A 131,910-nucleotide genomic window follows, 5' to 3' on the forward strand; every position below is an offset into this window, starting at 1 on the left:
GGCTGAGGGGCAAGGCCAATGACAGGAGTGGGGCAAGGAGAGTGCTCTTCAAAGAACCTTCCAGAAGACTAAATGAAAGTGGGTGGAGCCTGCAACCAAAAAAGCATAAATGGGAAACAGCAAGGAAAATTACCTTTTTCTTAAAGGAGTGAAAGGATCAGGGAATACAAAACTGCTGCTGTTAGAATTTGTTATTTCAACAGGTATTTTCTATGGCCTAAACAATACATGGCTGCAGCATTGCCGATTGGAAATAAGTGGTATGAGGCTGAAATATATTTGACATTTGTGTGGGTCACGTCTGCCATCCTGGTGGTCGTAAGGAGCACCGAGTGATTTATATAACACATGCTATTAAAGACAATTTACAGTGACCAGCTTAATTTTACTTTTTGGTGTTCAAATGCTTAATTTGATGGTCCTGGTCTATAGCTGTGAGACATCAGTAGTAACCACTGTGCCACCCTGGTACTCCATGGGAGCCCAATTTCTTTTCATAAAGCTTAAGCATCCTTAGCAACTCCTCCTTGTTTTAGTTTTTGCAGGTTTATTTCAAAAGACCAGTTTTGTTTGCCACATCAGGAATCCGAGTTCAGTCTTTCATCCTCCCGTTTTAGATTCGGTCATCCTACAGCATTACTTCCCAGCATCCTGTAGCATGAACTGCATACGATGACCTGTAAATCAATCCGTGTCTTGAAATGGACACAACATGCTTCCATTAAGCTGTGCTGCTCACTAGGACTCCTCAATGATCTAGAGGACTTTGGATCAAACATATTTAATACCACCACTGAAACTAAAGACACTTAACACACTTTGAACAAGACATTTTAACTTTATTAGGTTTAGTAGAGGCCAAACAGAGGACCTGGCCATCTCAACCATTTAAGAGGACCACAGAGCAATCAGAACAGAGAAGAGAGAGGTTTTCAGGAAGGTAGCACTTTGAAGGCGAAACCCCAAGCTGTAGGCAACAGTTGTACGTTTGATCGCAGTGGTAGGCACTTTAGGAATCTGGCCACAGCGGGAACTATAGGGGCCTATGCAAGCAGCATAAGCCATGGCATGGGCAATGAAGACATCTTCGTTGGTACCCTTAAAAAGATGTGACCAAGGCCCTTGAGCATATACGGGGACATCCTCGCCCGCATGTGTTTCCTCAACAAGGGGCACCGCTGCCTGCTGAGTGTAGTCCTTATGACCTGTCAAGACAGAGTAAAAATATGGAGGCACAGCTCCAGTGGCATGCCAACATGGCACAAAGACTGTACTCACTGATGCTATGGTTCTGTGGGTTTGAGCGTTGACCATTGACCACACGAAACCCGGGTCCGTTGGCATAAAGGAGGGACGTGTAGGGCATGCCATCCACATCGCTCACCTGGGGGGCAAAGCCTGTAGGATAAAGAAATCTGAAGTTGCTGAGACAACCCTGGACCTCCACATCAAACAGAAAAGAAAGATGTTGTTCTTTGGCCTCTGCCATATATGCTTAAAACAGGAGAAGGGGCAGGAGTGCCCACCTTAGCCATTATGTCCATCCTCATACAGTGCTTCTTTATATCAGTAGAGTGAGATTCCCACATCTGTAGCCCTAGAAACTAACTTCACCAACTGCCTAAGCTGTCCATGGACTAACATAACTCCTTCAAGTGTCATCAAGCACTTTACCAAATATTGGGTTGCCTCTGTCAGTGTAGCCCCCGAGACTCAAAGTGTGAGAGTGGTCAGAAGAAACAACAGTGAGCGTCTCTGAGGCATCGGTCAACTCAAGAGCCCTCTCAATAGCATTATCGAGCAGCATGGCCTCATAGAGTGCAAATTTGGCTCTCCCCGAGTGATGACCCTGGTCAATCTTTCCACCTGCAACATTAAGACAAGGAAGCTTGAATGAAGAGATTGTTCCATTTGAGGTTAGACCAAAATGGAGCCTACTAAAAACTTACCCTCCACAAAAAGGAAAAAGCCCCGAGTGTTCTTTCTGAGGATGCGCACTGCCTTGTCCACCATCTCTACAATTGAGGGGTCAGTACTGCTATTCCGTTCCAACTCATAGGCCAGATCACCTGGCTCAAAGAGACCTGAGACCAACATACATCTGGTCGGTTAGCATATATTTCCACACATTAGAATACTATTACCCATCACGTGTACAGTATGCCAACATATAGCCCCAAAAGTTGACAGCATGACCCACAGACTATCAACTGGCACCATTAACCAGTAGTCGAGAGCAGGGTCTATATGAGGAACTGCTGACATAATGCCATTAGGAAACACTCAAGCTCTGTAGATTTGGCCCCTGTCCACACTACTACATTTTTTTGTTGAAAAACCAGACATTTGTCTCCACTTTCACCCACACTTCACCAGCATTTTTAATCCATGAAAACCTGCTACTTCTGAAAATGCTTTCCAGAGCCATACACTTTAAAAACACCAATGTGGCATCTGTGTGGACAGAAGAGAAAAAGTACAATTTTAAAAATTAAGAACTCCCATCGCTTGCAGATTTGTTCATTCGTATTAGTTGGCTCTTCCGATTGGACCCTGCTCATTCCTTGAATGGTTACCCTTTGTGGAGGAAAAACTTATTGCAACATACAGTAGCAGGAAAAGGAGTTTCTTTTCCTCTCGCTTGTTGTGTGTTGCTTACTCGTACGAGTCTTGTGGTCAAATAGCTACTCGCACCACATAACAGCAGCCCGTGCTACTGTAGGAAAATCAAGTATGTGGCACAAGAAAATTACATCTGCATCAGCAATAAACTGCTGTTGACCTACAGGAAAGAACAGTTTTTTTTATCTCATGACAAATGCTTTACTTCAGGATAAGTTGGACCATCTCCCAAGATCAAAGCAACTGAAAAGACTTATTACTGCAACAACAGGACAATCGACCATTTTTACATCTTCTTAGATCATTTGAATCGATTTAAATATTTAAGGCATGTGTAACATCATCGGAGGGACTTTTGATCTTAATGTTATGAAAATCTGTTTAGGCTATGACGAGAAAGATGTGTTATATCTCCAAGAAATATTTCTATAATTACATTATGAATAAAGCCAGCGCCAGGGGTTATTTCCCATGGTAAAACAGGGTTTTATGAGGTCAGAAGAGACAGCCTCTTCTTCCCTTTGTATTGCTTCACAGCAAACAGAACAGATCTTTGGGCAGGTACTGTCCCAGTGGTTGAGCTAGAACTTCAGACTAATTTTAGGTTTTTGAGGTATAAAAGGGTAAGTTTTTAAAATGCCAAAGGCAAGAGTGGTAATCTCTATCTTCTGAAATGTGCATTTCTAGTATTCCTTATTTTGATATTTTTATAAAATGTACTCAGTTTCTACTGCTATATATAGTTGAGTCTGCTATTAAGTTGTCTATTTTTCTGCTAGTATCACTGTAATTTTAATACTATAAAGGTATAGCCCCTTTTACTGTGGGCACATGCTGGAACTCAGCCTAAAGAGATTCACAATCTAAATATTCCAATTTGGCTAGTATTCTTTAGTAGATAGGCTTTGAATTAAATATAATAGATGTTACATTAAGCTGCCTAACCTCTGGTGTTTTATTATGAAATACATTTATGCAATTCATGTTAAAACAGCTACTTGTCCCTGAGGTTCTCATAGAGCATACACTATTAAACAGCCTTAACCTATGAGGTTACAGACTGTTAGACATAGGTGTATTGCTTTCTAGGGGTATATAAACTACAGCTATGCAAACCATAGTTAATTCAAGCGAACTATTACTTGTATTTTTACAGATAAAACTGATCTTTATGAACAAAAGCAATGCATTGGAGTAAGATTTAGGGTCCATGGTCCTATTCCATTGTTGGTTAGGAGACATGAGGCTTAACATTTTTCCAAACTTACAACCAGGTAAAAATAAACCTACAGTGCAAGGGCTCAAACTAAACAAGCATGTTTGGTCCGACTGAGAGGCCAGATCTCTTCCTCTCAAAGTTTCTTCCTAGTTTTCAATTGCCTTTAGATTATGTACACCACCATACTCAATCACACCAATTTTTTTTTTTCCTCCAAATGAAAGGCCTACACAGTAATAGTGGTCCGTCTCCTTTCATTTGTTAATTGCGGTTTTCTTGCCATCATCACTGGAATTCACAACTTTAATGGGTGTAGATAGATGATGTAGTAACAGTTGCTCCAACTCTGCTTTAAGACTGACAGAGGTGAAGCAATCAAGGGAAGTTGGGACATCAATACAAATTTTTGTTTGGTTCAACTTGCAAGGCTTAATTTATTTTTTGCACTAATAGGTTACAACCTGCAGAAGGGCCATTTGAAATATTGTGAGATTTCCTTTTTATAGTTTTTGCTAACCTAAAATGTAAATTTCAACTTCTGGCAGTTTACTGCTCATTTTTTCACTATGTAGGTCATTCATTGCAATTCAACTGACAAAATCTGAAGAAAAACTGTAAAAACTGAGGCAAAAAAAAAAAAAAAAAAAAAACTGCTCACCACTATAAGACTTAAATTGTGACAATCATGTGACAGTCCAATCATAATATGTAATCAGGCATGGAAGCCCCTTCATACTGAATGTTAAAGACAATGCAGCTTAAATCATGTCAAAAATTGCACAATGCATGCCCAATTAAAGATATCCATGTTGTGTGAGAATGCTTGTTTGGACGTAGCCTTATATACATGTGGTCACACACCATCAGCTCATTCGGGTTTGCAGAGCCACAAAACATTTGGTTTAACACATACATAGCTAATAATTTACTGCATTTGCCAAAATGCATACACAGCCCTCTGAAATCACCATTCAATATTTGCTTTTCTATTCACATGTACAGTACAAGAGTTTCATATCTGCACAAGCTTCCACCCTAAAAGTGCCCTGACATTAAGGTAGGCTTTAAGATACTTCCAGAAATGAGCCAACTCCTTACATATGACTGACTGAAAAGGTGAATGTAAGAACTTGTCGCCAGAGAAATTTCAACATGGGACGACTTCCATTCGAAATCATGTCTCAACTAGCACATGCTTTAGTCAGACTATGCACATTATCCTACCAAGCAACGCACTGACTAGGTGGTACCTTTGCTAGATACTTTACCCATCAAGTAGTCTGTTCTCTCTGGATCCACTTTGTCCAGCTGATCTCGATGCCACACATAGGTTGCATTCTTTAAGTTAAAAATAAATAAATTAGTTTGGAACACACTAGTACAATGCCAAACACAAGGAGGGAGTTTTGCAAACCTTGGTCCCTTTCATTTCTCTCCATTTGTCAATTAAGTTGAGCCCATCAAGGCGCTGGCCCTGGTACCGATTCTCATTGGGATACTCTATGTCCGGTGTCCCTTGAGGACTCATGTGCTGACGACCTCCTCCCATAATAACCTGAAGAGCACAGTAGATCTATCAAATGCTAATTTGTGCAAAACCTGAGGCAATGAATAATGTATTTAACAACATCTCAAACACCTCAATATCTCTAATGTTATGAACCAACTGATAGGCAATGTCCAGACATCCAGGTTTCCTTTGGTCAGCTGGGATACTGGCATCTGAATACCAGTAGCGGTTGGGACAGTGTGCATAAAGAGGGGCAGGTGTAGCATGCTGTACACGAGTGGTTGTCACAAAGCCCACAGATTTACCTGTTGATACAGAGGAAGAACCTTCAGAGTTACGAAGTGAAGAAAACCAACAAAGGTGAGAAACCCTCCACCCCACTAACCTGCATCTTTAGCCCAAGACAAAAGACTTTGCACTTCATTACCAACCGTGCTGTTACACAGGTTGTATGTGGCGTTGGCACTCAGTCCCACAGTAAACTTGTTACTCTTCACACCACACAAGAAGGCTGTGGCAGCACAGGAACTATCTGCAACCTGAGAGTCTGTGCAGTATGTCTGAGGGTCACAGAGAGCCTAAGCAATGAGTGTCTGGGGCAACAGACGAGCCATCTTAAAGGCATAATTGGACATCTTACCTTAGAGAGAGAGGTGTGTTGGAAGCTGTCCATTGCCAGGCTGTACTCTTCGCCAGACTGACCTTGTAGCTGACCCTTCAAAATGCGCGTTGACAAAATGGTGCTCAGTCCCATACCTGGAAAGAGCAAAACAGATGGAGGTGGTGGTGGTAGCTCCCACAAAGTAATATGCACCGGCCAGATCACTTACCATCACCTATGAGCAGGATGATATTCCGTGCCGTATTCACAGAGTTTTCATAGCGAAGGCTTCTCTGAATGCGGGAACTTGCTGCGTCATACCAGAACTTGGGCAGACGTTCACTATCTGAAGAGCATACATTTAATGAAGAGAGATCCCACATGGCTGATCACCCCAAAAAATGACCGTTCAACTTTCAAGTTTCAGTTTAGCAAAAGATACAATTTTTTTTTGAATCGGCAATGGTTTAACACGCAAAATTCTAATTTAATACTGCAAAGTCCACTGTCAACACACATGTGCACTAAATACCATTAAATGAGTCTGACAATGAGACTACCTGTCTAGCAATCCTTGCCAGCTATACCCACTATGGGAGTTCTTCTTAGACAGGATTCATGGCAGTTATCCATTATCCTTAATACTGCTTCTTCCCAAACAATGAAGGTGATTGTTTAGCTTCCTTTTCAGCCTTGCCTATGTTATTACCTGGAAAGGAGACTGATCCGATGAAGCCAATAAGACAGCTGGTGATAAACACCACATGAGCTAGTAGTGGCAGCATAGTAATGCAATTTACTCCACACAGAGTTACACTACATTTTATACATCTGGAGTGTGAGAGTCCAGGCATCACCTGAGAAAGTCCACACCCAGCCCACCTTGCCAAACAAAGCCCAAATGATATGTAAATTATGCTGGCTGAGCTATCGTATAGCGTGACCAAATCGGTAAACAGATTAAGGCCGACAAAGAGCAAGATGAGGTGAAGTGCACACTAAACATGGGCACTAATACTGAAGACTGGAACCACCCATTTAAAAATCCGACAAGAGGGACGTTTACTGATCCAAGCTATATGCCACCAAGTTTACCAATTAGTCCGTGTAAGAAAGAGCTACCAGCAGCTATTTCTCTAAACTTTGGACATCAAGCAAAGCACTCATTTAGCAGCAGGGCCAGAGAAAAAGTTAACACCATGTCAAGGCATTAGTTAGATGATTTTTCAAGAACTGTGTGGACAAGAACATTCTGCAGACAACTAGGACATACACGAGCATCAGATAGGAAGACACAAGCACTCATGTTCCACTTCAAGGCACAAAAAGTGGCAAAGAACAAGAAAATTTGCAGCAAGCTGACAGCCTTTATTTGCAATTCATCTTTATTCTGTTCTTTCCAGTTGCGAATGTGAAAAGAGGCATTAATCTTTTAATTAAATACTTAAAGCAAAAAAGTATTTACAAATTTCATTTAAATTGTAATCAGAGTTCATGTGGATAATTACAAGCACCTCATGGTAACTCAGGAGAGAAAACTATAAATACAGAAGTGTCCGCCGATGCCGGGAAATCAAAGTCCAAAGGCGGCAAAAGTTACATGGCATTACATTAGCGGTTTTCAGAGGAGGAGGAGAAAAAAAAAAAAAAAATTCTATTTACAGGACTGTCCTAAAATCTTTTTTCTAGCTGAAAGGATTCTAGGAGCTGTACTGTTTCTCATTTAAAGTGTGATCTCTTTCTCTTTTCAAGTTTTTAATGATTATTTATATTTATTTATATATATATTTTATATATATTTTTCCGCTACAGACGGGGGCTTCCCCCCCTTATAGTGTAGGAATTCAATGAGCAGGAATCGAGTGAAAATGAACTCAAGTTCATCCGGCCCCAGTCGTCCAAACCTGGGAACAGCCTGGCACATCATTCCACTTCTGCAAAGTCCGATTGCCATGTCGAGCTGTCCCCAAATTGCATTTTGCTTCTTGTACATAAAAAAAAAACACCCTCTCAGAGTGCCACTTAATTGTACATTTGTAAAGAGCAGCCTTTAGTTTATTTAATTAACAAGACATGAACTATAGAGATTTAAAACTAAAAGATAAAAAACTGAACACTTGAGGAATTGCACTCTCTCTCTTTCCAAGTCCTTTTCTTTTTCTTTTTTCTTTTTAATTTTGTTAGACATTCTTCAAAGGGGTAAGAAAGGGGGAAAATGGCTTGTTGCATTGCCAAGCTGCTGCAGTGTCAAGCAGCTCACTCCTTAATCCTAATGCAAGCCATGTATCAAACCAAGTCTCCACAGGTGCACATGCGGTTAGTTGTTGTCCGACTCGTCTTCTGCTTCCCGCAGCCAGGTGAAGAAGGCAGTGACAGATTTTAGTGCAACTCCTTTGCCTTGCAGCTCTGCTGGGTCTTTGCTAGACTCCCACTTGTAAAAGGCCTCTTCTTTGATTACATCCTCATCATAGAGAGCATCAAAAAACATGCGCAACAAGTCTACAAAGAAAAACAAAGCCATTAGCTTAAACCATATGGGCCTGCTACACCTCACACCAGAAAGCACCATGACTTACTGGGTGGTTGTTCCAGTTTGACCATCAGGGCTTGTAGAGCATAGAGTGCTTGCAGTTCCTTCTGCTCATCTGTCAAGTACTTCTGGAGAACCTTGGCTCTCTGAACAATCTGTTTGCTGTCTACACGGTAAGGATTTTCAACTGAAAGACAGACATTCAGGTTTTAGTCATGGACGCAGTTACCTTCCACCACCAGGACCCTGTGGCTGTAAAGTTTCATGCCTCACACAGAAGTACTTACAAATGATTGCTGACTGACAGACTGATGTCATCACTGCCCGGACAAACGTATTTGAAACAATTTGTTGCTCATCTAGGTTAGCCTGGAAAGAAGAATCGCCATTTAAAATCAGTGGATGGTTTCCTGAACATCACTTTGGCAAGAATTTCTAGGACAGCTCCTTACCTCAACCCAGTCATATATTCTTTGGTTGTCCGCTTTCTCCTGTAGCAGTTTGTCCAAAAGTCGACACAGCTCCTCAGAGGACAACTCTTTTTTGCTGGGTTTTTCACTATCATCACCCAAGGTGAACTCTACTTTCTATTGAAAAACCAAGACACAACACAATGTTGCAGTTGCAATTAAGACCCTGACACTCTTAAGACACTCAATCATTTGTGATCAGTTATTTGTCTTTTGACAAAGTATGGTGACTACTTCCTCACCTTCTCAGTGACAAACTTATTTACATCCACATCCTCTGGTAGAAAGTTCTTCCAGCTGAGTCCCTCTTCTCGCCACAAGGCTCCTGCCTTTTTATGACTCTGGTAGCAAAAAATACTCAATTAGAAGACATTACTAACTACCTTAAAACTTTCCCTTGATAAACACATGGTAAAAGAACCTACCATCTCTTTGCAGAGAAGCAGTAAGATTTCAACAAGCAAGTGGCCAGCCTTGCCCAGTGGCACAAGCGGTTTGGTCACCTCCCTACAAACAAAATGATTACAGTGTAACACACTGACAGTGTACACAAGCACCATGTATTCGATTATTAAAATCATTTAAGGGTGCACACTTCTGAGAAGTAGTGACTGGACAATAAAGCCCAGTGGAGAGAAATAGTACCTGAAAAGTTCTCCCATGTGAATTCCCCCTTCATGAAGAATTGGCGTAATTATTTCTGCCAGGTATAACCAAATGTGTGGAATATCAATCTCCATATCCTCTGCAACGGCTAGTATTTCCTGCAGACTGTTAAAGGAATAAGACATTAAATACAGCAGAAACCTTGACGACTAAATAAAAGCCTGAGATACAGGACTCGGTTCACAAACTTTACAACAAAAAACTTCCCAATCAATCAACCAGTGGTCAACAGTAAGAAATGTAGGCAACCTTCAAACCCTTCACCGTATGTTTCATACAAATGTTAAAGGGCATACCCTTTATAATACTGCTCCTTTGTCAATGTTCCCGCTTTGACCAGCTGGTACAGCAGTAGGCCCATATGCTCCCTGGCTATTGTACTCCTCTCCAATGTTGACTCAATGCCATGCCGTACAAAGATGAAGAGTAGCGAGGTAGAGTTCATCTCCAGGACACAAAGCATAGCTTCCTACAAATAGGAAAACAAGAATGCCTGAAACTGTACCTAAACAGCCACATGACTGGGCCCCAATCTAATTACCTAATATTTTTGAAGTACAGACCTTAAAGTTAGGAAGAATTCTAACCTTGTTTAATATCCCTGGATTGGGGGTGCACACTGCTTAGAATCACCCCATTATCAAAGGTGGACAAATAGTACAGGAAGAGAACTCACTTTCATATCATTGATATGCAGAAATTCCTCAATGATGGATTTTGATTTTTTCTCCATGTCATCCTCACTCAAAGCTGGTTTTGATGGAACAGGTGTTGCAACAGACTCTCTCTTAGCTGTAAAGACAAGGTCCAAATCAGACTTAATCAAATGTAATTGTTTGTTTAATACATTGGAAGAATAGTAACAAAGAGTCACCTAGAAATGACTCATTACCAGAAAATTTTATACCAACCTGACTCTTTACTCCTGTCTCGCTCCCGGCTGCTGCGGTCTCTCTCTTCAGTCATACTTGCTACCCTGCGCAAGGGGTCTTGGGAACCACGGTGTTCTCTCTCCCGGCTTCGATCATCAGTTTCTTTGCTATAGCTTCTTTTAGTGATTGGCGGTCTATTTCTGTCTGCTTGCCTCTCCCCACCTTCTCTTCTCTCAAAGCGATCAGTCCTATCTGAACGGTCAAAGCGCTCTCCTCGATCATACCTGTCACTGCGCTCTCCCCTGTCATACCGATCACTGCGTTCTCTGCTTGAGCTGCTCCTAAAATTTATAACATACAACAGGTAAGAAAACTAGGTTTGCCCTGTGCAGATAAATGCAATTTTCCAATGCACTGACACACTGTCCCAAAATGTTTTAGGGAAAAAGTTTCAGCACTGTCAATGATTTGTGTGCTTCTGAACCAATTTGCCAATGGAATGCACCATGACAATTTTAAGTAAAGGATGTCAATGACATTCCAAGTTTTAAAAGGAAAACAAGATCTCTCATTCTTTTTGTCTCAAGGTAATTAATTGCTCAGTAAATATTAATTCTCAGGCTGACAGTCTCTTAAGAACAATTCCAAGCTTTTTAAATTTCTACTCACCTCTGCACAACTCTGCGCGAGTCACTTTCTGCTGAGGAAGATGACTGCTGCAGGGCAGAAAACCTATTCAACGTACTTGTTGCTGGCCTCCCTGGCTCTGGGGCTGATAGAGTAAAAAAGACAGATGACTGTTAAGTTGCAGTTCTATAAGACAAGGAACAAAAAAAAAAAAAAACCAACAACAAGCTTTGAGACCATAACTAATTTTTCACAATAACACCAACCCTGTTCATTGGGCTTAGCTCCCGAGCCTCCACTGCTGCCTTTTCCCCAACTCAGTCTACCTCCAGGTGCCAGCAGCTGATTATTAAAATCCAATGCACCAGGCTGTAATATACAAAGAAAGAAGTAAAAAATCAATATGGAAGCATTCTTCAATCTTAACTACTGTTTATTTCTAATTATACTCATACTGTGTGAACAAGTCAAAACACACTTTAGAGTATGAAGTGATTTCAATTCTTTCCTGCTCTTACAGTAATCTCTACACTTACCTTAGTAATTTTGCTGAGGCGGCTGGTATCAATTGGACGGTTCTTGGTGCTGATAGGTACCGTGTTCCAGCCCTCATCTTGTGGCTGACTGATTCTGCCCACTAAGGGGGAAGCAAATGAATTATAAAATTGCCCACAACCACATAAAGCAGTAGAACTGAATTAAAACAAAACTGGAGAATTTAAAAGCCCTCTGCAACACCAATTATCCTGTTAAGCAAATTCATCATGTTTGCAAAAATCCTTCTTTCCAAGGCTGCATTGAGTTCTCTTTTGGATTATCCTGTTATATACTTAAACTTGTAGAAATGTGTTCCAGGCACCAAAAACATGGTATTGTAATAATCAGGTTATAAAAATGAACAAAACATTCACAGTAAAACCATATACCAGCTTTAAGCTTAAAAACACTAGTTTGCATTTATTAGTAACTTACTCATTAACTTGTAGAAAATGATCATTTTAAGGGATTTTAAGAGTTTCACAGAACAATGTTCAAGGTTTTTTTTGTTTTTTTTTTTTTAAACTGAGCAGCAAACTATGGGATAGATTAGATTAATAAAATGCTTATTACCATTGAGCATAGAAATGTAAAACTATCACAATCACAAAAAAGCATGTCCCACTACCCCAAAGGTATCAAGTAAATAATGAACAGTCATGTCAGTGGGTTTTCAAAGCTTTTGAGAACATTAAGTGGAAGTGGTATAGTGTTTAAAGATGTATATTATACATATAGCCTGCAATTACACTCCTGCAGGAAGGCACCAGACACAATAAATGTTTTATTTGTTAGAAGACAGACAAATAACACAAAGATTACAAAATGCTTCAAAAATAGCTTAATTTTCCAAAAGCTTTCATATTTAGGAATGGAGAATCTGCAAAAATATCTTAAAGTATGTAGCTGCTTTCTTTAATTTAAGCACACACAAATGGGTGTCAGCTTTAAAAGCCAAAAACTATTCTAATATTTACTGAAACTTTTCTTGGCTTACTGTTTTCAATTTCTTAATGGGTTAATAACAAAATTTCAAGTACAAGGCTGAAGTTTAAATATTGTGATTATACATTTCAGTTTTAAATGACACTTCAGAACAGGTCAATCATGCTGGTCAGTTTTGTTCATATCATGGATCCTTCTTTGAAAACTTGAACTTTCCAATATAGTTTTCTTCAACAATGCCATTCTAAAGCTGTCTTCTACAGAGCTTTTCATATGGTTTTGTTAAAAGAAATAATAACCTTGCCACACCAGGAGGCATGCCGATAACTGCTTCATGCATTTCAATTTAATATGTCAATATACCTTATTCTACAATGAAAGGTTATTTAATGCTAGCTTCATCTAAACAATCATGCATCAGCAACACAGTATATGGCAGTACAAAGCAGGTTTTTTTTTTTGGCACAGCAACACAAAAAAATTAGTAAATAACTATATAAATTTAAAAATGCAGATAGACGGAATAGGGAAGGGTGGGCCGGGGACAACACAAATTGAAAGAACACTGTATGAGTCTACACAAGAGTCTTGGTCACAGAAAAAGCAGACAAGGGTGCAGGAGTTGAGTGTTCAATTGCCCAGACATAAAACTACTCGGTGGTTTCAAATAAACAGTTTGTTGCCATAGAACGTAGAGACAGAACTGTTGCAACAAGTGCTTTTTAATTAAGGCATCTTGTTATAATGTCCCTCATGAAATCATCATACATTTAGCCAGACTGGCATCCTTTACGCTTCACAAAAGGTAAATGCCTCAACTGACCCTTTAAAACAAGGTGGGGATGTACTGGAAAAAGATAATGAGTCGCAGTGATGTGAGCAATGACAAAACATGTAATACACAGAGCCTAGACTTCATTCACAGCCTTGCATGTTTCAACAGTGTACATACTATAGTTATTAAAAAAAAACTAAATAAATAAAAATACAAAAAAATTCAGTACTTAGGTGTCAGGATGCTCATGCATGGAGAATTTTACCTTTGGAAAAATTACCAAAAAAGGGTACTGCTGCCATGAAACAAACTGATGCAATCGCAACCATGTGTAACCACATCAAGCAGGCAGTACAGTTTAAAAATAAACCTTCTCAAAAATGGTTTAAGATAACACATTGACAATCTCTTCCAACCCAGAAGCCTGGAAAAGGTAGACTTTGTAACCTGTTCAATGAGTATTGCAACATATACTAAGCAACTCTTTTGCAGCAATATATTGACCAAAATTCTCACCTGAAGAATGTGTTCCCCCAGATCCTCCCCTTCGGGTGTCCTTTTTAGAAAGCAGTTGCTGCTGCACCTTGATCTGTTCTCTGTGCTCCTCCATTTCTGCTTCTTTATGGATCTGGTCAATTGTTTTAGGGCCCTGATCTCCCCTTCTAGGAATCCAGTTGTTCTGTCAAATTGAAGGAGGATTCAGACTTAAAAACTTTTCAATTTTGTCCTGCTACCTTTATGATAATTCAGTAAATGTCAGGGGAGTAATATTTGCTTCTCACTCTATAAATACTGTTTCAGCTTCTGCTAATGTGCCAGAACTACTCCATATGTACTTTTTGTTTCATGTATTACCTGCATAAATTGAAATAATTCTCCATTAACTAGCAAATGAGTCAAAGTGTATTAATATTAACTCTGCAATATATCTCATCAGTAATCCACTCCTAAACCACACTTCTCATTACGGTACACAGAAAGGCCCTGCAAAGAAGAAATTTCCCCTTCATTATGAATCTGTACAATTACATTAACACACACGTAAGGCCACACAAGTCAAGATTATGACAATTGTCACTTTGTTTATAAAAACGGCACCTCACTTAACCCGTTCCCTTAAAGGCATTAAAAAAATAAAAAATAAATAAATAAAAAAGGCCTACCCTTCTCAGATCCAGCACATCTTGAAGCATGAAACGGATACGAGAAGAAGTCTTCTTTTCCTTGATTATTTTCTCCATCTGATTAAAATACTGATCCATGCGAGGCTGTAAAATAAAAGTTTAGAATGAAACTTCAATTTGGGAAAACGGCTTCTGCTTGTGGGGGGTGTCATTTTATCCAATCCAAATGTCAGATTATATCATCTCCGTTCCTCATAAAAATATAAATGTTTTCTCAGATCAACATAAATCAAGTGGAGCAAGAACATAACATTTTTAATTGGGAGTATTACTACTTCCAGACATTTTATGAGCTTCATACATGCATCTAAAGTATGTGTGCACCTCTCTAACTTATATACATCTACATAAAGTAAAATGCTGCTTTCCCATATGTATCCAATTAAAATGAATAAATGAACTTTTGCAAGTTTAAATGCACTTGTCCATCAGATTGATAGTCTCTTGGCAGTTGCATAAATAGCAATTCGAAGACAAACGCTTTAAGACTGGAACTGAATAGTTCAACAAGTGCGTTTTTCATGTTGAATAGCTAAAAAAAAAAATTCAGTCAAAGCCTTGGCTAGGATTATGATTACATTAAGCTGTTACTGCAACTAACTACATCTTAATGAATGAGAATATCATCGAAAAGTTAATTTCAGTAATTAAATTCAAAAAATGAAACTCATGTTATATAGATTCATTACACAGAGTGATATATTTCAAGCATTTATTCTTTTCATTTTGCTGATAATGGCTTATAGGAGGGGTTGACGGCACATGTCGACAAAAGTCGACATCCGGGGTAGAGGGTGACAATCAGCTGTTAATGGCGACAAAACTCAGTTACGTCACAGGCATTCCCTGCTTGGAGGAATGTTAGACTCACTGACTCGGCATCTAATCCTTGCCTTTGTTCGCAATTCTTAACTCACACACACGAATGATGGCAGACATCACACGAGGGAGCAAAGTGAGTGCAGAAAAGAAAATACTCAGCAGACGATGTTTTAAGCATTATCACAGATTCGGACTCTGATTTTTCAGAATCTGATTTTGTTGACAGTGATCAGGGGCCTCATGTAGAAACTGTGCGTACGCACAGAAATGTTGCGTAAGAATGTTTCCAAGTTAAAATCACTATGTATAAAACCTAAACTTGCCGTAAAGCCACGCATATTTCCACGGTACCTCATACCCTGCCGTACGCAAGTTCTCAGCTTGGTTTTGCAGACTGGTGGCACCCAGCGTCAAAGCTGTGCTACTGTTCCTGTGTGGTTATCCTTTCTTTTCCAGATGTGGCTTTATAAATACACTGAAATTAACCACATATTGTTTATTAGTTTAATACATCCGATTGTAATTAACCAGTAACAATATAATGGTCCACGGAATGGTCAAACTATTCTAAATACCATAGCTGCTTTGGCATTGTTACTCTCACTGCACTTTTTCTTTTAGCTGCTCCCGTTAGGGGTTGCCACAGCGGATCATCTTTTTCCATATTACTCTCACTGCACCACTCGGTGAAGGTGATCGGAAAGAAAATTAACGGTATATAGCATCAAGCACACGCCGCCTCAGCCATGCTTCCTATTTGAGTTGCTTCTCATATGAAACGCTTCAAACCTTTCCTGTACGGACCTCACAGTTCAGAAATAGTTTCATCCCAAGAACTCTAAACGCAGTCAATCAGTCCATCAACTGCTCCTTGTAGAACTGTTAGTACTTATTAGCACAGTTACCTCACTGTAAACTTGCAGTACAGTTATATTGCACAACCTGAGCAACTTTATAAAGAGTGTATTAACATATGAGAACGATATTTTTAAGATGAAATGCAGCAAAATATGTTTATTTAAATGAAGTTAGTTTTATCTGTATAATAATCTATATTGTTAATTAAACGACACGGTATTGCTATGCTAGCAAGGATCTGGCGCTCCACTCACGATTGCTCCTGCCTGGCACTGTATGCTTCACTGGGACTGGCGAGGAGGATAGAATAATTAAACATGTACTATGAAGATATTTCAATGTTTCTTAAAAGTTCTGAATAATCTGCGCTCAGAGCTTACAGATGGCTTAACGTCCATTACAGAGCTGATTGTGTGGTGATTGGTTACTTGGAGAAAGAAAATGAAGGACAAGAATTGGAGATTAGTACATTTGAAAGAGACAATACTGCAGGGGCAGCCTTAGGCATGTGCAAACTGTGCACCTGCACAGGGCCGCCAAGCCAATATACATTGAATATAAAACAGAGAAAATAACGAAACGGCTAAAAACACTGCAGCAAATTTCGGCAAAAGTTAAATGCTTGTGTCACGAGCACGAGGCGGTTATGCAGTGTCCGCAATGGACGTGGCCATCCGCTGTGCACAAGATAACATATGGACATTGGCGGGCAAAGGGGCCACTGATTCTTTCTCTGCCCAGGGCTGCCACGAGCATAGAGCTTTCTAGGGGTCGATAGTTTCAATAAAAAAATGTGGGGGATGACGACAGCAAAAATAGATCCCTCTTACTACTGCTATTTGTTTACTGCTTCAAAATATCTGATTCCAACAGGTACCTAATTAAGAAGTAAAATAATTCAAACAAGCACTTTTTTGATAAAAACACATTACATACCAAACTTGCAAAACTAAAATGTAAAATGTGTCATTAAAAGAGTCACACGTAAGAATGCATGAAAATACATTTAGCACAAACATGTCTGTGCATTGTCGTATCAAAGCAAGTGCAGACATGAAAAACCATGGCATGTCCGCACTTTCTTGCGGTGGGACGAGATGACGGATATTCGATATTAGCAGAATCTCAGTCTTATATGGTCATGCTTTCATAAAACACTATAAATTGGTTTGTTTGATGTGACATGTACTTATTTGTGATTTGAACTTTGAATATAATTTATTGAGGAGCAGTACTAAGAAAAAGAAAATCAAAAGGACACAGTTTATGCAATTGACTTTGAAAAAAAAAAAAAAAAAATCTTCCATTTCAAGTACATACATTTTTTTAATCACAGGGGCTGTCGAAATTGTTCATAAAAGTTTTCATTTCTTCAGATATGACTGAACCAAAAAAGAAATGCAGACAGTACAGCTTGGACTATTTGAACTTATTTTGAATTTGCATATTTTATAAATTACAAAAATGTAAAAAAAAAAAAAAAACTGCTCGTATTTTTTGCTTTAATTTTCGTTAGTGCAGGTTTCGATATTAAATGTTGCACAAGATAATGCCATATTCGATAGTCCTTTTATCTATTTCAGTCATTAATTCAAAGTGATTAAAATGAAAAGTTTTATATCTAGTGAAATATCTAATATCAAGTACTGTACAAATTCATTAATTTGAGTAAAGTAAATGACTAGGGGGTCTTAAACTGTTTTAAGTTTTTGGTAAAGGGGTCTGTGCAGGGCTGTGGAGTCGGAGTCGGGGTCGAGGAATCAGAGACAATTTTGGGTACCTGGAGTCGGAAAAAAGTTAACCGGCTCCGACTCCTACTAAATTTAAATGGGAATTAAAAAAGTAAGTTGAAATGTCCCAATTCACAAACAGTCATAATGAACTACTTCTCTGCTGTAAGAATAAAGCCCAATGCATGCAGTGCATAATGTTACCACAAAAAGAACATGTCAAGTAACTATGAAGCATGCTTTTCATTGACTGTATGCGTCACTATATGGGACGTAATGCACAGGTAAGGTGCGGCACCGCTTTCCATTGTGTCGTGTTCCACTGTTACAGGGAACTGTGAACCTAGCCTAAAGCCCCCCATACATTTACAGATGCACTGCCGATTTTTCGGCCGTTCAACGAGTCATCACGCTTCAAACGCCTGAAAAAATCATCTGGTGTGTTCTCAGCTCCGTCGGCTCCCCTTCGCTGTGCGCTAGTGAAGGGGGCCGATGGAGCCGAGAACACAGATCTCCCTACCTGTCTCCAGCAGAGGCTCGTTCTGCTGATCAGCTGGCCGGTGAGTGACACAATGCACTAAACTTCCGGCTGGCTGACAGAGGAGACAGCCACTGCAGCAGACAGAGGCATCACATTACTTTGGATGGGGGCGGTGGTCGAGATTTTCAGCAAGCTGGATCTGCCTGTCCATGTGGACACCCGCAATCTGCGGCCGCCAATCAATTGCCGCTATTGTACACGCACATCGGTCGGTGGCAAAATCGGCCACGGATCGCTGCGTATTTGGGGGCCTGAACTCACGCTGATAATTAGGTAAAATGTTTTTTGCAGGACTAGAGACACTTGTATAAGTGAAAGGAATAAACTTAAACTTTAAACCTGACTATGGGATTCAAACATGATTCATGATTTCCTTTAACTATAACTGTATTCCAAGTTTAATATAGGTTTTCCAGATATTGTTTTTAGTTCATATAGTTAAGCTTTTTTTGTTTTAAAAGTTAAAAACTACCAAAGAATGTGGTTTGTATTTTTGATCCAATACATTTCCTGTTCCTGATTTTTATGCCTGCTATTACTATCCAGACACTTGTTTAAAAAACAAACAAAACCTTGTTTTCATTGTTTGTCTTTAATCTGGCATTATAGTAGAGTGTTGGCTTCCTAGCCAGTAGTTCTGTGGTGAAATGACATGTATGTTGCCTTCCTTTCCTTCAATGGATGTAGAAAATACATTAGCATAGTATATACATACAGAGGAGTCGGAAGATTTAGACACTGAGGAGTTGGAGCATTTATCTACCGACTCCACAGCCCTGTGTCTGTGGCCAAAAAAAGTTTAGGAACTCTTGGTTTAAACCAACAAATAGTACGTTTTTCCTTGCCTCCATTTGGCATTCGCTGAAATTCTTCCATTTTCCCTCTTGCTTTTCCCATTGTCTTTTCACAGAACACTGAGCTTAAGGGCTATTTGTATTGATTTGCATATTCAAAGAGGCATAATTCTGGGAGGAGTTGGGGCGGGACAGCAGGCGCATGCATGAGCATTACTTTTCACACTGAGCGGGATTTATGTAGTGGAAGAAAGCGGAAGTTGGCGAACACAGATTTTATGCATCTGGATTTTTCTATGCGTTAAGCACATTTCGGCTTTTGTGCTTATGTCATGTTATAGTGCGAGTTCTACGCACAGCATTATGCATGAGGCCCCAGGATTTCACGCAAGAGAGAGGAACTGGCATCCGCTGAACGGACACCAGACGATCAGCTGCCAGCTGAGTGCATTCGTGCAGCCGATGCACCTACGGGCAAGGATCGTGTGGGAGGAATACCCAGACATTGATCCGTGGGAGCCAAACTGGCTACCGGACTTCACAAGACGGCATGGCTTGCTGTTGGACACGACAGATTACCAGCCGCTGGATGACTTCAGGCATTTATACTTCTAAATAAACCTTTCCCTTTAATTGGCCTGCACTGAATATGCTAACCAGCTGGCATGTGGTCCATGTAAAACCCACAATATACCCTTACAGTAGTTGACTTGGCACAATCCCCAGCCCTACCTTGGCCTTTTCAAAGTCCAGGTCCTTGCCAATAGTGGACAGCAGTCGACACAAGCACTCCAGAGATTCCTCATCATGATTCTTGAGCAGTTTGACAATGCAATCATGCATAATGGGTTCTGTGAGCATCTTCAGCTTGAAAAGTTCACCAATAAACTTAATGTTACCCAGTGAACGTCGACGGGCCTTATCCTTTGCCTCTTCTAGTTCTTCCTTGAGTCGCTGTTTCTCATCATCCTAGAGGAAATTAAAAAAAAAATATATATTTTTTTTTTCCTACTCGGTAGATATTTACCAAGTGATCCCTCTCAAAGGAAGCCATAATACAACTGTAGAATTAAATGAACCAAGATTAGACACCAAGCCTGCGGTTTAAAAGTGACAGCTGTTGCTATCAAGTGTGTATACAGAACTCTTAATTTTATGGGAATTTTTTAAAAGGTTGAAACATTTAGTGACAAAAGAATGTTCTCACTTCCTTGCCTCCTTGACACAGAAGACAGGGCTAAGGCACTACATAAAGAGGAGCAGTGATTAGCTCAAAAGTAGTACCCAGAGTCAAATACAATAACCAGGGTGTATCTGATTAGCTATTTCCTTCTAATCCTTTTTATAGACCATTATGGGAGCAGTGCACAAAAACTTCATAAGCCCATGGCACATGTTGTGGTGGTTGTTCCACCTTATGTTTTCCATACTGCATAAAAACACTGCAGAGACACATACAAGCAAGCAACATTCAAAAGGATATACAGTGGCAGGCAAAAGTTTGGACACCCTTGCTAAAATTTCAGTTACTGTGAATAGTTAAGCGAGCAGATGAACCAAAAGGCATAAAGTTAATTATACATTTCATTAATATTTTAAGTAAGATTACACTTACTTCCAACATTCACAGGTACAAAATACCAAAAAAAATTTAAAAGGGCCCGAAGCAAAATTTTTGGTACCTGACATGATCAATACTTAGTAACACGCCCCTTTAGCAAGTATCATCACTAGTAAACATTTTTTGTAGCCAGTTAAATCTTTCAGTTCTTACTTGAATATTTTCACCTATTCACTCTTGCAAAAGGCTTCAAAATCTGGAAGATTCTTGGGCCGTCTTGCATGCACTGCTCTTCTGAGATTTATCCAGATTTTCAATAATGTTCAGGTCAGGGACTGTGAGGGCCACGGCAAAACCTCTTGAGGTACTCCATTGGAGATTTTGAGGTTTGTTTCAGATTATTATATTGTTGTAGGACCCATTCTCTTTTTCACTTAGTTTTTTACAGATGGTGTGATGTTTCCTTCCAGAATTTTCTGGTATTTTGTTTAATCCATTCTTCCCACTACCAATGACATGTTCCCTGTGCCACTGGCTGCAAAGAATACCAATTTTGCAAGGCCTAAATTGCTTGCCAAAGGAGCAAAAGATTTTTAAGAACAGCAACCTGCAGGAACAGTGGGCTTGACTTCAGGCATATTAAATTTGTTCCTTAAGTAGATAGAGGGGATTGGTGAGGTTTTGGTCTGCTGGGGAGGGTCATTGATGGGGACAAAATTAAGGTGAAATCATTTACCCCAGAGGCTGCATCAAGCTCTTGCTGCTTCTTTTCAAAGACCTCATCATCATCCTTGTCCTTTTCAAACTCTTTCTGGCAGCGGTTCAAAAGGAGCTTACGGAAATTCACAGTCACTCCAGGCTTATCCGTTGTGGGCACTTTCAGCTGCAGGGGGAAAATAAGCACTTAAATATAATCTGAGCTCATTAGATACCTGCTAGTCGCAGACAGCAAATGAAGCTGCAAAGAAGTCTAGATATCAAATACGCATACTGTTATAAGGCAGCGGCACATATTGGCGTAGGCAACTGAGAAGTTTGGCTCTGAGATGGCCTTTTCAAAAATGAGGTCAATGACTCCTTTAAGCCTCTCTTCTGTGTCAATGGTTAGCTCTGTAACTTGCTTCATGAGCTGTTGAAACATCTGGGGGGTCAGCTTGTTCAGAATACTACGCACACGTCGGAAGAGTTCCTAAACACAATGGGGGAAAAAGGAGAAAATATATAAAAATCACTAAAACACAGACTAACAAAGGCATAAGCCAAGTTGGACAACACAAACTCCAAATCATCTTTCACAAGACTCATGAGATTTCTGTCAAATAGATGCTTCTCAGATCCTCAGATCCATCACTAGTTATCAGTGGCCCAGACACAATGGCACTAAAGTGAGATCATCACTGAAGCATTGCAAATATTAAACAGATATTCTTCCTGGTCATCCTCTTACCTGTGTTTTCACCGAGTCTGGCTCTTCATCTTTACTTGACCTTTTATTTCCTGGTTTCCAAGCTTTCTCAGCTTTGTTGAGTTGCACGTCATCATTGAGAGATACATTAGGGATGATCTTTCGGGGCTCCTTTCTCTGACCTTGTTGGGATCTTCTTGGCCCAATGCCAGAGGGCTAAATAAGGCAAGTGATTCAAAGAAAGAACCTTCAGAGTAACTCTAGACATTTTAAACTAATCAGAGCTTCAGTCCCTCTCAATGTCTGTCCAATAACCAAGTTGGACCAAAAAAGCGCATTTTTTCATGTTTTTAATGCCGTGATATTGTTTATATTAAAGCTACATAAAAAAATAAGACAAACACAAATGCAAACAAGAGATGACATAACCATAATGCAGGTCAAGCCAATCATTGTCAGCAAACTGGTACAAAAATAAGAGCTTACCAGTCCTCTACCTCCAGTGGGTTGTCTTCCCAGATTGGCAAAGGAGGGTGTAAAATCAGGGCCACAGTTCATGCCGGTTATACGACTGGGGTCTAGAGGCCGCAGTGGGGTCTTGTTTGCCTAAAAGTCGAAACAACGCTTTATTTCCCCCCCCACTTTAACAAATCACAGTAGCTTAAATTGCTTCAGATAAGTAATTATTTATTTGGCAGTTATGCTGCTCATCACTGCACTGAAACTGGGAAAAAAGTCACAAAATACAAATGGACATCTTGCTGGCAACAAAATATATTCACCTTATCAAGCACAACATCACTGATGTGTGGCAAACCCTCAGGTTTCTGCATGCTGGCACAGATGAACTGGAAACGCAAGAGAAACTCCCGATCATACTGCTTCTTTTCTTCAGGATTGATGGGTTTCCATTGTTCTGATGACAGCAAACAACAATTTAGAATTACTGATCATACAGTTAACAAATCCTTTTGCAGCATTAACTTGAATCATTGACACACCTTCTTTGTACTGATATTTCTGGTCTCCAGACTTGGGTGGCTCTGGCTCAACATTTTCTGAATCTAGCTTGTCTTCCTTCTCCTCCCATGTCTCATCAGTTTCCTCGGGTGGGGAGACCCGCACTGGATCAGTGTCTAGTGTGGGAGCCACAGGCTGCGGTGTAGTTTCTGGCTCAGCTGGTGGCTCAGCTTTCTGTGACTGACAACATTAAGGAGACATCAACAATAATGAATCTTAATTCCCTAGTTCCCTCAGATAGTGTTATATTTGATTATGCAATGCTCTCCAGATAATTTAACCACCTTCATCCAGGTTGATTTGCATTTGTTTAGTATTACTGGGTAGAAGTTCAGTACGAAAAAAAATTGTCAAATTTCATTTAAAAAAAAGAATTTCCTTGATTAATAAATGTCACAGCAGATGTATGAACTAAACCGTCTACAACCAAAATTTGCACATTCTGTACTGTAAGAGTCTTTGATGTTAGAAATCATTCTCCAACTTGATAGTTTAAATTATTTCATTTTAATGCCATGCTCTCATTTTTAACTCATTCAAATGTGTGACAAGCTAAAACTATTACAACTATAGTTAACTAGTAACAAACTGAAAGCATTTCTTTAATGGAATAAATGCGGTAATAATGAAAAAAGTGGTTATAATGCAAGACTTCGTTTGCCTTGATAAAGTTTAAATTGCATTACTCCAAATTAAACCATGCAAGATTTTTAAATTGTTGAAAATACCTGCAATTCAACGCTGAAATTCAAGTGCTATAATCAAAGACTTGAAAATCTGATTTCAGCAAGTGTGTTGAACTCCTTTACATTATAATTATACAATTCTGATATTTATACATTTTTATTTTAGAAGAAAATGGAACACATTACACAAACTTATATTTTCTGTATCTATATACAGTAAACCCACGTTTATCGCAGTTAATCCGTTCCAGACTCTACCGCGATAAATGAATTTTCCATATTCTCAAGGCCAGTGTGCGAACAGTCCTTCTGCTCACACCACACCCACCCCCATCATGAGCAGAGTATGTCAAAGAGTGTGAGAGAGACAGAGAAAAGCAAACAATCAAAAATCAATACATGCTGTTCGGGCTTTCAAGTATGCGAAGCACCACGCAGAACGCATATCATTGAGGAGTTACCATGAAAAGGCGATCTGCAGTCGATCGTCAGTGTCAAATGGAAGCGTATTAGGGGATCACAGTGTTTTTAGGTTAAAATTTCCTCTTTAATGAAGTAGTTTGTCATTAAAGTAGAACGTCAAACTTCATATTAAAATTGTTTACTAGTTTCTTAAATCCCAACATAACTAAAGTAGCATGTTAAATACTTCCTATTATGTGTTCCACTCTGTACCCTGTGTGAATCACTACGTGCTTCTTAAATGGCCTCTCTCTTATAACAATTTAAATACCAAGATGTATACTTGATATTTTCATGATAAAATAACTTAATGCAGCGGTACTGTCTTTCAACCATACTAATCCCCAATTCTTGTCATTCCTTTTCTTTCTCCAAGTAATCAATCACCACATAATCAGCTCTTTAATAAATGTCAAGACACTTATAAGCTTAGAACGCAGATTCTTCAAAACATTCAAGGAACATTGAATATCTGCATAGTACACGTTTAATTATTCCATCCAACCATCCAGGGTCACGCCAGTCCCAGTAAGCATGCGGCACGAGGCAGGAACAATCCCTTAAACAGGGCGCCAGTTCATGGCTACCGCTGTCCATGTCCATGTTTAATTAATAACAGTATACATTATTTAAATGAAGTTAATTTCTGTATAAAGTAATAAACATACTTTATTTCACCTTTTACTTCAAGAAGATAGCGCTTGGAAATCTAAATCGACTTAGAAGCTAGCCAGTCGTCATCATCTGTAAATACGGGCTCTCTTCTACTAAACTAAATTGAACCTCTTTATTGTTATTGTATGGTACAAGTAGATTCAGTAAGCAAATCCTCCATAAACTTATTTTCCTATAAAACTGTAAAATAACCCTCACCACCAACAATGCAATAAAAAATGAAAAATATACAATGAAACTATAAGTGGTTCAGGTTGTGCAATATTACAAGTGTAATGCAAATTTAAAGTGAGGTAATTGTACTTAAGTACAAACCGTTCTACCGGGAGCACTTGGACAGGAGTGTGTTTATAGCTCTTGGGATGAAACTTTCTCAACCACGAGGTCCCTACAGGAAAAGCACTGAAGTATTTGCTGAATGTGAGAAGTTCAAATAGAATGTGCATATGGCTGAGACAGGAGGTGCTAGAAGCTGTATCCTGATAATTCTCTCCGCTCTTGACACAATCTGTTAGAGCTTTCCAATCAGCTGCTGTACAGCTGTGACTCCATACTCATAAGTGGTTTAAAATACTCCAAGTGGTACACTGTGAGTAACAACACTAAAGCAGCTGTGGTATTTGGAATAATTTGGCCATTCTGTGCACCATTATATGGTTACAGGTTGATTACAATCAGATGCCTTAAACTAAAAAACAATATGCAGTTAATTTCAGTGTATTTGATAAAGCCATGTCAAGGATGTGAATCTAAAAAATAAAGGGAAACCACACAGGAACAGTAGCACCACTTCGATGCTGGGTGCCGCAGGTTTGCTAAATAGAGCCAAAAACTTGTGTACGCAATGGTTTGAGTGCCTGGAACACCTCCAGGAGGCATCCTGATCAGATGCCCAAGCCACCTCATCTGACTTCTCTCGATGCGGAGGAGCAGTAAATAGAGCCACAAACTTGTGTACGCAATGGTTTGAGCTGGCATGAGAAAGCATGTAAGCATGGAAATGGGCGTACAGCACTGTTCATACAAGAGGACCCTGGCGAGTAAATTTTTTGATCTAGGAAGTGGCAGCTCTAACTTTTAGCCACATTACTTCCAACATTTAAGGCTTATACCAGAGACTTTGAACTTTTGGTTGATACATGGAAAATCTGAACACACAAAAAAGTGAATACAGTGTTCCCTCGCTATATCACGCTTCGACTTTCATGGCTTCACACAATTTTTTTCTCATACACACTTACGTCACTACGCATTCGCTTTCTGAGAACTTTTATCTAAGCCCTACGATGGCTCCTAAACGTGCTGCTTTTTCTAAGCCTTCTGACAATAAAACTAAGCGCCAGAGGAAGATGCTTACTATCCAGGAGAAGGTGAAACTCTTGGATATGATTAAAGATGGCAATACCCTACAAAAGCCTTTTCATGCATATGAAGAGACAGCGCCATCAACTGCCTATCAAGATGTTCTTCAGCTGCGCACCCAGACACCCACTGCCTACTCCTAGTCCTTCACTGAAGACAACAACGCACCTGCTGAAGATACTGTACCACCTCTGAAGACATTCCTACAGAGGTCGTGCCTTCATAGGTTAATGGTTGTGTGCAATTAAATGTACAGTTCAATCTACTAGATAAAAGCATTCGGGATTGTCCTTCCATCCCGTGAGTGCAAAGCATAGCGGTATTCCGCTTATTACAGACTTACTACTTGCGGCTTGAGGTTCAAGATGACGCGATGTGAGCAGAGTTCTGGTGCTGTCACCGTTCCCTTGCTTTTGTGCGCGATGCGCTGGAAAAATACACAAAATGATGTCTCTGGAAATAATGTTGATGGAGTACAAATGCCTCACCGCATAGTAAATATCAGGGGAGATGGTGCTTGCTTATTCTTATCTATAGCTTATTTAGTGCATGAAACTCCGTCTTTAGCGGTACAGATTCGGGCTGACATTGTACGACTTTGGACAGGCACTTGAGGGGATAAAAAAAAACCAAAGGTTTTCGGGAGATGTTATGAATGGGGACTTTAAGATGTTCTCATTCCCTACATTTACATGCCTGATGTACACATTAAGCGCACAAAAATTTAGGATAAAAGTCGGTTGCCTTAAAAGACGAGTGCGCCTAGGAATATGATATTTGTAACGTCTAATGTGTCTTATTTTCTGTAATATATTGGGTAATACAAGTGTAATGGTGACTAAAGGGTATTATTTCATGTCTAGAGGGCTCTAATAATGTTAAAAAAACGTATTTAGAAGGTCGTAAACAGGTTTTCTATACTCTAACCGCGAAAATATTCGATTTATAAATAAAGAATCCTACTTCGCGAAAATTCATTTATCACGGTAGAGTCTGGATTAACCGTGATAAACAAGGGTTCACTGTATATTTATTGGCAAAAGTGAATTCCTGTTTAATTGTACAAAACCCACTTCAGATTTTTTTTTTTTTAATTTCCATGTAAACTGGAATTTCAATTCACTTTTGACTTCAAGTTCAAATTCTGATTCTAAAAGTGTGTCTGTGGGAAAATCCAAAATGATTTTCTCATCTTATTACAATTTTAACCAGAAAATTATGCATTGTGTGGAGCTCCTGAACGACTACATTTCAGCAAAGGCAGAAAAGAATTAGTTTCCGAGATATCTGCCTTGAATGTCCAGACCCATTCATAACTTCTGAAAAGATTAACCTCTCTTCTACAAACTAGTTGCAACACTTGCCTTTTTACAGGTTTACGGTCCAATAATTACCTTGCCCCATTATCCTTCAAAAACCTTTCTCTAACAGTAAGTGGCCACAGAAATAGATTTTTGCAGTCTGTTCCATTAAGTCATGGAATCATGTGCATGCATCCATCCTCTTCCGCTCATCCGAGGTCGGGTCGCGGGGGCAGCAGCTTGAGCAGAGAGGCACAGACTTCCCTCTCCCCGGCTACTACTTCTAGCTCTTCCGGGAGAATCCCAAGGCATTCCCAGGCCAGCCAGGAGGCATAGTCCCTCCAGCGTGTCCTGGGTCTTCCCCGGGGCCTCCTCCCAGTTGGATGTGCCCGGAACACCTCCCAGAGGCATCCTGATCAGATGCCCAAGCCACCTCATCTGACTTCTCTCGATGCGGAGGAGCAGCGGCTCTACTCTGAGCCCCTCACCATATCTTTAAGGGAAAGCCCAGAAACCCTGCGGAGGAAACTCATTTCAGTGGCATGTATTCGTGATCTCGTTCTTTCGATCACTACCCATAGCTCATGACCATGGGTGAGGGTAGGAACGTAGATCGACTGGTAAATTGAGAGTTTTGCCTTATGGCTCAGTTCCTTTTTCACCACGACAGACCGATGCAGAGCCCGCATCACTGCGGATGCCGCACCGATCCGTCTTGTCGATTTCGCGCTCCATTTTTCCCTCACTCATGAACAAGACCCCGAGATATTTGAACTAATCCACTTGGGACAGGATCTCTCCCCCAACCCTGAGAGGGCACTCCACCCTCTTCCAGCTGAGGACCATGGTCTCGGATTTGGAGGTGCTGATTAACATTATTGATATAAAGCCGGTCACTGATATCGGTCTATCAGACCATTTCCTTCTACTATTTAATATAGAAATAAAGATAGAAAACGCTCATGAGAAGCATTTTGTTAAAAAACGCTTCTTTGACTCAGCAGCAGCTTTAAAGCTTACAACTATTCTAAGCAATCAGTCCGTTTATAATGCCAGCTATAATAGCGAGGATAAATGTAAATAGTAAAGTGGAAAACTTTAATTCTAAAGTAAGAACTGCTGTTGACATAGTTGCACCTGAAAAGACAGTTAAAAAATCCTCTAGTACTGTTATTCCATGGAAGACCCAAAGAGTGTCTGATTTAAAAAGAACATGTTGTAGAGCTGAGCGTAAATGGAGGAAAACTAAACTAACTATCCATTATGAGATATTGAAGTTAAAATAACAGAATACAATAACACAGTCCGTCTTGAGAGGCGCTGCTATTTCTCTAATATTATAAATAACAATGCTAGTAATCCCAGAGTCTTATTTTCAACAATTGATCGTCTGTTAAACCCAGGTAACACAAAGGAATGCCCCCAGAATACTTCCAGTGAAACCTGTGAGAACATTGCTGTATTTTTCACTCAAAAATTAATGATATTAGAGATAACATAGTATATCTCCCCAACACTGCAGAACCTCCAAAGCCCCGGTACTCCGTTATAAACAAATTAAATGCTTTCACCAGAATAGATTTACCTGAATTACATAGTATAATCTCTCAACTGAAACCCTCCACCTGGTCCTTGATCCAATACCAACCAGGTTTTTCAAAGAAATATCAGGCGTGCTAATTGACAATATTCTGGACATAGTTAATTCGTCATTAGATACGGGGGTCTTTCCAGACTGTCTTAAGACTGCTGTAGTTAAACCCCTGCTCAAGAAAATAATCTTGACCCTCTGCCTTTGAAAATTTTAGACCCATTTCTAACCTGCCCTTCTTAAGTAAAATTCTAGAGAAGGCAGTCATTATGCAGTTAAATGACCACCTAAATAAACATGCTATTCTTGATACTTTTCAGTCAGGCTTCAGAACAAATCACAGTACAGAAACTGCACTTGTTAAAGTAGTAAATGACTTATGGTAAATGCAGACAGAGGCCATTTATCTGTTCTCATCCTCTTAGATCTGAGTGCTGCATTTGACACCATTGATCATAATATTCTTAGAAATCGCCTTAGTCAATGGGTGGGCCTCTCTGGCAGTGTCTTAAATTGGTTTGAATCCTACCTGGCAGGGAGAAAATTCTTTGTGAGTTGTGGTAATCAAATCTCAAAGACACATGATATCCGATATGGTGTTCCACAAGGCTCTATCCTGGGTCCGCTGTTATTCTCAATCTACATGCTTCCGTTAGGTCAGATTATCTCAGGTTACAACGTGAGCTACCACAGCTATGCTGATGACACACAGCTGTACTTATCAATAGCACCTGATGACTCCGACTCTTTCGATACACTAACACAATGTCTTACTGGTATTTCTGAATGGATGAATAGTAATTTTCTCAAACTAAATAAAGAGAAAACTGAAATTTTAGTAATTGGCAATAATGGATTCAGCGAGGTTATCAGAAATAAACTTGATGCACTAGGATTAAAAGTTAAGACGGAAGTAAAAAATTTAGGGGTAACCGTTGACTGTAATCTGAATTTTAAATCGCATATTCATCAGACCACTAGGACAGCATTTTTTCACTTAAGAAACATAGCTAAAGTTAGACCTCTTATATCATTGAAAGATGCTGAGAAATTAATTCACGCTTTTGTTTTCAGTAGACTAGATTACTGTAACGCACTCCTCTCAGGACTACCCAAAAAAGACATAAATCATTTGCAACGAGTGCAGAATGCAGCTGCTAGAATCCTAACTGGGAAAAGAAAATCCGAACACATTTCTCCAGTTTTGATGTCACTACACTGGTTGCCTGTGTCATTCAGGATTGACTTTAAAATACTGCTTATGGTTTATAAAGCCTTAAATAATCTCGCTCCATCTTATATATCGGAATGCCTGACGCGTTATATTCCAAATCGTAACCTTAGATCTTCAAATGAGTGTCTCCTTATTCCAAAAGCTAAACTTAAAAGAAGTGGTGAGGCGGCCTTCTGCTGTTATGCACCCAAAATCTGGAATAGCCTGCCAATAGGAATTCGCCAGGCAAATACAGTAGAGCACTTTAGAACACTGCTGAAAACACATTACTTTAACATGGCCTTTCTATAACTTCACTTTAATACTGATACTGTGTATGTTCAATTCTTCATAACTATTCACAGTGGCTCCAAAATCCATACTGACCCCTACTCTCTCTTCTGTTTTTTGTGGTGGCGGCCTGCGCCACCACCACCTACTCAAAGCATCATGATGCACCAACATTGATGGACTGAAAGCCAGAAGTCTACGTGACCATCATCATCAGGTCCTTCCATGAAAACCATAAATACAAAGAGGACTGTTTGACTTATGTTAGGTAGATTGCCCAGAGGGGACTGGGCGGTCTCTTGGTCTGGAACCCCTACAGATTTTATTTTTTCTCCAGCCTTTGGAGTTTTTTGTTTTTCTGTCCACCCTGGCCATCGGACCTTACTCTTATTCTATGTTAATTAATGTTGACTTATGTTTATCTTTTATTGTGTCTTCTATTTCTCTATTCATTTTGTAAAGCACTTTGAGCTACATTTTTTTGTATGAATATGTGCTATATAAATAAATGATTGATTGATTGATTAACATATGTTAATCATGCAAGATGTTAATCATGTCTCTTGATTTACAAAATGTTTCCTTAACTAGTTTTTGAGATAACAGAATTAATATAAATGTATGTACATACACACACTGAGACACATGCAAGTAAACAATTTTTTTTTTTTATTTTTTTTTTTACTGCGGACAGCTGACGGCTTGATTGCCCTACCAGAACATCTGCTTGATGATGGGAGGGAAAAAAAAAAAAAAAACCAACAACATGCAAAGGCACCAGCTTTGTGGGTGATCTGGAGGACCCTTTAAAAGTAAAAGCCACACACAGCCTAAATATACTCATGTTCTCTCGTTAAAAAGCAATGTTGCTTTCCAGTTGAAGTCTAACTCAACTCACAGAAAGAATATCTTTTGCTAGTATTATACATCACTAACCCATCTATTTAGTCTTCTGTACTAGGGGTGGGGAAACACCAATTTAATTAGCGTTATGGAAGAAAAAACAAACGGACAAAGGCCAAGGCTCAAAAGACGAGGACATTGCTCAAAAGGGTCAGAGGAAAGAAGTTTGTACAGGAGAACACAAAGTAAATTAATTCTAAAAATTTTAAATCTGACACTAAGATTTTATTTGGAGCGGATCAACAAATTCAGTGTGTTCTCTAGAAAACCTGAAAGCTTCTGACTGGTTAGAATTGAGACTTCTGTTGTACCTATTTTATTTATTTGGAATTGGCAAAAGAACTTAGCTGTGTATTTAGTTTGTGTTCTCCTGTAATACTTAAAGATTTTGACTTGTCAGAATCAAGATTTTAGTTTATTATATACAGTAATCCCTCAATCGCGGGGGTTGCGTTCCAGAACCCCCCGCGATAGATGAAAATCCGCGAAGTAGAAACCATATGTTTGTATGGTTATTTTTATATATTTTAAGCTCTTATAAACTCTCCCACACTGTTAACATTAGAGCCCTCTAGACATGAAACACCCTTTAGTCAAAAGTTTAAAACTGTGCTCCATGACAAGACAGAGATGACAGTTCTTTCTCACAATTAAAATGATGAAAATATATCTTCTCTTCAAAAGGAGTGCGAGTGTCAGGAGCAGAGAATTTCAGAGAGAGAGAGCGCGAGAGCTAAGTAAAGCAATCAAAAAAATCAATACGTGCTTTTAAATATGCAGAAGCACCGCAATAAAGCGGCATTTTTTTTTAGAGGAGCGTCCGTATCCTCTAGGCAAACGGCCTCTGTGCAAACAGCCCCACTGCTCACACCCCCTCTGTCAGGCAGAGAGAGTGAGAGACACATAGAAAAGCAAACAATCAAGCACCGCGCAGGAAGCATATCGTATATCATTGAGGAGTTTTAGTTAATACTAATACATGCTCCGATTGGGTAGCTTCTAAGCCATCCGCCAATAGCGTCCCTTGTATGAAATCAACTGGGCAACCAAACTGAGGAAGCATGTACCATAAATTAAAAGACCCATTGTCCACAGAAATCCACGAACCAGAGAAAAATCCATGATATATATTTAGATATGCTTACATTTAAAATCCGCGATGGAGTGAAGCCGTGAAAGTTGAAGCGCGATATAGAGAGGGATCACTGTACTAGCAAAATACCCGTGCTTCGCAGCGAAGTAGTAGTGTGTTAAAGTAGTTATGAAAAAGGAAACATTTTAAAAACAACAACCTGATTGTCAATGTAATTGTTTTGTCACTGTTGAGTGTTGCGTTCATCAAGGATTTGATTATCATTATTTGTTTCAATCAGGTTCGTATTTGGAGGACGTGTTGTTTTGAAGTTACATTCCGTGTTTGTCAACAGTTGTAAAGATAAAGTGTTCACTTCGCAAATTGCTACTCGCGAATGTAAAATGTTCAACAGGCATTCCCGGTATTAACTTGTGCTAAACGTACCATGGTGTGACACAAGGAGAGCTGACAGTAAAAAGGCAAGGAGGCGTGTATTTTGAACGAAAAGGGAGAAGACAGCGAAGAAGCGGAAAACTGAGAAGGAAAATTGTTTAAATAAAGAGCTAGGAAGGTGAATGGAAAGAAGCAGCCATCAGTAAAGCAAGGATCGGTGCACGTAGGTGGTGTAAAAATAAGATTAAGCCTTATGATAATGTTCCCACACAGAGGATTTAGAGAGACGCACTGGGAGAAGTATAATCTGAAGCTCTCTACAGTTTTGTTTATTTTCGGATTGTAATGTTCATCAAATTTACGTATCATCTGGTCCAGTGGTGGACCGTGCATCTCACACCTAGGCCTTCAGTAGTGCTCCATCTAATTCAACTTGCCCCTCAAAAACTAAATTTATGGTTCTAAAAACCATCTTAAATATGCAGAAATACAGTATAAAGAGCCACTGCATCGCAGATAAATAACTCCTGTAGATAAATAGATAGGTAAATGCCTTTATTGAATAGACAAACCAGGGGTCAACAAGTTCCTTTCTACTGCAGCTACAGCCGCGAAACACATAAAAAAAATCAATAATAAAATCAAACTTGCAATATTATTTAGGAAAATCGCAACATTTTACTCGCCAAAAATTTGGATTATTTGTAAACAAAATCCATCCTCCTCTTTCCTCAAAAACAGTTCAATTACTCTGTCGTACGGATTATCCGTGTGCTTCAGTTCCATCAAAAAGTCCCTTTCTATCGCCATCTAAGCTAATGCTGAAAGTTGAACCTGCCCTGTCGTATTTCTGGCACAAGTTTTAATCCACTTTAGGGCAGAAAATGTCCGCTCGACAGAAGCAGTGTACACGGGAATGGTCACCGCCAAATATACCAATGTGAACAGCTGCCCCATGCTCTCATTCAGATTTTTTTGATGAAGGAAGTCAAGGAGATCAGTGGGAGATTTTCCTGCAAAATCATCCATGGAATACATTACAGTCAGTTCTGTTTTTAGCCGAGACAGATCAAACACCGCACCATGGTTCTTATGTTAAACTGGAGAAGGCTGCATGCAGGAAATTTTTCTTGTATTCCCAAAACTTCTGGGGGTCGAGGAGCGTGACAAAAATCAGGTTTTCTTGGTTTTGAAATCTGGTCTGTGTCTGGCAAATATTGTCCAGAATCCTGCCATGGAGTTGGCCGTAGTGCGTGCGAGGATCTTGCGCTCAGAGCAACTGCAGTGCGTTCAGTGGCCTAGTAGAGTTCCTCATATCGGCTTCTATCCAATCAATGGGTCTGAATACGGTGACGTTGCCGTACGCCTGCTAGAGGGCCCTACTGACACCAACTCAAAATCTGATTGGTTGAAGCAACAGGTTAATCGACATTTATTCTGGTGTTCAAGTGCTTGCACAACGGATTGTGAAGGCCTCTCTGCCTGGCAACAAATGATGGCTGAAATGTGATTGGTTAAATGCTTTAATACGAAAATACATGTCTGGAAGCAGCACAACCATCAGAAAAGCTATGAAAGGAAGGGGACAGACTATTTGGAATTATTTAATAAGTATTCACGGACAAAATATAATTAACATTAGTTTGTGATTCAGATATTTTTAGGCCGGCAGAGAAGGCATGACTTTGCCAGGTCTTTAGCATCGAGGCTTTATACTCTGCGTCTTCTCACTAAACTTGTATCTCGCTAATATCTTGTGCAATCTTTCGTTGTCCACGGCTTGATTTAATTTTAGCTCAGACCCTTCACTTAAGTTTCACTCGCACTTTCACTGAGGGATTGTTTCCACAGTAGCTGCACTTGAATATGCTACGCACAGTCCTTCAACCGCGAATATTTACCATATATGGGCAGGCACTCAATTACGTGGGAGGCGCGATGATGCGAGATGAAACTCCGCCTCACACAGCGACTGAGCTGCAGGCTATTACAGTATATGGACGAAAGAAGGTTCCAGTTATGACCGTTACGCGTAGAATTTCGAAATGAAACCTGCCCAACTTTTGTAAGTAAGCTGTAAGGAAAGAGCCTGCCAAATTTCAGCCTTCTACCTACACGGGAAGTTGGTGCGTGCGTCAGGGCTTTGCCTTTTATTAGTATAGATACCTATTTTATTTATTTGAAATACAAGAAATAGTGTTTGATTTATATCATGATATACACCAATATTAACTTAAGAGAAAAAAATTATCACAATTTTTTTTTTTTTTTTAATATATCATTCAGTGATAGATCCTACTCGAGGATAATTTTAATAAGTAGATACAATTATTCCAACAAATGCACATGTGGATACAATGCAGATTAAAAAAAAAAAGTAAACATTTGAAAATCAGGTTCTAATTTGCACCCATTTTACAGCACCCTTTTTCGGATTAACCATTTCTGCCCAAGTGTTAAAAATCTAAATATAGTGAAGTGAAATGCTAGAGAGAGAGAGAGAGAGATAGTGTGCACCCCCAAAGTGAAGCGGGAGGAGATCCCACACCAGACGGGCAGAGATAGGTGGGTCAAGGTCACAAGGTGTAAGGTAAAGGGTGCACACTGTTCAGGGGCATCAACTGCAAAAATAGAAGCTTTAAACAGTTTTCAGTTGTCATTGCCCATGTTACAACAAATGACATAAGGGTAGTCTGTCAGTTCTGCAATGCAAATTGAAAGAGTTAGGTGCAAGGCTGAGGAACACAACTGACAAGTTAGAGTAGTCTTCTTTAAATCTGTCTGTGCTACACGCCAGTCTGGGTAAGATAGAGGAGAAAGCTTAACATGTGGCTCAAATCAGTGTTAATTTTAATAATACATTTTGATTTAGTTTTAGTCTTCTGACTAAATTGCATTGTAGTTACATTTTAGTAATTATTGTTAGTTTTAGTTGACAAAAATAAATTTTAGTCGAGAAAAATATTTTAGTTGACCAATTAGTCAAAAAGTCAAAACCAGGTGGCACTCTTATTTAAAATATGAACATGTACAGAATATACTGTACCTCTAAACTATGTAGCAGTGCTACCATTAGTTAGAACTGCATCTCCCAGCAGTCCTTGCAGGGGCTGTTGGGGTCAAAGGTGGCCAGTGGGATTTAAAAGGAGGGCAGGGGTCGAAGAGAAATAAAGGTTTGTTTTGGTTGTTTTGTGCTGGTATTTAACTGTTGAACTGCCTGTCGTTGTCTGCCATATATCATCGTGTCCTGGATTGTATTGTTTGTTGGGGTCTGGATATCATTTGTCTACCTGTTTACTGTTACTGAGGACGTGGTCTGGATTCATTGGCTTTCACGGAAGAAGGAGCGCTCCTGAACCATTCATCTGTCAACCTACTTCAGCAACTACCGGTAAGACTGTGTTTTTCCATTTCCCTCGCTTCATACAAATCACTGGACATAACTTCACCGCTGATCATTTCATACATGGACTTTACTGCGTGTTTGTCGTGTTTATTTGTTAAATGTAATATCGCCGAAGGGATCAGGGGTGGTATTGTTGTTTCAATTAGTTAATTTAATTTCATTATACTTTATCGTTTAAGTTCTCAGCGTGTTTTCTTTGTTGTCTCTGTAGTGTGTGTGTCGTGCCAAGGCTAGCTAGCTATTATATATATACACACACACACACACACACACACACACACATACATATACATATACATACATATACATACATACAGTGGTGTGAAAAACTATTTGCCCCCTTCCTGATTTCTTATTCTTTTGCATGTTTGTCACACAAAATGTTTCTGATCATCAAACACATTTAACCATTAGTCAAATATAACACAAGTAAACACAAAATGCAGTTTTTACAATGATGGTTTTTATTATTTAGGGAGAAAAAAAAATCCAAACCTACATGGCCCTGTGTGAAAAAGTAATTGCCCCCTGAACCTAATAACTGGTTGGGCCACCCTTAGCAGCAATAACTGCAATCAAGCGCTTGCGATAACTTGCAATGAGTCTTTTACAGCTCTCGGGAGGAATTTTGGCCCACTCATCTTTGTAGAATTGTTGTAATTCAGCTTTATTTGAGGGTTTTCTAGCATGAACTGCCTTTTTAAGGTCATGCCATAGCATCTCAATTGGATTCAGGTCAGGACTTTGACTAGGCCACTCCAAAGTCTTCATTTTGTTTTTCTTCAGGTGGATTTGCTGGTGTGTTTTGGGTCATTGTCCTGTTGCAGCACCCAAGATCGCTTCAGCTTGAGTTGACGAACAAATGGCCAGACATTCTCCTTCAGGACTTTTTGGTAGACAGTAGAATTCATGGTTCCATCTATCACAGCAAGCCTTCCAGGAGCTGAAGCAGCAAAACAACCCCAGACCATCACACTACCACCACCATATTTTACTGTTGGTATGATGTTCTTTTTCTGAAATGCTGTGTTCCTTTTACGCCAGATGTAAAGGGACATTTGCCTTCCAAAAAGTTCAACTTTTGTCTCATCACTCCACAAGGTATTTTCCCAAAAGTCTTGGCAATCATTGAGATGTTTCTTAGCAAAATTGAGACGAGCCCTAATGTTCTTTTTGCTTAACAGTGGTTTGCGTCTTGGAAATCTGCCATGCAGGCCGTTTTTGCCCAGTCTCTTTCTTATGGTGGAGTCGTGAACACTGACCTTAATTGAGGCAAGTGAGGCCTGCAGTTCTTTAGACGTTGTCCTGGGGTCTTAGTGAACCTCTCGGATGAGTCGTTTCTGCGCTCTTGGGGTAATTTTGGTCGGACGGCCACTCCTGGGAAGGTTCACCACTGTTCCATGTTTTTGCCATTTGTGGATAATGGCTCTCACTGTGGTTCGCTGGAGTCCCAAAGCTTTAGAAATGGCTTTATAACCTTTACCAGACTGATAGATCTCAATGACTTCTGTTCTCATTTGTTCCTGAATTTCTTTGGATCTTGGCATGATGTCTAGCTTTTGAGGTGCTTTTAGTCTAATTCTCTGTGTCAGGCAGCTCCTATTGAAGTGATTTCTTGATTGAAACAGGTGTGGCAGTAATCAGGCCTGGGGTGGCTACGAAATTGAACTCAGGTGTGATACACCACAGTTAGGTTATTTTTAACAAGGGGCAATTACTTTTCACACAGGGCCATGTAGGTTTGGATTTTTTCTTCCTAAATAATAAAAACCATCATTTAAAAACTGCATTTTGTGTTTACTTGTGTTATATTTGACTAATGGTTAAATGTGTCTGATGATCAGAAACATTTTGTGTGACAAACATGCAAAAGAATAAGAAATCAGGAAGGGGGCAAATAGTTTTTCACACCACTGTATATATACATATATATACATATATATACATATACACATACATACATACATACATACACATACATACATACATACACATACATACATACACATACATACATATACATACATATATATACATATACATATATATACATATACATATATATACATATATATACATATACATATATATACATATACATATATATACATATACATACATACATATACATACATATACATATATATATATATATACACACACACATATATACATATATAAATATATAAACTGCTCAAAAAAATTAAAGGAACACTTTGAAAACACATCAGATCTCAATGGGAAAAAGAAATCCTCCTGGATATCTATACTGATATAGACTGGGTAATGGAACGAAAGGATGCCACATCATTTGATGGAAATGAAAATGATCAACCTACAGAGCCCTGAATTCAAAGACGCCCCAAAAATCAGAGTGAAAAATTATATGGCAGGCTAGTCCATTTTGCCAAAATTTAATTGCAGCAACTCAAAATTGTACGCAGCACTTTGTATGGCCCCTGTGTTCTTGTATACATGCCTGACAACATCGGTGCATGCTTCTAATGAGATGACAGATGGTGTTTTGGGGCTCTCCTCCCAGATCTGGACCAGGGCATCACTGAGCTCCTGGACAGTCTGAGGTGCAACCTGGTGGCATTGGATGGACCAAAACATAAATGTCCCAGAGGTGTTCTATTGGATTTAGGTCAGGAAAGTGTGGTGGCCAGTCAATGGTATCAATTCCTTCATCCTCAAGGAACTGCCTGCATACTCTCACCACATGAGGCCAGGAATTGTCGTGCACCAGGAGCCACTGTACCAGTATAGGGTCTGACAATGGGTCCAAGGATTTAATCCTGATACCTAATGGCAGCCAAGGTGCCTTTGTCAAGCCTGTAGCGGTCTGTGTGACCCTCCATGGATATGCCACCCCAGACAATCATTAATCCACCACCAAACTGTTCATGCTGAATGATGTTACAGGCAGCATAATGTTCTCCATGGCTTCTCCAGACCCTTTCACTTGTCACGTGCTCAGGGTGAACCTGCTCTCATCTGTAAAAAGCACAGGGCACCAGTGGTGCATCTGCCAATTCTGGTATTCTATGGCGAATGCCAATCGAGCTGCATGCTGCTGGGCAGTGAGCTCAGGGCCCATTAGAGGACATGGGGCCCTTGGGTCACCCTCATGAAGTCTTTCTGGTTGCTTGGTCAGAGACATTCACACCACTGGCCTGCTGGAGGTCATTTTGTAGGGCTCTGGCAGTGCTCATCCTGTTCCTCCTTGCCCAAAGGAGCAGATACTGGTCCTGCTGATGGGTTATGGACCTTCTATGGCCCTCTCCAGCTCTCCTAGAGTAACTGCTTTTCTCCTAGAATCTCCTCCATGCCCTTGAGACCATGCAGGGAGACACAGCAAACCTTCTGGCAATGACACGTATTGATGTGCCATCCTGGAGAAGTTGGACTACCTGTGCAACCTCTGTAGGGTCCAGGTATCACCTCATGCTACCAGTAGTGACACTGACTGTAGCCAAATGCAAAACTAGTAAAGAAACAGTCAGAAAAGATGAGGAGGGAAAATTGTCAGTGGTCTCCAACTATTAAATCATTCCTGTTTTGGGGGTCATCTCATTGTTGCCCCTCTAGTGCATCTGTTGTTAATTTCATTAACACCACAGCAGCTGAAACTGATTAACAACCCCCTCTGCTACTTAACTGACCAGATAAATATCCCATAAATTTCATTGACTTTATGCTATACTCTGATTAAAGTGTTCCTTTTGAGCAGTATATATATATACATATATATATATATATATATATATACACACACATATACATACATACATACACACACACACATATACATACACACACACATTGGTGTGAAAAACTATTTGCCCCTTCATGATTTCTTATTCTTTTGCATGTTTGTCACACAAAATGTTTCTGATCATCAAATACATTTAACCATTAGTCAAATATAACACAAGTAAACACAAAATGCAGTTTTTAAATGATGGTTTTTATTATTTAGGGAGAAAATAAATCCAAACCAACATGGCCCTGTGTGAAAAAGTAATTGCCCCCTGAACCTAATAACTGGTTGGGCCACCCTTAGCAGCAATAACTGCAATCAAGCTGCTGATAACTCGCAATGAGTCTTTTACAGCGCTCTGGAGGAATTTTGGCCCACTCATCTTTGCAGAATTGTTGTAATTCAGCTTTATTTGAGGGTTATCTAGCATGAACCGCCTTTTTAAGGTCATGCCATAGCATCTCAATTGGATTCAGGTCAGGACTTTGACTAGGCCACTCCAAAGTCTTCATTTTGTTTTTCTTCAGCCATTCAGTGGTGGATTTGCTGGTGTGTTTTGGGTCATTGTCCTGTTGCAGCACCCAAGATCGCTTCAGCTTGAGTTGACGAACAGATGGCCGGACATTGTCCTTCAGGATTTTTTAGTAGACAATAGAATTCATGGTTCCATCTATCAAAGCAAGCCTTCCAGGTCCTGAAGCAGCAAAACAACCCCAAGACCATCACACTACCACCACCATATTTTACTGTTGGTATGATGTTCTTTTTCTGAAATGCTGTGTTCCTTTTATGCCAGATGTAACGGGACATCTGCCTTCCAAAAGTTCAACTTTTGTCTCATCAGTCCACAAGGTATTTTCCCAAAAGTCTTGGCAATCATTGAGATGTTTCTTAGCAAAATTGAGACAAGCCCTAATGTTCTTTTTGCTTAACAGTGGTTTGCGTCTTGGAAATCTGCCATGCAGGCCGTTTTTGCCCAGTCTCTTTCTTATGGTGGAGTCGTGAACACTGACCTTAATTGAGGCAAGTGAGGCCTGCAGTTCTTTAGATGTTGTCCTGGGGTCTTTTGTGATCTCTCGGATGAGTCGTCTCTGCGCTCTTGAGGTAATTTTGGTCGGCCGGCCACTCCTCGGAAGGTTCACCACTGTTCCATGTTTTTGCCATTTGTGGATAATGGCTCTCCCTGTGGTTCGCTGGAGTCCCAAAGCTTTAGAAATGGCTTTATAACCTTTACCAGACTGATAGATCAATTACTTCTGTTCTCATTTGTTCCTGAATTTCTTTGGATCTTGGCATGATGTCTAGCTCTTGAGGTGCTTTTGGTCTCCTTCTCTGTGTCAGGCAGCTCCTATTTAAGTGATTTCTTGATTGAAACAGGTGTGGCAGTAATCAGGCCAGGGGGTGGCTACGGAAATTGAACTCAGGTGTGATACACTACAGTTAGGTTATTTTTTAACAAGGGGCAATTACTTTTTCACACAGGGCCATGTAGGTTTGGATTTTTTCTCCTAAATAATAAAAACCATCATTTACAAACTGCATTTTGTGTTTACTTGTGTTATATTTGACTAATGGTTAAATGTGTTTGATGATCAGAAACATTGTGTGACAAACATGCAAAAGAAATCAGGAAGGGGGCAAATAGTTTTTCACACCACTATACACATATATATATATATATACACATATATATATATACACATATATATATATATACACATATATATATATACACATATATATATACACATATATATATATACACATATATATACATACATATACATACATATATATACACATATACATATATATATATATATATACACACACACACACATACATACATATACACACACACACACACACACACACATATATGACTTCATTAACAACACAGGGCACAGTTGGAATAAGCTACAAAGCAGTGTGATAGACAGTACAACTTTAGGGACTTTCAAAACTAGATTTCTTTTTTTAAAGAAGAATTACAGTATATACAGGTACCCTTGGATAAGTTCTCCCCCAGGTAAGTCGGGACTTTATTTTATCATATAATTTCTGGTATTTTATAATGTCGGTCGTATAAGTTGAATGTGGAAAACTAACGCTATTGGGTCCATTAGATTATGATATGCTAACACCCACCTGAGAGAGTAACCACAGAGCACACTGCCTTTTTTCTATGTAGGTGTGGCAATGCACTGTATCAGCAATTGCTCCTAACCACTCTTTCTATTGTGCCTACGTGACCACACGTTAATACCCGAATTATTCCGAAGCAACATTTGCACTTACTTGTGTTTTTTGTATTTCACACCCTCATACACCTTTACTGTAAGAGCATCCCTTATCTATGATGGAGTGTTCAATCAGAAGAAAATATGAAGCTGGTTTTAAATTAAACATTGTTGAAGTAGTGAAAGATATTGGTAAATGCGTTGCTGCAACAAAACCGATGCGAGATTGGAGCAGGCAACAAAATGTGTAAAAAAAAAAAAATTAAACAAAAAGTCACATTGTCGTATATATACGGTTAAGTGAATCGGACTGGCAAGCTTTGTTGGGCTGAATGGCCTGTTCTTGTCTAGATTGTGCTAATGTATGCTTCCATGTCAGTTAAACAAGTCAAAAGCAAACAAATAACTACTCTCACTAGCATGTTTAAACTAACTTACCTCTTTAAAAGCATCCAGCAAGTCTCCCACAGCCTCCTTCTTATTAAGATCCTTCATCTTCCTTTTCTTTTTTGGCACTGAGACAGGAGGCACTTAAAAGGAGAAAACAATTTAATGAGTTACAGTGGATATGGGTGGTTTGTTAATTGGTGGCCTATTACACACTAAAGTGACAAAAGAACTTTGCTAGTAGTGGGAAAACAAAAAATGTGAGGCTAACAGGAAGATGTTTCCCCTACTAGCTGTATGCAAGTCATGAGAAGTTTCTGAATTATTCAGAATAGATCTAGTGGGGAAAATGGCAGTCATTTGGGAATCAAATCTTGCCTTGACAGGTGCAAAAAAGCACTAGGTGCCAAGATTTGTGTTTCTCAAACAAGCAACTATACCTAGCACGATGGAAATTTCTGGTTATCATACAGAACCACTGGGGTTTCATGTTGACCTTTTATAACTGTTACTTTTGCTAATTTTGTCAGTATATTTTTTTCAGTAAGTAAAATGTAAAGAGATTCTCAGCTTGCACTCCAGAGAAAAAAACATGCCCACTTCTGCACTCAAGAATGTTTGTGATCTTCTATATTGAATGGCTATAAAAATCAGTGTACTTTAAAATGCAAACAATAGCAAAATGTTTTCCCTCAGTAGGTAATCTTTCTTACATTTTTAGACAACTATACATGTTATTTTTACAGAATACCACTGGGGTTTAAGGTTGCCCTTTTATAACTTTTTGCTAATTTTGTCAGTGTATTTTTTTTTAGTATGTAAAATTTAAAGAGATTCTCAGCTTGCACCCCACAGAAAAAACATACTCACTTCTGCACTCAGCAATGTTTGTCATCTTCTATATTGAATGGCTATAAAATCAGTGTACGTTAAAATGTTAACAATTGCAAAAATGGTTCCCTCAGTAGGTAATCTTTCGTACATTTTTAGACAGCTATACATGATATTTTTCTGTTACTTTGTGCATGATGCCATCTACTCAGCTTAAGAGGAAAAACAAATATTGTTATAGTCCTGGCTGAAACAGATAGTGGGGAAAAATAGGAAATACTGAAATCAAACTTCAACCTATTTTTGCTTACCGTTTTCAGATGGTTTGAAAACAAATTGATGGTGTAGTGTTTATCTCCACTTTCCAGCAGATGATGCTAACAGGAACTACAATAATGGCCGAAATTATCAGTACCCCTGGAATTTTCCCAGAAAATGCACCATTTCTCCCAGATAATTGTTGCAATTACAAATGTTTTGGTATACACACGTTTATTTCTTTTATGTGCATTTGAACACAAAAAAAAAAAAAAAAAACAGAAATTGGCCAAATCTGACATGTCACACAGAACTCCAAAAATGGGCCTGACAAAATTATCGGCACCTTTTCAAAATTGTGGGTAAATTGTTTTATTTCAAGCATATGATGCTCGTTTGAACTCACCTGTGGCAAGAAACAGGTGCTGGCAATATAGCAATCACACCTGAAGCCAGTTAAAATGGAGAAAACTTGACTCAACCTTTCTGTTGTGAGTCTGAGTGTGCCACACTAAGCATGGAGAACAGAAAGAAAAGCAGAACACTGTTTGAGGACTCAAGAACAAAAATTGTGGCAACATATCAACAAACTTAAGGCTACTAGTCCATCTCCAGAGATCTTCACGTTCCTCTGTCCACAACATAATCGTGACCACAACACATGGCACTGTAGTTAATCTCCCTGGATGTGAACGGAAGAGAAAAATTGACAAAAGACTAAACGAAGGATAGTCCAAATTGTGGATAAACAGCCCCAATCAACTTCAAAACATATTCAAGCTGTTCTGCAGACTCGGGGTGCGGCAGTGTCAGCTCGAACTATCCGTCGACATCTGAACGAAATGAAACGCTATGGCAGGAGAGCCAGGACCACCCCACTGCTGACACAAACATAAAAAAGCCAGACTGGATTTTGCCAAAATCCTTCTGGGCAAACATCTTGTGGACAGATGAGACCAAGGTAGAGCTTTTTGGTAAAGCTCATCATTCTACTGTTTATAGAAAATGGAATGAGGCCTACGAAGAAATGGTGGAGGTTCCAAGATGTTTTTGGGATGTTTTGCTGCCTCTGGCACTGGATGCCTTGACAGTGTGCAAGACATCATGAAATCTGAAGACTACCAAAAGATACTGGGGCGCAATGTGGAGCCCAGTGTCAGAAAGCTGGGTCTGCGTCAGAGGTCATGGGTGTTCCAGCAGGACAATGACGCCAAACATACCTCTAAAAGCAACCAGAAATGGTTGAAGACAAAGCTCTGGAGAGTTCTGAGGTGGCCAGCAATGAGTCCAGATCTAAATCCGATTGAACTTATGGAAAGATCTCAAAATTGCTGTTGGGAGAAGGCACCCTTTCAAATGTGAGAGACCTTGAGCATTTTGCAAAAGAAGAGTGGTCAGAAATTCCAGTTGAGAGGTGCAACAAGCTTGTTGATGGTTATAGGAAGCGCTTGATTTCAGTTATTTCTTCCAAAGGGCATGCAACCAAATATTAAGTTGAGGGTGCCAATAATTTTGTCCAGCCCGGTTTTTGAGTTGTGTGAGAAATGTCAGATTTGGCTTTTTTTTCTGTTTTTTTGTGTTGTTCCAATGAACATAAAGGAAATAAACATGTGTATAGCAAAACATTTGTAACTGCAACCATTTTCTGGGAGAAATGGTGCATTTTCTGGGAAAATTCCAGCCATGACTATATTGAAAGTTCAGATAACAATAACTAAATTACTCAAATATGAACGGAAACCAGCTGAGTCGAAGCAGTGTTTGATGATAAATAAAGCCCTTTACCTTGTGTGTTGCTCTCCACACTCTGGCTGCTCAATACCGGCTGGGCAGCATTCTGCAAGAGACTTTCTTCCTTCTCCTGATCATCTGCAACAGGGATGGAGGGAGCCTGTTCCTCCTCTTTTGCAGGAACCACTTCTGGCTCTGCAATAGGACTGATATCAGACTCTGGTTGCTCCTCAGATGGCTCAAGGTCCTGAATTCCAGGCACTGCTAGTCCATTGGTCAACTTCAGCTCCTCTGGTTGGGCAATAGGAGACTCTACTGGGAGTTCGCATTGAACTTGTGGAGTTTCTGGCTCCTGGCTAGGCTCTGGGTCAGGGTCTACTGTCACACCATTGCTTTCAGGTGGATTTTCTTCAGCAGATACAAAATCATCTGACTGCAAACTACAGGCTGCCACAGGCGGTTGTTCCTCAATGGTGGTCTCCACTTCTTCTACCTCAAGCTGTTGCTCAGTTTCTTCCACTTGCTCCTCCTCCATCGGCATTTCCACTGCTGGCTGCTCAACCAGCATGGAAACAGGTGCAAGGACAATGTCAATCTCCTCTTTCACCTCCTCAGATGTAAAATTGTTTATTAGTGGTGGAGTAGAATCTGTACATGAATCAGAGCTGGCAACAACTGCTGAAGAACTATCCATAGTGTTGGCAGGGATCACTTCCTGAAACTCCACATCCTTTTCCAGTGGTGGCATCTTAGTGTCTATTTCAGACATATGCATTTGCAGCTCTATTGGGGTAAGGCCAATCTCCATCTTACCAGGTTCCAGGCCAGTCTTTGTTAAGACTACTGGCACTTTTTGATTATCATCTAAAAAAATAAAGAGTGAAAAATTTATGTTGCACTGCACTCTGGAACATTAGCATATTGGTATACTAAAAACTAACCTGGCCTTATGACTACTGGATGGCTGCTCTCTCCATTTGGTTGCGTGGTACACAGATTTTCCAAACCCGAACTGCCAGTCTGAAATATAACAGATACATCACGTTTACTGCCATTTTCATGCCAGACTAACCCAGGTGTTTCCATTTTCTCCATTTACCTGTGAAGGAGTGGGTGTGGAGGTTGTCCTACCTCCAGACATAATCTCTTCTGTAATGTCTCTGCCACCCTGGTTTGGATCTCGTATTCTAATCTAATTTGAAAAGCAACACAAGTTTTCATTCTCCATGATCTCTGCTTCACATTTATATGTAGGTATAATGAATGACAAATCTCTTAAGAAAATCACTTTGGCAGCCTCACGCAGATTAAACAACTGCATTGGGAGTATACTTTAATTATCCAACAAGAGCCAAAATAACACATCAAGAAATTCTTAAGGCATCTTTATCTTCATCTAAAACCCAAGCATTTACTGAAAACCAGTTATAATAAATCTCCTCTGGGCACACATTAAGTAGAACCATTAGCTTACAGCTAGCAAGACACTAATACAAGAGAGATCTACTTTCACTGTTTAATTCTGGATACCAGGCAACTGTTTCTCTGTCTGACAGGTTTTAAAAAGTGAAAATTTTTTTTAAAATAATTTATATAAAAGCTTAAGAAGTTAAAATAGCAGCTTACCAATGAGCTGCACTGGCAAAGACACCAAGCAGGCCTTAAACATATGTTGTAGCCATTTTACATACATACACAAACAAATTACACTGCTAGCCTCTTTTACAACAATGTTAGTAAAGCTTTCCTTTCCAAGGCAGGCGAGTTAGTATAAAATACATAAGAAACACTGTAGGCAGACCTTTGCTGGCAGTACCTGCTTGCGCTCTCGCTTCGGTGGGATTTGCTGGGCAGGATTCATCATGACTTGAGCAGCTGGAACTGCAGGAGGGTACTGCTGTACACCTTGAGTGGGGTAGTAGGCTCCAGCTGAAGATATAAAAAGCAAAAAAGCATTATCAGGCAGAGAAAACAGTCAAGTACCCCTATCTATTTTAAAATTTTAGGGCAAGTGTGAAGAAAAACCTCTTACTGATCACTGTGAAATAACCTGTGTGTAGAAAATGTTCATACATACCTAACATGCAAGCCTGGGCAACTACAGCTAAACACTTTTGAAAATACATTACTCAATTACTAAGCATCAAATGAGCTTGTAATATGCACCAGCTTCATTTTTTGAATAATGGCACTTGATAAAAAAAAAACAAACTTGGGTGCCAGCAAAACTTAAGAAAAAACAGACATCCTTTGCTTAGGCTACATATTCATATGACAATTTCCAAATTACAAATTTTTGAAAGTGTTAATTTTCTCTGTACCCCGCTGCATTTATTGATGCTTTGCTACTGGGCAGTTACTTACGCCACATCCAAGAACAGTTAAGTATGAAAAATGAAAGTCGTCAGTATGTTAAACGTTGAAAACCGTGAAAAGTATACATTCATAGGTTTAATGCGACTCTTTCCAATATTTAGAGCCTATGTGCAAAGCATGTTAAGCAGCGAGCAAATATTCCTTTCCGCACAGGATTGTTACCACAATCTTTTAAAGAGAAAAAATATATTATACACACACACACACACTATCCTACCCTAATTGTGTTAAAAAAAGGAAAAATATTTTCAACTCAAATAACCAGGAAATTTTTTACTCCTTTTTACCAGTGGAGAGGACTATACTTCTTTGCATATCAAGCATGTGTAATTTTCCAAGAATACTCATCTTAAAGAGTTTAGAGGTGCGGTCGATTTTCATTAACATATAACCTGTTATACAGAAGTAGAATAACTGCCAACTTTGCTGTGAACGCGGTTTTATATTTAAATATAATAAGAATACACAACTGTCTTATATTAGGCATTGGTACTCATTTTTAATCATGAATATTTGCAAATCCACTTTTGGTCTCCACTCAGCAGGTTGCAGCTCAGGTGCAGTTTAACAGATGTGGCCACAGGTCAGACACTTTTGTTAAAAGAACTGGACGCTGCTGGTCCATGAATGATCTGGCTGTCGAAGTGCATCATCTTGCTAGTACTTCGCATAGGAACCTTAAGCTTACGAGTACTGTACCAGTACAAATTGGTGTGTGCACACACACACAGACACCTTTGACTCAAAGCTGTAATACAGCTTAGAAAAATATTTTCTAAGCTGCAATTCACAAAACCTGTACCATTCTTTTTTCCAATGCAAGTTTCAAAATGTCAAACCAGTCTTATGATTTTCTAGTCTCCTCATCAACTACTAAATTCAAGTTCAAATGTCTGGACACAGTGGCAACATACTATTCCGAGTATAGCTCCAGTCAAACATGTTCAAAGGAAAGAAAAAAAAAATTCTGTTTTAACACAAAGATGCTGTGATTAGACAAATTAGTAACAGGCTACTGTAAATGAAATGAAGCAAGCACCCAAATTGGGCAAGATGCATACATGATTTTCACTACACAAGTATCAAATTGAACTGTGAGATCAGTTTCTGGAAGCTACATAAACTAATACCAAAGGAGTTAGACGACAAAGGTGTGAAAGTTAGGATGGCATAATGAAGGATTTACACAGTATAGCAGTGATAATGAATGAGACAACCTAATCAACAGTATATACGTATCACACAAGTGGGGGACTATATCATTGAATGATGCAAGGCTATGGAATATTTGGGAAGCTTCAAATCAAGAGAAAGCTTAAAATATATTGTCCACTTTCTAAAGGCAAGAAGTGTAAATGAAGAAATAAGCACAAGCTAATTGTCTTAGCAAAGAAGTTAAAGCATTGAACCTAAATTTCAGATTTAAAAAAGCACAAACCACCACAGGAAAAAAAAATACTGTACCAGTTTATTTTTAGACTTAAACATCTCACTATTGACAATTTCAAGGAGAGCTCAAACCAAACTTGAAAACCAACACTGTTTTGCTTAAAAAACCCACAACAACATTTCAACACTGAAATTATCAGGACAGTAACAAATGCAGGACAAGAGGAAAACCTCAAGATGCAAGAGAGTCTGACTGCTCTGCCTAAAAATTCATGAACCTCAACGCCTTTGTATCTCTTACCTCAGCAGCAGGGCATGTCTTGTTTGCTACACATTCACCATTTTCATTTAGTGTCTTTCCTGAGCAATGGCTGCTGAGAACAGCATTCTAACTGACTTACATTGCATAGTCTGCATTGTTGACATCCAAGGACACATACTAAATATAGACTTCACCCCACGTCACTGGAGTGGAGATGAGGTGGTGCAGAAAGAAAAAAAAAAACCCTCTTCAGAGAACTAAGTATGCCATTACAATTCCAAAACCCCACTTTAAGCAATGTACAACTTAAACCATTTCTAACAGCAGCTAGAGGAAAAAAAAAAAATCTTCATATACCAAAAGGACTTTCAACAAGTTTGCTTGTTTCAAGTTCCATAAACATGCTCAACCAATTTCTAGGTTACCCACTATCTTGAAAGTGTATTCTGGACAAAAACATCTTTACTGCCTTGTGATCAGCATCTGTCTTCATCTACTTCTCTCTTAATACTGGGATGCAAATGTCTACAATTTGGACTAAAGTGAAGAATCTTAAAGTGACATGAATTTAAGGTTTCTCCCTGCTTCAATTGAGAATAAAGTTTAAGTCCCATTCTCAGCACTTAAAACTACCCCATATTCTGCAGTATTCAATTGGCTCCTGTAGTAACCCCTCAAAATAAGGGGCTCTACTAATACTAAAGTCAATACTACTTATGTACAGCATGACATTTACAAAAGTTTGTTACATAGTCAAAAATATGATAAAAATCAATTTATATACTTTTTGGAGGCTGAAATTATGTTACGAATCTGCTATTATTAGACTGTCATTTGGCCTTGGTGCACAAATGGTATATTATAATTAATTGAGTATAGCAAGTCAAGGAAGTTAAAAACAAATCTATTAAAGCAAGTCCACTGTGCTATGTGCACTTTAGTGTGTTAAACTGTTGCACTATCCGATTACTTGTAGAACTAAACAGGAAGGGAAATGAGATGCACTTTATCATTGGGTGGTACTGTGAATTCCAAAGAGCAATACACTTAAGCCATTTAAAACAGTTATCCTTATCCATATCTCTTAAATTATACAAACACCATCATCTGCTATCTATTTACAATATTTATTAACCCCAACTTCAAATAGTACTATCCACGATACCCTTTATTAGAAGAAAAGGAACTCAAGACCTACTACACAAATCTGTATTCTCCAATTATGAAAAATTCTACTTTAAAACCTGCATGCTCATTTCTGCTAATGTTCTATACATTTTACTGACCATAACATTTACCAAATTTCACATAATACATGTGGTTCCCACATATGTATACCCTTTGAGATCTGATTTATTTCAGTACTTCATTCAAAAAGTGAAACTTGTATATTAGATTCATTCATTACACACAGAGATGTATTTCACATGTTTTATTTCTTTTAATTTTGGATATTATAACTGACAACTAATGAAAGTCCCAAATTCAGTATCTCGAAAATTAGAATATCAATTAAGACCAATGCAAAAAAAGGATTTTTAGAAATTTTGGCCAACTTAGTATGAACATGAAAAGTATGATCATGTACAGCACTCAATATTTACTTGGGGCTCCTTTGGCCTGGATTGCTGCAGCAATGTGGCGTGGCATGGAGTCGATCAGTCTGTGGCACTGCTCAGGTGTTATGAGAGCCCATGTTGCTCTGATAGTGGCCTTCAGCTCTTCTGAATTGTTGGGTCTGGTGTATTGCATCTACCTCTTCACAATACCCCATAGATTTTCTATGGGGTTAAGGTCAGGCGAGTTTGCTGGCCAATCAAGAACAGGGATACCATGGTCCTTAAACCAGGTACTGGTAGTTTTGGCACTGGGTGCAGGTGCCAGGTCCTGTTGGAAAATTAAATCTGCATCTCCATAAAGTTTGTCAACAGCAGGAAGCATGAAGTGCTCTAAAACTTTCTGGTAGATGGCTGCGTTGACCTTGGACCTCAGAAAACACAATGGACCAACAACAGCACGACATGGCACCCCAAACCATCAGACTATGGAAACGTTACCCTGGACCTCAAGCAACGTGGGTTCTGTGCCTCTCCTCTCTTCCTCCAGACTCTGGGGCCTTGATTTCCAAAGGAAATGCAAAATTTACTTTCATCAGAGAACATAACTTTGGACCACTCAGCAGCAGTTTTGTCTTTAGCCCAGGCGAGACGCTTCTGACGCTGTCTCGTGTTCAAGAGTGGCTTGACACAAGGAATGCGACAGCTGAAACCCATGTCTTGCATATGTCTGTGCGTGGTGGTTCTTGAAGCACTAACTCCAGCTGCAGTCCACTCTTTGTGAATCTCTCCCACAGTTTTGAATGGGTTTTGTTTCACAATCCTCTCCAGGGTGTGGTTATCTCTATTGCTTGCACACTTTTTTCTACAACATCTTGTCCTTACTTCACCTCTCTATTAATGTGCTTGGACGCAGAGCTCTGTGAACAGTCAGCCTCTTTAGCAATGACCTTGTGTCTTGCCCTCCTTGGGCAAGGTGTCAATGGTCGTCTTTTGGACAACTGTCAAGTCAGCAGTCTTCCCCATGATTGTGTAGCCTACAGAACAAGACTGAGAGACCATTTAAAGGCTTTCGCAGGTGTTTTGAGTTAATTGGCTGATTAGAGTGTGGCACCAGGTGTCTTCAATATTGAACCTTTTCATAATATTCTAATTTTCCAAGATACTGAATTTGGGACTTTCATTAGTTGTCAGTTATAATCATCAAAATTAAAAGAAATAAACATTTGAAATACATCAGTCTGTGTGTAATGAATGAGTCTAATATAAAAGTTTCACTTTCTGAATGTAATTACTGAAATAAATCAACTTTGTCATGATATTCTAATTTTACGCCTGTATAAACATTTAAATATTATTCAAAATGGTTTTTAGCATGTTAATAGGGGTGGAATAAGCTTTCAATTGTTGCATAGAATATGTTGACAGTAACCACGAAAACCAGTCAAAATCTGCTAATACATTTGAATACTCTGAAGTAGAAAAACAAAAATCACTTTGTTTTTACTTTTTCCTCTAACTAGGCTAAAGAGCATCAACACATTGTGTAAATTTTTAGCAATGTTACTATAATCACATTGTGCACATAACTTACAACATAAGAGCAAAAGATTAAAAAAAGATTGTAAAACTAACCAACCATTAGGATTTGTAATATTACTTTGTAAGAGTATAATGTTAGGAATAATAGAAATTATGGCTGCAAGTAAATTGATCAATGGACAAAGTTTCCATCAAATTTTGTTACCAATTACTTTTTACTTAACTCTCTTACAAATTATGTATGTCACTTCACGGACCAAAGGTAATATTAATCATATTTTGAGATATGGTGGAAACAGAACCTTCAAATACAGTGGAGGAAATTTCACACCAGGGTAAGAAATCGGTCTTGCAAGAAGAGTTTTTCTTGTTAAAAAAAAAAAAATGTACACAAACTAGTGACAAAATATCTATATCTCTATAATGTGCAAGCAATCGTGTGTAGTTACTGGAATATTCAATAAAACTTCGCAAATGTAATCCTAGCTTAGACAAGAAAATGATTCATGCATGTGTGCAAGTAACCCTTGCTGCAGCTACCAAAACAGTGTTTACCTAAACTTCACCTGTGTACACGTGAAACACCATTTGATTTTACACTGAGCCCTATGCATCAACACGTCTCAAAAGGCATCAGATGTCCGATCTTCTGCGGCACCACCTTCTGGAAAAAATGCATAATTTGCTTAACGTTTAAATTCAATAATCACCTGCTGCTTGGGAAGAATATATTCACAATGAACTGCCCAGATTAAACAACTATACATTTATCAAAAGACACACCACCATAAGTTGAGGTTGGGCAGCATTGCTTTTAATTTACTCCATTACTTGCACTCAAGTTTTAGGGGAAAATTGTACTTTCATAGTGGGTTTTGTATTTTACAATGTACTTAATATTTTCTTTTACTTGGGTTTTTAAACCTAAAAATACATAATTTGACTCTGCTACATTTGAAATAATACATATATGTGAAAGACTCATTTATAAGCTTCCAAGTCTTTCATGTAGGAAGTACAACCATCATTACACAGTGATGTTTTCTTTAGTATAAATTTCAGCAAGCATCTATGAATTTTATCCCTAATTTATGAAAATGTAGCTGTAAAGAAGGAAAAATTAAGATTCACATTGGCCCCAGAGTGCTGAAACTCAAATATGCCCTCCCCCAACGAGGTACACACTTATACTCTGACATTATGAACATCACGTGTCAATAAGCCAGGTACAGTCACTGAAGTAGTGGGCAACTTGTTTTGTTATTAAAGGTTCAACGCCGGTCAAGTTTTAGCATAGGATTTTCACAGGGGCAGATGAGCCAATGAGTCATAGAACAAATAAAGTGCAAGGTATTTCTGATTTGAAGCAAATATACCTAAGAGTGCATAAACAAACGAAAAACAGAAGCTCATCATACAGAATGCAGTGCTGCAGGTTAACATGTTGATAAACCTAAGGCAGGTTGTATCGCTGTAGCACTGGTACACATACGGAAAACCAGAACACAGCACTAATTGTGTTTTAAGAAAAAAATATTTTAGCCTCCAAATACATGATGCAATAACAATTTGTGAATCCATCAACACCTTAATAGTGACTAAATCAACACACTTCACCTCAGATAAAAAAACTGCAGTAAGTTTGATGCATAACACTGCTTAGTGTAAGGACAGTTGTTAAAACACTAAACTCTCCATTTGAAGACATGAACTTGACAAGTTTGTCAACTTCAGCTGGTTTTCTCCTCAAAAATCACTGTGCATAGAGTGTATGAAACGGACACACTTAATGTTTAAATATCAATTGTAAAGGTATCCACCCGGTCATTGTATATTGCTCATGATTCAAGTGGTAAAACCACTGTTCATGAACAAGACAATTTAAAAAATAAAACAGAAAAAAAAACCTTGCTCAAACAGAGAGAAAATAAAACACAAAGTGGAACTTACAGTAATCCCTCCTCGATCGCAGGGGTTGCATTCCAGAACCCCCCGCAATAAACGAAAATCCGCAGTTATTTCTATATATTTTAAGCCCTTATAAACTCTCCCACACTGTTAACCTTATTAGAGCCCTCTAGACATGAAATAATACCCTATAGTCAAAGGTTCAAACTGTGCTCCATGACAAGACAGATGACAGTTCTTTCTCACAATTAAAAGAATGCAATCTCTTCAAAGGAATGTGTGTCAGGAGCAGAGAGAGAGAGAGAGAGAGAAGCAAACAATCAAAAAACCAATACGTGCTTGTGGGCTTTCAAGTATGCCGAAGCACCTCGATGTACATCCGTATCCTCTAAGCAAACAGCCCCTCTGCTCACACCCCCTCCATCAGGCACAGAGAATGTCAGAGAGAGAGGGAGAGAAAAGCAAACAATCAAGCACCACGCGGGAAGCATATTGTATATCATTGAGGAGTTTTAGTTAATACGTAATACATGCTCTGATTGGGCAGCTTCTAAGCCATCCGCCAATAGCGTCCCTTGTATGAAATCAACTGGGCAAATAAACTGAGGAAGCATGTAACAAATTAAAAGACCCATTGTCCGCAGAAATCCGCAAACCAGCGAAAAATCCGTGATATATAATTAGATATGCTTACATTTAAAATCCTTGGAGTGTAGCCGCGAAAGTGTAAGCGCGATATAGCGAAGGATCACTGTATATAGTGCTAAATTATGTTAAATGCTTTTCATAAAAAAAAAGTAACAAAATGCAAACTGCAGCAGGTGGCAAACAAGGTTGATACATCTCAATTTGGACGCAGCAGACATATTTACAAGACTTCAAACAAGTAATGTTTTAAATCGTGTTTTAATATCTTCTAAACTCCTAAATTCCCCCCCCCACATCAACATTCTAGATGAAGCAAACCACAAGCTGTACCACTGGGAAAACAGCTTTGCAGGTATTTTAAATTGCGAATAACCAATGGTAAAGGATACCCTTTGTATCATTCAAAATACTTATTTATTCAGTGTTTATTCATCAGCTGTGATGATTCTGGTACACAAACACCACAGGTAAATCTCTTGTAATCACCTTCAGGGATATAGTACTTTTACACTAAGCACAGAACATATTTGAATACATCCGTTACCAAAGTCTGCAAGCAACAAACTCCTGTCCTATACTGTGCAGTGCCACCAGACAACACAATGAAAGGCATGTCTTAGGGACTGGTTTCCCTCACTCATTACAAATGGCAAAACTTTATCATTGCTGTCTCTGGACAACAGCAATGGCCAGGATTTGTTATATGAACAGCTGATTTAGAGCTTTTTCCGACCATTCACTTTCTGCACTTATCCATTTAAAATTAAATCTATACTAATAAAGGGCAAAGCCCTCACTGAATGACTGACTGACTCATCATTAATTCTCCAACTTCCCATGTAGGTAGAAGGCTGAAATTTGGCAGGCTCATTCCTTACAGCTTACTTACAAAAGTTAAACAGGTTTCATTTCTAAATTCTACACGCAACGGTCATAACAGTCGACAACGTCCGCCATGTTGAACTTTCTTATTAATGGCCACAGCTTCACGAAATTTGGTACGCAGCTTCCCTGCGATAATCGAAACCGATGTACTTATTTCGATGGTATGACGCCACTGTCGGCCGCCATATTGAACTTTCCAACATCACCAATTTTCCAACTTCCCATGTAGGTAGAAGGCTGACCCCATCTTCACGAAATTTGGTAGGTGGCTTCCCTGAGCTAACCGAAACCAACGTACGTACTTATTTCGGTGGTATGACGCCACTGTCAGCCGCCATATTGAACTTTTCAACAGTCTTTGTTACTTATGGGGCCATCTTCAAGGAAATTGGTACACGGGTTCCCAATGCCAACTGAATCCTACTTACGTACATATATACGTCCATAGCCTGCAGCTCGGCCACCGTGTGGCTGGCTGGCTGGCTGCCTGCCTATATAAGACCGTCCATCGCTCCGGTCTCAACTTCTCTTCCTTGCTTCGCCACGGGATTCACGTCTCCCTACTGATAACTACAGCATTTTTGTTTAATCCACGGTTTCTCCGCGGTTTTATTGTTTGTTAATTACGTTAGTAGTTATTGTGTAGGTATTTTAGATTTACTTTACATTGTTCAGGTACCCATTTCCTTTATCATTCCAATCCCCATTACCATTTCTATCGAGGTGATCACTATCGATCAAAAGAACTGTCACTTACCAAGTGGTTTCCATGCCCGGATATGGCACCTACCTTTTCCATTCTCTTTGTTACATATTGCACGGCCATATCAGGCTTACTCTTGATATCCGGAGGAACATTGTGTCTTATGTATTGAATGACTGGAACAGGTTCAAGGTGTGGACTGATGACGGTACAGGAGATGATTATACTACACATGAGCACTAGAAGAGTGAAATGCTTAAGCTCTTCACCTATGGTTCTGCATGTGAGTTGATGGCTGCCGCTGAATTGTTCGGTTGTCACTTTCAAGTGTACCGAAATGGCCAAATATTTTACACCTTTCGACAACCGCCAATGCCTCTTAAACATCTTAGATTGACAGGTGACGATTTCAGTAGTGGACACTTTGATGTTTATGAATGTTTAAACTCTCAAAAGCTGGATGTGATTTTATCGATGAAACCGGTTGTGTGCTTACGACGCTTGACAGATGCCCAATGTCACTTCAACACAACAAATCCTGCAAATACTGTTGTAATTGAAACAAACCATGAAACTGAAACCGATTAAAGAGTAAGTTCAGCGCACAGCTTGGTCATGTTACAACCGGAGGGCCGAACTGACAACATGGTATACAAAGAGATCCTTAAATAATTATTGGCATATTTTCCCTTAGTTTAAAAAGTTTAATTTTCTTCTTATTAAAATTTTAATGCAGTACTTTGCCACTGCGAAGCGCGGATATTTTGCTAGTATACCATATTTGCCATTTCGGCACATCTACACTTAACTCTTTTAAGGCAGATGTCGACTTTTGTTGACAGGAGGGGTTGAGGGCGAAGGTTGACAAGTCAACACCCTGGGATAGAGGGCGACAATCAGCTGTTAATGGCAACAAACCTCACTGTCACATCACAGGCATTCCTCTCTGTGCTTGGAGGAATGTTAAGACTCATTGACTCGGCAACTAATCCTTGCGTGTGCATGAGTTGCGAAATGTAAACAAAGGCAAGATGGCATCGCACAAGGGAGCGAAGCAAGTGCAGAAAAGAAAACACTCGGCAAGTGTTTTGCTTATTATCGCTGAGTCGGACTCTGACTTTTCAGAATCAGATTTTATTGACAGCGATCAGGAGATCGAGCAAGACAGTGAGAAGCCAGCATCAGCCGATGCCGCCCCCCAGTTGAGCGCTTTCGCGCAGCCGATGCACCTACGGCAAGGTTTGCGCAGGAAAAATACCCAGACATTGATCCGTGGGAGCCGAACTAGCTACTGGACTTCACAAGACGGCATAGCTTGCGGTTGGACACTGGATTACTTCAGGCTGCTCTCTCCTGATGCTGCTTTTCAGCTACTGTCAAACGAGACGAACAGGTATGCAGAGCAATTTTTTTGAATTGCGGGCTGCATTTGCATCGCATTCTCGTTTTTCAAAGTGGAAATCCATAACAAAAGATGAGATGAAGGGCATTGTGGCGGCATTACAAATAGATATGGGACTAGACTGGTGAGAACTTCAGGGAGCATTGGTCCAAATGTGCTTTGTCCCCTGGTGGCTTTGGACAGGTTATGCCGCATGAAAGGTACGTGATGCTGCAAAGTTTTATTCACTTCTGTGATAAACAGAAGCAAATCCTAAGGGGTGAGCCAGGCTGTACCCCCATGCATAAAGTTCAGCCCCTGCTTGACATTGTGGAACCAACATATAATCAACTTTATCAGCCTGGCCTTGATTTGTCTGTGCATGAATCTATGATAAAATACAAGGGATGCTTTATTCCTGCCAATATATGCCAGACAAGCTCACAAAGTATGGCATAAAGGATTTTGTTCTGGCAGAAGCAAACATTGGCTTCTGCCTGAAAGTAATTACATATACAGGAAAGTATTTCTTTCAAAGAGAGAACTGTCCCTTGACAAGTCAGGTTATCCTGGAGCTGCTTCAGGGCTATGAACATTTGGGTCATGTTGTGTACATGGACAACTTTTATACATGCCCAGAATTGTTCATGGAGCTACAGAGCAGTGGAATCTTGTGGCACAGTGAGGGTGTACATGAGACACATGGCTTCAGAGTTGAAGCCAGACAGGCTGAAGATGAAAAGAGATGACAATATGGTTTTCATACGAGCAGAAAACTTGGTGGCAGTGGCACGATGTCACAAACGGGTCACTTGTCTCTCTACAGTACACACTAACAATATATGTGAGAAAGTGCAGCAACACAATTGAAAAGGAGGCACCAAAGCAACACATATTGTAAGCAGTGCATGCAATTGGCTGCTTTGAGCGATATCATACTTTACAGGACTTTACTATGTAACATGTATGTGAAATCATAGTATACAACATGCTAGACAGTAAAATTTGCCAAAAGTAAATTTTTGTTGATTTAATATGTTAAACAATTGCTTTGTGTTCTTTGAAAAATGTTAAGTTTTTGGAAAAATATTCAGCCCTGGAACAAAAAAAAATTAGCCCTAAGAGAGTTAATCAATAATGACAAACGTTTTTAGAAAGGTCGTCAAATTCATATAAAATTACGGATTTGGTTTTTGACTTTTAATAGATATTCAGACCCTTAACTGTTGCACTCCAAATAGTGGTCAGGTGTATCCTGCATGCTTTACCCTAGAGATGCGTACAGAACTTGGAGTCAACCTGTAGCAAACTGAATTGACTGGACATTCAGAAAGGCACAGAGGTGTATATATCAAGTTCCACAATTCACACAGCATAGCATGTCAGGACAATAAATGTCTAAGGAATTTTGTTGAGCGCCATGTTCAAATTGTGGCGAGACATAAATCAGGACAAGTGTGTAAAACCATTTATAAAGGCTTCCAGGGGGACAGTGGTCTCAATAGTTTGTGAAATAGAAATTTGGAACAACAAGAACTTTTCCTAGAGTTTGAATTAACAGGCAAGAAAGGCCTTGATCAGGGAGGTGGCAAAGAACTTGATGACCACTCAGAGTTTCATAAGCCCTTTTTCCCTTGGCAAACTACTAGAAAGGACAACCATCTCTGCAGCCCTCCATCTGCCATGCATTTATGTTAGAGATGGAGATGGAAGCTACTCTACAGTAACAAGCATTTGATAGCCTGATAGGAGCTGGGCAAACGTCTGATGGACAAAAACTGAACTCTTTTGGCAGAACTCCATGAACTACATCTGGTGAAGACCAAGCACTGATACACCATTCCTACAGTTAACACTAGAATTACCAGAGCCTACGAAAAAAACTCGTAGATCCGGCCCACCTTAAATCCCATCACACCTCTCTGCCAGCGTCCTTTGTCATCTAAATGTGCTGATAAAGACAAGCTACAAGCAGCCGGCTATTCCATCCTCCCCACCAACTTGGAACATGCACAAACTTCTCCCAGCTCATGTCTTGATTATCTGGGAGTGAAGTGAAGTGGAGTTTTAGAGTAGAAATAATAGATCGTTATTTGGAACACACGCATTTCATGTGTGATCCGTTTCTACAGTAATCTGTAAAACTGTTAAAGTTTTTCATATTTTAGTAATGTTACAAAATGTAGGCATAAACTATAGAATGCGCGAAGCATGAACTTCAAAACATCAAATAAACATTCACAAAAGGTTCAAGAACGATACAACAGCTTCCGAGGCTTAGCAGTAAGATTTGCTGTCAGAGGGCAGCAGCTGTTGCCATGCCTTAAAGACCAGAGTTCGATTCCCCGTTTTGGGAGAAAGTGTATTTTTTTTTTCTTTTTTACCTCAAACGGACATAAAATTTATACATTGGTATGCACTGTCAGTTAATGAGATAGTTCTATTTTCATGTGGGATGTTCCTTTTAAAATATTTAACAATTGAGACTGCAATTAACATGAAAGTGTCCTTATAACTTATTTTTAAGATCCATAACACAGACTGAGCACTGTGTAACAGAGAAACAGACATGCAGAGAAGTCACTAGAAATATAAACAGGCACATGTACTGAAAGAAAAAAAAAAAAAAAAAGTGTGTTTATCCTGCTGCACAACGCACATGCACCCCCAACCCTGACTCTAAGTAACAGCGCAAGTACAGACGCAAACCAACTGTATGCGTGTACTGTACAATATTAACAAAAAGGGCAGCATACTACTGAAAACGGCAAATATAGGAGTGGGGATCGAACCAGGGACTGTTGATTACACTTGGTTTGTGTCTATACTTGCTGTTACTTAGAGTCACATTGGGGGTTGGGGGGTCCGGGGGTCTTAGATCAACATTTGTGCTGATCCTGCTGCATTGAATAAGCTCACGGGCTCTTTTTTATCCTTTCAGTACTAGTGAAAGGTAAACTTCGACAGAAGCCACTCAGTCAATCGGGCTTGTGAGGTTTGTCCAAAAATGCGTCCATACAAAGAGAATAAATATAGTGCTCAAAATGCAGGGCACATAAATCATTTTGAATGAATTAACTGAACAGTGGGTGTTTTTCTTTTTATATTTTTCTGAAGATGTTTAACTTAGTTCATTACATTGTACTAGGAACTCATTGAGTTTACTAAAAATGTGCCCGACTCGTTTCAATCAATATCAATATAATCTGACTTTAAATTTATATATCCAGGAATGAGGTTATATATTCCGACGCTGACTTTATATATTCCGACGCTGACTTTATATATTCCGACGCTGACTTTATATATTCCGACGCTGACTTTATTCAGGGATTACTTTATATATTCCGAAAATCATTGTAATTGCCTGTTTGGCACCCCATAGACACTGCATAATAGATCTATAAAAAAAAACAGCTAAGGGGATAGATATATAGATAGGAAGGAAAAGCACTATATGAAAGGCAGACAGGGAAGCTGCTATATAATAATAATTACTGTTATTACTATATAGACAGACGGAGTTCAGGCAGGCAGAGTGGCGAAGGTTAAAAAGAAAAAACACTTTCTCCTCATAGGGGAACCAAACTCGGGTCTCTGAGGCACGGCAAGACCTGCCGCGCTTCGAGTCAGCAAATATTACGGGTACGCCACGGAAGCTGTTCTATCATTCTTGAACCTTTTGTGAAAGTGTTTATTTGATGCTTCGACTTCAGGCTTCACACATTTTATAGTTTATGCCTTTTGTAACATTTATTACTAAAATATGAAAAGTTTGTTTTAACAATGTATTTACACAGATTACTGTAGAAACGGAACACACATGAAATGCGTGCATTCCAAATAAGGATCTATTTCCACTCTAAAACTCGACTTCAGTCCCAGATAATCAATCAAGACATGAGCTGGGAGAAGTTTGTGCACGTTCTAAGTCGGTGGGGGGATGGAATAGCCGGCTGCTTGCAGCTTGTCTTTATCAGCACATTTAGATGACAGAAGACGCTGGCGGAGAGTTGTGAACAGATTTAAGATGGGACAGATCTACGAGTTTTTTCGTAGGCTCTGGTAATTCTTGTATTAAACAAGGTGCTGGAATCTTCATTTTAAATGGGTGCTTTCAGCATTAAAGGAAGACAGAGTGGTCACAATTGAGGGACAGATGAATACAGACTGGGGCCATGCTCCACCTTTCTTCATGACCAAGACCATAAGCAGATACAGTGGGTACGGAAAGTATTCAGAGTCCCTTCAATTTTTCACTGTTATATTGCAGCCATTTGCTAAAATCATTTAAATTAACTTTTTCCTAATTACTGGACACAGAGCACCCCATATTGACAGACAAAAAAAAAAAATTTTGAAATTGTTGCAGATTTATTAAAAAACAAAAACTGAAATATCACATGGTCCTAAGTATTCAGACCCTTTGCTGTGACACTCATATTTAACTCAGGTGCTTTCCATTTCTTCAGATCATCCTTGAGATCACCTTCATTTGAGTCCAGCTGTTTTTGATTATACTGATTGGACTTGATTAGGAAAGCCACACACCTGTCTATATAAGACCTTACAGCTCACAATGCATGTCAGAGCAAATGAGAATCATGAGGTCAAAGGAACTGCATTAAGAGCTCAGAGACAGAATTGTGGCAAGGCACAGATCTGGCCAAGGTTACAAAACAATTTCTGCTGCACTTAAGGTTGCCAAGAGCACAGTGGCCTCCATAATCCTTAAATGGAAGACGTTTGGGACGACCATTTGACCTTTTCTGATCATTACGATACAAAAAACGGTATACAAAATATTTTTATTCCACTGCGTTTTAAAAATGTGTTCAAAGTGGTGGCCATCATTAGCGATACACTTTGTCTGAACGCTCGCATGACTCATTCGACCATTTCAAGTGGAATAGTGGCAATTTCATGGCGAACAGTGTCTTTGAGGACTTCAAGATTTGGAGGTCACTGTGTGAATCTGCGACTTGAGATAACCCCATTAGAAGAAAATCACACAAGAGATCAGGGGAACATGAAGGCCCCTCAACATCCATACGCAGGGAGATCAGCTTCCTCTGAAACATCTCCCATAGAATTTGCATGTCCGCGCTGTATGAGCTGTTGCTTCATCCCGTTGAAACCAGGCATCCACCACATCTATTTCTTCCAGTTGGTGTCACAAAAAGTCCTCTAGCATTTCAATGTGACATTCTCAAGTGACGGTGACCGTTGCCTAGAGCTGCAACGATTAGTCGGCATAATCGACAATGTCGAGTACAAAAAAATCGTCGACGCAGATTTTTTTTTTATTGTCGACACATCATAAACAGAACCTTCAATAGAGGCTCCAGTCACATTGGTTTTTGTAACTGCAATGCACTACATGAACATCTGGGGGCAGTATAGTTAGTTTGTCAAGACTGCACACAGTCCTACCAACGAAGAACAACGTCTGAGGAGAGGAAGAATGTGGAGGGAAATAAACATGGTTGCAATGGTGAGTCAGATAGAGTAGGGGGAAGGAGATGGAAAAAAAATTGAGACAAACTTTCAGAAAAAAAAGTTGAATGCAAATTATGTAAAGCAGAGCTTTCTTTTCACGCCAGCACCATCACGATGCACGAGCATCTGAAACAAAAGCATCCTGGAGATGTGATGCTGCGGTCCCTTGAGAATGTATGCTGATGCTGTTAGTTGGGTCAGATCAGGAGGTGAGGGAGCGTGAACGAGACTGAGAAAATAAAAGTAAAAAAAGCTAACTTTTACAAGTAACATATTTATACCCAATCTGTTCATTTTCAAATATTGTATTAGTGCAATGTTTTCTGATTGGTACTATTCAGGTCATACAATGATTTCTTCAAATTTTCACATATTTGTCTTTCTTTTTTATTCCCCTAGTGCTGTGCGTGGACACCAGAAGGCGTGAACTTATTCAGTGCTAGCAACAGCACGCAGGTGGCCGGTTGCTTGTGCTATAACAAGCTTGACCTGGTGGGCGATCAAAGCCCATGTACTGTTCATGGCTCACCCTGCACAGGAACATTCTTTCCTCTGCATGTCCTGGAGTCCTTTGCAGACAGGGCAAGATCGGGGGGGTGGGCCCAGGGGGGCTGGGGGATAACGCGGTCATTGATTACATACCTCAAGAAGGTACGCAAATGAATATGAATAATGTTGCACCCGTGCCACAATGTTTTCCAAAATGTACTACAAAGGTCATAAAATGAATAATTCCATATATACACACACACATATATATATATATATATATATATATATATATATATATATATCTATATATATACACACACACATGTGTCTTGTTTTTTTGTAAGTGTGGCTTAGCAGAGGGGGTAGTATGTATCGTGATCGAGAGAATAAAAGTGAAAAAAAAAGGTAACTTTTACAAGTACTATACATTTAATACAGTGGCTTTTACAGACACAAATCAAATGTATGTGTTTATTGTATATTAACAATAAGAGCAACTCCCTACTCAAAACGGTAAATATACAAGGCAGTCAGGATTGAACCGGGGGACTCTTGATTATAAGTTAGCAATTCCTAACGCTGCACCACAGAAGCTATTGTATCATACTTGAACCTTTTGTGAAAGTGTTTATTTGATCTTTGCGCATAGTTTATGTCTACATTTCGACATTACTAAAAATACGAAAAACATTTCAGTTTTAACGATGTATTTTTTGGTTAAGTTAAATGCACTTTTTTGTTTAAAGACTACATGCACTTTAGTTTGTATATTTAACGTATTTCTTTTTAATTGTGACTGTCACACTAATATAAAACCATCCGATTTTCAAATTCATATGTTTCACTGGTTATTTTGATTATTATTAATTTCAATCGTGCTAATGCAGAGACATCAGGGTGACATTCACAGGTTGACAGACGTGAGCAGATAAGGTAAGACATGCACTGGAGCCCAGAACAGGATGTGCAACCACAGGTCGCAGGCATTAAAAATGTCAGGCATGAAATAACCTTGACTAATCGAAAAAGTGTAACTGATAAGAAATTAATCCAAATTCCTGTCTGAAAGGCAAAAACCCTCACCACAACACTACAACCAGCTCTGTTCCAGTTAAAAGAACATACTACTGACAACTACCACTCACTCCAACTACAAAAAGGGGGAAAAAAAACTTTATATATGCTGGTGTTGTCACGCTCATCTTTTTCAGGTTAAGAAAGCTATTTGTGAAACTTTTTTTTTTATTTTATTTTATTACAATCCATACATAGCAATCAAGTTTTTACAAAAAAAAGAATTATGTTAAGAACAGATCGATCCCCACCCCTGAGAGAGAGAGCAAGCCAAACGGTGTAAAATTTAAGGCTTGTAAACATACCTAAATTAATAAATTCTCTGTGCTTTATAAACTTATTTTAAAATATTACTGATTAGATCCTGCCATGTTTTGAAAAAAACTCTGTATGGATCCTCTGAGTATTTGATTTTTTCCAATTTCAAATAGTATAACACATCAGTTTCCCACTGACTTAAGAGGAGAGTTTGGGTTCTTCCAGTTTATCAGAATAAGTCTGCGTGCCAACAGTGTAGTGAATGCAATCACAATTTGTTTGCCCTTCTCCACTTTAAGCCCCTCTGGAAGAACCCCAAACACAGCTGTTAATGGGTTAGGAGGGATTGTGAGTCCAAGGCTGTCTGAGAGGTAATTAAAAATTTTTGTCCAGAATAATGTTAATTTGGTGCAGGCCCAGAACATGTGACCCAGTGAGGCTGGGGCTTGGTTGCAACGTTCGCAGGTTGGATCATGCCCTGGAAACATTTTGGAGAATTTTAGTCGAGACAGATGTGCTCGATATATAAATTTTGAGTTGTATAATTGTATGCTTTGTGCAAATGGAGCTCGAGTGAATTCTCTGCATTGCTACTTTCCACTCCTTTTCCGATATATTAATTGAGAGTAGGGCTGTGCGATATGACCAAAATCTTATATCCCGATATTTCATTTCATATCCCGATATCACGATATAGTACATTTTCTTTGTATTCAGTGAATAGTTTATATAATCACCACTCCTTTTTTTCATTTAAATTAAAAAAATCAAGAGTACTCAACTTGTAATTATTTCTGTTCTTTTATTTAGAACATTTGAGCAAATGTTTGACTTAGAATGTAAACATAAAATGTTAATGTATCAAATATAAAACACTTTTCAAAAACAAATTACTAAAGGCCCAATATAAAATACTGCTATATAAAATGCCTGACAAACAAAATGTGAACTGTAGCAGCAATAACTCTCACAACATATATTAAATATAAAAGGATCAAAGCACTAACAACTAAACTATATAAGGCCAATAAACCCTTTAAACAAAATAAATACAAGTCTAACATTAACTGTCAAAACCAAATGTAAACATTGTACTTCAAACTGTAGCAGCAATAAGGCTTACGACAAAAATATTTTAAATATATAATATTTTTTAGGCTACATTCTAGTAAAATGTTAATTTGCACATCGTAGTGTGGTAAATCTCCGTTAATGAGTTACAGCTGATCACCCCGTGCGTGGGACTGGACGGCGCTAACGTGTTGATGCCGCCCAGCCCCAAGCACGGGGCGATCCGCAGTAACTCGTTAACGGAGATTTGCCGTGGTAATGCAGTTGTGGCGTGAACGTAATTTTAACAAGATTAACGCTGACAGCAAATGCTGCAGGGAAAATTATGCCTTAAGCAAATTGTTTTGGTAGCAATTAATCTTCCAAGCTTTTAACATGCTCGTTTAAATAGTACCTTTACAACTGTAATATCCTACGTGGCCTGCCTCTCAGTTGTAAACTCTCTGCATGCTCGCTCACGTGCTTTTTGCGGAGGTGGTAGAAGAGGTTTGTCGTGTTGGAGTCTGTGGTAGCGATCGGTTTGCAGCATAATTTGCACAGTACCGTTTTTTGGAACGTGTCAGACTCTTCAAATCCAAACCATCTCCATACTACAGAGGTAGCCCCTCGTTTAGGAACAAGGTCCTTCTGTGTGGAGCTACCTGGTGTTGCCTCGTCTTCATCAGCCATGCTAGTGTGTCTGCATCCACGTGGTGGCCATCAAAACAATGAAAAAAATATTGCCGTAAACAGTTTATTTTGCGACACCACGAAACAAACGATAGCGTAATGTGCAGCGATAGACGTTTTCATATTGTCATCCGATATATATCGTTATATCGAACTGCCCTAATTGAGAGGTCTTTTTCCCCAGTGTCCTCTTGGATCTTTGAAAGGAAGGGATTGTAAAATGATTTTATATATTGTAGAGACAGAGTCTAATTCCTTAAAATTGAGCAATATTTTTTTCCAGCGTGGATGAGGGTGCAAGATGAGGAAAATCTGGAAGGTTCTGTTTAACAAAGTTCCTGATTTGAAGATAGTGAAAGAAATGTGTAGCTGGAATGTTAAATTTGGAATGTAATTGTTCATAGGATGCAAAGACGTTGTCTATATAAAGATCTCTAAGCAAGTTAATTCCTAATTTTTCCAGATATTAAAACTGCATATGTTTGTGAAGGTTGAAAGAGGTGGTTCTCTTGCAGGGGTGCCACAGATAGAACCTTCTCCGTCTTAAAATGCTTTCTACATTGGTTCCAGATTCTAAGTGAGTGGAGCACAATTGGGTTATTAGTGTATTGCCGATAACGTGTGTTTATTGGAGCACAGAGCAAGGAATACAAAGAAGTACTGCAGGATTTTACTTCTATTGCGGTCCATGCCTGTGTATGTTCTTCTATTTGTGTCCAGGTTCTTATCGCCTGTATATTTGCCCCAGTAATAAAACTGGAAGTTAGGTAGAGCCATGCCGCCTTCTGCCTTTTGTCTTTGTAGGGTCGCTCTTTTGATGCGTGGATGTTTTGAATTCCAAATAAATGAGGTTATTGTTGAATCTAATTGCTTAAAGAATGATTTATTAATGTATATTGGGATGTTTTGAAATAAAAAGGAGCTTAGGAAGAATATTCATCTTAACAGTGTTAATTCTTCCAGCTAGTGTGAGATGAAGGGTTGACCATCTATGCAAGTCTTGTTTAATTTTTTCCATGCAGACGAAAATTTTGTTGATAAAGAGCTTTATGTTTACTTGTGATGTTTACCCTAGGTATTTAAACTGTTCTGCAATGATAAAAGGTAGGGTGTCTAATCTAATATTATATGCTTGAGAATTCACTGGAAAGAGTACACTTTTATTCAGATTAATTCTGAGACCAGAGAGCTTTTGAAATTCTGTGAGTGCTGCTAAGACTGCAGGCACAGAATTTTCTGGGTCCGAATATACAGTACCATATCATCTGCATATAATGAGATTTTCTGTTCCAGTCCTTCTCTGCTAATCCCCTTTATCTGATCAGTATTTCGACAATGTATTGCCAGTGGTTCAATGGCAATTGCAAACAGCAGCGGTGACAAAGGGCATCCTTGTCTTGTGCCACCTTCTAGTTTAAAGTAGTCTGAGCAAATGTTATTGATGCAAACTGAAGCTTCTGGGTTAGTATACAGTAATTTAATCCATGCACAAATGTTCGGGCCAAACCCAAACTTCTCAATATAGTAAAAGGTATTTCCATTCAATCATGTCGAATGCTTTTTCTGCATCCAATGATAATAATATTTCTGGGGTGTTTGATTTAGTTGGTGAGTATATTACATTAAACAGGCGTCGAAGATTTGAAGATAAGTGTCGGCCCCTAATAAATCCAGTTTGGTCTTGTGATATTACGAGGGAGCACTTTCTCCATCCTTCTAGCTATGATTTTAGAGAGTATTTTAACGTCGTTATTCAGAAGTGAAATTGGTCTGTATGATGCACATTGTAATAAGTCCTTATTTTGTTTTGGAAAGACAGTGATTAGTGCTTGGCGAAAGGTTTGTGGAAGAATTGGTTATCTCTGGCTTCTGTAAATGTTGCTAATAGGAGGGAGCTAGCTGAGGGAGAATTTCTTGTAAAACTCTGCAGGGTAGCCATCAGGGCCTGCTGCTTTTCCACCTTGGAGTGACTTTATAGCATCTAGTAATTCTGATAATGCCAGAGGTTTATCAAGTTCCTCCACACTAAAAGCGTCAATTTGTGGTATCTGTAATGTATCCAGAAATGCATTAGATTGTATATTGTCTTCTTTAAACTCAGTAGTATATAGGGATTTATAGTAGTCTCTGAAAGTGTACATTATATTTTTGTGTTCGATGATTTTATCTCCGTTGTGTTAGTGATTACGAGATTGCGTTGCATATCTTGCTTGTGAATTTGTTGCTAAATGCTTATTAGCTTTCTCTCCATGTTCATAATAATGATGTCTGGATTTGTAAATTAGTTGTTCAGTTTCTTTAGTTGTCAAGAGGTTTAATTCTGAATGTAGAGCCTGCCTCCTCTTATGTAGAGTCTCGCTTGGTAGTCTGGCATGTTCTTCATCTATTTTAGTAATTTCTACTTTTATTTAGATTTAAAGATATGAGATAATCTGTCCTCTTAAGAAGGCCTTAAGAGTTTCCCAGAGTATTCCTGCAGAGATCTCAGGGGATGTATTTGTCTCTAGAAAGAATTTGATTTGTTTGGATATAAATTCATACAATTCTCGTCAGCTAATAGAAGCGGGTTGAGGCGCCATCTGCAGGGTGAGTGTATGGGGCTTAGTAATTTCAGCTCCAAGATCATAGGAGCATGGTCAGAAATAACAATAGCATCGTATTTATAAGATTTAATCTTAGGCAAGAAGTTATCTATAAAGAAGTAATCAATCCTTGAGTAGCAATGATGTACTGGTGAGTAGAAAGAATATGTTCTTGAATTTGGGTTTAAAAACCTCCAGGGATCTGATAAGTTGTGATCAGTTATAAACTTTGTAATTATCTTTGCGGTGTTAGTTGCCGTTCCCCCTGTGGAGGAAGTCTTATCTAAAAGTGGATTTAAACCACAATTAAAGTCCCCAGCCATTATAACTTTATGAGTGTTCAGATTGGGAATGGATGCAAATAAATTTTGTATAAATTCCTTATCATCAACATTAGGTGCATAAACATTTATCAAAATCATTTTACAGTTAGATAAGTCTCCCATGACCATTACATATCTCCCTTCAGGATCCAATACTACATCTGATGCTACAAATGGTACTGTTCTATGTATGAGAATTCCCACCCCTCTAGTTTTCTTTGTAAAACTAGAATGGAACATTTGGCCAGTCCAGTCTTTTGCAGCCGGAACTGATCCTTGCTTAGTAAGTGGGTTTCCTGTAAAAATACTATTTTAGCATTTAGACCTGTTAGGTGAGAAAGTACTTTCTTTCTTTTAATTCGTGATTCAGGCCTTTAACATTCCAGCTTACGAAGTTAACTGTCCCATCATGGAGACACTGATTCTGAGTTTTTGATGTCATTTTATAGTCTTAACTGGAAGTGAAATAGTTTAGGTCTTAATTTCCTATTTCCCCAAGAGTTGTTGCCATGCAGCTTATTATTACGTTGATAGTTATAATTATAAAGATTGAGATGATAGATTAGGTATAGATCAAGCCTGCTCTCTTTCTCTTCCCCCCTTAACCCCCCACCCTCCCTTTTGCCTCCCCAAGTGAGGCTAAAACCCACTTCACGCAGTCCCAGTCCTCTGACATACCCAGAGACAGAGCACGTCCAAAGCACAACAAGCCCCCATGCAGTGGCGCTTTAGGGTTAAAAGATAGAGATATCTGTTACCAATATAGTCTTTAAAAGAGGAAAAAAAAATTTTGCACTTTATATATATATAATCTTCAGCAATTTTAGTGCATTAAGATGATACCCCCAGATAATAAACCCAGGTGATGGTGTTAAAGATGTGTCCAAAATAAGCATAACAAGTCTTAATGCAGTAATAGCAATAACAGTAAACCAAGGGTATGATATTGAACAGTCTCATTTAGGGTACACATGAAATAATTAGAAAAGAAAAAAAAAAAAAAAGGAAAAGTAATTAAGCACAATAAAACATAAACATATAGCGCCCTAGTAATACTAAGTAATAATAAGAATATATGAGAATATATGCTGATAAAAACCCGTATTTTAAAACAATAGATCAGACAGTAGATTATTAATCCTAGCATTATCATTTACCGCCATGACTCACTATTATGTATCAGAATAGTCCCGGGATCAGCTTTCTTAATTCATTTTCTGCTTCTTCCTTGCTAGCGAAGACATAGAAATGACCTTGCCATTCCACTTTCAGTTTTGCCGGATACAGGAGGCTGTATTTGACACTGGCTTGCCGTAGCCGCTGTTTAATATTATAGAAGGCTGCGTTTAATAGCTGTTGCTGGAGAGAAGTCAGGGAAGATACGAATGTGGTTATTTTCATATATAATATCTTCCTTGTTTCTGAGGAGTGCCATCACCTCTAGCTTAAATGATAATCGTTCAAAACGAACTATAAAAGATCTTGGTCGGGTCTGACGGTGTTTGATCGCGTCGCGTAAGCCGCTGCTATCTCAGATTCTGCTTTAAAGTCGCCCCCGATTATTTTAGAAAAAGTTCAGCTGCGAATTTCACAGGGTTTGAACTTTCTCGATTCTCCGGCAGACCTTCAATTCTGACATTATACCTTCTACTCCCATCTTCTAAAGCAGCCAGTCTGTCTCCAAGTTTTTCTCCGAGTTTTTTACATTCGGAACTGACATTTACTGCTCTTTCCTCGGCACTGGCAGCTAAATGTTCGACCATTTCGATCCGATTCGTGAATGTCTCCTTAAGATGCTCCAATTGATCAGCAAGCGTGCTCAGTTTAACCGAGTTTTTATGAATGCGCTCTTCAATTTTACCCAGCACCTGTCGAAGCTCGAGTTGTACCTCTTGACGCAGCCTTTCATTTGCCTGTTTCATCTCCTGTTTCAATTCCTGTTTCAGTCTCTCAAGTGCCTTTGCCGTTGCTTTCTCATTAGCCTTCTCGCTTTTCTTTATATCTTGCGTGAGCTCAGCGAGCAACACTTTCAGTTCAGATAGCTCAATTGTGCCTTCTTGTACCGTAGATGAAGCAGCAGACTTTGCTGAAGCTGGTGTCCCCGCTGCTCCAGGCTCGCGTAATTGCGTAACTGAAGCTGCGGACTTCCCGGCCCTTTCCAGTTTCAGGTAATCTTCTCCAATCGGCGAGCTATCCACATCTGCACTCACGATCGCACCTTCGCTCCCCTTTTCGCTCTCACCTGGCGACGATGTAGCGGACCGTGGTCCCGAGGAGTCTGTGCTTTCGCCCATCTGATCCAGGTCTGTCTCTGATAGGCCGTATCTTGAACTGGTGCTTGCTGATCGCAGCTTGGATGTAGCTTTAGTTTTCAATTCTTTCGAACCCCCTTCTTGCTGGCCATGTTTATATGTGCTTACATATACTGTAGCAGTCCCTCTCGGGTTGAATAAATACAGGATATCTCAGAATAATAAGCAAATAATATGAAAAATAGCACCACTGCTAGCGGAGCTCCACTTCAGACGTCCATCTCTCGCATCGGACGAGACCAACTAGCTATTGTGAAACATTTAAAGTACATAAAAATGTCTCGGAATTGACTTTTCCCCCCTGACAAAACAAATGACATATAGTGTACACCAATCAGGAAAAATGCAACCAATTTCTTAGAAACAAGCTACCTACCATAAGTACCATATTCTGCAGGACTGGAGCTAGGGTAAAAGCTGGGTGTCCCTGTCGGCACAGGATACTGCTGTGTTGGTGCAACGTAAGTGGAGCGGTACTAAAAGGAAAGTAAAATGCATAACCAAGAGTCAATAAAACACTTAACATGTTTAAGATTTAGATGGACTAAAAACCCATAATGATGATTTGAAAACACCCTGTTCAAAGTGAAAAATATCAGTGTGCTCCTATTTCATCATTAACTGAAGTTTTTAATATTGGATAAAGATAGGCTTATCTTCTGTTCCAAGAAGTCAGAAGGAAACAATACACATACAACTTCTTCCTTGAAGTATAAAATAAAGGTATATTTATATTCTCTTAAACTACAATCATTAAACAATCACTTAAGTTAACAATTCTGGACAGCTAGGCTTCCTATATTTTAGCCAATAAACAAGTGCTACAGTGGTAGATATTTAGATAGTTTTGGAGTAAAGATTGCTTTAACTAAAGGAAATTTAGTTTTTGTTTTTAATTTAAATTTTTAGTTATTTTGTAAGCAAAACATTATATCCTGAGCTACAAGATACACATTACATCTTCACCGTGCACAAGTTTTTTCTTTAAATGACCTACACAACTACAGAATTTTAAAAAAAGAATAATCACTAATTCCTGCACACTAATGTACACAAGTACAAACATCTCACCTGTCCTCCCTGAATATAATATGCTGAACCTTGTGAAGCAGGAAAAGGAAGAGGCTGTGGAATCATCATCATCTGGGAACCAGTCTGATATACATGTGTGGGAGTCACTGCCCGGGGTGCCGTACTTGCAGGCACTCTGGAAGCACTGCTTGGTGGTGGTTGACGGTTGGCATAGTACTGCTGTAAGACAGACACAGATGAACAAATTTAGTCATACAGAAAATTGTCAGCCGAGTATGAGGCTTCTCAAAGTTACATTTTAGCAAGGGCTGACAGAGGTATTTAGCTCTATTTTGAGCTAAGAAGCTTTTCAATTCTACTAATGTCTTGTTTTATTTAGTACACAATCACTTTCCAGAGTCTAAAGTTGTAACAACCGTGATGTACATGCATTAATCACTACTGCTTATTTGTTCCATCAATAAAAATCAGTGACAACAATCTTGAAATGCAATTTTATATTAAGTCTTCAAATATTACATATTCTGAATCGATCCTGTTGTAAGTATTATCTGTAGTTTCACTACTGACATAAAATTAAATTGAGGCAATAGCATTTGCCAAACAGCTTTTTAAATCCAAAGACACATTTTGCAAACATTTTCCACTGTGACTGAGAATATTCTAACCAAAAATATTCATATTCACAATCATTCAGCAAAGATGTTGTGCGTCAATACAAATGGTGAAAAGATGTGGCAAAGATATCCAAGATTGTTTAAATAACTGAGTTTGGAATGCCAATGGGGAAGAAAATAAATGAGCAGCATTTTTCAAAGCATGCACAGACGAAAAACCTAGTACGCAGGACTCCGTTTACAAAGACCATGCAGTAAAAGGACCATCACATATGCAGACTTATGTAAAATGTGTCTATAATCAGCAGATTACCATTTTCCATGGTAGTTATTCAAAGCAAATACAAAACGAAAACAAAGGAATAAATTACAAGGCAGCTGGAAATCTAATTCCTTTACAGCTGGATCTTAAAACTCTGAGTAAAAATAAAACCAGAGCAGTATACACAAACTGGCATGATCTACCAACCAAAACTAGAGGAATTGGGTTGCTCTTGGCATTTAAATCAAGACTTTTTTTTTTTTTTTAACACTATAGGATGCCCCTATTAAAAGATGCTGCTGAGGTATAATAGTTCTGTGTTGTTCTCAACTATTGCTTCTTAATTACAGTAATTGTTTTTAATTTGCCATTATCAAGCCTTTTCCATATTTTGTCACTGTTCTTCTAAGTGTCCATTGCTCTGCCTTAAGCTAAAGATATTTTACACGACTTCTAGTCATGGGGTAACTCAAATTTGCTAAAAAACTGTGTGAACCATCCAGCACCATTGTGCCCACCCCTTTCCTGATAGTCAATAAATAGCAATAGGTCCGTCACAGTCAGTGCAATATGAATGCAGCCCTTCATTCCCGTTTTGTATAGCATGTAAAACACGAGACATACCGATGAGCTTCTTTTGTTTAGGAGGTCCAAAACGCCATTTTTTATTCTGCACTGTTGCTTTCTATGCATTATATTTTCATAGTTGCCACATGTTTCAACATTTTTCTGATCTTATTTTGCTTCTTTTCATATTTTACTTTAACGTATCGCATTACATACTAGGCTTACAAGAAAGTGTACTTTTAAGGATAAGTTCAGTCTTTTTCAAGTCAAAGTTATTTCTCAACAAACATGGTATATATGCATGCATACATACACACACACACACACACGGCCAGTTACATACATACACAAACAGGCCAGTCCTAGCTTTTTATAATTAGCTCTATGGGGAACAGGGCCCCAATGGAAAATAAAAGCATAAAAACTTGCCAAATATGTCCTCTTCAAGTTTTGATAAAAGAAAACATGCCTTCCACATCTCTGATGCATGTTTGGGACAATAAAAGGAATCCAAAAATAGTCATTTTAACACATATTCCTGGTACTGTTTTTCTCAAATGACTAAGGACTGGTTTTCTATTTGTGTGATCGGCACAAAGTTTACTGTGTTTCATCTTTTAAGAGGAAACCTCGCCCCAGGGGAAGTTTAAAAGGTTGTTGCTGAACAACAGCAGCATTTATTTATATAGCACATTTTCATACAAACAATGTAGCTCAAAGTGCTTTACATGATGAAGAAAGAGAAAATAGACAAAAATAATTAAAATTAGGGAACACTAACACAGAATAAAAGTAAGGTCCGATGGCCAGGGAGGACAGAAAAAACAAACCAGAAACTCCAGACAGCTGGAGAAAAAAAAAAAAAATCTGCAGGGGTTCCAGGGCACCTGACCGCCCGCCCCCACTAGGCATTCTACCTAACAAATTACCTCTATCAGTCCTCACTGTATTCAGGGTTCTCATGGAAGAATTTGATGAGGATGGTGGTCATGTGGACTTCTGGCCTTTAATCCATCAATGTAGGGACATCAAGGTGCTTTGATTATTAACAAGTACCAAGGTAGCACGTACAGCAGGTATTTTTTTAAAAAAACAGCCAAATGGACTATTGTTATCCACTAGGGGTACCATGCAATCCACTCTTATAAAACATTGTGCAAGATTTATTACAGGAATACAAAAAGTTATTTACCAAAATCCCACGATAATTCAAACAGATTTCATATTTGCAAACCTTAATTCATATTGGTTTGGACCCCTGTATAAAATACATACACCTATCAGCCAGAACATGAAAACCACTGATAATCAGTGTTGTTCATTTCACCTATCGTTACAAAGGCAACTGTCAACAGGTGGGATATATTAGGCAACAAGTTGAACAGTCTAGACTTCCAAGGTGATGCGAGGGAAGTAAGAAAAAAATGGGCAAGCTGAACTATGGATTTGAGCAACTCTGACAAGAGCCAATCTGATGCCTAGATGTCTAGATCAGAAAATCTCAAACAGTTGGTCTTGTGCGGTGTTGCTGGTATGCAGTAATTAGTAGCCAAGTGGTCCAAAGTGAAGGCTAGCCTGTCTCTTAAGAGGTACTATAGCACAAAATTGCAGTACAACTTCTTGCTGGCCATGAGAGAAATGTGTCTCACACACAGTGCATAACAGTCTGTTTGTTGCATATGTGGCATCAGAGCCACAGAAGGCCAGAATGCCCAAAGTTGACCACTGCTCACAGTCAAAAGCAACCTCAATGGGCATGTGAGCATTATAAATGGAACATGGTGCAAAACAAGGGTGTGATGAATCCTTTTTTTTTTTTTTAAAATAAAAGATAACATGGATGGGAAACTGCATGCGTGTCATTTACCTAGGGAAAAGATGTCAGAAGGATGCATTATGGAAAGCTGGCAAGCGAACAGATGTGATGCTCTGGGGAATATCCTGCTAGGAAACCTTGGTTCCTAGCATTCATGTGGGATGACATGTACCACCTAGATAAAGATTCTTGCAGGCCACATTCAAACTTTCTTGGCAATGGTAGTGTCTGATAGCAGTGGCTTCTTTCAGCCAAATGTGCCCTACCACACTTCATAAATTGCTCGTGAATGGTTTGAGGAGCATGACAAAGAGTTCAGGGTGTTGAATTGACCACCAGATTCCCCAGATCTCAATCCAATTGAACATCTGTGGATATGCTTAAAAATCAAGTATGATCCTTGGAGGCTCCACCTCACAAATTGCAGGAGTTGTAAATGTCTTGATGTCAAACAGCACATACACCTTCAGAGATCTAGTGTGGTCCATGGTTTGATGTGTAAGATGGTTTTGGTGGCACAAGAGGGACATACACAATATTAGGACTGGTGATTTTAATGCTGTGGTTAACTGGTGCATATTCTGCTTTGCGCTATATCCCTATACTATACCTTATGATAAATATTAACTGACTCACATTTTTTATATAAATAGGATACCCTAAAGACTGTTGACATTTACTTGCACTGAACGTTAGGCGAGTACAAATCTTAAACCATAAGGTTCATGAATAGTTCTAATACAGTAGAAACAACCCTCTTGAGTTGATATGGCAGCCCTTGGAGAAGGCCTAAGTTAAGCAGCATGTTAGACACAAATATTAGAAAACGATGGCTGGCAGGAAAAAAAAAAGATTTCATAATGGAATATTTAATAACTGAATACCACAGAGTATTTGGATATGTAAACTGGGTTCAGAAAATAGGAGTAAAAATTAAAAACTTCCTAGTTCTATACATACTTGTCATTCCAGAAACACATTGTAGCAGTGCCCACTACATAAAGATCTGTTTTTTGCTTTTTATGATTTTACTCATCTTAAATGTCAAGCTCTCAATGTTAAAGGCAAAATGGCAAAAAAAAAGGCTAAAGATACTAAAAATATATATACCAAGTTACTCAGAAACACAAATACAGTTTAGAAGGAGAGGTGTCAAGTCCAGTTTAAGAAGCATACAGTCAACACTTAATACAAGCACAGTTTATTCTTAGCTTGAGCATTTCTGTTCCTGGAATCTGCATCAAACTAGACAGAAACTGTCATACAAGCTTATTTAGAAAAGGTGTTTGCAAATAAAACTGTGGAGATGGATATTTTACAAAAAGCAGCAACAACCCAGCCGAGTAGCAGACCAGCTGGCATGTTAATCTTTTACCTGCAGAGATCGGAATCCTCCCTTTGGCAGCACATATACATACACAAAAGCAAAACAAGAGAGAAAAAGAAAGGAAAAAAGAGAAAGAGCAGGAGAGAGAGATTACAAAGTGCAGCAAAGCAGCACAAAGCACACAAAGAGAAACAAATACTACGCTATGCCAACAGCATGCTTGCCCTAGAGGATAACAGGCCGAGTGTGGCTCGAAGGGTGCTTCCTATAGGAAGGGAATAGAGTAGTCGAAAGAAATATCTGCCAAAGGACTGGCATCAAATGGATATTTCACATACAAAGACAACGTTAAAAATTTGCGTGCACAGATTTTCAATTTTAAATTAATTAAACATAGAAATTTTGGTATATTTCTCCCTCAAAAAACTTCCATGAAGCACCACACACATCATCAGTAAAGTACAGTTAGGTAACATGTACACTTTTACAAGTAAAGATACTTCAAAATGTATGCTTCTTCTAGTCAGCACAAATAAATATGGTCCAAAAACCAAGTGAATCTCCATTACACCAAAAAAGTCACTTTCTTTCAAAAGAAACTGAAAATTAGTTGGAATAAACACATTCCCAAACGACTAGGACAAAAACAAAATGTGTCAATAATGGCGAAATGCAAAGCATACAAACACGCAGGCCAAGCAGAGATAAAATTGATACTAGGTCATTTAAAACCTCTTATATCAGGCTTGTCCAGTATACTTAACTACTGAAAAGCAACAGCCAAATTTCCTTCAGAGAAATGTTGCTTCACATAATCAAAATGGCACCATTTTTCAGACAATGATTTTGAATGGAAGGTTTGACAATCAGGAAGTGGCCCACATTTTCAAGGGGCTGCTTTAATCAGTACCACCCCTTGAAAGACCTTAAACCTTAAGAATTGCCATTTAGAACTGACTTTTAAAACTTTTTTTTTTTTTTTTAAAAGTACTAAACCCCAGCCCCATCCCCCAAATTTAAGAAGGCATACTGTACTCTTATAAGCTGAAGGAGGGTGGGGCACCCTGGCCATACAGCACAATATGCATACCTGCCGAGGCTGGGGCGGCGTGTTCATTTGTGGTGGTTGTGGGGTGGCAAAAACTACAGGGGCTCCTGCTTGTCCAGGAGGAAAAGCAGTCTGCAATGAAGGAAAAAAAAGAAGGTTATTCTTTGCTAATCAGCTTCTCCAGAAAAAGAACTGAAAAGTTACTCTACATAAAAAAACTTACCTGAGAGAGACCAGGAGAGGGGGCAGGGAGAGGGGCTGTTGGGGGTCCTGCTATAGGCTGCGGTGCTTTATTCATTTCATGGGGTGCTGCATAGGGAGCTGCTGGGGCAACACAAACCTACAGTCCCAAAAAAAAAAAAACACACAAAGATTTTGCTGAGTTCAACAGTGAACTAAGTACATGGAAACCTATACATTCCGAGGGTCTGCAGCCGGGAAATGAACTAAATTACTTGTTAGCCTCCGGATATCTGCTAGAGGATTGTGTATTTCAGAAGCTTTGCTTAGAAACAATGCAAAGCTACTGCCTAATGCGAAATGGCAGGTCCACAAAAAAATAAAAAATAAAAAAAAAAGTACAGAAAGCATTATTAATTTACAGCTAATCCCTTGGAAGCCCACTCAGAGGAAATGTTAGACAGCACGTCAATAGTTACTGGGAATTAGGAGGTTGGACACTGTTGGAGGAGATACCAGTAAGAAAGCGACATACTATTCAGGATGTTTCTTGTGCGCCCAGTGATGGGTGCTGGGGTACACCTGGTCTACCAGCACAGCGGCCAGTCCTCCTTACCCTGAAAAAGGGGGAAAAAAAAAAATTAGATTGGAGGCACATATATTCACTTACAGACTTTCCTCACACATTTCCATCTAATGTGATGAGAGCACTACCATAGCTCTCTTCAGAGAAATTAAATTGCTCTTTCATGAATACAAGGGAATCACACAAATTGCATTCCATTTGTGGCCATTTTCTTTTGCCAAGACGACATTAGTTTTTCTACAAGACTAAAAGTGACTTTCTGCAGGGCTGTTAGACATTAACAGACTCCAAAATCGAATCTACGTTTGTATATCATATATCCTGTACATTTTCCAAAAATGTAATTCTATTTATTCAGACAATAGAGTAAATACAATACCACATAGCTTCAACAGTCCCACTACAAAACAGAGCTAATAGCAGCCTGGAACACATCACACCCAACCCCCACACTGTACCATAAACTTGCCACATGTTATCAATTGGGTATGATTCAGCAGCTGCTTTCTTTTGCTCGCATAAAGCAACTCTGGGGGCCCCCCTCGCTAACACTGCATTTTCTTTCTGGCAGTTCCACAGACCAAAGCAGCACCAAATAGTCTTTTACAACAATTTAGATAGCATGGACAGGTCTAGTTAGAAAACAATTGTTTAACCTTTATAGGTTCTGTTCTATTCACAGCATCTGCTAAAACAACAAAGGCCTTCAAAGTAAATTCCTAGGCAAAATCAGACAGGATGCTCACAGGCAGATCACCTTATTGACAGTCAGCATGAAGGTTTAAAACTTGCTGAACTGATCAAAAATATGTACATTTTTGCAAAGTAAATTTAAAACAAAAAAAGGAGTCAATCCAGACAATCATCCCAAAGGAGGCTGGAACATGCTTAACCAATTTCTGCAGGGTTAAAGGTGTAGAAAATGTATTCCTTCAAAAGCTATTTTCCAGTGCTGCTCCAGGAATAAACCATATATATTAGATCATCATTGGTTTCAGGTATTTTATAATACAACATTGCTGTATTAGCACTGGATTAGTGTTGCACAATATAAACGGTAGTTAAAATGTACCGAAATACATTTTTTAAAGTGGTACTACTATATGAAGATTATGTTAACCATAGTCATGGAAGTAAATGGTTGCATTATACTTTGTGTATACCAGCTTGCTTGAATCTTTAGCGGGTATCCCTGCCTCCTCTCCTCCTAGCTGTGCATTATACTTTGCACGCACGAGGGACGTTCATAAAATTTCTGGACTTCTTTTTTTCCCCCTCTATTTATTACGAATAAGGATAACAAAACAGCTTCAACTCATAAAATGCATGGACTCTAAAAGACCTCTGAAGGTGCCATGTGGTATCTGGCACCAGGCCATTAGCTGGACATTGTCCTACTCCTGTAAATTCCAAGATGGGGCCACCATGTATTGGACTTACTGTTCCAGTATGCACAGATTCTGGACTGGACTGAAATCTAGAAAGGTTTTGAGGCCAGGGTAATGCCTTGAATTCTTCCTCACGTTCCTCAAACCATTCCGAAATAATTTGCAGTGTGACAGGGCACATTACCCAGCTGAAAGTATCCACTTCCATTGGGGAATACCATTGTCATGAAGGGGTGTACCTAGTCTGCAATAACATTTAGACATGTAATAGTATGCCTCAAATTAACATTAAAATATATGATCACACCATTGATTTTTCAGAATATTGTGCCAAACATCCCACTTCCTGCTCAAGCTCGTCATCTTACAGTACAACCTGGTAAACAACCACGATACAACAGAAAAACAGGATTCGTCATACCAGGACACTTCCCTTCTACTGACCCAAGGTCCAGTTCCATTGCTTGCATGCCTATAGATGGTCCTTTTGATATGGAAGAAGAGTTTGCACAGCCACTCTTGACAGGTCATGCAGTCCTATATGTAGCAGGACTCAAGGCGGTGTATGTTGCAACATTACTACCATAGCCATCATTAAGATTTTCTGCAATTTTTGCAACAGTAACTCTTCTGTTGATTTGTAACCGATTAGGATAGTCTTCGTTAATCTCTTGCAATTTTGAGTCCAACACCCTATAGTCCATGCAGAATACCTACTGACCGTGGTCTCAGGAGTGAAAAACCACAGTTGACCATGAACTTCTCACAAGCCTTGCCAATTCAGACACAGACCAGCCCAGTCATCTGGTTGTAATGATTTTGGCCCATATCAAAGTCACTCAGGTTTTTGCACCTGCCCATATCCTCTGCAGTCAACGTGTTGACTTCAGGGATCTAATTGTCGCTTACAGTGTAACATATACCTGACCATGACAAGTACTGTTGTCACAAGATATTCAAAGTCGTTCACTTTAAATATGACTGATCATAATGTTTCAGCATTGTAAAATATAGTGGTTAAACAGACCAGGTATGAAAGGTTATACCCATTTTGTGCTATAAAATCGTGACTGCATATATATAGCAATGTGATGACACCATGAGACAAGGGAGGTAGGAGCTAGAAGCATTCCAAAACTCTGAGAATATGGGCTCATGTTCTCCCTTCTGCCAGCTGTCTCAGAGGTAGGGAATGCTACTTACTCAGCATTATAACAAGCCAGTAAGAAAGCACATTTCATAGTGATTTGAAAATGTGTGAACTTACATACATATATTTACACACACACATTTCTACTGAAAAATGCTAATTGTTACAGATTCAAAGTATGCCAACATTTTTTTTTTTTTCCTTCATTTACATTAATATTTTTTTGATAACATAGCGAATAAAAGAAAACACTTTTGATATTTGACATTCTAAATCTAGGATACCATGTCTTGTCACACCACCTTCAGCGAGTGATCTGATAAGAGCAAATTTTAAACCTAAAAATTGGCAAAAAAAAAAAAAGGCTGAAAATGTGCTGCGTGTAAACATGGCCTAGATTTTGGTAGTTTTGAATTTTTAAACCTTGGTGTTATGTTGGACACCAAAGACAAAATGTGTGAACATTATATTTAGTTCAATTAAATTGGACACTTGTTCATCACAGGGCAAAAATCACACATACAACACACCAAGTAAATTTAAAATTAACCTAACATATCTTTAGGACGTGGCAGGAAAAAAAACAAAAAAAAAAAAAAAAACTGGAAAAGGAAAAGGGCTAGCCAAATACATGGAGATATGTTCAAAGACTTCACACCAACTGACTTGAGGGGGCAAGGTTCAACTCCAATGCTCTGCAAAGATGTGTAACAAAACTTCATAGCACTATCAAGGTTAACAGTACTCCTTTAGCCAAGTCTACTGAATGAAGGAAGCGGACAACAGTTTGAGAACTAGTTGTACTTGTACATTTTTTTTTTAAATAAAGTTGTTTGCAGGTTAGGGAGCATACACCAGTACAGCATGTTGACACATCCACCATATGGCAAAACAGCTCGAGATTATGTTTGGCAACCTCCCAGGAAGACACATGGTCCAGTCACACCCTGCGGAAAAAGACCCTCTATCTGCCATAGCCAGATGTTAAATTCCAGCCACTCGGGTCGTCAACAATGACGATTCCTGCGAGCCAGATCACCCTCACTGAATCGCACCACATGGCCGTAGTACCATAACCAACACTCCCGCAAAGTGCAGGTAATGTGTCTCCATGAACAACCGTTCATTCACACAAAGTCGAACCAGCCGTACCCAAGGATTCTCAAAAGCTCAAAATTTGCATGTTTCTCTTTCACTGTTTTTTCGTATTCTTCTTGAGAACTGGAAGGGACTACTAATGTATTTCATGTTTTCAACTTATGCAGCAAGTCAATGTCTAAAAATTGGATGGAAGGGTCACAAATGCATAGCATGTGTTCTCCTGTTTATTAGGATGCCTTTCTCTTTTTCCCCCATTGTAGTTCTCTTCCTCTGTGTGTGTGTGTGTCAGCAGCAGCACAGCAAACACAAAGGTCGTTACTTACAACTTGTTTTAGGGCCGGTTTATATTTCACGCTCAGAACACGCATGCGCACGCATCATGACTGCCACGTGTTCCCAGCGTTCATTTGATGCTTCTTCTGAGCACATCCTCTGAAAATTAATGCGACGCATGTATGAGTTGCAGTACTAGCAAAAAGTCGGGGGGTATTGGCGCAGTTTGATAAAGTCGGAACGTGACGTCAGTGTCTCGGTTTACTATTGACATTTGACAGAAGGCCACCTTGCAGATCCTATAGGATCGATGTTTGATGAATGGTTCGATGTGGTGAAGCAAAATGTCGACATACGAATGCATTTGTGATGCTTTTATATTCAAGTTTTGCATATTCCCTATGACTTTAAGGATCTCTCACCATCTTCTGTGCCATTTTCTTTTTTTCATCGTCACATCATCAAAATGTACAGCAGTGTATTTGAGCCACAGAGGGGAAGGAGGGGGGGGTAAAAAAAAAAGACAATGAAAAGGTGTATTTAGAGATTGAAGTGGATATTTTGGGGCTTCTTCCTGCATTGACAGCAGCAACAATCTTGACACACAGAACACATTAAATGTATGATATTCCAGCATACAGGACATTTAGAATCCTTCGATTAATACTTGACATCACTTTCATAATGAAATGCATTAATGTATATTTAACAGATAGTTAACTTCATTTAAATAATGAATACTGCTAATAATTACACGTGTGGTGGCACAGTGGTGGACTGGTAGATAGCATTGCTGTCTCACTGGGAGTCACGCCCCTGGCGTTTGTATGTTTTCCTGGAGGGTTTCCACAGTGTGGTCTGGTTTTCTTCCAAAGATATGCCGGTTTGGGGATTTGGTGATGTTAAAATGACACTAGTGTATGCAAGTGCTTGTATTCACCTTGCGATGAGCTAATGCCCCATTCAGATATTGTTTCTGCCTCATTGGCACATCCCTGGATTGATGGGATTTAATCATTAAACATCCATCCTTTTCAGAGATATTGCGGCAAGGTGTCCCCAGAATTTAATGGGGGTTTCAGGCAATTAACACAGCAAAGTCGAACCGCTTCTCACTGTGATGATATCTTCCACAGCCACCTGGTGGAATCTTCCAGATTTACATAAAGTACACACGCAAGTATAAACAGTACCATGCTTGTGTAGCAGTAGCGTCCACTGGAACATGTGTTGCATGAAGTATTAACCCAGCCTAAGAGGGAATAAGGTAAAAAGGAATTTGAACAGTGATTTAGGGTAAACTTAAAACTAAATAAAACCAATTTATGCAATGCAGAGTACACCAGTTTTGAGGTTACAAAGTTACACAGTTGTGCTCATTTCTCATTAAAGTAAACCCCAATATGCAAGTGATATTTGCAAGACAAGTATTTATCATTGCAAATTTAATCCACAGCAAGAAAGAACAGTCTCTTTAATGCAAGATTTTCTTATTTAATATGAAAACATATAACTGCACATAAACTCAATACTGTACAAAAACCAGGGAAACATTCACCAAAACACGACACTAAACCAAATCTGTGAAACGAGACACTTTATACTTTTTTCTTTACAAATCACTACCTTGAAGGCAACAGCAACACCTTTTTATTTATTAAATGGAATGTAGAGGCTATATATGCAGTCACATTAAATTTAGACTCTTATTAATTTTTGTAAAAGAAAACTACTTAAAAATACAACAAAAATCAATCACAGTCCTGGAAGCTTACAATCAAAAGCAGTGTTAACAAAAGGAGTAAAGGGAAATCAACATACCACTCTGTGTACCACTGATGAACCTGTATGTGTATAAAGCAGTCCAGCTGTAAGCCAATCCATCAGTGGATGTAAATGTTAAAGCAGGAAGAGCTCACCAACATTGAAAATGGCTATATTTGATTATAAACACTGACCACTGTTCTCGCAATACTGTATTTTGACTACATGAAACTTGACACTTATTTTACATATGAAACACACTGTACTCTGTCTCAAGCTCTCTTTTCTCTATTTCAGTTCACTTGAATACAACCTCCCCATTGATTCTATGCCAGTGTTAGAAAAGGTGCATACCACTGTGGGAATACTCAGTCCATTTAGAAGTTCTCACTGCTCATATCATTAACATGCACGAAATCAGAAGGATCAAAGCATTCCACAACTAATTTTTACCTTATTTGTCTTGATGCTATTTATAAAACTTGATTTAATAATGCAATTTTAAATTTAGAATACTGATATGCAGTTTAACAAGGAGCTATATACTGAAATAGTTTACTCTGTAAGACACATCGCATGGTGATGGGAGACGGGGAGGAAGTTTAAGGTGCAAATGTTTTGTAATTTCTTATTAAACACTTTTCAACTTGAAATTGGCTTATGTGTAAACTGTATTTACTGAAGTTGCTTGTTCGTATAGTACACAAAATAAGGGACTGATGTATTTTAAGATTGCTATACATGAATGTTGCTGGATGCAGAAGGTAATGCCAGAAACCCAATATTTTGACCCCAGCTTCTAAAAGACTGAGAAAGGAACTTGGATCCAATTAGAAATACAGTATGTACCATTTGGCCAACATCCAAATCACCTCTCTACTGTACTACCACACACATCAAAAATTACCCTAAATTCAATGTGCACCATAGTTGCATTCCTTCTTCCAAGTTACAAAAGATACAGTTCAGAGATGGGACATGTTATTTAATGTGCCAAATACTCAAACTGAAACAACCTCAGTAACTTATGAAGAGAACTACAGGAGTACAAATGAGTGGCATAGTGGTAGCACTGCTGTCACACAGCAAGACCACCAGGGTTCAAATCCCAGGTGCTCCCTGTGTCGAGTTCATGATCACACAGTAGCTGTGTGTGTGTTTCTTCCAGGTGCTCCCATTTCCTCCCCCAGTCCAAAGACAAGCAGGTTAGATGATATGGTCTAGTTAAATAACATGATGAACTACCACCTATTCCAGGGATGATTCCTGCCTTGAAATTGAATCATGTTAGGATAGACTGTTTCCCCTTTGCCCTGCTCTGGATAAACAGGTTTAGAAAATGAGTGGATGGACTGACACCAAATACTCCTTCTGCTAGCTGGAAATGACCCTGGGTTTCATTCAAGCACAACTAACCCTATAAATCATTTCATAATCTAAATTTTATTTCAGAAAGAGACCACTAGCATAACACTTGTCTGAATACAGGCATTTGAGCATTCAGTCTAATATGCAACCAAGATGTTGCATTCTTTATGCCATCTCATTTTAAGCTGCAACCTTCTATTAATTAATAACCCTTCTGCACCAGGTAAGTGTGGGTCCAGTTGCCTCCAACACCAAGCTAGACTTTGTTGTCCAACTATCCATTATTAATGGGGGCAGTGGTAAGCCACCACAGATTCTTCACTTTGAGTCTTTGCAACTCAAGACGCTTAACACTCAGCTGCAGCTTTTTGGACTAACTGCCTTATAAATAGTAAAACCAACTAACACACACTGACCCATTTAGTGGCCTTAGGTACAGTAATCCCTCCTCGATCGCGGGGGTTGCGTTCCAGACCCCCCCCGCGATAGGTGAAAATCCGCGAAGTAGAAACCATATGTTTGTATGGTTATTTTTATATATTTTAAGCCCTTATAAACTCTCCCACACTGTTTATAAATATTCCCCGCAGAGTTATACAGCATAATCCTGTTGTATTCGCTTAGATATTAGGTAAGATTCACTGAAATTATGTATATAAACACACAGTTTATATACAGTAAAACCTAAATATTATTTTAAAGATATTGAGTGTCTCCAATATCACATATGTTACAGCCATTACGATAGACAGGCCACCAGCAATAAATACATACAATGCAAGAAAAACAGTATACAGTAAATGTGTGTACAGTGACACTAAACGCACGTACATGTACTAAGTACTGTAAGTAGAAAATTAATTATGGTTACTCACCAACAATGACACGATGACTTGTCCGATAACAATGAGTTTTATTTTACTGCACAACAAAGGAGAGCGTTACAGCCCCTAAAGGAGCCACTTCAGGCGATTGTGTAGCACTGCCGTTGTTGTTCTTCTGGCAGTCTTCAATCCAAATCCCTAAAGCAGATTCCATCCAGACTACTGCCTTATTACATCCACTTACAACTTGTTTTGCACCCTGGTTAAAAGGACACTGCGGCAGTAGATCTTATTTATATTCCTTTCCTACTTTTTAAATAAAAAGAATCGTAGCCTTCAACAAATCCAAAACATTTACCTTTTCGGCAATCGTTAACATCTTCCGTTTGCGCTTGGGCACGGCCCCTGAAGCAGTAGCAGATCGTTTTGGAGCCATAATGAGGGGCTTGACTATGCACAAAGATAAACACAAAAGAGCACAACTCTTTACACAGCGAAACACGTTGATGCTGAATGAGCGAGACGAGACTTCCTGGTTAACACCGCATTCAGCAGGCAGGAACTTAACTGCGTGCTCTGATTGGTTAGCTTCTCAGTCATCTGCCAACAGCGTCCCTTGTATGAAATCAACTGGGCAAACCAACTGAGGAAGCATGTACAAGAAGTAAAAAAGACACATTGTCTGCAGAACCCGCGAAGCAGCGAAAAATCCGCGTTATATATTTAGTTATGCTTTCATATAAAATCCGCGATAGAGCAAAACTGCGAAAGTCAAAGCGCGATATAGCGAGGGATTACTGTAATTACAATAGATAACCATCTTTAACGTCACACCTTTACTTCAAAGCCAAATGTAATTCTGCAGTTTGAACAATATTTGAACCATAAAAATGATGCAAATTATCTGCACAGCTTCAAAAACATAGTCACTTTGACATCAATGACAGAAGAAAATGTTATCACAGAGAAAAGTAGGTTAACACCATATGCCATAGTAAACTGCACTGTGGCTCATTTTAATTCATTAACAACTAGGTTCCGTATTTTCCAAGTCACTTTTCATGGTATAAATTAACTTAACATAGGAAATTTGGTTGTTACCCTCAAAAATAAATACTGTGCTTGATCTTCATTTTAAATCAAGGCCTCTGGGGCCACAAAATACTTTTCATATTACTCAATATTGCCAATTATTGTAAACACTAAAGACACCAATTGATTTATTTTTTTATGGTGAAATGCACTGAACAATTTATCAGAATTGAACATTAGTGCAAATTACCGTATGTACAGTATATACAATGTAAACTGACACCATGGCAGAATTACAGCTGCACTTACAAAGTCAGTAAACCTCTAGCCAAGCTTGTTCAAACTGGTACAGTCCAAACAAGCAATCAGTGAATTCTGCTGCTGACAAGTTTCAAGGTAGACATTTAAGAAATGGGGAGCCAGCTTGCCCTAAGCAAATTTCTTGTTGGCGACAATATTCATACTGTTACATATTTAACCTTAACAGTACTTAACCAAATAGTGACTATTAAAATATACTAAAATATTTAATCCTGAATTTCTTTCACCTGTCATCTTTACATGAACCAGAGTGGAACATGCGAATTAGTATGCATGCAAATTACCTAATATGCCACAATACATTCACTTTTGTTACTGGCTAGCTAGCCACCATAATCTTATACAATATATTAGCTGATATGACTAGCATTTTTATTAGCCGATTCTCTGTTGATGTGGACTAAAGTAGAAACCTGCCTCTTCATGGAACCCAACAACCTTTGCATTGTGATGCATAGAACAGTGAAATTAAAATAATTCCGATATGAAAGCACCACCCCCATTTGCATAAACCTTAAGGATACTTTTTAACGTATAGCTGGTTGCTTTAGATGCCTACAATGATACCAATGAGAATGACAACAGGAGTACATGCCACATACTGTACCTGGATTAGTGAGGAGTGTGTGTTGCCAAAACGTTCACACTGAAATGTTTGTAAAACTGCCAATTCCATAAAAAAAAGGAAAATAAATCCTATGGAAGTAATTCACAATGGTCTTTGATTAGAAACCTCCTGCCATTTTACTTGCTCTGATATCCATTCAAATTATATCATGATTCAGGAGTGATTTGTGACCGACGGTTATCGGCAAGAATTAAAGGGAAGGTCTACAGGACAGTAGTGAGATCAGCTATGTTATATGGGTTGGAGACGGTGGCACTGACCATAAAGTAGGAGGTGGGTGTAACAGAGCAAGAAGCAGAAGACGGGACGAAACTGAAGATGATCCGCTGTGGCAACCCCCTAACAGAAGCACCCAAAAGAAGAAGCCGTTAAATAGAGTAAGCAGACATCTACAATAAATGCAAAACTTTAAAAGTGGATTTTAATTATCAGAGTGTTCAACCCTGGCTAACAAAGCATTTTACAGTATTTACACAGCCCCTAATAGACATTCACAGGCATGCAGGTGAAAAGAGTATTAAAAAAATCTAATGCAGGCTTCCAGACCAAAATTACAAAATTCAAAATATTTTATAGGTTATTGGTAAAACTTTCTAATACATACACTTTCAAGCAACAAAGTTTTCAATTTCAGAAAACATGCCTTCGTATTTGAGGTATTTTTCAACACAAAAAAAGGAAATTGGAAGTATTTAAATTCAGACTATTAACACTATTTTTCCTGAGATAAGTCTGTTCACAGTGACAGTCATGGGGAAAGTTTTCATGTAAATAAAGGAAAATAGGCAATTTTAAGCTGAGCAAGTTTTAGTCTGTCAAAATGCTTTAAAGAGCCACATATCCGGGATTAGAAAATAAAATTATTTACAGTTTACATTGACCCGCTCCTGGTAATTACGATACTATGGAAGTTCTGGCTTGTAACACCCAACTAAAACTAAAGCATAAGTAATTCCCAAAATCACCTGAAGTACTAAACATTAACTAAATAATCCACTGAAGAGAAGCAGAAAGTAAAGGTGTGGAAAAATATAGAGCCAACTAGACAAGGATCTCTCTTATGTAGAGCAGAATAGTGTAAAAGTCATTACAGTTGCCATTTCAAAGATCTACTACCCAATTTTTTTAATCTCTGCCTGGTCACCCTGTGTGAAGTTTGGCCGTTGTCCACGAGTGAGCATGGGGTTTCAACCCAACGTGTATTAGCACTATGGCTATGTTAGGTCTTAAAAGTTTACATCAGCACATAGTGGATTTCAAAACATCTGATCATGATCAGTATCTTCGGCTTTCTTGGGTGGAGAGATGCATGTGGATTTCAAATAATTGCCTGTTTTATCCATGTGCTACAGAATGCATCTAAACTGGGTGATTGGTAAATGGTATCGGGGGTTTTAGTTCAGGTTGCAATAGCTTTGTTGTATCACTGGCTGCTCCAACGAGGCAACATGCAGTGGTATGTTAAGTTGATTCAAAGTTGCTGCATTCCAAGTTCATTCAAAATTGCTTCAAATCATGATGTTCTATCGTCATGAAACATTGCGTTTTCTATTTACTGCAATACAGCCCACATCAAATAAGATTATTTATTAATAACCATAAAAGACTGCATTGTCTTACTCAAACCAATTTTTAATTAGATTGTTTAATCCAGACTACCATCTTGTAATGAGCATAATGAGCCAAACTGTAAAAAGCAATTTTTTGTTGAGTGGAGTATACTTTAATACGTCTTTTAGTGATATTTCTCTTAGTTGGTAATCAACCGATTTGTGCCCATAACAATTCCTGTACAGTGAATTAGTTGAACAGTTACAAATGGTTGAATATTTCAAGATGCTCATGAGAACCTGAGGTATGCATCTGGGGCTCTGAATTAGACAAAAAGCATCACTTACCTCGCTTGCTCAGAGAATTTTTTTTGGTTACCAAATGCAAAACACGTACAGTATTAAAAAAAAAAAAAAACACAAGGCACAGCTGCCATACAAACTGCTATGTTTAAAAGTCTTGAGGCAGCACTATCAAGATTGCCATTCTTTAAAAATAAGGACAATGTTAATTATTAATAAACATTAATATTAGTAAACACTAAAATGTAATCAACAATACAAAGCTTTTGTTATGGACAGAATAGTAAATCTGAACTCATGTATAATATTTGTATATAAAATGTATGAAAATGAGGCTTTCAATTATTTTTATTCCATATCAAGCCACACTTCTGTTCTTACATAAATTAAACCATGTCTTGTGTAAACATACATAAATACATACATACACACACACACACACACCCCTACATAAAAACTCACTTAAACATTGTCTCGTCTAGAGATATTGCACAACATTTAATCACGTGCAAGAAGTCTTACTTTACTTAAGCATTTACAGCCCTATTTTGTATTAGGCTGTTATTACTTATTTTAATAGCCCATAAAGTGAGAAGACAAATCTAAATTTCACAAAAAGAAATATTCTATTAGTTAAAATAAAAAACAGCCAAGTCTGAAATGTAACAACTTTTAAAAGCTTCTTCATGTGCAGTCTCAAAAACCATCAAGCTCTATGCTGAAAGGAGCTCTCATGAGGACCACCAAAGAAAAGAAAGACCATCAGTTACCAGTCCTGCAGCAGATTAGACCACTATAAATAATCAGCCACAGAAACAACCAATTAACTGCATTTCACACCACAAACTTCATAGGGTTCAAGAAGCAGACACTATTAATATTAACTATTGAGGGAAGACTGTGAATCAGGTCTTCAAGATATCATTGCAGCAAAAAAAAAAAAACAAATTGCATGAACCAAGAAACGCAGGAAGTGGACATCAAACTAGACGAAATCTGTACTTTGGGCAGAGGAGTCCCAATTTGGATTTTGGAGATTTATAGCCAGGTCTTCATAAAATGGAGAGATGGTGAACAGATGTCTGCATGTGTAGTTCCATAGTGTAGGATTGATACTAAAATGTGGACTTCAGTACCAAAACCAGCTTTTGCAACTCTGTACCAGTATCAAAAACTATACCAAACCAAATATGGGAATATTTAATATTTTTCACAAAATTTGTAGAACAGCACTACACATGCTAGGGACTGAAATTACTAGAAAGTCTTGGCAAGACACCTTATATATAAAAAGATGGCACAGAAGATGGTTTGGGAGACCTTTAAAAAGGTATTGTGTCATTGCATAGAGGAATAGGCGACGCTTGAATATATAAACACCATAAATGCATATGTATGTTGGCATTTTGCTTCACGACATCAAACCAGTCAAACATTGAAGAACGCACATCAATCCAATAGGATAGCAAAGATGATTGCTGTCATATGTAGATAGTAAACAGTTTTCGATGTCACATTTCAACTTGATCACACTTTGACCCCCAATAGTTTGCTGGTACTGCAAATCGCACATGCATCAAATGAATGCTGGGAACGCATGCCGGCCATATGTGCACATATGCATTCTGATCGTGAAGTATAAACCTGACCTAAGAGCTATTTGGCAAAGGAGAGAGATGGGAGTGCTGCAGCAGGCAAGATGGCCTCCATTCTCACAGACTAAACCCAACAGAGATGGTTTGGCATGAATTAGACTGGAAAGAGAAGAAAAAGCGGTCAACAAGTGCTCAGTATGTAGAAGCTCATTCAAAACTGCTGGAAAATGTGTACATCATGAAAACTAGTTCAGAGCATGCCAAGAGTTTTAAAGCTGCCATCAAGGAAAATGGTGAATACTTTCATTCTTCAAGAATAGTTTTGATTAACATTTTAATATAAATCCATGTATTTCATTGTTTTGCTGTATTAATTACTCAAAAACATTGCTGCTTAAACACTGAGTAGTGACAACTTTTTACATTGCGAGTTGCCTTTGCTAGGTCAGGAGTCACCATCATTGGGTTGCAAGGTCATGGGAGGTTGGGGAAGGAAAAAAGAAAAAAAAAAAAAAAAGCTGTTTCAGTGTGACTAGCTCACACTTTACCCCAATGTAACACCCAGCTGCTAAGACAATAAACAAACTTAAGTCATATCCAGTTTGTAATCACACTGGTTTCATCAAGGGGAAAAACAACCCAAAATTTATTTCCCATTTCTTATCACGTTCATTTCATTTAAGAAAGCCCAACCCCAAACTGGACTTGGCCTTTTTGAACTAGGGGACCTAGTTTTAGTGACGAGAAACACTGCACTAAAATATAGAAAATGGTAAATATTAAACACCCTTCTATGCATACAGGTCATCCAAACTTGAGTTGATTTATAATGTTTGGCAAGATATTTATTACACACTCAAAATGCCACTCCAACTCTGATTTAGTCCAGTCACTTTTGAAACAACTTCTTTGAGTTGCACTACTATGTTCAATTTCTAAAAATTAAAAAATTTTAACAATTTATTAATTATTTTAATGTCTGTATGCACACAAGGCAGTTAATATTTAAGGTGCCAAACCCAAAAATAAAAAATAAAAAAATAAAAAAACAGAAAAACTAGCAAGCATTATAGGGACAAGATCCTGTGAAAGAATGACCTTAATACAATTCAAAGAACTGAATAAAGAATAGTAGCTAGGCCTCAACTTTTGCCTAATTTTGGTTTAACTAACAAGATTTTCACAGAAAGCAGTATTTATATACATTATTTCCAGGAAGGGCTGATGAAATGTTGCTCTGCACGATTACGATTTTAAAAAAATCTTCTTAAAGGAATACTTCTCCCAAATTGTTATATTTTACTTATCCCTTGTAGTTTCTAGTAGTAAGAGAAAAAAAATGTAATCTCATGCTTTCATGCAGAATGGAGAGAAAAAAGTTTGATAAAATACAGCTTTGACAGAAGTCAATGGTGACTAATGCTGTATAATGGAAAACAATGCGAAAAAAAAAGATGCATGCTCAAAAATGTGCAAAACGCTTGCTTTTTTTGCTAAAATACTGTTAACTATGAGTACTTCCAAAATAAATCAGCACACATCAAAAACTGGAAAGCAAACCCTTATGAGATTCACTTTTTGAATAGAAGACAGATTCTTGACAAATTAACAGAGACAGAGGCAGGTCAGTTCCTGTTTATAATATGCACTAATGAGTTTAATATGCTTCACTAGGATCATTTAGTAGCATGCTAAATGTTAGGAAACAGCAGTTACCAAAGTATGTATAAAATGAACCAGATAAGAGATTTAATAATTATAGGCTCTCTTACGATAGTGGGGTACTGCACTTTTTTTGAGCAGGTTTGCCTATAGCAAGTCAAACAACAGCTAAAGCCAGTAAGAGATTATGGAGGCAGCACGCAATGCAATCTAAGAGGAAGACGAAGCTGAAAAAAAAAAAAAAAAAGCACATTAGACATTAGTGAACTGTCAAAGCCAAATTTTAGTATGACAATCACAGTCATGCCTATTCAATTAGTATTACAAAAATTGTCCTTGCATTTGCATTTTAAGGAGCAAAATTGATTAGTCCAGAGGCATCGATTATATGTATAATTAGACATTTGTCTATATACTGTGTGTGTATGTATCTAAAATGACAATAAGCACTTAAACGAAAGCTCAAAGTATACTGCAATATTTAAGCAGCCAAGATTGTACTACATAAAAATGTTCCAACACAACAGAGAAGAAAAATTCAGCCCAAATTGCAAATTAAATCAACAAAACTGGAGGACATCTGTACAACCTCCCAACTTGTCTGAAAGTACACAAACTGGCTGTCAAAATAACACAAGCTTACAGTACTTTGAAAATGTGACAATATCCAGAGAAGTCGTTAGAGAGTTCTATAATCCCTCATCCCCCACCTATTCCTAGTTCTGTCACACAACGTCCTCAAGGCAATCAGATCTAGCAACTGGAGTCATTAAGTCAGCTAGGACTTCCAATTTCAAGATATGCAATGTGACATTACTTCCAAAAAAAAAAATAAAAATAAAAAAAAAAAACCACACCCATCAGCTCTACAAGTGAAAGTCCATATCACAGAGCTAGATTTTCTAACAGCAGATTTAGCACATTCAACTTTTTAATGCACTATTTAAATGCCAGGCAAAGAAATCAATAAGATTTAACATATATTTACAGCTATACAAAGCAGTAATAACTTTTTAGTTTTGAGCCCCGTCTACTTTGTTTTTTGATTAAAAGGTGCATGGATAGTGGATAACACAACAATAAGAAGCAATGCCATACACCTCTATAAAAAGTCAGTATGCACAATGAGTTTATTTTTCATTCAGACTAGGGGGCTTTGCCCCCTGCTCCCTTTGCTTGCCAACCCCCACTTTTCTCTGATGGCAGCAAGAATTAGACAATCTACATGTCTCCAACTTAAAAGTTTAAATCCAAACAATATATTTGATCTCTTTTCGCTGTTCCATTATTTCACCAAGTAATAACTTGTTTGTTTGCGCTAATGCGATCTTTCTTTTTTTGAGACTTTCGAATTTTAGTACTTTCGTTATCTCTAACCTGCCCTGTATGTGCATTTCGCAGTTTTTGAATTCTTTACGACGTTCTTTGTCATCCACTATTTGTCTTTTATTTCCGGCCCTGGATGTGGTTAAATCTCTTGGCATGAAGTCTCATCTTGTGGGCCGTGAAATTCTCTCTCTGAAAAAGATGTCTCGACACAGGCTAAAAAAATCTCACCTCATCCCAGGATTTTTTTATTATAATAGAGAGAAATACAAGCAAAAATGGATTATGAATCTTAACCTTCCCTTATTTGTATGCACTTGTGATTTGTGTTTTCCAAGAGTGGCCACACAAAATGAGTGCTTTTGAAATTTTATTTTTTGATACACTTTGTACCATCTGCAAAACATGGAGCTTTAGTTTAGTTAACAGTTGATGACATTCACTAAACATGCAATGATTTTGTAACTTGTTTCATTCACTTGCAGTACATTTTAGGAAGTATGCTTTTCAGGGCTAATTAGACAAGTTTTACTTATTCATTATTCACGAGTGCCCACCATAAACTGCATTCAAGTATCCCTGTTAAATTCTCACATTAACTGATGCTTACATGAAAAACTCAACTCAAATTAGGGAGTGCAAAAAGAGACAAACGAAAAAGCAATCCTCACATGGAAAAAGATAATACAAATGGCCCAAAAGAACAAATCTTCGAAATACAGGTTTTAATAAACAGAGCTTTACCATACAAACTAAATATCACCTTAACAGTGATAAATAATTTACCGATACAACATGTATAATTCATTACCAGGAGGCAGTGGATTTTAACTACTGGAAGTTTACACAAAAGTGTTCAATAAATTTATGTACAGCTATTTGGTCAAGTTTAGTTTAAATATTTAAAGATTCTCAAAATACACTAATGCACTTTGGAGTTCTCCTTTAGTACCAACATTAGTGGTACCAAAATATCGTCCAACAGCAACTTCTCCTAACCATCACAAAACAATTTGCGCACGAACAATGCCTTTTCCAGCATGATTGAGCACCATGCGATAAGGCAAAAGTGATGACTAAGTGGCTCTGGGAACAAAACAGAATTTTGGGTCCATGGCCAGGAAACAACCCAGAACTTAAGCCAATTTTGAACTTGTAGTCAATCCTCAAGAGGTGGGAGGACAATACAAAAACCCACAAATTCTGATAAACTACAAGTATTGATTATGCAAAAATGGGCTGCCATCAGCGAGGATTTGGCAACAACATGCCAGGGCGAGTTGCATAGGTCTTGGAAAAAGGGTCAACACTGCAAATATTGACTCTTTGCATAAACTTAATGTAATTGTCAATAATAGCCTTTGAAACTTGAAATGCAAAATATGCGTTTGAAATAAATGGTTTGTCACACCTCATCAAAAGGACTTCCGTTAGAGCAGACAACGAAGAGCCACTGGAGATGACGATTTCAGTACTCAAAACATACAAATCAGCAAATCTGCCTTACACCACTAGATGCACAAATGAAGTTGCACAAAATAAACCTGAATGCATGTTTAATTGAATAACTAAAGAAACAATGTTTAACTGGAAATGCAAACATGCCATGACAAGATAGAGGCAGTGTTTTTAAACATTGTATTTCCATAAACTACAACCCTTATCTAAACTTTATTTCTTCTGTATGCACTTTTTAACTGGTTGCACCCAGATGTGTATTCTCATTTGAGAATCACATCTGGCCTCATAAGACTAATGATCAAACAGTAGCTTATTAGACATACTGTCAAATGTTGCACCAGTTACTACTAAAACATGAAAACTATCCTTTACATATTTACACTGAAAAAGCAGTTATTTACCATGCACAGGTTGAGCAATTATGCACCCTAAATGAATTAGAAATATGTAAAAATTTTAATTTCTAGTTTATCAACCTGCATTTCTATTCTCACATTTGCTGTTAATCTGCCTGTGTGGCTGCAGCTGAGGGTAAACACCACAAGCAATTGGACAAACAAGAGACCGATTCAGTCCATCAAACTTGTTTACTTAGCTAATAGTTAAGCTGTCCCAACACCTTTCCCAGATGCTTCTTAAACATGGTTAAGGTTTCTGCCTCAAAATGCATTTACCATTGAAGTCCCCAACACACTGTTCACCCTTTAGCTAAAATGGCTTTGACATTCACTAAACACTAAAAAAAGCATGCAATTTCCCATACAAGTGTCTGGATTTATAAAAGCAACTTAAGGGAAGAGGCTATTTTCACAACAACTCTGACCTGACCCATGCAGGCACATTTCAGAGAATCTGGGAAATAACTACATTATTGAAGATGTATGGAAATTAAGCAAAACCAGTTAAATGACAACTTGGACACAATTTTTATCACTGAGCTGTTACTGTAATATGCATTGACATGACAAAGGTTACACATCAAAAACAAATACAGTATGTAGATTGTATTTTAGGGGAATGCTACATATTTGCACTGAAGTTTTTTTTAACCAGTTTGTAACATCTACTTATGGTCACTTCCCTGGGAACTGGCAGACATGTCAGGAGTATCTCAGTCAAGCTTCATTCCATGCCTGCTGTACTGGAAGACAGCAAGGATCTACATTTATCTCTCCCTCCACTGCTGCATAAACAGGTCCATTTTATCAGAGACGACATTTAAAAAAATAAAAAAACAACGTTTGCCATTCTGCCTTTCTTGAAGGTGCAGAACTGCTGGATTTCACCAGCTGATAAATTTCACCCAAGCCATTACTTTAATAACCAGCCAATAAATACAATGCTAGTCTTGCCCTAACCCTAAGGTCTTCAAGTGGATTACAATGGCACAGTGCAGTGACTGAGGCACTATCCTTCAAATTAATCTTGAAAAAGATGAACAATCCTCCACCACTCACCAACTAATTGCTGTTTTCGAGCGTACCTGCGCCAAGAATGGCTGCCTTCGCATTACCCAGGTGAATGCTACACATTGGTGCTAGCTTAAGTGAGAAGTGCTTTAAAAATGATTATTACATCTCCAGTAATACACATTTCTTTTTATGCAGTTACATTTGAGTTTATCATGCGATTAAAGGACATATTTGATCGTCACGCGTTTTCAAGCGCACTTTGGTGGCGTGCATGAAAGACGCTTAAAGTAAACATTCGACTGTAAAAAAAATTACTTGGCTGGAGCAGGGACTAACAAAACACCTCAAATACAACTTGAGTATCCACGTTGTACTACTCGTTTGCCCGCACGCAACAGTGAACGTTTTAGAATACGGTCTACACACAATATATCGGTTTTTGTTATTAATTCAGACAAGTCTTATTGCAATCGAGATGTTCCTCCCTTTGAAATACCTAATATTTAAATGATGTTAATTAGCAGACACAAAAGGAATAAGACTTTACACAATAAAGTATACATGAAGAGTAGGTGTCTCCAAAACCGCCTGTCTGTGTCTGCTGTTGCACAAAATAATCCAGGCTGCACCCACGTGGGTTTATAGCTCCGCCCGCCAACTTCCGCTCCCGGCTCTCTCACAGACCCACACACACTCAACGTGTCATCTCAGCTGCTGTTTGCCCGGCGCAAGTAACCTGGAAAATCTAAAACTACACATACGTCTGTTCCAATCTAAATAAAGTATTTAACCAACCTGATCAAAATTATTTAAATAACGCATCACTGACATTTTGAGGACTGCGTTGCGACGCCAGGCCTGCAGGCCTCAGGCTTCATGTCGACCTGCGTGTCACAAAGTAGTTAGGACTAGGCCCAGCAGCATGGTCGAGTCACCCTCTTTACAGCAAGTACCGCACTAAACAGTGTACGCTATTGCTGCATGCTAAATATCGACTAAAATCAACACTGCTATTGTGACAGCTGCCTGCTTTATGGATACTTTAGCGTCTGGCGATTGACGTTCACCTGCACTGTCAAAATAATAAACGTATCCACTTCACATTTTTCCAAACCTTACCCATCGAAAACGAGCACCTACGGGGCTTTACGGAGACTTGGTCGCCCAGGGTTGAGAGAAATGTGTGCCGAAACACAGTATAAAGGAGGAAACTGGCATTCCAGACACCAAGTCGGTAAAAAGAAACCTACTGATGGAAGGCAGCTACGCTGACATGTCCGAACTTAATCCTTCTACCAGTTCGCTTCTCTTGATTTCTAGCGTTACAGTCTAATGTGTTCGCCAGATGTCAGCCATTCTGTATTCATGTAAAACAATTAGAGCCAAGTCGCATGTTTATAAACAAAGCTATCCAGAGACCAAAGCTGCGTACAGCCAGGTGGCAATCAGTACTTTATGGCCACGTGTCCATTAAATGCAGTGCCAGTTTGTTCTTTCAGCCCCTCCCCCACGAATAGCTGCATAGAGGATGTTAATAAATAAACGCAAAGCAAACATATGCTGCCAATAAGTTCTCTTTAAGTCAGATTCTTCTTCCTGGACAAATATGAATATCATACGACCAACATCAAAAATCAAATCCAATGGAAGTGAAACCCTTGCATTAGTGCAAATCTTAAGTTACTTCTGGCCAAATAAAAGACACACAATTGGCTCAGGGTACTCCATTAACTAACCCATATGTTCCTCAAGTCCCAAACTGACCTTCTAACCGTTTTCATAAACGGGTCTGACCCAATTGTTTTATACATAGGTGGCAATGCCAAAAACACTCACAGCACGTACCTTGTGCTTGTAACGCTTTCTTCATATAAGCGCAACAGATCCTCAATATAATCGTTGCAGTATTATCGTGTATACAAATACCTTTACTTTATCTGTTCATATTCAAATGTATTGTTGTCTCCATTTTATCTGTACACCTCCACCCGAAGCAGAAAATATAAAATGCCACGCCACCCTAAACTGTAAGGAGGCCTAGTCACCCCCGAAGTGGCAACTTCGGTTAAAGCGGCAGGTACACTCAGGCCTACTAAAGAGGAGGCACAAAAGCAGCAGGCCGCGCAGGCGGTGTCCTCACCGGAGTAGCCGGTAAACGGACAAGTAACTGCAAGCTGCTGTCGTTACTTGTCTTCTCTTGACTCAATTTTTCATTGTCTCTTTAAAACGGGGCTCAGCTTTCAACAAGTGGTGGCCACACTCCGATGTCTATTGGGTCTGTTAGGAAAGCTCTCCAAGCATGAACATAATGAAAGAAACGAGGCATCCTGGACAGAGAACTGATGGAATGGCTCGCAAACTAAGCATCTGCACATCAGATGGGTTGGCAACCTGTTGAGACAAACTAATCACCGCGGATGAGAACGGATTGTTAACGGCTGAACACGTAATCGGGAGGGAAGCCATAGCATTACCTTACTCTCCTTCAGTCCGCGAAGCCGGACGGGGCCTCACGGAAACCGCGCGCCGCTTCCGGGTTAATCAGGGCCGCGCCGAGTCCGTCTCTCGTCACGTGGCTAAAGGTCACCATACGTTCCCTTATCACGTGACTAAAGGATGCAGGTTTATTCCGTGTTGTATTGGTTTTTATTTCCCTTGACGTTCGCTGCTGTTCCACAAATTCCTGGAACCACTTGCTCTCCTTATTGTTAACATCCCATAATCAGAAAATAAAAACAGGTACAATTGCTTCCTGTTTTTCAACTGAGGCAGGCAATGTGGCGAGAGCCTTGGACTTTAGCCCGCAAGCCATTCGTTTAATTTCTAGGCTCACAAATCTCTGGAATGCTATCGGGTCATTAACCGTCTTGTAGCTCTATTTTAATGTAGAACATGAGTCTGAAAAAGCAAGCACCAAAAAGAACATATGGTTAATACATACAAGATGCATTTGATGATCGGTTCTGCTTTTTAATCAATACCCACACACATAAATTTGCTGCGTTGGGCTGGCGCCCTGCCCGGGGTGTGTTAGGATGGGGTTGGAAAATGACTGACGACTGACACATAAATTTGTGGTCACCGTCCATTACCCTTATTTATTAGACTGCACCACTAACACAATTGATAAGGCTAGTCATTACCTCATTAATATAAAACGATGGTGGAATTCAAGAAATCCATGGAAAACCTTGGGTGACGGAGGTTTAGGGTACCAAGCCCTTGTCGTTCTAGCAATCTCGAAAGGAATGACTTAGGAATGACTAGAATTTTTGGGAAACAAAAACGCATTTATTACTCTTTCTTCCTGTCACTGTTTTTTTGCATTTAAAACATTCAAATATTATGTACATTTACAGCCAATGTAACTATTTTTTAAAAATGAGGGTTCTTGAAGGAAGTCACATGTGTGAATCTAATAACTTTTTGAGAACCAACAACGTAACAGTGACACAAGGAAGGGATTGTATATGACACTGCAGGTTAATCATTTATTACAGTCTCCTGTACATACAACTGAGAGAAACCTGACCCAGAAGAACATTTGTGAACCTACAGCCACAGCAGCTGTGCCTACACCTCCTCCAGCCAGACTGAATTAAAATATCAGAAACAACAGCTATATGCCATCAGAAATAACTATATGGTATAGACAACGCACTAGTGTTGCCCAGGAGCTGTGCCCATCCAGTAAAAAGGTCAGTAAAGTTTTAAATTATTTTGACATATCCGAATGGCCACCATAAGATGACACCCTAGTAATGCCGCTGATGTTGCCCAATATACTATGCATCATCTTTTCAAAACATTGCAAACAGCAATGAGCAGAATTACTTCCTCAAAACTCCCATCTTTGTGTGACTGCTTAGTCTCTCTTTTTCCCTAGTGGTCCAAGACATTTGCACAATACAGTACAGTGTCTTTAAAATAAGTCAATTTTCATTGGTATTTGCATTCTGCAAAAAGTATGTTTTTCTGGAAATTAATGGGACTTCTAGGCAAATCTCACATTTACAGCAGACTTGTGAAATGGAGCCCACCTCAGAACCATTTGGTCATTGTTCTGACACCTATTATCTTCTGTATTCCTGCATTCAACCTTACAATATGAAACCAGGTCAACCAATTAAATCATCATTTAGGTTTCAAAAACTGTAAAGGTACAAAACAATGGTAAGGATATATAGCGAAGTACCAGTCTTTTCCTCTATCATACATTTACAAAACCTCCATTATTGAATCCTCTTTAAAGTTACAGTAGCTTTGAATGTAAGGCAGGCTTCCTGTACACCCCCACACTAAAGGTTTTATTTCCATTAAAAAAGTTTAATACAGTGGTAATGTGTTACCACGATTCCACTGGTACCTGGGCTTAATTTGTAGTTGTGCAGTGTGATCATTCTTCGTGGCTGTTTCTCCATTTACACCCCTTTCCTCTGTTATACAAGACATATTTCAGGAAAAACAGTAGGCCCCTTCAAGGCATTTGAGTCCTGCCCAGGGCAGGTTAATGACAGCTCAATGATGAGCTTCCCATGTTCATTTACTAGACAGAGAAAGTTCAGAAAATACGTGGATGTTTTTAAAGATCATCACAATTTTAAAACTTTAATTTCTTTTTCAAATAATTTTTTATATAATGGTGTGCACGAAGTGAGATGATTTCACATGCTCACTTCTAGGCATATATCCATATTGTTTATGATGCGTCTCTTCTTCTGGCTACAATAGTGGGACGGTAATGTGACACACTGCAGGTCATCGCTGTGTCGTCCAAAGCCAAGGATCACCCCCGACCATGTGCAGATCCCGGTTACCCCTCTGTGCTGTCTCTCGGTTCGGTTAGCTGCTGCCGTATAATTACTGATTTTGGCTTTATTTTATTTTTTTCAAACAAGTCGACTTACCCAGCATTGTGCTTTTATTGTTACCTTTCCGGTTATGAAGACGCGCGAGGAGTACGGTGGCACCATTATAGTACCCTTCTTTAAAGCGGCTACGCGTCTTGTAGTGCATAATGAGGACCCAAACTTCCGCAGATCTTGCAGTAATTTGCAGTAATCGCGAATTGTATCAAAATACCTAGCAACTTGAATAACACATAATTTTGACAATGTCTTAAAAAAAGCTTTAGCGGTAATAAAAACAAAAAACCCTTACCTGAAATTCTCCCGTACTCGACTGGGACGAGACTCACGCTGACGAGAATTTTTCTAGAGTTTTTTGGGACACACTTAATTCTTTTTTGGGGGTGTTGTGGTCGGGATCATTATGGTTAGTCCGGGACGAATATTAATAATCAGGACAGATATGACTTAAATGGGGGGCATCTTCATCTTTTTGTTTTTTGTTGTGCACAATTGTAACTATAAGTTGTTTGTTTAGCAAACATTAGGTGTTTTTACCGTCTTAAATTTCACCCCACCCCCATTGCCGTTCTCGGACATGGAAGTAGACATACAGCATATAAAATATTAGGGTCTAACTTTGGCCACTCATTGCTCTCTCCGGAGTTCAGAACGGGATGCTGAGAAAGCATAAAGATGCACACCCAGTGTGAAAGGATCTCGGTTCATTTTACGAGTTTTCTGAAACGAAACATAGGCGAGAATTCAAGGTTAACCGCTGACTGGATATTGTCAGGACAACTATCTCACCATTAATGTCAGCAAAGCAAAGAGTAGATCATACATTTCAAGAAGTAGAAAGGTTACCATACCTCTTTGGATATCATAGGGGATGCTGTTGAACATTATGCATTTCTTGGAGTGATCATCAATGATAAACTGAAGTGGACACAACGCATTTCAGAAGTTGTCAAGATGAATCAAAAGTTTGCATTTCTTCTTCTGTTATAATGAATTTCTACAGGCACACAGGAGGGAGTCCAGCTGGATGTATTACATACTGCATAGCTCAAGATCACAAAGAATTGCAGAGGCTGTTAAAGGCCGCATAGAATATTACCAACATCCAGCTGCCCTTTGTTCAGTACTTGTGCTACATTCAATGCCTTAGAAAGCTGAACTGGATTATTTGAAGACTCCAGCCATCATGCAAATTGGGTTTTCTCTATCCTTTCGTCTGGGAAACACTGCTGGGGTATTTGCACAAACTTCAGTAAATTCACAGATGGTTTCTATCCACAGGTTATAATGTCACTGAACAGCCTGCAGAAATGACAAATATTTTAACTTAAAAAACACTGGGTATATATATATATATATATATATATATATATATATATATATATATATATATATAGTGAGACATGCCCAAACACCACCAGACATACACCACATCTTTATCAAAAGCACGTTTATTTTCTCCTCCATAACAACACAGTCCCGCACAGCACACTGTGCTCCAAACATCAATCACCAGTCCTCTGGACTTCTCTTCCTCCCTCTCTGTCCTTGGACCATCTTTCCTCTCTCCACTGGAGCCTTGTCCCACTACCACTCCCGACTTTAGCTCCCAGACTGTAGGAAGACGGGCCCTTTTATTCTCACCTGGATGTGCTCCAGGTGCTCCCTCTGACGACACTTCCTGGTGTGGCGGAAGAGCACTCGGAAGCACTCCGGGCATCCCTGGAGGGATCCTCCTCCATCTTCCCGGGTGTGGCGGAAGTAAATCAGTCCTGGACCCTCTGAGACTCAGGGCGCCCCCTGGCGGTGGCCACAGGTCCCAATAGGCGTGAGCATCCTTGTTCTTCTCCCGTGGTCCCCCTCTGATCCAGGGCGGTTGCCCCCTCGTGGGGCAAATGGTCTTGTTCCACAAACCATTTCTGAATAATTTTTGCAGTGTGGCAGGACACATTATCCTATTAAAAGATGCCACTGCCATCCGGGAATCCTGTTGCCATGAAGAGCTGCATGGGGTTTGCAACAATTTTTAGATATGTGTCAAACGTAGCATCCACATGAATGCCAGGACCTAAGGCTTCCCAATAGAACATTGCCCAGAGCATCACACTGCTTCCACTGGCTTCCTTTTGTTCTCATAGTGCATCCTGCTGCCATCTTACATTCGCCAAGTAAATGACAGATACAAACCTGATAAATCCACATGATCTAAAAGAAAATGTGATTCATCAGACCAGACCACTTTCTTCCATTGCTCCATGGTCCATTTGTGACACTCATTGTAGGTGCTTTCTGAAGTGGACAAGGGTCAGCATGGGCATGCTGACTAATCTGTAACTACACAGCACCATACCCATCAAGCTTTGATGCATTGCATATTCTGACACTTTTCTCTTATAACCAGCATTATTTTTTTTAGCAATTTATGCTACAGTAGTGCTTCTGTGGGATTGGACCAGACGGGCTAGCTTTCCCATGACCCTAGTTCACTGATAGTATTTCTCTGGACCAAATTTGGTAGGTACTAACCACTGCATACTAGAAAGACCTGCCATTTTGGAGATGTTCTGACCTAGTGGTTTAGCCAGCACAATTTGGCCCTTGTTAAAGTCACTCAGATCCATGAGCTTGCCCTTTTTTTCCTGCTTCCAAAACATTACCTTCAAGAATTGACTGTTCACTTGCTGCCTAATATATCCCACCCCTTGACAGGTGCCACTGTAACAAGATAAGACATGTTATTGTTGTGGCTGATCAATGTATATGTATACAAATATATATAATATTAATGTACATTAATTATGTATATTATATATACAGTATATATACGCATGAAAATAAACTTGCACTTGAATCTGACGTGTTAAAACTTAGCTTTTGGAACAATTTCAGGATCAGTTTCACCTGCATTTTAAAGGGAAAGCTCGTATATTTTATGTCAGGTATCATCTATACACTGCCTTGAAGAAGTATTTTGCCCCCCAACCCTTCTTTTACATAAATTACTGTCATAACCTTGATTTTGATCAGTTTGAGTGGGAGTTTTGATTTGTAAACATTCTTATTTACAGTGCTGCTTGAACGAAAATTATAAACAATTGAAAATGTAAATTTCCAAAATTTGAAATATGAACAGTTTGTAAGGATTCATCCCTCAATTTTCTACTTAGTAGAACTATGTCTCACAGCTCAGAACAGGCAGTTTTTTTTTGCACAACATGATGACTGAAGACTTTTTATCCTTTGAAAATTACTCAAGTTGTATTTTGTTAGTTTTAGAGTTGTGGTAGGCAGCAGTTTTTAGGCCAGCTAAGGACATAGGACTTCTTTATTTCAAGCCACTCAATTGTTACTCTGTACTTTGGATTATTGTCCAGTTGAAAGCCAAACTTCCTCCACAGTTTAAGCTTTTTGGCAGAGGATAGCAGGTTTTCCATTAGGATCTGTCAGTATTGAGACACAATTATTTTCCTATCAATCCTGACCAGGTTGGCAATGCTGTAGAGCATCACCCCAAAATAATACTGCCACCACCATATTTTACAGTGGGAATGGTGTTATCTGGCTGATGTGCAGTGTTAGATTATACCACACATGTCACTTAGTATTCAAGCCAAAAAATTCTGCTTTAGTTTTATTATACCAGAAGACTTTATGCAACATATTTGTAGTGTCTTCCAAGTGACATATTATAAATTCTTTAATGGCGAGGATGTTATTTTGTTTTTTCTAACCTGTTATCTCTCCATAACAGCCCTTTTCCTGCAATGCCTTGATGGTTGTTGCACAATGAACATCCTCACCACTCATAGCCATTCACTCAGAGACACTGACACTGACATCACAGTAGCCTCTCTGAGAAGTGGCCTTCTTGTTTAGTGACTAATTTTACAGGGGCAGCGTGACTTAGGCAGTGTGGTTGTAGTCTCATATTTTTTCCACTTCCTTATGATATGATGCAGTGAGCTCCATGGTATATTTAGTGCCTTTTATGATGGCTATGTACCCTTCTGCATGATATCTCTGTCTCATTTTGAATACTCTCTTTTCCCCATTTTGGTTTTCTTTGTTATCTCTACCAAAGTGTTGGGCCTTCATGATAGTAGGAGGATTTATCCCTCATACATTAATGGAGAACACATGAACCAGGTGGAGACCAGCAACAAATCAGGGGATTTTTTGACATGATACATTGCACATGAGAAAAGAAACCTTATGTTCACAAAGCTTATAAATTCTTCTGAATTTTCAGTATTTTAATGTTCCTTTTTTAGCAAATCATTAAAAGAGTTTTCAATTTTAATTTTATTTGAAATGATGTACACTGTTTTGTACATCAGGTGGAAAAATCCTTGGTTGAATACAGTGCCTATAAAAAGTATTCACCCCTTGGATTTTTTTAACTTTTTATTGTTATACAAAATTGAAACATGGTGAATTTAATTTGGGTTTTTGACACTCATCAACAGAAAAAAACTCTTTATTGTCAAAGTAAAAACAATTCTCTGCATATCATTCTAAATCATTTACAAATATTAAATATAAAAAAATTGTTTGCATACGTATTGAGTTATTATTTAGTTAAATGCACCTTTGGTAGCCATGACAGACTTAAGTGTCTGTGCACAGCTTTGCACATCTGGACAATCCAATTTTTCCCCTCATTCTTCTTTGCAAAACTGCTTAAGATCTGTCAGGTTGCATGGGGCTTGTGAGTGAACTGCATTTTTCAAGTCCAGACACAAATTACAAATTCTTTGCCACTCTAGCACTAGGTTGTGACTGATGAAGCACCCAGGCGATGGTTGTTACATGCAATCTCAGTCACTGTAATTTGTAATTCCTTCAGAGGTATAGGTCTCTTGATGGTCTCCCTCATTAGTTATCTTCTTGCATATTCACTCAACTTTTATGGATGGCCTACTCTAGACAGATTTACAGCTTTGCATTCCCATTTCTTAATAATAATGTTTTCTTGTCTTCATCTCCTGACTTGTGCTTTTCAGTCACATTTTCAGAGTTCCTCAGAGCGTCCTTTAGTTTTAATTGTGTAGGTCATACAACAGTGTCTGACTGACCAAAAGCTGGACCTTCCAGATATGGTGAATTTATACTACACTCAACTGAAACCCCTGACAGGTGTTCTTCATTGAACTAATTATGTGACTTCTAAAATGAATTGGCTGCATCATTGATGGTTCAGGTGTGTCATATTAAAAGGGGTGAAGACTTAGGTGATCAATTATTTTGCGTTTTACATTTGTAATTAATTTATATGGTTTTGCAGAGATCTGTTGTCCATTTGACATTAAAGAGTATTTTGCTTTTGATCAGTGTTAAAAAAGCCAAATTAAATCCATTGTGATTTAATATTGTATAAAAATAAAAAGTGAAAACTTCCAAGGGACTGAATTATTTTTGTAGTCTCTGTGTATTGTATATTTAGAATCTGAGACAATAAATGGTAAAATAGTTTTGGAGCTGATTACTTTTTCAGGGGACTGTATTTCTGACTGACAGAGTTACATATGACTGAACCAGCTTAAAGCCATGTCAGACAAGTGTTTTAGACAGTGAATAAGGATATTGAGTTCTGTGGAGTCAAAAGAAGCAATCAGAGCTAGGAGAGTTAGTAAAGACATGTGATTTCTATCAGCATTAGTACTGTGATTTCCTCTAAAACTGATCTTTTTCTAAAAAAAAAATAATGATTTGCATTTTTTAGAGTTTTACTTTAAAAGTTTGGCTAGAGGAAGATTTAGGTTGCCAAAGACAATGGTTAAAAGCAATCTTTTTGGATTCCTAGCATTGTTATTTCTATTCATGGTGAGGTACGATTGACTTTCAGCTTGGAATGTAAGGTCATATTTAGTTATGTACAGTGTATATATTTAATTGCCTGCTGTAAGCCTGGCTTGTCTCCATTTATGCCTAACTTTGCTGAATTTTGTTCTGATATTGGAAACACCTTGAGTTGTCCATGGCACAAGAGCATTTCACAATTTTGATTTAACTCTTTCTGAAGAGCCATCTTTAGATCAGCGTTACACATGTTAGCCTTGTCTTTTATGTTTCTAGCAGTGCCAGCAATTGTACTTATTTTTATCTTGTTGTGAATGATATTTGAAAAAGCAGAAGAGGACACTGCATTAGAATAATGTTGCTACTTTTTTCTAGTTTCAAATATTACACTATTAAAGAAAACACAATAATGATTTGAGACACTTAATGTATAGAATTTTTGCCACATTACTTTTAGGTCTTTTAGGTCACCTTGAAATGACAATATCTAACAACATGCTGCTTAAAACCAAAAGAGTGCAAGATGTTAAAACTTTCACATGGATAACAACTAGTCATTAGGATCTGAAAAGTCATGAATTAAAATGGCATTATATTTAGGTAAATGATAAGATGGCAAATACAAGCAGAGTCAAATTACCCTTAATGGTGATAGTGAGATATTCAGATAAAAGCAAATTTACCAAAGACATTTACAACTATACTAGCTTGAGACTATAACTGCTACATCCCCACCTTTCCTACTTTGCCAAACAGTAATCAGAATGACAAGGTGCCCAGATAAGCACAGATAATTTGTTTGCATTGAGCCAGGTCTCCGTCAAAACCAGAAAAGCTAGTTTACTTTGAGTAATCAAATCATTTACATAAAATAAGCTGTTCATTAATGGTGTAACATTAACTCATGTCATTTTCATGGTTTCAGAAAGACTTACATGTGGTAAGTTTTAAGGATATGGGAATTAAATTATCCATACCAAACTATGCCATTCTGAATAATTGGGGCATCCTGATTGTCTGACCACATCCATACTCAGTGCCAGCAGCACCATTTAGGCAAATTAGGCATTCGCCTAGAGTGCAGATCATAAGATGGGGGGACCCAGCCACATGGGTTAGCTACTGAACAGTCAGTTGGTAAAATAATAAGCTTGGCCTAGGGTGCAAAATAACCTAGCACCGGCACTAACCATACTCTAACACATGTATTTTTTGCACTACTTGTTGGACATGTCATGTAGAATGCCATGTGTTATCGTGTTGCACAATGACATAACTTTCAGGTCTGCTCCTTAACAGGTGTATGGGTTCAAATCCTGGCTTTGTCTCAGTTCATGTAGAATTGAACCTTTGCTTGTGTTTATGCAGATTTTCTCCTCTACATCCCTGAACAGATAAAGTTTTTGATTAACTCTTGTCTCTAAATCAACCAACTTTGAGAAAGCTTGAGCATGTTTATTGATGGACTAGAATGATGGTTCCTCTCATACTTTTCAAAGGACTAGATGGAGATTGGTTCATAAAATACTGTAGATAGGTAGGTAAATAGATGATGTTTTGCTGTGTGCACCATGAATGTGTTAAACCATTTTAAATAACTGACTTTACATTTCCTTATAGATCCCATCATATAATGACAAACAAAACAAGGGAAAAAAAGTTTAATAAAAAATGCTGCCACTTTCTAAACCTTGTTATTGAAAGAGCCAACACAGCAGCACTGTATACATGGCAGAGGGGGTACTAATTTATTGCCAGGCACACTCATTTACACATCCACACTGACCCGTACCTGAATAATTATAAATTGCCCATTTGCTAGGAAAATTGATGAACCTGCAGAAAAATCCACAGCATTCAACATGTCACCACTCTAGAGCGCCATGAGAAACAAAAATGGATGAAAATACAGAACTTTGTTTTAGTTAGAAGAAAACGCAAATCAGCTTACTGGAGTGTACTCTTTACTTCTACTTCTATGCTCTCATTGCCTGAAACTTGTGGAAAAAAAACCTGACTCTGTTTACATCTGGTGACACAAATAAATGATCTTGATTAAAATATAAATGACAAGCATTTTAAGCTTGCAAATGACAAATCCAACTAAACAGCTTGCTATATTGATTCTGACTTTGTGTCTGAAGATGATTACATAATAATAATGAGTTTAAAAAAACATAAAAGTAATAAACTTCATTTTTTAAGTGCCTATGGTATTTCAGCAGGTACTGCTGCATTTCAAAGAAATAAAATATTATAGATTTATAGGGGGAGTATTTTCTCGTATACAGAGAAATTCTTCGCCGCATGTGCCAGTCATCACGAAGTATGTCACCACTCTTCAGCTCCGCAAATTAGTAAGTAGAACTCCCATTCCAAGAAAATTTGGTCTTCCTTGTCTTACATAATCACCTTACCTCGAAACTTCTGTCTTTGTTAAATAGGAATTTTGATTTAAATCCCATCCTCAGTGCTTGTCTTTATGAAATTTGTATTTGTACATTCTGTCTGTGTACCCCAGTTCTCTTCCCATATTCCAAATGTCTTGCTGCTTAGGTGAAATGGTGATTGCAAATTTGCCCAATGCGATTGAGGATGTATGCAAAATTGGGCCTTGTAATCTACTTGTCTCTTATCCTTATTTTTTTTTTGCCTTGTGTCAATTTCTGCAAGGAGAGATTCTGCTCCCCTCACAATCCTTAAAAGTATTAAGCAGGTCTGAGAATTTTGTTTTACATTACTATTTCTTCACTACAGTGTGTTCAATAAAATACTCTGTTATTTAAAGAAATGTATAACTATTTGAAAAGTGTTAATTTTACACTTAATAATTTAGAGCCATATGTATGCTGAACAACAGTGAGAATTTAAAGTATAGATCTAACACTACTCAATTTTCTGTGCAGGTTTAAAGTTACTTCCTTCATATAGTAAGTTTCATTTATTTAAATTATACATTTTTTGGTTTACCTGTTTTTCAATCCAACATTTGCTGAGGTATAGTCTGCCACACTCAAATTCTTGTCTTCGAAACCATCAAAGAGCAGCAATGTGAAGATGATAGGTGTTTTAGTACAGCACAGGGTTCTCTGTTACTATGGAAAAAGTGCAGACTGCGAAGCTCATGGTGTTTAGTGCATTTCATTTTATAATATGGGGAAGAGTGAATCACTATAATGCCCAGGTTGCCCACAGCTAGCATATTCTTCCTTGAACTCATTGATAGTCATAGGCCGAGATGGAGTAAGACAATGAGGACTCACTGACAGCAAGGGTTGGTGCAAAAAGTGATTTTTGTTCTAATCAGCGTTCAAATCTAAAGTGCAGGGCAGTATCAATAAATAAATAAGCCAGTGAAACTTGTGCATTGTCAAAGCTGAAATCAGTCAAAACCCTTAAGCATTAAAATAAGATAGATAAAATTCGGGTGTTTCTCTTTTTCTTGCCTCAATTCCTTTCTCTGTCGTTTCAGCACCAGGTCATCCATCAGCTATTCTCACCCAGGAGCTGACACACCAGCATGTGTGGTCAATCATTTTGAATGGCTTGTGCCCCATCCACTTCAACCCCGGTCCCACCACCTTTTCACTCAGGCATCTGCAGGACAGTCTTCAGAGCCCTTTGGGTTGTTACCTTTCTCAAATGTTCAGCAGAGGTGATGCTACCCTGTAAACTCAAGTCCTCGGTTTGCTCTACCAGGGGCCAGCTCCCAACTGCAATACTTCTTATCCTGTGCACCAGCTCCTCCACCTTGATCTCCCCTCAGTGCCAGTTGTCTCTTGATTTATCCTCCCCCCTTTTTATGATGCTGCCCAAGCTCTCCTCTAGCACCCTTTATACTGGAGTGGGTGCAGCTGCCTTACAAGAGACCAGCTGAACTGTGTGCCTACACTTGAACGCATGTCGAGCCAACTTTCCCTTAAACACAATGGGTCAACCTTTATAAGCTACCACGTCCACCTACACCTACTCTGAACCTGAGCACAGTTTTTAAACTAAAAACCTGTAAACAACCACAGACCCCTTAATGTGCATTACCACAATCACTTGGTCATTCTGAGGAAGAAACACAATATTACCTACTGTACGGGGCATTTCAAAGCTTGGATGTGCTATGGTAAGCATCTTCTGAGTATTCAACAGCAGATGATTCTTTAATTTTCTTCATTTGCATTCACAAAAAAAAAAAAATTAGACGTATCCTCCATTCTTTCATCTCTGTTTGTGTTGCTATCCTCTATTCATAATTCAGCAGATTTTCTTTATAGATATTTTGCTTTTGAAAATATCCCTGTTTGGCTGGACTTGATGTTCTTAGTTGCAGGGCTTTTTACTTGCCTTCCCTCCCACAATCAAGATACACATTTTGTTGTATCCTAGTGTGCCAAAAGTAAAATGTGAGACACATTTTTGAGCACTGTGAAATAGACACACTGTCATTTTTCAGGGACTGTCATTTTCTTGCCTGACATTAGTGATGGAACACATTACCATGATGGATTACAAGAGGAGCAGATACATAGTCGGTTATGGGCTGAACTGAATAAAAAGAAATTTTGCATTGTCTAGTGATATGTGAAGTTAAGCTGTAATTAATTTATTTGTTTTTTATGAATTCTAGGGAGCTTTGCCCCCTGCATGCTTCACTTGCCAACCCCTGGCCTGCACTACGAAACAGTCAGTTTGCGTCTCTGCTGCTTGCCTATGTGGATTTCACTTTTACCAAACAACAAATCTTTTAATTCTTGTGGATTCGCTTCTTCGTTGAGAAGAAACATTGCTTTTCCCTGATGGCAACCCTAATTAGACGATCTACAAGTCTCCGACTTGAAGTTTAAATCCGAACCATATATTTGATCTCTTTTTGCTGTTCCGTTATTTCACTCAGTAATAATTTCCATTTGTTTGCGCTAAAGAAATCTTTACTATCATTTTTTTGAGATTTTCTTATTTTTGTCCTTTCATTAACTCTGCATGTGTATCACGCCAATGTTTTTAAATTCTTTATGAAGTTCTACTTTGTCATCTACTCTTTGTCTTTTATTTCCGGCCCCAGGCGTGGTTAAATCTCTTGGCACAAAGTCTTGTCTCGTGGGACATGAAAGTGTGTCTCTAAGAAAATTACAAAGTACAACGTCTTGTCCCAGGCTAAAGAGTCTTGTATCATCCCAGGATTTTTTTATATAATAGAGAGAAATGAATAAGTATTTTAGACAAGCCCTTTCCTCAGAAAATTCAGATGTCTACCTAAGTGCACATATTTGACTAGCAACAGTAATATGTATGTCCTCCTTTATTTGAAACTCAAATGACCTACCAGATTTGTGATTTAGTTGTCGGTAACTGTCCTTTACAAACAAAATGGAAATCCCTTTACTTTACAAATAGAAATCAAGCAGGTTTGTCTCATTATGCTCACCTTTTTCAACATTTACCTCCGTATAATTCTGTTTCCGATCGCTGACCACTCTCCTTGTCATGATAAGATGAAACACTGGATTGATGGGAATCTCTTTAATCCACAATGCTTACAACTGTGGAAAACATGACTAAGGCAATACTCACTGATCTTCAAATTTTAGATGACCTCTTCTGTTTCGCCCATTTCACAGTAGGACTACAGACTATTCTGAACCTCTTATACTGAGGCCTAAAAAGGGCTAGGACTGTTTCTCAACATTGGAAACACCAACATCTTCCACCAAGGAGTCCCTAGACAGATAACTCGCAATTGGAGTCACTGACCGCACTTATATTCTTTCAATATGCAGATGCTTAATTCTTTATGTTGCAAAGATTGCCTGCTGACACTAGACTGATAACATATGTGTGTGCTTTAGTAAGAGAAAATATTGAGCAGACACACAGCATGTAATCAGGTGACAGAACTGAACAGACAAGCATCCATTCCTTCACCCATCTTCCTAACCCATTTATCCAGGGGAGGGTCGCAGGGCAGCTGGAGCCTATCATAGCAAGCATCTGACACAAGGCAGGATCAATACCTGGACAGGGCGCCAGTGCTTCACAGTGCAAACACACAAAGGCCGCTTTTAAGCAATGCCAATCCACCTAACATGTACTTGTTGGGCCTGTGGGAGAAAACAGGATCATCTATAGAGAACATATAAACTCCACATATACTTTAACTCCAGTATGCTTCACTGCAAAAAAGCAGCGCTACAACTGTGCTACCTTGCTACCCATTAATATTACTAATTGCTGTCATCCATTACTCTATTCAAATCGAACAACACACCTACAATGGTATAGCCGCTTGATCCAAAGTGATGATCAATTTATAGCAAAAGACAGCCTTGTGCCTTGGCTCACAGGAAAAGAGACCAAATTAGCACTCAAAGAAATGCTAGGAAGAAGAATAATCTAGTCAAATATTTTTCTCAGTTATAGCCATAATAATAATGACGATAATACATCCATCTTCCTAACCAGGAAGAGTCATGGGGCAAAAGATGGCAGTGCCAGCAAGGCAAGAACAGTAGCACATGGACAAGGCAGCAGTCGATTACTGGGTGAAAACACATACGCGCACACAGAGTTAGGCCGCTTTAGCTGTGCCAAATTTGCTATCATATTATTTGGGTGCTCCATTTGTCTGTTGTTACAAGCAATGTTAGAACATAACTGCTTAAGAAACAGAACTGCAGAAGCAAAAATAGCACTTCAAGAAGAATATAGCTTGGCACTGGGGCCTTGTTGGGTATCAAAACTCCAACCACGATGTCTGCTGTGAACAAGAAATGTATTCTTACCTCAGGTAAAAAGTTCCACGAATTTTCTATAAAACAATTACACTGGTCAACAAGCATTTTGCTACTGGGAGTCTTTCACCTTTACTTTAACAGGTTTCACTTGCTGACTCCAAATATGAAAACCATTTTCGTCCAGCAGCACGTCCTATTTTTTAGTTATGATGTTCCAGGTCAACTAGAGTGACTGGACAGTAAAAGCAGATAATCATTTTGATAAATACCGGTAATTCCATTAGGGATGCCACTGAAATAAATGATTTCGCCACGCATTACTAACAGCTGTGAGTTGTTTACCTTATCATTATTAATTTTTTAAATTATTTTTAATTAGCAGAAAAAATATTTCTTACTGATTACCAAGTCTTATATGACTCTAAAGCATAATGACACAACTCAGACATGATGGTGCAGCAGGTGATGGTTTACTGTTAAACATAGCATTGCATTTCGTTTGTTAGATTCACCATTACTTTGAAAATTCTGTCAAGGCGATGGACAGAAACGGCAATGCATTTAAGAAATAAGTTTGGTCTTGAGAAAAGTGAAGGAAGGTGTTTTTATTGTTCCTGAAATCTATGAACTGATGCTTCATGATGAGTTCAAAAGGAAACTGAAGCCCACTGAATCAGCAGCATGGGAAGCATTTGTGCGGGTTGTCCAGAATTTTCTTGACAGTCACAGAGCAGAGAATTATGCTGAGCTTGTGAAGAACCTGCTGAAAGCGTATCAGCTTATGGAAGCCAGAATGTCACTGAAGATGCATTTTTTACATTCTCATCTCGATTTCTTTCCACCAAATATGGAGAATATCAATTATGAGCATGGGGAAGGATTTCATCAAGATATAAAGGTGATAGAAAACTGATATCAGGAAAAATTCTTTCCGAGTATAATGGATGACTACTATTGGTTCTTGCAAAGAGAGACAGATGTGCGGTACAAGCGCAAAAACAAGAGCCTCAAACATTTTGGAGCACACTGACCTCACTTTCATATTGAGGTAAAGTGACTTAAATATACTTTAACATGTCTTTGGTTTTGTCTTCTGGTTTGTTTTCAGAATAAACACATCAAAACAATTTTGGTGGGACAGAGTCCAAACTCCAGATATCGTGTTGATATATTGATATTGCAAAAGTGTCAAAACGTCAATGGTGTGTATTTCAAAAACCTGACGTGCTAGCTTAATTCCGATTTCATATATCAAATCAGTGTAAACAACTTAATAAAGAGCTGCTCTGAAGTTCCCAGTAGCAAACAAAATATATTTTTTTGTAGACCAGTGTTATTTCTAGTTTACTGTTATTACCACATTGCCTCATTAACATGGAAGGCATATTTTCTTAAGTCAAAACCTTTGCTGCTTCAAAATCGACATACAGTCTGCCCACATAATTCTTGGCACCCCGGTAAAGATGAGTAAAAACAGGATAAAAAAAAAATCACTTTTTGGTGAGTTGCCTCTATCTCACGGTGAACGAGAATTTAAACCTTTATTGAAACAAATTTATTCTGAGAAAAAAATAATACCTCATCAATAAATCATTTTTTAACAAAATAACATGTGCCACGGGCAGCGCGGTGGCGCAGTGGTAGCACTGCTGCCTCGCAGTTAGGAAACCCAGGTTTGCTTCCCGGATCTGCCCTGCGTGGAGTTTGCATGTTCTCCCCGTGTCTGTGTGGGTTTCCTCCCACAGTCTAAAGACATGCAGGCTAGGTGCATTGGTGATCCTAAATTGTCCCTAGTGTGTGCTTGGTGTCTGGGTGTGTGTGTGCACTCCCTGCTGTGGGCTGGTTGCCCTGCCTGGGGTTTGTTTCCTGCAATACACCCTGAGTTAGGTGGGATTGGCTCCATCAGACCCCCATGACCCTGTAGTTAGGATATAGCGGGTTGGATAATGGATGGATGGATAAAGCTCTATGATTTAAACAACAGCAACGTCTTCACTAAATGTGTCAGGCATGCAGTGTGGACTTTTAAAGCATCACACTGAAGGGCCAAAAACCACACCTCAGGCAACCACGTAGCATGTAGTGCTAACAGGACCACAGAGTGGCAATGTTCACAGTGAAAGAAAATGGTGATGTGGCAAAGGAAAAACAAATATAAAAATTACTAATGCAACTCCACAGACAATAAACTGCAAAAATAATTATAGCAGGAGAATCCCTATTGTTCAATACCCTGAAAATAACCAAGAATTCCTAAAAGCAAAAATTTACTGGAAGCAAAAAAAATGTAATTTTGTTTGTATTTTACTATTTGGTGCATTATTATGGGATTGCTGTTAATATGTTCTTATACTTGTCTAAGTACACGTGACTAACTGGGCAATGATACTGTATGGCAGTCATCAATTGACAACATTGTTTTAGCATGACTTAGTTTTAGTGTAGTAAAGTCAATCTGTAATATTCCATATTTTAAATTAAAAAAATGTTTAGGCAAACAATCATCTATAACTGAGCTGGCATCCTGCCCTGTGTTGGCTGGGATTGGCTTCAGCAGACCCCCGTGACCCTGTAGTTAGGATATAGCAGGTTAGATAATGGATGGATGGATGGAACATGTGCCATGATTATTGGCACCCCCAGAAATTCTTCTGAACAAAGTGTAACTGAAACCTTTTTTTTATCATTTATATCTTGTTTATCAGTGTGTAAAAACTTTCAAGCAGTAATCCATCCATTATCCAACCCGCTAAATCCTAACTACAGGGTCACGAGGGTCTGTTGGAGCCAATCCCAGCCAACACAGGGCACAAGGCAGGAATCAAACCCTGGGCAGGGCGCAAGCCCACCGCAGGGCACACACACACACCAAACACAATTTAGAATCGCCAATGCACCTAACCTGCATGTCTTTGGACTGTGGGAGGAAACCGGAGCACCTGGAGGAAACCTACGCAGACACAGGGAGAACATGCAAACTCCAAACAGGGAGGACCCGGGAAGCGAACCCAGGTAGGTTTCCTAACTGCAAGGCAGCAGTGCTACCCACTGTGCCACCGTGCCGCCTAAGCAGTAATCCATGTCTTCCAAATCAAATCCTTTCATTTATTCATCAACAGTGGAAATAGAAAGAGAACATATACCTCAAATGAGAGAAAATTGTGTTGACTTGTGTTAGTCAGGGAATGGCTACTCACCTGAAAATGTCCGTATCTACAGTTAAGAAGATAATTTAAAAATCCAGTCTACCTGGAGCTGTTGCCAACTTGTGTAGAAGAGGACATAAAACTATTTTGCCCCCACACATAATGAGCACAATGGTAAAGAGAGAGAGAGAGGTTAGGAGCACACACTGATACAGCACATTGCTGCACCCACCACACGACAAACCAACTCAGGATCCAGAGTAGGACCCGAGTGCAGCCATGCAATGGGTGACACCTCAGCACCACACTAGTTCAGGTGGAATGGAACAGTGTGAGGTTTTTTATGGTGGCTGGAATGCCAATTCTGCTACCAACCCCCAAGATTTTCCCTGCAGGTTGGAGGACCGACATGCAGGGCTGGATGAAGACTGGTAAAGGGAAGGTAAAAAAAAAAAAAAATCCCTAAGAATCAATGATAGAGAATTACAGAAACATGTACTGTAGTATCTTGGGGTCACCAAGTCTCCAGTCTCCAGCCTTAAGTCTCTCTTAAGGCTGCCAGAAAAAAGAAACCCTTTCATATCTTTTAACCACAAACTTAAGTGCCTGGAGTTTGCTAAATGCTACTGGAACTTTGTTTGGGAACGTATTCTCTGGTCAGATGAAATGAAAATTGAGCTTTTTGGCAACAAACAACCAAGGTTGGGGTATAAATAAGGATGGCTATACTGAAAAGAAATCTGCTTATGGTTTACAAAGTCTTAAATAATCTTGTTACAGCATATATTTCAGAATGCATTTGACCTTACACTCTAAATCGTACTCTTAGATCTTGATATGAGTGTCTGCTTATAATTCCAGGAGCTAAACGTAAAAGAAATGGTAAAGGCAGCCTTCTGCTGTTGTGCACCTAAAATATGCACTAGCTTTACCCGATAGAATTTTGCCAGGCTAATATAGTGGAGCGATTTAAAAAACCCGTTACTTTAACTTGGCTTTCTCTTAGCTTCATTTTAGTGCTACCTTGATAGTTCGCATACGCATTTAATTATCGGTTTTAATCATGGCTCCGAAATCCATACTAACCCCTACTTTCTCTGCTGTTCTTTTTCCGGTTTTCTCTGCTGGCGATCTGTGCCACCACCACCTGATCAAGGCAACATGCAGTCCCCACATTGATGGATTTAAAGCCAAATGTCCACATGACCATCATCGTCTAATTCTTCCATGAGAACCCTGAAAACAATGAGGACTTTTCGAGATCATTTATGTTAGGTAGAATGCCTAGAGGGGGCTGGGTGATCTCGTGGTCTGGAACCCCTGCAGATTTTGTCCTTTTCTCCAGCTCTCTAGAATTTTTTTTTTTTTTTTTTTGCTTTTTCTGTTCTCCCTAGCCATCAGACCTTATTTTTATTCTATGTTTTTAATTAGTATTGCATAATTTTATTTTTGTTTTTTTTTTATATCCTGTAAAGCATTTTGAGCTACACCACTTCTCCTCACAGTCAATTATGGTGGATATTCTGTGATGTTGTGGAGCTGTTTTACCTCCAAATAATAATACATTTTATTTACATAGCACCTTCTCTAAGGGCCCCCGGAAACCTTGTTAGGGTAGATTGCATCATAGACTCCATGAAATACTAGGAAATTCTAAATTTAAATCTGACTGCTTCTGGCAAGAAACTAAAACTGAGTTGTTGAAGTTGTTGACAATGATCCAAAAATATGTCCAGATTAACACAAAATTGGTTAAAGGTACATAAAATGAAGCTTCGGCAGTGTTTTTCTCATTTCTTGGGCCTAAGCCCCATTGAAAAAAAGTGGGGTGAGCTGAAGAGGAGGGTGCACAAGAGTGGACCTAAACCCTGGATGATCTGGACAGATTCTGCAAAGAGGAATGTCTTCTGATTTTCAGCTCTTAATTCTCCAGCCTTGTAAGATGTTATAGAAGGAGACACAGGGATGTTTAACTGGCAACAGGAGGCTATACCAAGTATTAAATGCAGGGGCGCCAATAAATGTAGAATATGTGGTTTGATTATAAATAACAGTTTCTTCATGAAGAATGTTTTTCTCAGAATAAATTTACTTCTGTTGAAGGTTGGATTTCTCTAGCATACTGCTGCTGGATTATGTGAATTTCCCTTTGGGATTAATAAAGTATCTATTTTTTCCCCATTGTGAGATTAAGGTAATTAAGCAAAAGGTGATTTTTTTAATAACCTTTTTATACTCATCTTTAACAGGGGTGCCAACAACTAAGAAGGGGACTGCATTTGGATAAGTTTTGCATTCACCGAGAGATCCATGTGCTCTTTAGGCTCATTGTAAGCTACAAGAAAAGACAAGGCACTTTCATAGTTAGAAAAAAAAGTTTCACTTTATAACACAATTTTATGTATGAAACTAATATATGACTATGAATATGCAACTTTGAATTGAAAAAGTACTTATATATAACATATCCATTAAAGCTCCACTCCAGTAAAAAAAAACAGAGACAAGTGGAGATGCTTACAAAAATTGGATATTTAGAAGCAGAAATTCCAAGACAATAAATAATAGAAACTGGCCCCACACATAGAGCAACATCCTTCTGTTGTTTTTGGACAAGCTATATAAAAAAAGCCAGTTCTTTTCTCTAATTCCAGGTACTGCATCGCTTAACAAGTTTATTTTGACAGAATGACTAAGCGAATCAGGATATTCAAATAGATAACTTTTTTAAAAAGGAGGCATTAAGGAGGTCATAACGTCATTCTCCTCTTTGTCATACACATTTAGTGCAATAACAGGTGTTAAAAGAATACAGCACTGCTCCAATGCGTCTTGATACTCTCTTCCTGTGAAGGAATCTGACTTGGATATGACAAATTTCAAGTTTTTCTGGGGTTGATGGTCTAAAGCAGAAGTATCGAACTTCAGCCCTGGTGGGCCGCAGGTTTTCATTCTAACCCTTTTTCCTAAACAATGACCAGTTTTCACTGCTAATTGATTTCTTTTCCCTTCATTTTAATAGCCCTGTTTTTAAGGATTCAGTCCTCTGAATTGATTTGTTTATTCAAATATTCAAATCAAATGAGCCAACAGATGACCAGCTAAATTGGGGCTTCAAACTGCAACCAATTCCACTCCAACCAGTCTCTTAATGAGAAGCTGATTCTTGCTGTTAATTAAACCCATTACTTAATTCCACGGCTAGTTGCTGCTCCCATTCTGCCACAGCAGACATTTCCCAAACTGTTGATTTTCTGTTTTTTCTAATAACACCACCGTCAAAATCCTTTGGTGACCTGAGAGTTCAACCTTACCGAGACCTTCACCTTTCTTTATTTTCAGATATTGTGTGATGGGCACAGGTGAGCTGCTCATGTAGTGGCTTGTTTCGTGTCTCATTATTGTTTGGCTGCTAATTAAGGAAAAAGAGACAACTAAGGGGTCTGAATCAAGTTAATTAAGACTAAAGCAAAAGAAGTTAATTAGCAGAGAAATCTGGTCACTAATTAAGAAGATGGTTAGAATGAAAACCTGCAGCCACAGCGGCCCTCCAGGACTGGAGTTTGACACCCTGGTCTAAAGCTTGGAAAGTTCGCTCATTTTGCTTAAAGGATTAAACAGTGATGCAGATTTTTTTATTTCATGTAACGAGCTACAAACAGTACAAGCCACGTACAACAGCTGAGGATGGGACACTGGGCTTTCTGGCCTGTTTACTGGTGATTCAAAGACAAACGACAAAAGAAACAAGTTTTTTTTATTTTTTTTTTGTACTGTAACAAAAAATGTTAACATAAGATAGCATGCTATTCTTACAAAAAGCAAACTGAAACAAATTAACCAAATGAAAACAGACTGTGGTTGTTGACTTCTCCATGAAACATCGACATCTGGCCATCTTTCATGGAAAAAGAAGAGTTCATAACCATATAAATCTCCTGGGCAGTTAGGCATCATAGTTTGGGTTTTTACGCAAGATAACAAATCCCTCTAGGATAGGTGTGACAGGCAAATATTCCTCTGTCGCAAGCTCTGCCCGCTCTCCATGTGCAAGAAGCACCGGCGTAGTGTGGGTCTGGAATCCAGTAATGGCTTTTGGCTTTCCTGCTTGGCCAACAACATCAACAGCCTATAGGGGATAAATAAATCCACTTTGATTTTTCCATTGAAACAAACCACTCTTGGCACTTTTTACAAGAGAATAGCGTTCAACAGCACCAACAGACATTTCTATCAAGTGTTAAAAATTCTGGCTTGCATATTTTTCACTTTGGCATGAGAATATACAGTACTTTTTTCAGGATTTACAGCTAACGTGAAAATGATATTAGCCACTGCTGCCATTCTTTAGTGAGACTGAGTGGAACTCCTTTGAGCCTACCAAAAGGGGACAGGCTCTACATATTTCACTTTAAAAAAGAGATAGAACAGTCAGCCTGAACTCCATTTAGTACCCATTGCTATTCTTCACTATAAATCTGTCAAAGTATGTTAACATGCTAGAAAATGAAGGATAAACACCGAAATACTATTGAGTAACATCAGCTTATTGCAAGAAGCAAAACTCTGAATTTTAATACTTAATTCAATAGTGGCAGAAGATTAAGGGAAAAAAATTAAAATAATAAGAAATTATATATATAGCATAAATTTCATAAACTTTATTAGGTGGCCTACATACTGACCTGACCCACTCGGACAGACACAGGTAGGGGCCTCAGCTCTTCATCAAATGTCACCAGCATGCGTGGCTGCATTGCTGCTACTAATCCATACAGAACGTAGTGTGACTTGCCTAGAATAACTAGTAAAATAGAAAAGAGATGGCATCTGTGAGAGAGTTGCAAGCACTTCACAGAACTGTACTTGTATACATATATGCAGAAAAGGTTAATCTGAAAATTGTACCTTTCAAGACCATTCTTTGCAATTAAGACATCTTTATTACTTTATTTGCCAAGCAGAAAAATGGATTCACAAAACTCAACTGATAATCAACGTTTATACACAAATTCTTATGATCATACAAAGAAACGTAAATGAATGCACTTTGGAGTTGCACTTGGAACATAACATACATAGACCAGAAGGCAAAGCACACTATGTGACAAAGAGAAAAAATAAAACAAAATGAGCAGCTCATATTTCTATAGATTTTGTTTCTTTGTCCAAATCACATGGAACTGATTAAGTCCCCTTTTTCTGAGGTCAGAGACCTGAGGGAAACAAATTCTAAAAACAAAGAAGTTCCCATTCATAAAAATATTTCTGACAGCCTTAAAACAAAGGTATTTTTAAAACTGTTAACTGACTGGTTGTGGTGCCCTATGGTACCTCAGTACACAAGGGTTACACGTTTATAAAGTACAGCTGATATTTTTTACTACTCTAGAAACTGCTCTGAATGTTGTAATTATCAGTTTCTTTTAAAAATTGCAGTGCAGTGCTGCAGTTTTGCAAATGTAAAGAAAAGCCATTCTGTGTCGATGCTAAGCCAGAGAAAAAAGTTAGTGTGAAGATATTGTACACAGAATCGTTCTTATTTGAATATTTAAGAGTCTGAGTAAGCCATAACAACACAAACAACTCACACACTACTACAAGAACTAACAAACATCATTGTCAAATGTCTTACTGTTTTTGACATCCAGGAAGGAGACAAGAACGGTCAGAAGACCAGCCACAGCAACCTGACTCATCAGTTGCCGATCACTGTGGTAAGGGCAGAGGGTTAGAGTTCCTTTGCCCAGATGGGTCAAGCCCTGCACAGCATAAGACATATACAAGAGATATAGGTTATCTTGTTTGCTCTCAACTTTTAACAAGAAGACTAAGTATTCTGTAGTTAATTTGGGTAATGTCCTGCATAAATCAGCAGAGCAAAATTACAATCCTTACCTGTGCCAGCCTGACCATGAACAAGTTGTTTGGATCCTTAGCATGATACTGTGCCAACTGTCTGAGCATGGCTGCCAACCTTGCATTGTTTGTGCCTACAAAAGGTAAATGAGAACACGATTGATGCATCCATCATTCCCCTAATAATCTAGTGCCAGAATAGACTGCAGGGCAAATCAAAGTTATCCACACAGACTTACCACTTCCAACAAGTCCCATTGCAAATATAGAGTTGTAAGAGACTTCAGGATCAGCATCATGTGAAAACTTGCTAAGAGTGTCTAAGATGTTGAGCCGGGGGTTGGAAACTGAGATAAGGGCAAGAGCGAGGGGTACTGCCCGTCGAAGTGCAGGTTCTCCATATCTCAGCTGAGAAAAAAGGCAGAATGTCAACACTAGGTGATTACCCTCAGTACTTAATCAGAGAATATCTACTCTATACATATAAAATCCTAAGCCTGAAGATGCAACGATTTTATGTGACTTTTTTTATCACGCTTTAAATCAGGCTTATTTTGAAACCTACATATATATGTTTGGTATCATTCTTTTCAGAATTTATCTAACTTTAATTTGATGATGTTAGAGTTACAGATTCTTGTTCCGTTTTTAAATTATAAACTACAAAATATCAATAACTCAAGTCCCGCAAGACAAGACTTGGCATGGCAACAGTAGCAATTCAGCAGCTGATCGAGCAAAGAGGAGGTATATATATATATATATATATATATATATATATATATATATATATACACACACATATATACACACACACACATACATACATATATACATACATACACACACACACACACACACACACACACACACACATAAATAAAATACTGTATTTGTTTCTCATTGTATCACCGTTTAAGGGGGTTTTGGAGGAGCGACCACATCTCCTTGGAGTGTGTTCAGCCCTTCTCTTCACAACGGGAGCGGCAGACTGGCCGCAACTGGGGGTTAGCCGCCCTAGTCAAGTTATAAAGTTAACTGTGTCAGTTTGTGGGGCGTCCCTCATGTGGGCTGTGATTAATGCCAAGACATGGTTGGATATAAAATGCAATTTCTCATTCAATACATAAAAGAAATACAAAGTGGAACTGACCAGGTGGCCAAATGTCCTCAGGGCCATTTCTGCTCCAATCTCTTCTCCCATTGCAATCAATGCAATGCCCAAAACTGCAACACCCTGTTCCATAAAAGGATAATAATAAAATAAACAGCAGACTTACTAGTGAAACCTAATGCTTCATTCCCCACACAGCTGCAATTCAAACATGCATATGAACAGAATATTTTATTATTAACTGCAGCAATATTTTCACAGAAATACTTTTGCAAAACAATCCAAAAGTGACAAAACAGGAAAAAATACTAAAATTGTTTACAATTATAGCACAAGTTAAAAGACATGCTAAAATTTATCTTGCAGCTTAACATTCCTACATTACAATAGTAAGTGTATCAAACATCTAAACTAAACATGTGCAAACTTACTTTGTGTAATTCCTAACCAATCAAATATGTCAGAAAGAAACAGGCAAAATGTATTTGTCTCACAACCACAGGAGTAACAGGGTTCATGTACTCTCTTCTGTGATAAAGCAGACGTAAAATGACATATTCCTTCTTGCACCCTTATTATTAGTTTGTTAAACATTATGTGATATATACATTTAGCATATAATAACCAGCAATCTTTGGTGCACTGAATTATAATCACTTCACCTTGAATATGGACACAAAGAAAGAACTTCCATGTGCTTTGATCAGTTAGATGTTCCAAACATGCATGTTTACATTTATTATCATGTTTTTAGTATAATGAGATTCTTTCTTGCATGTATCTCAAAGACTAATGACATTAGTATGATAAAAATACTAGACAATGAATACAACGCCGGATCATATACCAGTATAAGAACACATACATCACATCCACTTACTTGTCAGTATGAGTGGCTGTTGGGTGATCATATGATACAAGTATAAAAACAGTCAATGAATTTAATTATTGGAGTGTTAATAATCCTGTGCCAATTTCCCGGAACAGAAATAATAGATTTTTAATAACACATTGCTTTTCTAAGACTTCATGTGTTACAAATGTCCTAAGCTGAAGAGAACTGTAATCAAGCAATATTCTCAGCCAAATTCAAGACTCATGTAATGCTTTATGGCCCTAAGCTGAACAGGTCCATTATCAGGTGGTTATGCAGCCAGTGGGAATGGAGTACACTATGCATCGATAGAAGTCAGTAAGCATGAAAGGGGATATGCAGGTTTACCTTAAGCTGCCTGAGGAAATAAAAATATTGACAAGTCTTCTTAATATTAGCAGAGTTGTACCATGACAACTTCAATCTATCAGCAAGATCAACTTCAAGGAAACTAAAGGTCTCTACAGCATACTTTTCTACATAGATGAAAATGTGGTTTTCTTTCTAAGGTCTATGACCAACTCCTTGATTTTACAGAAATTACGGCAGAGATTGTTGCCATGGCACCACTGTTTCAGAAGGAAAGTCTCTTATCATCAGTGTCTCAAGTCTCTTATCATCAGTGCCTGACCACAAAGTCTTAGATGAACATGTAGTACATCGGTTTGCAGGCTGGTGGAAGGGCAGGGGGTTAGTTTAAGGTTTGTGCCAGGATAACATGAAGTGCAAGGGATAAGGCATTCTCTGTCAAGGAACTGCAGCGATAAGCAATGTGGGTGTGGTCAAAACAATCTACATTTAATGTGTTCCAGCAACTCTCTTTAAGGCATTTTATTAAAATGTGTATTCTTTGGCATTGGGTAAATGTTATCATGAACTTTTCATACACTTAAAAAGTCTTTCAAAATGTCAGTAAAAATTCCACATAATTGATTGCCATGGATTTTTAAAAATGTGCCTCGACACTTCATCTGGACCAGCTACTTTACAAACATTATCTTGTTTTAAAATTCTGCTTCAGACATGCATAGAAACATACAAGGCTGATTTCACTTGGTGTTCATGGATTTCACAAGGCTGTTAAGATCAAATACAAAAATAATTACTTTCAATTGGCAGAGAATATGTACATGCGAATTGACGAGACTTTAGCTTTAATCCACAAGTATCTGTATTCACTACATTATGTGTATGACCCATTCTGTTGTATTTTAAGTTTATACCAGTATTGACCAGCATGGTATCCAAGTACTTTGCTGAACTTGTATCTGCATTATTTGTATGCCTTTATATTGCTGACCTTTACATTATTGAAGACTCACACTAACAAATTAAACATGGCATTACTGATCCATAGTTTCCAATTAGGAAATGAGCAATATGATTTCCTTGTCACACAGTTTCTGATGAAACTGAGGAGCAGCACTGCTTCCTCATTCCAGATCTGCTGATGTATCTCTAAACATTCCCTAATCTATAGATTTAAAACAACCTGTGTTTTTTCTTTCCACCTAGTATGTTGCATTTGTTACTGGAAATTCACACTTCAGTCTCTACTTGTATGATAAACCTCTAAACATGACAAACATATTTCAGAAACTGAGAATAGCAGAGAGGTCAATGGGCCATGATTAGGTACCAGAAATTGTTTAAGAGGCTTCCAAAACATAGTACAGTCTGTTATTTTGTTCCACTTCAAAAATTATAGAAAACAACCTCCAAGATAAAGCATTCAGTTCCTTGCAACACCTAAATGTGCAGCCTCTAGACATTGCTATTTGTAATACATTGAAAGGTGAACATGATTCAGTGTTACAACTTTATTCTGGCTATGGCTAGGGGCAAAAAACTAGAATTGACAAAAAACATGAAAAGTAATGGTTGAGTGAAGGATGTAAACAAAATTAAAATTTCAAACATCATAATCATTGTAATAATAATGATAAAAGTAAAAACTGCTAACATCCCCATTACTCTTACTCATTACCCATCCCATTTCAATTCAAAAGAATACAATTGTGTTTTACAGGGACCATCAACAAAAGCAAAAACTGATCAGCGGCAGGAATGTTTTAGTCATGTGCAATTTGAATAAACACACACAAATAATGGATACATATACACCATCTGCATAATATTGTGTATGTCTCCCCTGTGCTACCAAAACAGTTCAAACACTTTGAGCCATGGACTCCATACAACCTCTCAAGTTGTCCTGTGGTATTTGGCACTAATACATTAGCAGCAGATCCTAGAAGACCTGTAAGGTGCAAGGAGGGGCCTCTATGGTTTGGACTTGTTTTTCCAGCACATCCTACAGATACTCAATCAGATTGAGACCTGGAGAATCTGGATGCCATGTCAACACCTTGAACTCTTATCATGTTTCTAAAGCCATTTCTAAATAATTTTTGCAGTGTGGCAGGACACATTATCCTGCTGAAAGAGGCCACTGGCATCAGGGAATCACACTGCCATGAAAGGGTGTACAGGGTCTGCAACAATCTTTAGGTAGGTGGTCAAAGGTGTGTCAAAGTAACATCCATATGAATGCCAGGACCCAAAGTTTCCCATCAACAACAACATTTATTTATATAGCACATTTTCATGCAAAAAAATTTAGCTCAAAGTGCTTTACAAAATGAAGAATAGAAAAATAGAAGACACAATAAAAAATAAACATCAGAATGTTACTCAGAGTATCAAACTGTCTCCGCGAGCTTGCTTCTCTATAGCGCATCCTGTTGCCATCTTTTTTCTCGGTAAACATTGAACACGCACCCGGCCGTCCACATGATAAAAAGAAAAAGCAATTCAGACTGTGCCACCTTCTCCAGTGGCCTATGGTCCACTTATAACACTCACTCAACCATTGTAGATGCTTTTGGCAGTAGACAAGGGTCAGCATTGGCACTCTGGTCTTTGGCTAGCAGCAAGCTGCAATGTACTATGTGCTCCGACACCTTATGGCCAGCATTAACTTTTTCAGCAATCTGAGCTACAGTAGATCTTCTGTGGGATCTGACCAGATGGGCTAGCCCTGTTCTCGACGCAGATCAATGAGCCTTGGTTGCCCATGATCCTGTTGCTGGTTCACCAGTTGTCCTTCCTTGGACCACATTTGGAAGGTACCATCCACTAAATACTGGAAATACCCCACAAGACCTGCTGTTTTGGAGGTGCTCTGACTCAGCTGTCTAGCTATCACAATCTGGCCCTTGTCAATGTCACTGAGATCCTTAGCTTGCTTATTTATCCAACTTCCAACACAAGAACTGTTCACTTGCTGCCTAATAGGTCCCACCTCTTGACAGGTGCCACTATAATGTAATAATCAATGTTATTGACTTCTCCTGGAGTAGTTTTAATGTTGTGGGTGATAGGTATATACAAGAAACAACCTTGTATTTGTCAACATACAGACATATTCTTGGCTTCAAAATGGATGTATTAAAAATCATTTTGGTCTAATGCACTATTAGCTTCAATTTTCAATTCCAGGGAGATATTTTTTAATAAAATTACTAAACACAGCTTTAATGAAAAAAGAAAGTATGAAAGCACAGTACAATTACAAAAAAATACAGAATTTATTCTTTAAACTAAATGGACCCATACAAATTTGTTTGATAATTTTTACCTGTATACTCTTGATCCCTACTGTATGTAGCACATAATCTGTATATATAATAGATTGTTTTAATTTTCTCCTTCATTTTGTGACATACATCAAATAAAAAAACAGCACAAGCTAATATCTGTAACTATCCATTCAATTAAAATGAGTATACCTGATGAGAGCCCATGTCAGCCGAGCTCTCTTTCTTCTCTTTATCTTTTTTATCTTTCTTCTCCTTGTCTTCTTCCTTATCCTTTGAGTCATAGTGCTCACTGCAAATATGAAGTAGCTGCTGTACCTTCAGCACATTACCAGATCCTATAGACACACAACACAGAGAAAACCTGATTGTAACTGACCTAAGCAGCAAGCATAGTTTTAATAAGTAAAGTCTGCTTATTTATTTTGATGGTGATAAATGCGACTGACCTGCGTAAGCACAGACATCCACTAATGCATTTGCAAAGCTACGGAAAGGCTCTGGAACAACCTGCAGGGCTGCCAATGTGGTCTCAATTGCTTCTCC

The 131,910-nt window shown here is 38.7% G+C and overlaps 3 protein-coding genes and 1 non-coding gene across 8 annotated transcripts in view; all 4 read right to left on the reverse strand.

Moving 5' to 3' along the window:
* Positions 1-819: 819 nt before the first annotated feature.
* LOC120536792 (alkaline phosphatase-like) lies at positions 820-7,198 on the reverse strand. The gene is made up of 11 exons (XM_039765288.1): positions 6,662-7,198; positions 6,182-6,298; positions 5,992-6,107; positions 5,737-5,911; positions 5,481-5,656; positions 5,256-5,396; positions 5,092-5,179; positions 1,950-2,084; positions 1,675-1,866; positions 1,279-1,398; positions 820-1,205 (listed from the first exon to the last, which is right to left on the reverse strand). The coding sequence occupies exons 1-11, from the start codon at positions 6,804-6,806 to the stop codon at positions 889-891; spliced, it is 1,722 nt and encodes a 573-aa protein (XP_039621222.1). The 5' UTR covers positions 6,807-7,198; the 3' UTR covers positions 820-888.
* A 118-nt stretch (positions 7,199-7,316) lies between these two features.
* On the reverse strand, positions 7,317-101,953 carry eif4g1a (eukaryotic translation initiation factor 4 gamma, 1a). Of its 5 annotated transcripts, none has more exons than XM_039765262.1 (34): positions 101,855-101,953; positions 80,172-80,253; positions 79,680-79,796; positions 79,499-79,588; positions 78,457-78,477; positions 73,859-74,038; positions 73,164-73,263; positions 47,674-47,786; positions 46,957-47,049; positions 46,799-46,877; positions 45,912-46,721; positions 43,089-43,180; positions 23,271-23,469; positions 23,052-23,185; positions 22,756-22,875; positions 22,312-22,485; positions 21,856-22,053; positions 21,601-21,747; positions 20,036-20,272; positions 14,538-14,642; positions 13,891-14,053; positions 11,654-11,754; positions 11,384-11,486; positions 11,160-11,262; positions 10,530-10,831; positions 10,295-10,410; positions 9,915-10,087; positions 9,598-9,723; positions 9,378-9,459; positions 9,195-9,293; positions 8,935-9,069; positions 8,770-8,851; positions 8,529-8,669; positions 7,317-8,451 (listed from the first exon to the last, which is right to left on the reverse strand). In XM_039765262.1, exons 3-34 carry the CDS (start codon positions 79,752-79,754, stop codon positions 8,270-8,272), a joined length of 4,875 nt encoding a protein of 1,624 aa, XP_039621196.1. In that variant the 5' UTR covers positions 79,755-79,796; positions 80,172-80,253; positions 101,855-101,953; the 3' UTR covers positions 7,317-8,269. The 5 variants fall into 5 exon arrangements, with proteins under 5 accessions (XP_039621196.1, XP_039621185.1, XP_039621187.1 ...); XM_039765251.1 differs by having other exon boundaries at positions 47,659-47,786; XM_039765253.1 differs by lacking the exon at positions 101,855-101,953 and adding an exon at positions 101,226-101,312 and having other exon boundaries at positions 47,659-47,786.
* Positions 22,191-22,267, reverse strand: LOC120520158. The gene has a single exon (XR_005631782.1). It is a non-coding gene; the product is annotated as a small nucleolar RNA SNORD66 (small nucleolar RNA).
* A 21,705-nt stretch (positions 101,954-123,658) lies between the features above and the next one.
* The window catches only part of psmd2 (proteasome 26S subunit, non-ATPase 2), a 32,578-nt gene continuing 24,326 nt past the window's right edge, over positions 123,659-131,910 (reverse strand). The window contains exons 14-21 of the mRNA XM_039765299.1: positions 131,814-131,910; positions 131,557-131,702; positions 126,931-127,014; positions 126,017-126,185; positions 125,817-125,911; positions 125,554-125,680; positions 124,604-124,722; positions 123,659-124,047 (exon numbers count right to left, since the gene is read on the reverse strand). The exon at positions 131,814-131,910 is cut by the window's right edge and continues 5 nt beyond it. Of these exons, the coding sequence (XP_039621233.1) occupies positions 123,865-124,047; positions 124,604-124,722; positions 125,554-125,680; positions 125,817-125,911; positions 126,017-126,185; positions 126,931-127,014; positions 131,557-131,702; positions 131,814-131,910 (1,020 nt within the window). The 3' untranslated portion in view covers positions 123,659-123,864. The remainder of the gene's footprint in view (positions 124,048-124,603; positions 124,723-125,553; positions 125,681-125,816; positions 125,912-126,016; positions 126,186-126,930; positions 127,015-131,556; positions 131,703-131,813) is intronic.

This window comes from Polypterus senegalus, chromosome 1, assembly GCF_016835505.1.
Source record: "Polypterus senegalus isolate Bchr_013 chromosome 1, ASM1683550v1, whole genome shotgun sequence".
NCBI classification, from domain to species: Eukaryota; Metazoa; Chordata; class Cladistia; order Polypteriformes; family Polypteridae; genus Polypterus; species Polypterus senegalus.

Bases quoted from the DNA above. Each gene is read 5' to 3' on its own strand.
- LOC120536792 (XM_039765288.1), bottom strand. From the start codon at position 6,806: ATGCCTGGACTCTCACACTCCAGATGTATAAAATGTAGTGTAACTCTG. The intron at 2,085-5,091 runs GTACCACCTAGT...TGTTGGTCTCAG, and splicing joins GGGTAAAGTATCTAGCAAAG to GTCTCTTTGAGCCAGGTGAT. The intron at 1,867-1,949 runs GTAAGTTTTTAG...TTAATGTTGCAG, and splicing joins CTTTTTCCTTTTTGTGGAGG to GTGGAAAGATTGACCAGGGT.
- eif4g1a (XM_039765251.1), bottom strand. From the start codon at position 79,754: ATGAATAAAGCACCGCAGCCTATAGCAGGACCCCCAACAGCCCCTCTC. The intron at 21,748-21,855 runs GTATGCGTATTT...TTCCCCCTGCAG, and splicing joins TGTGCCGCTGCCTTATAACA to CTGAAAGTGCCCACAACGGA. The intron at 8,670-8,769 runs GTAAGTACTTCT...TCTGTCTTTCAG, and splicing joins CTGTCAGTCAGCAATCATTT to TTGAAAATCCTTACCGTGTA.